Genomic DNA, 114028 nt, shown 5'->3' on the forward strand with positions numbered 1-114028 from the left:
ATTATTTAAAAGCCCATGCTACATGTGTTAACCTAACTGAGACTTGTTATAGCACTTATATATCATTGCTCTTTTTGTTGTTTTTGATTGCTTCCACTATCCTCATTTGTAAGTCGCTTTGGATAAAAGCGTCTGCTAAATGAATAAATGGAATGTAAATGTAAATGTTATGTTAATTGTTTTAGTTTGAACAATATTAAATAAAGAACAGTTGAATTATTTGCATTGTTCCAAGCATGCCTAATTTTTCTTTATAATGTATTTTATTTTAAATGTCACTAATATATTGACTGAAGTGCATTGCATTTGCACTTTTTTTTAATGTTGGGTAATTTAGTAGGACCGATAAGCTCTATTTTATCTTGCTCTCTCTCTTGTGCTTGTGTTTTAGCATGCTGTTGGCTGACAGACGATCAGCAGCCAGTGAGGGAGGGGGTCTGACCGCTACAGTGCCCTGCCTGGCTTCTCCTGCTAGTGACTGGCAGTTTGAGAGGGGCACCTTGGAGACGCAGGTCGAAGGCCAAAATACTGCCACACTATAAGAAGAATAAGTGTTTACAAAGCATTTAAACTTTGCTCTCTCGTAGACCAGCCAGACATAAAACATTTAAAAACACAAAATTACTAAAATATTAGCGACAATTAAAATGAAATAGAAAATATAAAAATAAAATTATTTTTTCAGCTTAAAATTTAAACTATAGAAACTGTAATAGTTTGATAATAAAAACTGTAGTATTATCATAATGATTCTAAAATATTCTGTTTCAAAATCCCTTATGTTCTACACATGAGGCTATACCCCAACACTGCATTTTTAAATGTCTTTGGACAAGGAGTCATTTATGCATGTATAAATGCAATTACATAAACACACCAACCTCAAAAGGGATCTCAACTGGACTGAAATGTGGAGTCACTTTCACATAATTCCTCCCTTTGGGCCACTTTATAGTTTCCAGAGGTGGAAAGTAACGAATTACATTTACTCGCGTTACTGTAATTGAGTAGCTTTTTTGTGTACTAATACTTTTTAAAGTACTTTTTTAAATCTGTAATTTTACTTTTACTTAAGTATATTTTGTTTGAAGTATTGTACTTCGCTACATTTTAAAACACATTAATTACTGAGTAAAAAAAATATAAAAATAAAAAAAATAAATCGCTCCCTGGAAACTACGTCAGTAAATGGGCAGGAGGGCAAACTGGCGCTAAAATCACAAGAAAGATGCAGACGGTCAAAACAGGCGTTAGTGGTGCAGACACCGCTGAAAACGAAACCCCGTCATATTCTGAAGTTGAACTCGAAGGAAATGAAGTGAACCCATGGCCATATGTATGCTCTATTATGCAGTGTAAGCTGTACTTGCCTAGGAAGTAGCAGCTTATAAAATTTCGACAAGACATACCCTGCTACCCTTCGCAAGAATGTAGAGGTAAGCTAAATAATTGCATCGTTGCATTGGTGGTTAAAATGAAGCTTTGACATTTTAGCAAGAGGTTTTGCACAAATTAGCCAAAAAGACAGTGGTGAGGAGTGTGCTATTTTTGTTTTAATGATGTGTGCGCGCATTTATAGTGCGTTCTTTTACTTTGTGATTCAGTCTCCTAAAATGCATTTAGAATGATCACAAAATTGAAGATATAGGGGCAGAAAATTCACATATTTATATAATTTCATATATTAAATCAAAATCACACAAAAAATGCCATCTTTTCCTCCAAAAATCATCATGAATATATACATACATATATATAACAGTTCAGTAATAGGGTGACCACCCGTCCCGCGTAGCGCGTGCGCGCACAGCGTTTGAAGCCCAATTCATGCGTCCCGCAAATTGAGACTGTGTCACGCAAAATCAATGCTTGCTCAAAAAAAGTTGATGGCTCTATATCCTCGAGCCCCAGGCAGCCAAACGAACATTACTTGACAGTTCAGCACGCTACTGCGAGAGCGGGAGCGAGCGAGTTTGAATGAGAGATGAAGTTTACATTTTTATTATTTCTGTTTTAACGTTTTTGCTACATTATTTATATTAAAATATGTTATGCAGGCAATAACTCAGTTTACTATTTGACTAATTTACTGAGGTGGCATCGTTGTTAACTTACAAAAATGATAATTTGGTGGATAATTGACATTTTTCCGTTAATAACAGGTAGTGTATTCCGATGTAAAATTAACAGTCGCCTGTGGACGCTCAACAACCATCTTATCTGAGCTCAAAACGCTGCTTGAGCAAGTGTCAAGATACTAAAAGTAATAAATACATAATTATGAACGTTTATGTGTGTTTATTTTTGTTCTCAGTGCGTTATTTTAATAGCAATTAATGATTATGAACATAAAGCATTACAATATATATATATATATATATATATATATATATATATATATATATATATATATATATATATATATATATTACTATATACTATCGATGAAACCACAAAGCTGACGCGGGAGGTATGTATAACTGCAATATAAAGTAATTTTGAGTATTATTGCTATTAGTATTATTTTCTAAAATTAGGTAGATGTAATATAAAAGTACACATGGCAATGTTTTTGCAACAGCTCCAAGTCTCACGCGCAGTGTAGGTTATACGTCACTGTCCGAATCCGTTCACTTATTTATTTATTCACTCCTTCCTGATATAGTGAACTCAACTGCCATACACTATATAGGGATTAGTGAATGAGTGAATTCCCTTCCCTTGAGTTGTGATGTCAGACTTTTTTTTTTTTAACTTTTCCTGTGGTGTTGAGCAACTACAATTCATTTTAATCCTATAATTTTATATTATAATTTATTTAAAGTGAATAAATTGTAATGAAAAATTAATAAAATAGCTAAAGTAAATCGTAAGTGGAAGTGCATCTGTCAATTCTGTCATGAGCATACATCAGCAATTAGACATGTTTAGGGGAATAGGGCATTATTAATATACCATGCAAGGTGGTATGTGCTAGAAATGGGTAAACCACTATCAGTGAGTCTGCCCATGGGGTGTCCCACATTGTCCCTCAGAAACGTACCCCTTGTCCCCACTTGGGCTTATTAGCAGGTGGTCACCCTATTCAGTAAACATGTTAATTAAGAGACTTGCGTTTTAGACACCATATTGCCTTTTTTAGCTCTATTTCTACAACAGAAAATAATTCCAAACACAGCCACCAAAGCACAGTTTTGCGTCTCTGAGCAACGTGACAGTGTTTCGTTCCTGAATGAATCAACCGTTTAAATGATTCGGTTTAAATGATTCGGTTCAGTCGCAATGACTCGCTTATTAACAGTGACTTGCTGACACATACTGGCCATTTTAATTTCACATTTAAAGTATCTTTTGATTTTTTTTTAAATAATTAATTTCTTATCATTTCAAATGAGTATTCAACATTTTATGTCTTGTATATCAAAACATTATTCATGCATTTGTAACTGCAGGTTAAATGCATTCTTGTCCTGCACTAAACAGTGTAATACATCTAAATGCCACTTCCAATGAATCTTCTGCATTTCCTCTGCATTAAAAGATGAGTTTGTTGATACTGATTTGCCTGGTAACAGCCCAAATGTTTTATTATTCTAAATAACTGATTCCTTTAATTAAAAACAACTAGTTTGAGATTAATAGACCTATCCCAGGGGTGTCAGACTCAGTTCCTGGAGGGCCGTAGCCCTGCAGAGTTTAGTTCTAACCCTGCTCCAGCACACATATCATGTAGTTTTCAAATAAACCTAAATGATTAGATTAGCTGGATCAGGTGTGTTTAGGGTTAAATCTAAACTGTGCAGGACTGTGGCCCTCTAGGAACTGAGTTCGACACCCTTGGCCTGTCCCATTTTGACTCCCTCCCACTGTTAAAATGTAACTAAGTAATTTTTACTCTGAGTAAATTTTAAATGAGCTACTTTTTACTTTTACTTGAGTAGATTTTTAGACTGGTACTTTTACTTGTACTTAAGTAAAATTTCATTAATGTAATGGTACTTTTACTTGAGTAGAATATTTTTGAATTCTTTCCACCTCTGATAGTTTCTGCTTTTCAACCATGATTGCCAGTGAGTCAGGACTGCCTGATCTGAGATTTTGTCTATTTTTCCTGTAAAAAAAAAAATCTGGCAGAATTAATTAAACCAGATTAACCCACTTCAGACCTGAATAAAAAAGCCAAGAACAGCCTTGGGATTGGCTTTTTTTTTTTTTTTTTTACAGTTTGAGTGCTCAATACCTAAATATCTGTTTTCAGTTAGGGAAGAATGAGTTTAAGAGAATGAATATGTGAAATCCCAAATTGACAGCAATATGTGCAATTGCATAGACCTGAATAACCGTCAATCACTCAATTAACCCTCACATTGAGTTCCTCAATGAGGTTAAATTTGATATTAAATGCACCAGTTCAGCTAGGATCTGTTGTTACTGTACTTGTGTTGCTCATTCAAGGGGTCCCCTTGTTGTCATCATTGCAGAAAACGGGGTTTCCAGAGGTTGTCAGTTGGCTGGATGTTAAGTAGTTGTTGAAGTGATGCCTTTAGAAGCCAATGGTTGGGCTTTGGCTGAAGATGCAAAGTTGTGGACTGGTTGAAGTTTTGAGGCGGTCACACATTCGAGGAGAAATTGGAGACACGGCGTTGTGGCATAACTTACTTCAGAACACAAAACTCTCAACGGAAAAGAAAAGAGTAAAGTTTGACGAGACTAGGTGACGTGTCTCCTCATGGTTTTAGAGGATGGCATGCGAGCCAGAGCACACTGGAATGGCGCTCTAAGAATTCACGGGCAAAAAGCATGGCTAAGAGCATAAAGCAAATAGCAATGACTAAAAGTCAAATGTGTGGGACAAACAAAAATGTGTCAAACATAACTCTAGACATGATATAGAGTTATGCATAGAAGTTAAAGCTGCTCATAAGTCCTTTTAGCATAATTTTGGTGCATATAGGCCCTTACATGCCATTCTGTGAACGTGAGGGTGTTTTCTGTGAGAAACAGAGGTCAAAAGGGGACTAGAAGAATCTCTATCTTGCCACTTAGGTGGGTGGACATCAATCCGAAGAAAGTCTTTAGCTCGTGATTACTACCATGGATTTACATGTGATGGTCATGCTGTGCATCTCTTTGGCTATCAATCTTTGTTACTTGCCCAAAAAATGACAAAAATGTCAGCCCCCATTTGTTACGACCTGTGGCTCCAAAAGGCCGTAACAAAGGAAAAGGGACACACAGAGCGGTTACTTTTAACACGAAATTTATTAACAACCAAAAGAACCGAAACTAAACCAAACAAGTGTAAAATGGCATCAGTCAGATCAGTAGTGTAAAGTACAATGTATGCATGAAATGGCATGGGACGTAATGCAATGTAAGCCAACGTGATGTATGTCTCCAGAAGTCACAACAACAAAACCAAAATAAACATGGAGCCCCGATGCACAAGCACGGGCTTCTTTTAAAGGACAGACTGATTAGAGCATCCAGGTGGAACCCCTCAGGAAATCAACGGGGCGTTTCATACTGGATCGTCACAGTGGAAATTCAGGTTTCTATTATTTTGTTGGACTCATTTGTGGACCGAGGACTGATTGTGATTTGGTTGTAAGCACAAGACAGTGAGCTGAATGGTGCAGGCACTGTAATGTTCAGGCCAGCAACATTATTGTAGGTGTGATATTGCTTTTGTACATTGTTCAGTTAACAAGTAACTTATATTTTAGACACAATATTGCCTTTTCTAACTTTCTGTTCTTTCTTAGTCAATGAAAAGGATTCCAAATAGCTTATAACCAGAAATAATATTAGGCAATCTCCAAAATGAAGTGATTTTGAATTAATCATCTGACTAAATTAATCAATGACTAACGCAGAAAAACAACAACTTGTTTCCACTTTCTGGTTTAATGATGTAACCTGCAGCCAAAACCACCTAAAATATCAAACCCAGGAATTCTAACAAAAAAAAATTAAGAAAGGAAAACTTATAAAATGTATAAATCATTTATAAAATTCAGACCATTTTTGTCCCCATCTATTTAACCATTTAAAAAAAAAAAAATGTATATCATGTTTGACATGAAAAATTTACTATTTATCAAAAAAGATAATAATATTTCTTTGCTCTCTCTCTCTCTCTCACTCTCTTTCTTTCTAACTTGCATAACAAGGTTACCCTATATCCACTTTACCACTTTATAAACTGATTGTATGCTGTCTACTGTAAACCATCATTCAACATATTGGAGTATGGTGTACAGCTCAGCTTTGACGCAAAACATCTTCATTTATTTATGTAATTTTCCCTTTGTTTATTCCTGCGTTCACAAATTCCAAATTCTCTTTACTTGGTTCCTGGTATGTAACATTGCTAGCCATTATTCTATAAACTCGCCATGAAGTTCAGGCAGAAAATGAGAGGTACTAATTGTAGCATGAATATAAACGATTACTCTGTTTAAACATAGGGCCCCTGGGATAAAAGGCTGTAAGTGTTTTCCTTCACGTCTTTGTCTCACCATAAATTGAGCAATTTATTTCACTACTCATGTAGTGTGTAGACTGGTGAAATGTATGCAAACTGCCTGCACGCATCGGACACTGCCTCATTACACTGTGTGTGTGTGTTTATTAGATGAGATTCCACAGGCCACTCTCCCAAATCTTTCATTCATCCTCCCCTTATTTCTGCCCATCAAGTGGAATCTTTCTAATCATCCTGTCTCCTCTTCTCCTTCCAGTAATCTTTTCAGTGGAGTTAATGTGCTGTGTATATGAGAGACCACTGCTCCCCTGATTATATGTGGTCAGTGACATTACAGAATTGTGTGGTTTGGAGAGAGGAACAAAGAGATGAGGAGAGAGGGAAGAGGCACAATTACAGAATGAAAAAAAAACTTTCTAGAAAAGAGAGAAAATTAATTGTTAGAATGAAAACGAGGGTTTAATTCTCTAGGGAGCTACTGGAACAATTCTTTTTAAATGTAACTACACATATTCTGATGCTGTGAGATTGTTGATTTCTTTCTGCAAGGTTACACTAAATCCACTTGTGGTAATTATTGCACTTCACCCATTAGTAACTTGTGAAACTTGTAAAAATAAGTATTAAATATCAGCAAAGGTCTCAGAGGACTGGTAACCCAAAATACAACAAAATCCATTAACATAAAAAGAAGTTAGTGCTTAAGTCATGAACACTACTTAATAAACAAAAGGGTATTCCAACTGACAACAATTTGCATTGACAAAGCAACAGGAAGTCATTCATTTTAAACAAGGTTTTAAACAAGGTGTCACTTTCTGGTGATTTCATGTGGGCAACACACCATATTTATATGGCCAGTTATACAGTCCACCAATGACCTAATGACCTCCGGGTGTCAGTGTGAACAAGGTGTCACATAAATAGCACAAACAGTGAGACTGGTCTGAGCTTTCTGTAAAGCAATTAATATAACATGTCCAATGTAAACCCACCAAGATTTTTTCCTTGGTAACCATAAACCTCCTCTTACAACAGCTAAAATATTTAGACAGTGTTTTATAAACACCGGAGTTGGACTGAGTGGTGACAGCTCAGTAATAGTGAACAGATTTCACAAATACCATGACATGTTTCAAAAGGAACTTCTTATTCTTTCTGCTTTGTGATTTACCTTACAGTTTCAGAACACATTAATTATTTTACACAAAACAAAGCAAAGCAAAAAAATTAAATAAATACAAAATAAAAATCTAAACATAACATAACATAACATAACATAACATAACTGCCTGTCCAGTGTATGGTTGCGGAAAAAAACCTAGAATTAATTTAGATAATAAATAGAATAAAATATAATAGTTTAATGTTTTAATAGTCAAATCTTTTATCTATTTTTACAGAAGACTTGTTTGTAGTAAACAACAGGTACATTTGAGTAAAATGTTTTTTTTGCTCTCTTATTATTATACCTCTGTTAGAAAGCTTGAAATTTGCTAAGTAGGGCTGGAGACGGGAGAAGAATTGTGAGTGCAACTTCTCATTGGTAATCTGTAAGGATAAATGGTGCTTTCCCTGCTTCCCTGCATCTATTAAGCTGCCTCTAACTCTGCTGGGCTTTAGACAGGCCAAAGTGAATTATGAGGCATGACCAACACAATTCACAATGAGACAGAGCAATAACTTCACATCACTGTCAGGCTGTTTGTCTGTCGAGCTTTCCTTTCCACCCTTTCATTTTCTTTACCTTTCTTGTTCTAAGTTGTCTTTCATCACTTTATTCAGTCCCATTCTCTTCACATTTCTGTTGTGTTACCTGCGATACTCCACTTCTTTTGGTTTAATTATGTGGTTAACTTGAGTGTGAGCTGCATTTTTAAAAATGCAAGCTGTTTCACAACAACATCTCAGAACACACCTGTCTCTGTCAAACTTTGAGACTTTTTGTTGCTGCATTTCTTAGCTCAACACGCTGCAACTTAAGAAAACACATGCAAATTGAAAAAACATCAGCAAGTGAAGAAAACATATTCATCAGTTTGACAACACAAGTGTTGCAAATCATCACAACACATGCATATAACGAAACGCGCTGCAAATCATCACAACACATGCATATAACGAAACGCGCTGCAAATCCACTGACTGGTAGCCACTGCATGATAAACAAATCCAAGCCGGGTCCGACACTTTTTGAGGTCTCCTTGAAACATTTCCATTGTGGTGAGTGCTATTTGCAGCGCTTTTATTAATTGCATGTGTTGTGAGGATTTGCAGCGTTTCGTTATATGCATGTGTTGTGAGATTTTGCAGCACGTTGAGCTCTCTCAGCCACCATATATTGCTAATTTTTACATCTGTTCTGTATAAAATGACAATATTCATGTTAATGAAAGTGACGTGACATGTGGCCATACTCAGAATTAAATGCTGCATGCCCAGGGAGCAGTTGGGGGTTTGGTGCCTTGCTCAAGAGCTCCCCCCACCTACAATCCCTTCTGGTACGAGACTCGAACCCACTACCTTTGAGTTCTCTCTAACCAGTAGGCCACAACTGATGACTGTTGCGCTATTTCTTCTCGATTTAACCCATAACATTTTTTGTTGGTATAAATTATAGACTTAATGTATTTAGGTGAATTCAGCTATATTTAATAATTGTAATATTTTTGTCTTGAATAAAAACAGTTAAATCATACATGTGGAGATGATAATTTCACTGTTCATATACAGTACAATGCTAATTCAGTTGTTTGAAATTCTCTATAAAAATTTCAACTGAGTTTATGGTTCTGATCAGTTTATGGTACAAATAACTATAAAATACAATGACAATGTTTCAGACATTACGAGATGTTGTGACAGCTGTTTACTTTACAGTTCAGAACTGTATATGTAATTTATTGATAGTTCAGTTGCAACATTATTTCTAGAAATGTAATTGAAACAAATTTTTAAACAGTATAATTTTAAAGTCTAATATGCATGTCTCTATATCCGTTCCTGACGCTGTAAAAGTGCCACTTGTCATGTCCTCGCTCTTGTAACACACGACTTAACATATCTCATTGCAGCATTGTCTCTGGAGAAAAGATAAATGGGCCCTTTACACTTGCCAGTGTTGCTCACGGCAACACATTGTTAATGGCAACAATTTTCTGAGGCAAGAGGTCATGTACGTGTCCACAGGAACATGCAGTATACGAGACAGATGACACATCTTTTCGTTAGATGCTTTATTTGTGTCTTCTAGGCTCTGTCACATTCACACTCATCAGTTTCTCAATTACCACATTCCTGGTCATTGGTTTCTATAAAAACAATATTACTCACCCCCACTCCTTTTTGGCTTTATGGAAATTTTGAAGCTGCAATTCCTGTACTGTTTAGACTGGTGCAATAAAAATACAGATGATTATATGGTTTTAGTATTGGACTTTAAAGGACTTTTTACCTTTCACATTTAAAAAAATAAAAATAATAAAATAAAATTTGATTAAAACAATCATTATTAAAAAGAAGAGTTCATTTCTATAATAGGGAGCTACAGTATTTCCATTAGTCTCATTGACACAATTGTGCTTTATAACCTTTTTAAACGCTTCAAATAATTACACAGAAATCATTGTCTGAGTTTCATAATCCTGCCTACTAATTACTTTATTATATTTCAGGTAAAATTATTCTTAAATGTACACAGTGCCAGTTGCCTGTAGTCTGATTGTAGTAAGTAAATACAAAGCCACAGAGCTGCTACCCTTTCAGTCTATCAAAATTCATTTCCTGACCTTTTCAGTAGAATATCAAATGTCAATTTCTTCTTCTTTTGAAAGACACTTTCAGTCAGTGTTGTCAATCAAGGGCCCATGTATCTCAACAACCTCTAAGCTCCTCTGCAAGGAAACTCTAATGCACATAGTAATCCCATTAATTTATTTATTCATATGGATAGTGATGGCCAGTAGAGATGGCCCTCCAATGGGCCTACTATTTTTCTTGTCCATTATAACAATCAGATTCACTCCAACGCAATGCACTTCCTCTACTCTTTTCTCTGATAAAGGAAATTCACAAAATACACAATGCAAACCTATTTCTTTGATAGACAGTGTAAGAGAAAAGTGGCCAAAGAGCTGAGATAGTTGCAAAATCCTCTGTGTGATTGTACGTCATCCCATCGAGGAACTTTAATTAGATTTGACAGCAATTATCCAAATGCCAGCGCCTCCTCTGCCAGCGCAGATCTCCTCTGTAGCCCTTAACATCCCCCTGTTCCTGATGTGAGGCCCAAGTTATGGGGGTAATACTGTGACTAAGGTCAATTACTGGCTAATTAGTGGGTGGACTTTGTCACACAGAATCACAAATGTTCATAAAACTCTCTGCAAGGTTAATGATTTCTATGTCTGAAAGCAAAATTGAAGACAAGGAAAAGTCTGGCAAACTCTATATTTAGTAGTAGGGCCATTTTCATTGAATATGTTTTGCATTCCACTGTGAAGCTTTTCTATTATTTTATGTCAACATGCGTTAGACATACTTGTTAGACCACTGTGATTTGCAGTGTTTTGCAAGTTCACTTGTGTTTTTCCCATTTCACTGCTTGCATTTTTGCATTTGACTGTGCTACTTTTCTACTGTTTTTCTATGTGAACTTGCACTTGATGAAAGAGTCTGACCAGAGTTAGCAGAGCTTAGCTCCAAACAGCTTCAACACACTTGCCTAAAAGTTTCTAGTGTTCCACTTTCTAGTCTGGCGACCTTTATTTGCTGGTTCAGGTGTGATGAATTAGGATTGGAGCTAAAATCTGCAGGACAGTGGCCCTCCAGGAACAGGACACCTATACACCCATTACCATTGTGCTTGAATCTTGTGTCTTTTGCAGCATCTCATAAGGTCTTAAAAGTAATTCAGCTTTTAAAAAATGGCTTGCTAGCTTTATTATTTTTTTTTCCTATTTTACTGCTCACGCCTCATGGTTTTGCTTTTGACTGTGTTATACTTTTCCAGTGATTTTCTATGTAAACATGCACTGGATGAATGTGTTTGACTGCATCTTTCATCTTTTGCAGCATCTCGGACATGACCCGATGTTCTTAAAATAAAAATCTAAAAGTCTTTAAATAGACCTTTCATATTTTTTTTCAATCCACTTCTGCATCCTATTGCACTCTTCCATACTTTTTATGTCTAAACATGCACTACTTATGTATTTGATCAAGACAAGACAATTTAATTACTGTCCTCATTATGGTCTGATAGTGTACATTTTTTTTATTACTTGTACATGACCCTAAGACTGCACTAGACAATAAACTTTGATTATGCGACATAATTCTTTAATACTGAATTATACACCAAAAAGACAAACTGTCCTATTCACATTGTGACAAGGGCATCGATAGGGCAACTAATCCATATACAGGCTAAGGATGTGTTCAAGGAACATCTCCATGGCAACAACATGAAAAAAAAAAATAGTGTGTTCACTATGCAGCATCTTCTGATCCTCAACATTTTATGATTCATCTTGATGCTATTAGATGCTTGCTTTAGCATTTGTAATCCCCATATAACGATTTAGATTTTAACAGAGAAACTGATTATCATTTCCTCTTGTGCTTAAGGCAAATCTCATAAAGTTGATCTTTCGTGCACTGGGAAATTACTTCCTGATGTTCCCATGATTGGATGAATTTGCTTCTCTGTATTTTCAGTCAGTGAAACATCTGCAACATCTGTGGACATCCATACTACTACACATTTAATCTGCTACCATTTTCCCCTCAGATTTGACCCTTTTCGTTTGTAGGGGGGGTCCTATGAATAAATTCTCCAAAATACTGGAGAGGAAATTGATTCTGTAATGTGTTCAAAGAACTGGGTAATAAAATCACAACCGGACCAGATTAAAACACAACAAACCAAGTAAAGCAACAAAAATGTGCATTATAAATAAAAACAGCTTATAAGCTTCCAAAACAAACCTTTGTCCCTCCCGATGAAAGTCTTAATAAATACATAGTTTTTATTACTGTACATGACCCTAACACTGTACAAGACAATAAACAATCTCCTGTAAGCACGTATGAACTAGTAATTGGACACAACTGCATTGGTTTACTGGAAAATTCAAATTATAAAATATAAAAGTTTTCACTAATAAACCTCAAGTGTATACTTATTAGCTGTGAAATAGTTTCCTGTCTTCTCCAGTGCATGTTAATGGCAATTTAAAAAGGACAAACTACATGCAGAATGATCATCTGTCAAAATGATCAGGGCAAATGTTCTGCCAATTTCCATTTCAGTGAAACCAGATTGTTAATTATTTTCATGGCCTGTACCACTACTAGACTGCAAAACTCCAAATGTAAATTTATCATGTATTTGTTTTCAAATTTTACTTTTATGTTTAATGTGCAATAACAGTGCTGTGGCCAGAGGAGCCGAGCATGTTGGAGAAAAAGATCCCTGTTATTCAAAATAGCTCTGTACACATTTCTCAGTCTGACAGTATACAATTAAGACACAATTACAGTGATCATTCTGTGATAAAGGATGGGATTTCGCCTGAGATTTCTACACACAGCACAATTATTGCACCTGCATCCTGGAGAAAAATCACTCAGCTAACACTCTACATAAAATATTAAATGTTCTATAAGAAAAATCTAAACAACTTTTTCCCGAAGAGATCATATAGTTTCAAAAAAAATGTAAAACTGAGCTATATTGATTATGTAAAAGAATAAAATTGTGTAAGTTTTTGACAATGGGTCCTTGTGTGAGTTGATTACAATGTGCTTTTATTACTGTAAAAGGGTTACATAAAAATAAATATATTGCATGAAAAAAACTTGTATTGACCCTGTTTTACTGACCCCAAACTGATGCAGTTTCTCATTCTCTTGTAATCCAACCAGCCCAGCCCAGCCACATGCACCCAATTGCATTAGTGAGGCCTCTGTGACCTTGTCACATACATGCATACTGTACATAGAAGTAATTGCTTTCTGAGAGGAAGACAGACATATATTTCCATCTGTAGCTCTCCTTCCTGTTTTTCTACCTCATTTCGATTATAATTCAGCCTCCCCATAGAAACTAAGCTTTACAAATACAATCAACTTTATTTCAATGGTCTTGGGAAAAAAAGTGATCATGGGTGATTATTCTGGAGGGATGCCAGGGGATATTTTGAATTTGGCAGATTGAACAATGCTACTCTGACCCACCTGACCTCAGCTTGTCGCAACAAAGGCCATTTGGAACAAGTGAGCTGCCATCCTCATATCTGTGTGTCATAGTCTGGAGAATTGTGATGCAGAGAGTGAAAATAAAGTACAAAACTGAACAAAAGCAGGAAGGAAAAAAGCAGAATAAATTAGTGATTTAGTGATTAGTAATTTAGGGTGTCTGGCTGAATTAACTTTCTGTTTTGACAACAAGGTTGCAGATGAGGGTGAATGAAAGGACAATTGCACAATGCCATTCAGATCTTCTTGCATATTAATAACTATAACAAACTATCTTTTTCAATTCTCCTCTATTTTTACAGTCAACAATACCTTAAGTGAAATACGGGTTTAGTTTGAAAAATAGCTGTCCTGGAGAATGCTAGAATTCAGCAGCTGGCTCAAGGCACTAAATGGCTAGGTCAGAAGTGGAATCACTAATAAGCTCCTGAGGATGTGTGAAGAAGGGCTTGATGTCTCCTTCAGTCACTTACACCTATAATAATGTTTAAATATTAAACATCGTACATGCTTTTAATGAGATACATTAAAATAAAGTGTTTTTGTCTTACATAGAAACAGGGATAGTTTGTATTGCTCACACACTAAATATAACATCAGTAATAATTCAATGCACAATTCACTGTGGTCATATCAGGTTTAATATGTGCATGCAATTTGACCTTCTTCTAAAATAACAGATAATTTCAGTAACAATCAATTCAGATATTTTTAAAACATCTTTTTGAGTGAGTTAAGGAAAAATGACTTGTAATTTATTTTAATAAACTTGCAATCTTTCTTCTCTTTCTCAATTCTGTGCTGGTCTTGTAATAATTTCAAGTCAGTATATTCTGTAGAATCCCACACTCATAAATAAAAATACAAACAAAGTGACAATGTGGTTAACAAAGAAAAAAAAATCTCTTAAATATATAAAAGTTTCAATTTTTGCTGATATGTTTAAAAAAATTCCTTATTCACTACTTAGAATATTAACAAAATTTCCTTATTTTACACAGAGATGAAAGGGGGCAAATGGCTAGTTTGTGTAAAGGACTGGGATATAAAAGGTATTAATATTTGTTTATTTTGCATTAACATTTACACATTTTTGGTTTCATTATTGGTTCTACATTATCTCATTATCATTATGACTTGAAGGCATTCATTCCTTTGAACTTTGAATTACTTTGAAGGTTACTTTGAACTTTATTATTTTATCCTTGTATAGGGCCAAACCTGCCAACCTAGTACAGGACCACAAATAGGGTCTAAAATGCCTAAAGCAACCAGTTTCATTTCTCTTACTAATTAGTATGCTACATCTCTATATAATGGCCAATATGCTTTAAGAAATACCTCTTTGCTTTCTCTTCTTCATTCTTTTACTTTAACATTGCTCATCAATCCTATATAAACCTCTCTTAGCAAAATCAGGTTTCCACCATTTTCTGTGTTTTTTTTCCTTCACTCTCCACAACCCAGCTTTAAGGTGGAATCTGTTTCCATGACAACACCAATAGTCTCCGAGAACTAAGGAGTTGATTATTTTTGCATGCTTAAACATAAGCAGTTTCTGTCCACTGCAACATATGGTTTTCTACCAAAGCTTTCTCTGTCTACACATAGAGATGTGTGATACTTGATTGAATACTTGAAATCAGCCACTGAGCAATATGTTTAAATCTGCAAGGCTTAAATTTCTTAGCATTTATGAACATAAATCTTTATTTAAAAGCAAAAGTCGGTGACATAAGAACAGGGAAAGAGAAGCTTACAAGGTACCAATAAGACAGAGGTCATTTGGCCACTGCCACTCTCTAAGATTGCCCTGCAGACGAAGACTCCACTTCAAATCCATTTGGATCCTTAGTGAACTTCAAAGCCTGAGGGGCCATACTGAAGGAATCAAAGGCTGTTTGAGAGCCAAGAAACAGGGCTTGAATGAACTCTAACCACCAGCTATTACACTAGAAGAGGCTCCCACTCAAACAGCTGCAGCTGGACAGCATCACACACGAAAAAGAACAGCCATGAAGTTCAGTAATGTAACATAATGTGTTACCACAGAGGGCCTCTCGTTCTTTTTGGGGTCATAAAGGCAAAATCCTTTAACATGGTTTCTGTGAACCCAGCAGCACTCTCTTTTGACTATCGCTTTTATACACTTTCACACACATACAGTACAAACACCAATTGAGTCTCCACTTTTCTTTTTCCCACACTCCTCAGCTATCTCTGATTCTTCACATCCAAAATGCCTGTTACCGTGGTAACCACACAGAGTGCAATAATATTTCTCACCTTTCAATGAGGCATCATAGAGCGATATCCGCATCGCAGAAATGAATTTGGGTGCCATCAAAATGAGAGTTCAAACAGCGGATAAAAACATCACAATAATACTCAAGTAAAAGCAAAAGTGACATGACATACAGCCAAGTATTGTGACCCATACTCAGAATTCGTGCTCTGCATTTAACCCATCCAAAGTGCACACACACAGCAGTGAACACACACACAACAGTGAACACGCACCCGGAGAAGTGGGCAGCCATTTTATGCTGCAGCGCCCGGGGGGCAGTTGGGGCTGAGTGCCTTGCACAAGGTATTGAGGGTGGAGAGAGCACTGTACATTAACTCCCCCCACCTACAATTGCTGCCCGCGCAAGACTCAAACTCACAACCTTTGGATTATGAGTCCGAAGCTGTGGGTGTAATAAAACCCTTGCTTCAAAGCTTTGCTCATTCCGATGGCACCCATTCAGTCAATGGAGAAACAAACTTTTTTATTTTTTACTGATGATCTATTCCTTTCATGATCTATTCCTTTCAGGCGAGCATTGAGAACTGGGCATGTCAGAAGGCACTGCTTACATACAGTAATTGATGCAGGGCAGCATAGGTTAGGTGAAGTATAAAATAGTTACATAATAATAGGCAATAAATATACATTACATTTTTCAGTTTTTGTGGAGATTTTTCTGCACAGTCCCCACCTTATATTTATACTTAGTTATACTTATAGTGTTCCTTGTCAAAATCTTTATGCTACAAAAAAAAAAGCTACTTATAAACTCCTCATTATCCTATATAATTGCAAGATATTGGATTCAATAAAAGGCTGGTGATTTTTAACAAAGAACACCAAATTAGGCAAAGGAGTATAAGAGCAGAACAAGTGTTGAGAAGGAAAGATCGTTAAAAAAAGATACCCAATAAGTCACAGAAATGACATAGAAAGACAAACAACATCTCAACATTTGAAAAGACATACATTCAATCTCTTGCACTCAGATTTGTCACCATTCTCTATCCTTTCTTCCTCATCTTCAATGTCTCCATCTCTATTTTTCATGAGAAAATGTGTCCCCTTCTGTCTTTCCCTCCTACACAGCCAGCTAGTGATGAGTCAATCTCCCGCAGTTGCTTTAGTACACATGCCTTTATATGTAAGAAAAAATTCATGGCACATAGCAAAAACAAACTGACACCTCAGAGCATAGATAAAGCTGTCTCTGTCTATTTTGGTGTGACATAGCTGCTCAGTATGAGTGGAGAGTGCAACATTTTCTCCCACCTTCTGACATCTATTAATAATATCTTAATTAACCAGTGCTCTTTCTGTTATTCAGTTATTCATTCTCTATCCTCTATACTGATGTCAATATATCCAAGGGCTTCCAGTCACTTTTTTTCTAAATAAACAAATAACACATGGCCAATTCACTACAATTGTTAATTCCTATTTTTAAAAAGGTGCCAAAGTTGAAGTCTGTTCATGATTTTTTTTTTTCTGAACTGCTTAAGAAAATTAAGTTGGAAGACGTTTTAGACACATTTTTAGTTCTTACATCTGCTTGCATATTTCAGATGTGGTTTATATAAGTTTTTACATGTTCATTTAAATACGTCATTATAAAACATGGTGTATTTGAAATCTGTATCTGTGACGTAAGATGATCGATTAAGCGTTTCGTCGGCCGCTGTCCAGGGTCCTGAGGCTCTTCTGAAGTAGCTGAACTGCAGCGCAGCTGTCTCCGGATATGGGTCAAGCATGAGCTGAATAGTGAAATCCTTTAACTCACTGATCAGCGTGAGAAGAACAAAGGATAATGTACTGACAGTGACACTCTTTTACTCTTATCAACGAAGTAAGTAGGCTATCTCCTACAGTCCAGAGTGCGTATTATATAATTACATTTAGAGGGTCGACTTTTCAAAGTTATTTCTGTCATTTTAGAGGGTAGCCTGAAAAGGGTTGAGGTCCGTCTTGTGCAACGCAAGCAGAGGTGTCAAGTACTAACGAAGTACAAATACTTCGTTACATTGCTTAAGTGGAAATTTGGGGTATCTATACTTTACTTGAGTAATTATTTTTCAGCCGACTTTTTACTTCTACTCCTTACATTTTCACGCAAGTATCTGTACTTTCTACTCCTTACATTTTAAAAATAGCTTCGTTACTGCTATTTCATTTCGGCTTGTTTTCATTCCGGCGTCATCAATCAAAAAAAAAAAACCTATCCAGATAAATCGCGCCATCCGGATGAAGTGAATTTGATTGTGGTTGGAAGAGAAGTGTAAACATATAACATTCCGACACACTATTGGTTTGTACGCGATCCATCGCACCTGCACATGACACAATTCACATCACAGTCCAGCAAGGACATAGACAGTTTGGGTTCGTTTATCAAAAAATATATTTCTTAAAAGTAGGGTTGGGTATATGGAACCGGTATGCACCGAACTGAATAAGGACGAAGATTTAGGTGCCTTTTAAGTGCCTGAGCGATCGATTGAAATTTGTCCTGGTTCTCCGAAATGTACACAAGAACCATGGGCGTCGCTAGGCTTTTTTAGCGAGGCTGTAGCATTTAGCTCCATAAACTGTACACAAATTTGCGATCGACTGAGAGTCAGTCCCTATAAATTTCATATGAAACCGGCGTCAGACCGGTCTCCTCTCCGTCTTTCAGCGCGCTCTTCAATCCGCAGACCGCGTCGGAGAAGCGCGAGCGGAAACAAACACAAACAGAGGACACAACGAGGAATGTGTTTATCGATAGATTGTTAGAATATCCGTATCTTTGCAATTCTTTGTCATACATACGGTTTACAAAAGGTCACGAGGGAGCAGTCGGTTAGGTTTCTCATCTACTGTAAAGTTTTCGCTTGTCACCGCTCATCACAGCCGTTTCCTCCAGCGAAAATCTAGCCCTTAACACATATGAACGAACACATACTTTAATTACACTTATTTAAATATACGTAATTTAATCATACGTACTTTATACATACACTAGCTACTGTGCATAAGTCTTAGGCACAGTGTTATTATTTTCACTTAAAAGAATGGTGTTCGGCCAGTTATATATAGTTATATATTTTGCTGTAGTGTGTCAGTATAAAATATCAGTTTACATTTCCAAACATTCATTTAGCCGTTGTCATTCAAAATCGCACTAGATTATTGTTAAAATGAATGGCAAACTGATATTTCCTACTGACACACTACAGCAAAAGATCAAGTATCAGTTCAGGCACCGATAACATTTTAAAAGTATCGAAATGGTACCGGACCCTACTTAAAAGTTATTATTTAAATTATTTCTCACTGACTCATTTACCTAATGGGTGCTTTCTCTTCTTCCTCCGAAAATTAAGCTACTGTTCGGTAGCGAGAAGTTTGAATAAATTATCGTTTGCGATTGACGAAGCGATTGACAATGTTGTGATAATTAGGCTATACCAACTTTGTAACTCGTTACCCCCCCCCCACTGAACATAGCAGACGTATGTACCGAATACAGGAAGCTATCAATCAAGAAGGCATCAGGATTATGAGTTATTTCTCATTTTTAGTTTTTTTTCATTTTGACAGCACTATAATGTTTATTGTATATAGACAACCATACAAGAGTAATTGTTACTAAGCCTGCACCAATGTTCTTGTCCATTGCCCTCTCAGATTCCTGCAGCTAAGCTTGGATGTACATTTACATTCCATCAAAGGTTATTGATGACATTGTTCTGAAGTTTGACTTTTCTCTAGTCTCTAGTCCTTTGATGTATTTTCATTGTACTAAAGTGCGTTCATTTTCAATGGGCATATATGCGTCTGAAACAGTTTTTTACCAATTTACCAAAAATTAAAAAAAAGTATATATATATATATATATATATATATATATATATATATATATATATATATATATATATATATATATATATATACTATTTTAGTCTTTCTACTTAAAAGTGTCACGTTTAATTAAATATGTTACTTGCTGTTTCTTAGCAATTTATTGTAACTATAACTGTAATATAAATTTAGCGGTTTCGTTTACACTTTATTATAAATGTGTCCTTGTTATAGTGTAATTATACATTTAGGTATGCCTACTGAGCAGTATTAATTAACCATATTTAGGCTATGGTCAGGGTTCGGATTAGGGTTTGGCTAATGGTTACTGGCATGTAATTATGCATACTTGTTATTATAATAGTAAGTATAGCTGTGTAAAGTGTAACAAAGAAACCTTAAAATAAAGTGTTACCGTGTTTTTTCAGTGTAACAACTAGCTACACTTTAAAATAATAAATAGCCTACTAAATGATCTATTTAATCTAGTATAAATCTATTTATGACCTTTTTCTAAATATATATAATAATTGATAAATTAAGAGCACGTTTGGTCAAACCGCCCGATACAGAACCTAAAGAAAAGAATTCATCCGCGATCGGCGATTGTTGACATGTTACTTCTTTACGCGAACGCCAAGTCTGTTCTTGTCTTTTGAGTTGTTTAAATATATGTGTCTAAGCATGCTTACGCATGTGTAAAAAAATTGTTTTAGAATTATTTTTATGGACTGGACTCCCTGAGTCTACAGAGAGAGAGAGAGAGAGGGGGGAGAGAGAGAGAGAGGGGGGGGGGGGGAGGGGGGGAGAGAGAGAGAGAGAGAGAGAGAGAGATGGGGGTGTTTGAAGGGGTTCATCTAAATGCGCAGCGCATATCAGGGATCATTGTGAGTCTGCGCGGATAACCGCTAAGCAGCGGAGTGTTACAACAATATAGAGAATAGCGAGTTATATCCAGACCACATCCCTTACTTCAAAGCTGCCCTGGGCTGATCAGTGTATTTATGTGCGCGTATCTTTCATTCATTGCCTTAATTAGACATCTGTTCCCTCGTTCATCTTTGAGAGAGAGAGACACTACTTGACCGCAGAAGTTTTTCGGGGCGTCTTGAGGGAATGTTTGTGCACCAGCGCGCGACGCAGCAGTTACAACGCCTGTGACTGTCAGCGCGAGACACTCTGCATCGTGTTGATACGTCCTTTCTCGACACCCTTCTTCCTGCTGGGACAGTAAGATTCATGATTCATTATAAACTATACTCATTCTCGCAGTGACCATTTAGTGAATTCTGCATCAAAACGCATTTCTTTCCTTTTGCTGCATGTGTAGACTGTAATGAATTGCAATGTATGATCAATAGCTATTGTATGGATTAATTATGGAGCGAATACTTCCATTTAACATGTCAGTTTTTATTATATGAATTTTGCTATAGATTTGGTGGTTGAAATGTTATTTAATGGTGTTGGTTGGAGAGTGGCTTGAAGACGGTCTGCGATTTATTGTAGTAGGCTGTATTATTAGTAGGCTATAGTAGTAGCCAGCTGGGAGTTGTGCGGTTTACATTAATTATTATTTTATTATTTTAACATTTACCGTTTATGGGAAATGTGCATTCCTTATTATAAAACAGAATGCTTTAAAAGCAACAAAAAAAAAAAGCGAAAAAGAAAAGAAAAGAACATAATAGTCCAGCGTGCAGCATCGCCACGTTTTACGTACGTACAGATGGAGCTGCTGCTCATGTTCTTATAAAAACACGCTAGTAAGAGAGCTTACATGATAGCCTATAACATAACTTAAAGCATTATTATTATGTTTTTAATGTACAGTTCAGCAGATCACAGAATTTGACCACCGTTATAATGATTTCCTATTCACGTTATTGCTTCATTAATAGTCTCTATAGACGTACAAGACTTTGATTGTATCCATTGCACCTGAATTATAAATGTTGAAACCTTATTGCTATAGCCACGCCACACCCAAACTATAGTGCGATGATTATACCACAAAATGGCAGTACTAACTTCTAAAGGAATATATATCTCTGTTATTTCATATACATTTAATATTGCAGATATTGCAGAAACTCTTAAAATTTAAATAGTCTGCAAACAATTGAGTTCAGTTTGTTTAAATTTGTATATAGGTCTATTCAGCACGTTATGCAGTTGTTGTTGTTGTTTTTTTGCATCTTTTTCTTTCCCATTACTCCATTGCTGAGTAGTTTATTCTTTATTTTAAGATTAAATATCTTTAATTTACATTATGCAATAACATCACATTAAATATATTTACATATTCACAAATGTGTGAAGTCACCTTTTACCTTTAAATCAACTTTTTATTTATTTGTTTGTTTGTTTGTTTACTAGCCCTGGTGGTGTGGTTTTTGAAAGTCCTAATTACATGTGCATAAAACGATGCTATTAAATACTCTATTTTGAATGAACCCAGCATAAACAAACCTTTGATTCAATTTGATTGCAGTGAGATCAGTCTCTCTCCTTCCTTCCTCTTTCCTCTCCCTGTTTGTGTTGGATAGCATGAAATATTCACCGCAGAGCCTCTGTAACTGTTATGTGGGTATTCATTTCTATTCTTGTTGCTCTCTGGTGTCTTTTGACCCCTCAAGTTATTGTGCAGCATGTGTAAGTGCAAATAAACTCTTACAATTTTACACTAAGTTCAGTTCAATGCTAGTGCACCATTAAAAATTACCCTACATCATTAGGTGTTAAATTACAACCACTCACCTTTAATGATATAAGAATTAATGATGAACAGGTTTATATGTGTTCCATATTGAGTTGAGATCCCTGTTTAATATATTTTAAAAAGTGGTGAGACAATGCTGCAGGCCTTTCTGAATTTCACTGAAGACAACTTGAAATATTAATTGACAATGGCATCACTTTTAGACAACATAAAGGGCTTGGTCTATATTTTCTATGTATGGTCTATATAGGCATATGACCTATAACTTTATTAAATAATCCATGCATTTCATTTATGAAATGAAAAACTATGCAAACAGTAAAGGCAGATAAGTGTACAGCTTAATGGAAACCCATGTGTCAACACATGAAAGAGAAACTAATTAACGTACTCGGTTACTAACGTAACCTCGGTTCCCTGAAATACGGGAACGAGTACTGCGTCGAAGACGCTTATGGGAAAAACTCATTTTTTCTCCTGAACTGAAGCCTTATTCAATCACGCAGTGAAACTGCACGGCCATTGGTTCGTGCAGTGTTATTAAAACAAACCAATGGCCCGGCAGCGGTGCTGCACGAACCTATGGCAGCGAAGCCCGCCAAAATATGCGGGGGATCTGGCTATATATTGGCCGCTTCACCACAGGAATTCAGGTTACTTCGACTGAAGCGACGACTGAATCGTGCAGCCTTTTAGCATGACAAGGAACGCAGTACTCGTTCCCGTATTTCATGGAACCGAGGTTACGTTAGTAACCGAGTACGTTCCCTTTCAATACTTCACTCGTACTGCGTCGAAGACGCTTATGGGAACCCAGTTCAATCATGCCATGCTAAGAAGGGGGGACAACCAGCACAATCATACTTGATCTGTGATACCATCCATCCATCCATCCATCTTCTACCGCTTATCCGGGGCCGGGTCGCGGGGGCAGCAGTCTAAGCAGAGAACCCCAGACTTCCCTCTCCCTAGACACTTCCTCCAGCTCTTCTGGGGGGACACCGAGGCGTTCCCAGGCCAGCCGGGAGACATAGTCTCTCCAGCGTGTCCTAGGTCTCCCCCGGGGTCTCCTCCCAGTGGGATGTGACCGGAACACCTTCCCGGGAAGGCGTCCAGGAGGCATCCGGAACAGATGCCCGAGCCACCTCAGCTGACCCCTCTCGATGTGGAGGAGCAGCGGCTCTACTCTGAGCTCCTCCCGGGTGACTGAGCTTCTCACCCTATCTCTAAGGGATCGCCCAGCCACCCTGCGGAGAAAGCACATTTCGGCCGCCTGTATCCGGGATCTTGTCCTTTCGGTCATGACCCAAAGCTCATGACCATAGGTGAGAGTAGGAACGTAGATTGACCGGTAAATCGAGAGCTTCGCCTTGCGGCTCAGCTCTTTCTTCACCACGACAGACCGGTACATCGACCGCATTACTGCAGAAGCTGCACCGATCCGTCTGTCAATCTCCCGTTCCATCCTTCCCTCACTCGTGAACAAGACCCCAAGATACTTAAACTCCTCCACTTGAGGCAGGAACTCTCCACCAACCTGAAGTGGGCAAGCCACCCTTTTCCGACTGAGGACCATGGCCTCGGATTTGGAGGTGCTGATTCTCATCCCAGCCGCTTCACACTCGGCTGCAAACCGTCCCAGTGCATGCTGAAGGTCCTGGCCTGATGAGGCCAACACGACAACATCATCCGCAAAGAGCAGAGACGAAATCGTGTTGTCACCAAACCTGACCCCCTCCGGCCCCTGGCTGCGCCTAGAAATTCTGTCCATAAAAATCATGAACAGAACCGGCGACAAAGGGCAGCCCTGCCGGAGTCCAACACGCACCGGGAACAAGTCTGACTTACAGCTGGCAATACGAACCAAGCTCCTGCTCCGTTCGTACAGGGACCGGATAGCCCTTATCAAAGGGCCCCGGACCCCATACTCCCGGAGAACCCTCCACAGGCCGCCGCGAGGGACACAGTCGAATGCCTTCTCCAAATCCACAAAGCACATGTGGACTGGTTGGGCATACTCCCATGAACCCTCCAGCACCCTGTAGAGGGTATAGAGCTGGTCCAGTGTTCCACGGCCTGGACGAAAACCACACTGTTCCTCCTGAATCCGAGGTTCTACTATCGGCCGGATTCTCCTCTCCAGTACCCTGGCATAGACTTTCCCAGGGAGGCTGAGAAGTGTGATCCCCCTGTAGTTGGAACACACCCTCCGGTCCCCCTTCTTAAAAAGAGGGACCACCACCCCGGTCTGCCATCCCAGAGGCACCGTCCCCGACTGCCACGCGATGCTGCAGAGGCGTGTCAGCCAAGACAGCCCCACAACATCCAGAGACTTGAGGTACTCAGGGCGGATCTCATCCACCCCCGGTGCCTTGCCACCGAGGAGTTTCTTGACTACCTCGGTGACTTCAGCTTGGGTTATGGACGAGTCCACATCTGAGCCCTCAGCCTCTGCTTCCTCAATGGAAGACGTGACAGCGGGATTGAGGAGATCCTCGAAGTATTCCTTCCACCGTCCAACGACATCCCCAGTTGAGGTCAACAGCTCCCCACCTCTACTGTAAACAGCGTTAGTAGGGCACTGCTTCCCTCTCCTGAGGCGCCGGACGGTTTGCCAGAATCTCTTCGAGGCTGACCGATAGTCCTTCTCCATGGCCTCACCGAACTCCTCCCAGGCCCGAGTTTTTGCCTCCACAACCACCCGGGCTGTAGTCCGCTTGGCCTGCCGGTACCTGTCAGCTGCCTCTGGAGTCCCACAAGCCAACCAGGCCCGATAGGACTCCTTCTTCAGCTTGACGGCATCCCTTACTTCCGGTGTCCACCACCGGGTTCGGGGATTGCCGCCTCGACAGGCACCGGAAACCTTACGGCCACAGCTCCGAGCGGCCGCTTCGACAATGGAGGTGGAGAACATGGTCCACTCGGACTCAATATCTCCAGCCTCCCTCGGGAGGACCGAAGCTCTGCCGAAGCTCCGGTCGAAGCTCTGCCGGAGGTGGGAGTTGAAGATCTCTCTGACAGGAGACTCGGCCAAACGTTCCCAGCAGACCCTCACAGTACGTTTGGGTCTGCCGAGTCTGTCCAGCTTCCTCCCCCGCCATCGGATCCAACTCACCACCAGGTAGTGATCGGTTGACAGCTCCGCCCCTCTCTTCACCCGAGTGTCCAAGACATACGGCCGGAGGTCGGATGAAACGACCACAAAGTCAATCATCGACCTACGGCCTAGGGTGTCCTGGTGCCACGTGTACTGATGGACACCCTTATGCTTGAACATGGTGTTCGTTATGGACAAGCTGTAACTAGCACAGAAGTCCAATAACTGAACACCGCTCGGGTTCAGATCAGGGGGGCCGTTCCTCCCAATCACGCCCCTCCAGGTGTCACTGTCGTTGCCCACGTGGGCGTTGAAGTCCCCCAGTAAAACGACGGAGTCCCCAGTCGAAGCACTTTCCAGCACCCCTCCCAGATACTCCAAGAAGGCTGGGTACTCTGCATTGCCGTTCGGCCCGTAGGCACAAACGACAGTGAGAGACCTATCCCCGACCCGAAGGCGCAGGGAAGCGACCCTCTCGTTCACCGGGGTAAACTCCAACACATGGCAGCTGAGCTGGGGGGCTATAAGCAAACCCACACCAGCCCGCCGCCTCTCACCTTGGGCAACTCCAGAGTGGTGAAGAGTCCATCCTCTCTCGAGGAGTGTGGTACCAGAGCCCAAGCTGTGCGTAGAGGTGAGTCCGACTATCGCTAGTCGGAACCTCTCTACCTCACGCACAATCTCTGGCTCCTTCCCCGCCAGTGAGGTGACGTTCCACGTCCCTAGAGCTAGTTTCCGTGTCCAGGGATCGGGCTGTCGAGGCCCCCGCCTTCGACTGCCACCCGATTGTCTAAGCACCGGCCCCTTACGGTCCCTCCTGTAGGTGGTGAGCCCACGGGAAGGCGGCCCCACGTCGCTCCTTCGGGCTGAGCCCGGCCGGACCCCGTGGGGGGAGGCCCGGCCACCAGGCGCTCGCATACGAGCCCCAACCCCGGGCCTGGCTCCAGGGTGGGGCCCCGGCTGCGCCATACCGGGCGACGTCACGGTCCTTTGATTGTTCCTTCTCATAAGGGGTTTTGAACCGCTCTTAGTCTGACCCGTCGCCTAGGACCTGTTTGCCTTGGGAGACCCTACCAGGGGCATATAGCCCCGGACAACATAGCTCCTAGGGTCATTCGGGTACTCAAACCCCTCCACCACGTTGATACCAAGATATGACAATAGCAACTAAGAGCAGAATAAGCTCAATGAGGTTACGTCTGGCCTAGCCTGATCATCCCGTGTTCGTATACCCTCAGTACCAAAGGGACCGAGTGCATACGAGCAGAGTTTGAGTCTTAGGCAAAGTATGGCCAAGAGCATGCAAATGAGGAACAAAAAGGTGACCTTTACACAGAAAGTACCCTAGCATGAAGTGCCGGGACGTCTAGATTATAAAATCTAGCAAATGTGGAAGGCGGGTTCCAACTAGCCGCCGCACAAATTTCTGCGATAGTCACACCACTAGACCATTCCCAGGACAAAGACACCGCTCTTGTCAAATGGGCTTTTACTCCAATTGGGCTTTGCAGGCCCAAAGAAGAGTAGGCTGCGTCCACAATCCACTTCGAAAGCCTTTGCTTTGAGACTGGTAACCCTCTGGCACGGTTTCCAAAGCATATGAAGAGCTGCTCTGATCGCCTTATCGGCGCAGAACGCTCTATGTACGTAGACTTTTAGTGCCCTCACTTGGCAAAGCAGATTCAGCTCTCAATCGTCCTCTGTGTTTTTTAATGCAGAGAGAGTGACCACTTGTGCTCTGAAAGGTGTGGCCTGCTATAAGGGCGTGTGACGCTATAGTCGCTATGTAGACCTTGAGCATGGAGGGGGATCGTCCCTTCTCCAAGAGCTCATGTAAAAAAGACAGTATCACTGATACGTCACAGGAGGTCGGGTTTTTTTGCCATGGTCTGAGCACCACGTGGAGAACACAGACCATTTGGAGGCATAGAGGCGTCGTGTAGACGGAGCTCTAGCCTGTGAAATTGTGTTTAGCCCACGCTCAGGGAGTCCCATGCTCTGGGTCCATTCCAGCAGTCGTGACGTTAGTCTGAAGAGACACGTCGATGACAGCCCACCTTGGTGATTTATGTAAGAGACCACTGTCATGCTGTCAATCTGACCAGCACGTGGTGGCTCTTTAGGTCTGACAGGAAGCTCTGGCAGGCTTGTTGAACTGCAATCATCTCGAGTAGGGCTGCACGATGTGTCGTTTAAGCATCGATATCGCGATGTACGAATCCACGATAGTCACATCGCAGGATGTGCGATGTAGGCTGTCGTAGTTGATCCGTTATTCGTTAACTGTACGGGCCAGCTACTCCCCTGCCCTTGACGAATGTGATTCGCAGATTAATTGCACAGCTTAACCATCATAGAGTGAAAGTGTATAATTGACAGGACTGAAAACCACATGCAAGTTTAACAGGGCAGAGAGAGAGGGAGCGCGAGAGAGACAGAGAGAGCGAGAGAGCCAGAGAGAGAGAGAGCACGAGAGAGAGAGAGAGCGCGAGAGACAGAGAGAGAAAGAGCGCGAGAGAGACAGAGAGAGAGAGAGCGCGAGAGAGACAGAGAGAGAGAGAGCGCGCGAGAGAGACAGACATAGAGAGAGAGAGAGAGCGCGCGAGAGAGACAGAGAGAGAGAGAGCGCGCGGGCGAGAGAGACAGAGAGAGAGAGAGAGAGCGCGCGAGAGACAGGGAGAGAGAGCGCGCGCGAGAGAGACAGAGAGAGAGAGCGTGGGCGAGAGAGACAGACAGGGAGTACATTAGAAGTACAATCAATGTTTATAGAAATGTATATGGATTTATTTTGCATGTAATTTTTTTTTCTTATGAATATATATGTATTTTTGTTTTGTTTGTTTCTATTCTGCTATGTACAATGCTTTGGCAATATGTACCTTTGTATGTCATGCCAATAAAGCAATATGAATTGAATTGAGAGAGAGAGAGAGAGACCGAGAGAGAGCGAGCCATTTTCAAACAACACTAGCGCTGTCTTGCTCTCTCTCCGTCGCGCATATTAATCAATTGACACGATGGTGTCGATGTTTAAATCATTTAAAATGAGAATGTAATGTGCTCACCCCATTTTTGTTTGTAAGAAAAAATATCGCAATATATATCGCAGAAAAATAAAATATCGCAATGTCATTTTTTCCCAATATCGTGCAGCCCTAATCTCGAGGCAGTTGATGTGAAGCCTGCTCTCCTCTTTCGACCATCGGGCGAAAGCGGGTTTCCCTTCGCACAGCCCCAGGCATTCCAGATGGCTGAGGAGCAAAGTTCTGTAACTCAATGCCTCCCCCTTTGACTGAGCTAGAACTAGCCAGTCGTTGAGGTAACTGAGAATGCGGATTTCCTTCTGCCTGAGAGGGGAGAGAGCCGCATCCATGCACTTTGTAAACGTGCGAGGCGCCAGACAGCCCAAAGGGGAGGACCTTGTATTGGTAAGCCACACTCTCAAAGGCAAATCTCAAGAACGGCCTATGACGGGGGGCTATCTGGATGTGAAAGTAAGCGTCTTTCAGATCCAGCGAAAAGAACCAATCCCCTGAGCATATTTGTGAGAGGATTTGTTTCAACGTGATCATTCTGAAGCGCCATCTCATGAGGGCACGCCCCGGTAAATCAAGGATGGGGCGCAGCCCGCCATCCTTCTTGGGAACTAGAAGTAATGGCTGTAAAACCCTGAGTCGTGGTGCGCTGGGGGAACGACTTCTATAGTTCCCTTCACCTGCAGATTTTCTACTTTGGCACGAAGAACGTGAGCGTTCTCTTTGTGCACCAATGTGGTGACCAGCCCCCCAAAGCGTGGTGGTCGTCATGCGAACTGAAGGGAATAGCCGTGTTTTATTATTCCCATGACCCAATCTGATACCCCGGGAATGGTTTGCCATTGTGAGGCCCGGATGGACAGAGGTTGGATTAACTCGAGTGTTTGTCTGTTGTAGGGGGACATAGCACTCATGAGTGTTATGTGAGGAAAACTGCTCTCTTTGTGAAGGAGTGTGTTTTTTGTTGTTGTTTTTTTTGTCTTTGCTGTCTGGGTGCTAAAAAGGGCCCATTGTTTGCAGCAAAAACAACTTCGTTGACACCTGGAGATGGACGGCAAAACACACGGGGCAGTTTGGGGGGTGGTCTGGCCGCAGCGAGACTTAGCCCCCTCCTCTTTCTTGCCTGTAGATCAGGATGATGGCGGCGGCGCAGGGTCCAGCACTACCTTGGGCTGGGGTCCCATGCGTTTAGGAAACTGAAACAATCTGGTGGCTTAGCGAGAACGATGTCGGGGCTCGGATTCCACAGGCTGGGCAGCGGCGGTAGCAGCGGGTGCTTGCTTGGGAGGCTGACGAGTCGACACCTGTTTGGGGCGACTGGCAGTGGTAGATGAAGCACGCTTTGGCAAGAAGCGTCGCATCGCCTGGGACGACTTCTGTGCCTCCGTGAAGCGTTCAGCGAACCCTTCAATCGCTGGACCGAAGAGGCCGCTGGGGGAGATCGGTGCATCCAGGAACTAGGCTCTGTCAGCATCCTTGATCTCCATGAGGTTAAGCCACAAGTGGCGCTCCAGGACGACCAGGTTAGCCATTGAGCGCCCTATAGCCTGTGCAGTGCTCTTGGTAGCACGCAGGTTGCACTTCTCAGCTCCCTGAGCGTGGCGACATCGGGGCCAGACTCATCAGTGGCGATGAGAAGTTTGGCCTGGAAGACTTGTAGCACTGCCATGGAGTGGAGCGCCGCGGCTTGGACGGATGGTTGGCCTTGGCTTTCCATCAATAGCCGTGGGCAGGCAGAGATGTGCGGCCACAGACTCGTCAAGCGGCGGCAATCGCTCCAATCCTCTCTCTTCAGCGCCGTCAATCAAGGTGAGGGCAGATGAAGATGAAGTACACAAGCGCGCTGAGTAGGGGGCACGCCATGATTTTGTAAGCTCGTCGTGGACCTCCGGGAAAAACGGGGCAGTTCTCTGACGAGGGGCTTTCTGGCGCCCCGGCAGAAACCATTCATCCAGATGGCTACGAGATAGTTCCTCTGGAGGAGACCATTCCAGACCCAGCTCATCCACTGCCCTGGAGAGAACGCGGATAAGTTCGTCGTCCATCCCGCGTTTAGTGCAGCTGGGTTCAGATAACATCGAGGGGGCGGGGTCCGGCGAGCCCGACAACTCTAAAGCATCTGAAGCAGCTAGAGACATGCTGTCCTCTAGCAGTTCCTCCTCAGTCCCTCCAAACATGACCAGATCACTCGCGGCAGCTGAGGGACGTTGGTCTGGCTGAATAAAGAGGACTGGGGAATCCCCTCTGGGCGGAGAAAACGAGGCACGCGGGGGCTGAGCCGGCGTGAGCTTGCTTTCATCCTGTTGCTTTAATCCTCTGCCCCGCCTTTTCTTCCTTGCCGGCTCGCGGGAGGAAGAAAACAGGAGGGCGCGAGGAGCGAGATCGCTCTCTTTAAAGAAAGCGATTCTCGAGCGCAGAGAGGCGATATTCATGTTCTCACAATGAGAACAGGAATTCCCCGCGAGTGTTGCGTCAGCATGGGGTTTCCCCAAGCACGCGACACACTCGCTGTGCCCGTCATCAGCGGGAAGAGGGGCCCTGCACGAGCTGCAATGACGAGACGGCATTTGAAACAATGCTGTAGAAAAGGCTTTTTTAGAGAAATTTGCTCTTTCATTATATCTCACCGGATGGCCGCAGGGAAGCGATGTATCTGCAGCGGGGACCGGCAGTCGCGTTCCAGTGCGAGGCGTGTCAATGGCGAGCAGTTCAGCGGAGATCAGCGAAGCGATGTGACGTCGTCGCTGAAGGAGAAGAAATCTGAATTCCTGTGGCGAAACGGCCAATATATAGCCAGATCCCCCGCCCATTTTGGCGGGCTTTGGCGGGCTTCGCTGCCATATTCGCTCTTCAGCGCCGTCAATCAAGGTGAGGGCAGATGAAGATGAAGTACACAAGCGCGCTGAGTAGGGGGCGCGCCATGATTTTGTAAGCTCGTCGTGGACCTCCGGGAAAAACGGGGCAGTTCTCTGACGAGGGGCTTTCTGGCGCCCCGGCAGAAACCATTCATCCAGATGGCTACGAGATAGTTCCTCTGGAGGAGACCATTCCAGACCCAGCTCATCTGAATTGAGCTGTGAATGAAATCTGAATTCCTGTGGCGAAACGGCCAATATATAGCCAGATCCCCCGCCCATTTTGGCGGGCTTTGGCGGGCTTCGCTGCCATAGGTTCGTGCAGCATCTCTGCCGGGCCATTGGTTTGTTTTAATAACACTGCATGAACCAATGGCCGTGCAGTTTCACTGCGTGATTGAATAAGGCTTCAGTTCAGGAGAGAAAAGGAGTTTTTCCCATAAGCGTCTTCGACGCAGTACGAGTGAAGTATTGAAAGGGAACTGAGACTTTCAGTAAAGCTATTACATGAAAAAATTAGTGCAGTTTTTGTTTTCACTGGTATAAATGTTTTATATCTATACTCCAGTATATGGTAAATACTGTAAAAGCTACTATACAAGAACATAAACTACTTTCCCATCTATGAAAATGTATTATTGCATTATATATTTTCCAGTATATATATATATATATATATATATATATATATATATACAACCCGAATTCCGGAAAAGTTGGGACGTTTTTTAAATTGTAATAAAATGAAAACTAAAGGAATTTCAAATCACATGAGCCAATATTTTATTCACAATAGAACATAGATAACGTAGCAAATGTTTAAACTGAGAAATTTTACACTTTTATCCACTTAATTAGCTCATTTAAAATTTAATGCCTGCTACAGGTCTCAAAAAAGTTGGCACGGGGGCAACAAATGGCTAAAAAAGCATGCAGTTTTGAAAAGATTTAGCTGGGAGAACATCTAGTGATTAATTAAGTTAATTGATATCAGGTCTGTAACATGATTAGCTATAAAAGCTTTGTCTTAGAGAAGCAGAGTCTCTCAGAAGTAAAGATGGGCAGAGGCTCTCCAATCTGTGAAAGACTGCGTAAAAAAATTGTGGAAAACTTTAAAAACAATGTTCCTCAACGTCAAATTGCAAAGGCTTTGCAAATCTCATCATCTACAGTGCATAACATCATCAAAAGATTCAGAGAAACTGGAGAAATCTCTGTGCGTAAGGGACAAGGCCGGAGACCTTTATTGGATGCCCGTGGTCTTCGGGCTCTCAGACGACACTGCATCACTCATCGGCATGATTGTGTCAATGACATTACTAAATGGGCCCAGGAATACTTTCAGAAACCACTGTCGGTAAACACAATCCGCCGTGCCATCAGCAGATGCCAACTAAAGCTCTATCATGCAAAAAGGAAGCCATATGTGAACATGGTCCAGAAGCGCCGTCGTGTCCTGTGGGCCAAGGCTCATTTAAAATGGACTATTTCAAAGTGTAATAGTGTTTTATGGTCAGACGAGTCCAAATTTGACATTCTTGTTAGAAATCACGGACGCTGTGTCCTCCGGGCTAAAGAGGAGGGAGACCTTCCAGCATGTTATCAGCGTTCAGTTCAAAAGCCAGCATCTCTGATGGTATGGGGGTGCATAAGTGCATACGGTATGGGCAGCTTGCATGTTTTGGAAGGCTCTGTGAATGCTGAAAGGTATATAAAGGTTTTAGAGCAACATATGCTTCCCTCCAAACAACGTCTATTTCAGGGAAGGCCTTGTTTATTTCAGCAGGACAATGCAAAACCACATACTGCAGCTATAACAACAGCATGGCTTCGTCGTAGAAGAGTCCGGGTGCTAACCTGGCCTGCCTGCAGTCCAGATCTTTCACCTATAGAGAACATTTGGCGCATCATTAAACGAAAAATACGTCAAAGACGACCACGAACTCTTCAGCAGCTGGAAATCTATATAAGGCAAGAATGGGACCAAATTCCAACAGCAAAACTCCAGCAACTCATAGCCTCAATGCCCAGACGTCTTCAAACTGTTTTGAAAAGAAAAGGAGATGCTACACCATGGTAAACATGCCCCGTCCCAACTATTTTGAGACCTGTAGCAGAAATCAAAATTGAAATGAGCTCATTTTGTGCATAAAATTGTAAACTTTCTCAGGTAAAACATTTGCTTTGTTATCTATGTTCTATTGTGAATAAAATATTGGCTCATGTGATTTGAAAGTCTTTTAGTTTTCATTGTATTAAAATTTAAAAAACGTCCCAACTTTTCCGGAATTCGGGTTGTATATATATACAGTACAGACCAAAAGTTTGGAAACATTACTATTTTTAATGTTTTTAAAAGAAGTTTCTTCTGCTCATCAAGCCTGCATTTATTTGATCATAAATACAGAATTTTTTTTTATATTGTGATATATTATTACAATTTAAAATAATTGTTTTTAAATTTATTATTCTTTAAATTATCATTTATTTCTGTGATGCAAAGCTGAATTTTTATATATATATATATATATATATATATATATATATATATATATATATATATATATATATATATTAGGGGTGTAACGGTTCACAAAATTCACGGTTCGGTTCGATACGATACACTGGTGTCACGGTTCGGTTCGGTACGTTTTAGATACAGCAAAAAGAAAAAAATTGGCAGATAAATTTCCTTGATTTTTAAAAAATGTTTTATTTATTAAAACTATCAAAGTATGTTTTTTTTTACATTGAACAATGATGGAGCTATTCTTTACCCATCTTCTATAGTGTTTTCTTAGCAGCATACTGTATAAAACAAAAACAGCTCCTTATAAAAAAATTAAAATGTTATTTTATTGTAGTAGTTATGAACAAATACAAAGATGTAACTTTTTATATGGAACTCTATAACTTTTTATATTGAGTGTGTTTTTACTCAATTTGTTCTCTATAGGGCTTATGTTTTTTGGAACAAAGCATTACGGTCTGTCTGAAATGGGTTCGTGAAGGAATATTGTAACTGGGCTCAATTACATTAAGCATGTTCTTAAAACCTACGTTTTCCACTACAGGGCCTTTCACACAGGACGCGGTATGCGCGGCGCTTGCCGCTGGGTTCAGCGTTGCCCTTCAGATACAACGCGATTTGCGCTGCGCTATGGCGTAGGCGGAGTTTTAAAAACTTTTAGAGGGAGCTCTATCATAGTCTGTTGTTCCTTGAATGGAGATATGTCTCCATGACACAGCTTTCCTGACGATGTCCCTATACTACCTCAAACTTGTATCGTACAGCTCAGGAAATTTTGAGACACACAGTACTGTACTAGCCGTTCATTCCTTTTGATTTCCGTGCTTGTTTGGATCCTATTGGTCGTGCTGGTAATCGTCACAGAGCGCAGCGGCAAAAGTTGAACTATTTTGAACTTTGACCGCGGCGTGCGCGCAAGCACGCAAATGATGCGCACCGCTGCGCTTGCGCTTTGGTCGACGCAGCAACAAAACGTCCTTGCGCGGAGCAAGCCATTGAGATGAATGGGTTTTATAGCGCAGCGCCGCGCAGACCGCGTCCTGTGTGAAAGGCCCATAAAGGCGCTCGCTCACTCAGTACGTGCTGAAGGCTCGTTGCAAAATGGCTAATGCGTTTAACAGACCAGAAATAGAAGATCCTCCAATAACCAACAGGTCTGGTGTTTGGGTGCACTTTGGATTGGCCATTTTGCAACGAGCCTTCAGCGCGTACTGAGTGAGCGAGCGCCTGACTGAGTAGCCTAACATAAACATATAAGTTGGTGTTTTTTTCTTCTTCGGGGGTGTCAGGGGCGTTGCCTGTTACGTCGTTTGGGTTATTGGGCTACCTTGTTGAACGCATATCATTATATTTCACAATTTTTTTCTTTATTTTCCAAATATAATTAATTAGTCCAACGAACCGTTCGGTCCATAATGCGTACCGCGTACCGAACCGAAAGCCTCGTACCGAACGGTTCAATACGAATACGCGTATCGTTACACCCCTAATATATATATATACATACTTTTTTAGCAAGTGCTTACAAGATTGTGCAGCACATTTGTGTGTGTGTGTGTATAATGCTTTCAAATATGTATATACACAGAGTATGACATACACACAGTAGGATATTCTACATGTACATATATGAGATGTATTTTTTAACAAATGTACATACATTACGGTATAAGTCAACTGACATATTTTTCAATATAAGAGGCAATTACTTATATATTATTCATTCATTATTGTAGTATACACAATATATTATTCTGAATATTTTCATTATGAATTCAATTTAATATTTTGATTTTTAATATATAAGGAAAATATATATTCTTTAAGTAAGGGAGGTCACAGAATCAACCCTTTTTAACCCAGCAGTAAGACACCAGTAGTGATTACTGTCTGCTGATTGCGTGTCTCATGCCATTAGTTTGTATTGTATTCTTATATACAGCAACACACTAACAGATATGGGCATAAATGGACTTTTCACTCTTCTTGGAGACAGACCAGCTCACTATTTTCTGTGTGTTAAGCAGTTTTTTTTTACTGGGCATAAATTCTATATTCACACTTTGCTTGTCTGTTTTCAGCCGCTGACACCCTGTTTAAATGATTTGTGCTTGTATCACATACACTACAGTGCTGCTTTGATTATAAATTACTCTGTTACCTGGGTGCTCATGGCACAGTAATTGAAGTCACCCCATGGAATCCCTTGTGATTTGTAATGAGAGAAAAGGATAAAGAGAGAAGGAGACTCCAAATTCCCTAATTCCTGATTTACGCTATGTATTCACTCAATGTGTCTATATGCAAATTATAATCCTCCTTCTTCCTCTTCAAACAACAATTGACAATCTAAATATAGCTGTGCAGACTTTAGTGACTAAGTTCACGATTGGTCAGCCTAGTTCGGCATTAACACACTCTAATGAGATTTATGAAGAATATTCAGTGGAGAAATGAGGCCAGAGATCCATCTTATGCATGTATGACAGATTTCATCCATCCTTAAGAATGAAAATGGATACATCTACTGCATATCCCTTTCTTTCCACCAATATTCTTTCTTTCTTTCTTTCTTTCTTTCTTTCTTTCTTTCTTTCTTGCACACTAAACCTGTCTGGATATATTGTGAGTGGTGGTGTGACAGATTACTTTTGCTTCAAATGACCACTAGCTAGTGGAGCAGGGCAGATCTAATACAGCTATACAGCTATATTGGAACATTGTGGCATCTTTGCGCTGTGGGTGCGTTTGATAGATATTATTTTGGGGAATGAAAACTAGGGTTGTCAGCTGGTCAGACTGACATGTCTTATTACCTCTGCAAAGTCATTTGGAGTGTGATAATAACGCTGGCTGGATCACTGGCCTCAGGGGGTTGGGGAGAGATGGCTTTACTTGTTTTTGTTTACACTGGTATCCTGTTTAGAATAGATTTGCACTTGTTGTGATTGAGTTTAAGAAATGTAATCTTTTAGATTTAAAGTTTAGCAAAATCCAAATTCAATAGTGATTATATTTTAACAGTTTTTCTCCCCAGCATGAGACATAATGACTGTCTATTTGAAATAAAAATCAGTACAAACCTACACTTCCAATACAAATAGAAATCATAGAAGCATTACCATTCAAAAGTAAAGACTTTTACATTGTTACTGAAGATTTTAATTTCAAATAAATGCTGTTCTTTTAAACCTTCTTTTCGTCAAAAAAAGGCTGGGGAACATGTGTCATGATTTTCACAAAAAAATATTGAGCAGCACAACATTTTTAACAATAGGAAATGTGTATTAAGCAGCAAATCGGCACATTAGAAAGATTATTAACCAAAACAAAAACACTCATTACTTCTGCAATAGTATGGGAAAATAAATCACATTTTAGCCCAGAGTGAAATTGCATTGGATGTCATAGACCTTTAAGCCAGGAAAATGCTTAAGGCATGGCACTAAATCTGTCACATACTGTAGGCAATGAAGTGCCACCTGTCCCTGAAGTATGCCCTTCAGCTAGCCAAGCTGTCAGTAGCAGTGTTTGACCTCCAAATGCTAACACACTCCCCATAATATTTAGCCAATTTTGACAAAATATAATGTATATATTCAAACGCTTTGATAAAAGCAATCCAGCCTATCAGTTCCCTCATACAGGACGGCCCACCTCCCACATGTTGTTCTGTCAGTAGAATTAATTGTGCCTAATTGTAAAGGCATGTCCTTTTGTGGAGAGGATTTGCTGTGGTAAATGTGCCCTGGGGAGTGTGCAAAGGGAAAGTGTTTAGGCATGCAGCCTCTCTATGGCCTCTGATAGCTTGAGCACACACTTTGGAATGTTGACACTCACACACATGTGCAAATACTGCCATAATATCAGCCACTGAGTCCCATAGTCACACTTCAAAGGCAGTGAAAACACATACATGTATGCACAGCACAGACATACCTTTTCAAATATACACACTCCTAGAAATCACATTCACTGTAAAAAAGGATTTTCCCCCACTTATATGTCTTGGGATGTTTTGACATTTAGTTGGATTTGAGCACTTTCCCCTATGAATGGGGTAAGAAAACCCAAGTTTGCCCTTATACGGCTTTGGCACTGGCAAGCATGTTTCTCTTATTTGCTACAGGTTGGTCTGTTTTCACTTGTGAACTTTAAATGTCACTCTTTTTTTTCTTTTTTCGTGCATGCATGCATGTTTGTTTTTGCGAACATCCTTGTCTAGCATGTCTCAGTGTGATCTTGAGGCATCGCTGGGGGAGTTCTCAGCCAGTCAGCTTCATTATACCAACTAATTACAGCAAGAGCAGTTTCCAAAGCAGCTGTTCCACTCATTCCTCTCTATCTCCCTCCAGCCCTCCATCCAGCTACGTATCCATCCATCCATCCATCACACTTATGCTCTCTTTATCTCTTTCGTTCTCCCATCTGAGCGTACCAAAGTCTCCCCTACAGCTCCTTCCTCCCCTACCTTCATGAGATTGGTGCTTGTGATGAAGAAAATTGAATCAGCAATTATCTCTAAGCAATACCGTGAGCTGCGTCATAAGGCTATGCTCTATGATACGGGTCTTTTGGATAAACAACTTAACAATAATAGGCCTTATATTCTCTGCTAGACATGTGTACAGTTTGTGGTCAGTGTAGCTGGAGGCCATGTATGGTGTAATACTGTATATCTACAGTACAGCCCAATCAATGTTGAGAAAACATAGCTATTCATATAAATTAGCTACCAATTCACAAAACATAAAATAATACAAATTTGAGTATGTGAAATTTCTTTGGACTGCATTGAACAAGATAGAATGTCATGCTCTGTGGTGCCTTTTTCAACTAATAATTTTGAATAATATATTTGAGTGAAAATCAGTGGAAGTCAATCAAAAGTGTAGTGTGATGCCTGAAACAATTAAAACTCCATAATCATCGGGAAGAAGGAGGCGGGAACTGGCCGTCAATCAAATAAGATTTTAATAATCAAAATAAAGACAAAACAGCAAATAAAAAATAAGCACAAACTAAAACCCAGTCCTGGTCCTCTCTCGTCCGTCACTGTCGTCGCTCCAGTTTTATATCCTTCCATCTCCTCCGTGGGACTCGAGACCAGTGGGTCGAACAATTTTCGCTCATCTCCAATCACTCCACCAGCCTCACTCTGTTCCCACGTCTCTCGGCCCCGCCCAACTCGTCACATACCCCCATCGCCCCTCGCAGGCCGGGGGGTACCATCGAGACTGCGCTCTACTCCCTCCGGGGGGGACCACTCACGGGGACCTGCGGGAACCTGGGGGTAGGACAGACGAGGCGAGAGAAAAGGAGATGGAAGGAGGAGCGACAGAGACGAGGGTAGGGAGGAGAAAAAAAAAAATTCCGGTTCCCAGACGCAGTGCTGCTCGGCCCTCCACCAGCTGGGTGATCTCCTCCGCGGTGCCTGGCTGTGGCACTGGACGGCCCTCGGCAGACGGCACGACACTTGGGAACAGAGCTCCTCCGGTTTTGGGCAGCCGGCAGGAGTCCCCCGTTCCCTGCTCCTCCGGATTCCTTCTCGGAGGCAGCAGGCTCAGGCCCCCTGGCGAACGGCGCCAGCTTCTCCGCTCCCTCACGGACGGCAGCCAATTAAAATATCAATATCAAATATCAAATGATATTTTAATGATCAAAATAAACACAAAACAGCGAGTCAGCCCCTCACGGACGACTGACGCGCACAAATAAAAATCAAAACACAAACTAAAACCCAGGCCTGGTCCTCTCTCGTCCGTCACTGTCGTCGCTCCAGTTTTATATCCTTCCATCTCCTCCGTGGGACTCGAGACCGGTGGGTCGAACAGGTGTCGCTCATCTCCAATCACTCCACCGCCCCACTTGTCACAATGCCCTTTTATGTTTTATGTTTCTGTATCATTTTTCGAGTCTGTGTATACTATAACAATGTCCAACAGTGGATATACATGGATTACAAGAGAATTGTGTCATATTTGTTATTTTTCTGTGAACATTTCCACCACAATGCAATTTCCACCATCTCAAATTATGTATGTGTGTAAAGCCATTATGTGGTGGTAATGAGTGATTTATAAAAATAGAATAAAAAAACAGAAGCCTTGCTAAGACTGATTTAACAAAAAATTTTTGTGAAATTGTTTATTTATTTATTTATTTATTTATTCATTTTTTGTTCATGCATCACCTGCCTCATATTTAATTTCATAAATTTTTCTTTTTTCTCCTTGGTAATATAATGTTTTTAGTGGCAAAACTGTTGATTTTTATGGAAATTATGCAAAAATAAATGTAAATGCTATTCATAATACATAATACTGTGTGTAATACTATGTGTTTCACATAACTGTGTAGAATTGTTTTATTTGTTCTTTACAGCATTGTTGTTTGTTTTTAAATGTAACTCTTTTTTGATGGACTTTCATTGCCTTTTGAAGGTCTGTGCCTAGAAATACAGATAAAGTAAATAGCCTTGACATAAAAAAACACCTGAAAATTAGACTAAAGGACAATACCATTTTAATTTATTTCTAATAAAATAATTAAAATTTTAGATCATTTTAACTGCCTTCAAGTTAAAATCTATTAGTCTCTGAGGCATTTTTTTTAGTCTGAACTCACCTGATAGTGAGGAAAACCACACGAATGAACTGTTACCTTTATATTCCTGCAAGGTTGTAAATGCACTGCTTTTAAGGTTTGACATTCTTTGACACAGTTTGACTGAATACCTCATAAGCTGGATTAAGCATGAACTAAAATTATATCTAAACCATTTTTTCCAGATCTGATGGTGATTTGAAGAACTGCAGCAGATTTCCAGTGCACCTTTTTACCATCCAGCACTTTGCTGTTCCCCTCTGCTGCTGCTGATCGGCGGATACAATCACATCACTGCTCCAGACAAAATGGCTTCCACAGTGAGAAAATGTCAGCACCTGTTTTTAACACTCATCCTTCTCCCTTTGGTAAGCTATGTACACATTTTATCTTATTTAAAGAAGGCATACCCATCGGATTAATCAGCCTGAATTGCATAAAAGTACCACTGATTTGAACACGATGGAATTGAAAAGCACAATACATTCCTAATTGTAAAATGGAAAGAGGCCATTCTAGTGTGTGTGTGTGTGTGTGTGTGTGTGTGTGTGTGTAATATATATATATATAAAATATAAAATATATAAAATATAAAATAAATAAAGAAAAGAAATATATATATATATATATATATATATATATATATATATATATATATATATATATATATATATATATATGGCTTCAGAGAATATATTTTCAGAAGAGGAGAATAAAAGGTTTGAATGAGACAGAGAGTGTGCAGGTGAAGGAGGAAGAGAGAGAGAAAGCGTGAGAGAAATTTACAGCGGGTGGGGTCTGGGGGAGAAAAAGACCGGGGACCACTTCCTTTTTCATCCTCTTTTTCTTGTTATTGCTTTCTTTAAATAATCCACATACACTAGGTCAAATGTAAAGGCATTTATTGTTTCCTGGATGACTGCTCATTTCATACACATGGAATCCTCACATAACTGAGGGGAGAAGTGCCTTCTTTGTTTACATGAAGAGCGATTCTCTCTTTGGTCTACTGTCTATGCCTCCAGCTGAGGAGAAACAAATGTCCAAGGGCAATTTACGTCACATATAAGCTGGCACTTAGATGGTTCCTGGCATCCAAAGATCATTGGCACCAGAGAGGCCAAATGTAAACTGTCCAAGAGCCAAAATAGTTATGGTACAGTGAGCACTTCAAGCAACAAAGGCCATGCTGTTTTATTTCACTTTTAGTTAACACTAAAAGCTGGCGGTGGCATTGCAATGGAAAGTTTACAGAAGATATACTTCTGCTCTGTCTCAGTTAACAGATTTAATTATGACCATTACGGGATGAACAATGTTACTTCTGCTAACAAAAATATTTGCAAGTGTCTGTGTAGGAGTGTTGAATGAAAGTCAAAAACAGGTTAAAAACGTGTATGAATTAAAGGCAAAATAAACTTTCATTATTATCAACAAATGAGTAAAAGGCTAAAAAAATTAAATAATAAAAGAAAAGAAAAGAAATAAATAATGCTATAAAACAACAATTGAAGTAGATAGTAAAGTACTATAAATTCACTGAAATGACTAAAATCCTAGGCTATTATGCAAAATAGGGATACATTTCAAAGTCATGATTTTGACTAGATTTTGGCTATATGTATTCTCTCATGTTGAGCTGAGCTCCATACATAAGCAACGATTTTAGAATCAAATCTAATCTGCAATGAATAATGTAAAAATGCTCAAACTAATTATATATAATATACACATTTTTCCTATTGCATATAATGTTACAAAATTCTAAATTACAGATTTAGAAGGTTTAGGTTTGATTTTGATTCCCTATACGCTAATGCTTATGGTAATATAAGATTAAAAGAAAGAGTTTCCCTACAGACATCAACTAATCCCACAGTTCACTAAGTTTTTTTCCTTCCAGTTCCAATAAATCTGGGGATTAGTGTCTGGTACAGTGTATGGAATTATTGTTACAAGAGAAAAACAAATGAAACTTGCTATGGGTATTTCCTCTACTTTTCTATTTTGATCTGTTTCCAGCATAAAATGGCGTGGTGTTTCATTAAAGATGAAATATGTATTTTTAAACTTTGCAATGCTTCCTGCTAGCGTCTATCACATTGTAATATGCAGAAACAACTTTAAATATGACTATAAACTGTAAATAACACAACTATAATTTGTTTGCCATTTACCTGAGTGAAAATGCCATATGACATTCCCACACCCACACTGAAGACAGCAGACTGAAAAAAAATAAGTACATTTCACACTTTTCAAAAACATAGTCACTAACAAATCATAGACTGGTATGAATTTTCATATTCAATTCCACAAGAATTAATGTGTTCTACTTGTATAGCGGCATAGAAAGATAAAGGGGACAATGTAAAATGTAGTTTGACAGCAAAAGAAGCAGGAGGGGAAAAGGAAAGAAAGAAACGTACTGGGAATTAACTAGTTTTATGGATTTGATTGTTTGTATGAATTTTTGTGTTGCTGTCATGATGTAGGAGTGAATTGCGTAGTCTCTTTATGATGGAAATCATCTTTGCGATGTAGTCAGGGTGAGGGGTAAGATCTTACACAGCCCTCATGAATATTAATGCTGGTGCTCATGTTTATTAAATTTTGCTCATGTTTTCAAGGCAATGCACAAGGAGCATGGTGCTCTGAGACCAGTTATCGCAATAACCAAAATCTCAGGGGTCTCAATTCAGCAGTATTAAGGAGGGTTTCAAAAGTGATTAGTTTATTATTATCTCATAATGTGATTTCATATTCTGTTAAATCCATTGTGCATTGTAGGTAGTTCTGTTGATGAAGGATTTCTTTTAACATGGGAATCTGGTCAGGTTTAAAGGCATAGTTCACCAAAAATGAAAATTTGCTGAAATGTACTCACCATAAAGCCATTTAAGATGAATTTGTTTCTTTATCATTACATAATTTGCCCACCAATGGATCCTCTGCAGTGAATGGGTGCCATCAGAATGAATCTAAACTGCTGATAAAAACATCACAATAATCTAAAAGTAATCCACAGGAGCCTAGTCCATCAATAAACGTCTTAAAGAAACAAATCGTACTCTGTTAGAAACATAACCTTGGTTCCCTGAGGTATGGGAACAAGTACTGCGTCTGCTAAGACGGTATGGGAAAAAGTATTTGTTTTTATCATGACCTGAAGCCTTTTTCAATAACACAGTGTAACTGCACGTCCATTGGTAATGGCCAAACTAATGGCTAATGTAACTGTACAAACTAGTGGCTAAGCCCGATAGAATGGGTGGGGACATCTGGTTATATCAGCTGTCACTTTGCCATAGGATTCAGGATTCAGGCCATGTCCAGGTTATACGCTCTATGTAAACTTTCAGTGCCCTGACAGGGCAGAGAAAATTCAACTCCTGGTCTTCTTCTGAGGGATGAGGTACAGAGAGTGTAATGACCTGTGCCCTGAATGGAGTAGACAGCACCTAAGGTATATAACCATGCATCATTTTTTAGGACAAACTTAGAGTCACCAGGCCTGAATTCCAGGCAGATAGGGCTCACAGAGAGCACCTGTAAGTCTTCCTTTCATTTGACCGATGCTAATGCTAGCAGCAGAGTGGTTTTCATCGACAGGGACCGAAGGTCAACCAACTGCTGTGGCTTAAAGAGAGGACCCTTCAGGGCCCTCAGAAAAGTGGGTAGGTCCCATGTAGGGACAGTGAGGCGATGGGGCAGATTCAGCCTCCTAGCCCCGCTCAGAAAACAGACAACAAAGTTGTTTGTTCCCACTGATTGGCCTGCTATAGGGGCCTTGTGTTTTTGTTCCCTGATTTGTTTGATTACTTGAGGGATAAGGGTGATCTGGGGAAAAGCATAGAGAAAAAGGTTGGGCCAGTCATGGGCCAATGCTTCCTTGTCCTTGGAATAATAAATTGGGCAATGAGAATTGTCTTTTGAGGCGAAGAGGTCCACTTCCAACCTGCCAAAGATCTCCCAAATTTTTGGGATGTCTTCATCCACAGACTGTCTTCTGAGTGGACTTTGCTTCGTGACAACATGCTCCTTGCTCCTTGGTTCAGTTTGCCCAGAATGTGCACTGCTCTCAGTGAGCACAGGTTGAGTTGAGCCCATACCAGGAGGCGCTTTACCAACACAAAGAGGTGCCTCGAGGAAAGCCCTCCCTGGTGATTTATGTAGGACACCACTCCTGGAGACCATTCCTAGGTTGAAGCCTTGTTCCATCCACTGAGCATTGTTCCAAGGGGTCAGGACTGTTACACACGACCCTGCAACCACCACTCTCATTTGTGTTGAGTCAAACACTATTCCCAGGAATGATACTCGTTTGCTTGGGGACAGTGCACTGTTGGCAAAATTGACCTTGAGCCCCGGGCACTCTAAGTCGCTGAGGAGCAGTGCTCTGTGAGATAGTGTCTCCACCTCTGACTGGGCCAGAATGAGCCAGTCATCGAGGTAGTTGAGAATGTGGATTCCCTTCTGCCTCAGAGGAGAAAGAGCCGCATCCATCCACTTAGTGAAAGTGCGTGGAGCCAGGGATAGTCCAAAGGGAAGGACCATGTATTGATAAGCCACTCCCTCAGAGGCAATTCTCAAGAATCGTGGAGGGGCCGTGGAGGGTTGAATTGATTCAAGAGCCTGGTGTCTGCAAGGTGACATGGTACTTGTGAGGAAATTATCTCTCTTTTTGAAAATGTTTGTGTTTTAATCTGTCAGCTAAAATAGCGGATCACCGCTTGGGCACTTGAACGGGCCCAGAGTTTGCATCAAGCACAACGCTGACTGCACCCGGAACTGAGCGTGGTGATTGGCAGCATTGGGGGGAGGTCCGGCTGGCCATGGCCTGCCCCTTTTTCTGTCATGTAGATCGGGAAGACGTCTGAGGCACAGGGTCTAGTGCTATTTTTGGCTGGTGTACCTGGTGCTTCGCAAATAGGTAGCATTTAGCCGAGCAGGAATGTCTTCAAAGCTAAGGCTTAGCTGGCTGGGCAGAGGTGGCCGCTGCAGGTGCATGCTTCACAGGCAGCTGGAAGTGTCACATGGCTTGGGACAACTTTTGTGCCTCTGTGAAATGCTCAACAAAGACTTTGACTGCTGGCCTGAACAGACCGGTTGGGGAGACCAGAGCAAGGTAACCTTGTAGGTTACTATGCCCACCCCACCAGACTTTAAAATCTCTGCCTAGTGTAGAAGAGTACAGCTAAAGCAAGAGAAGGAGCCAGGAGCCTGACAAGTAATCGGGGACGTTGCGCCCAATAACCAAACTTCAGAAGGAGTGAATCTTGACCCCCAAGAGAGGGGAGATCAGAGGACTCGAGGCTTTAAGATAGCATCCTGATCCACTGCTTAGCATAAGCTTCTTCTGGCCGGAGGCCTTAGCCTCAGCACACCGACTGGTCACCGAGAGGGGTGCGGTAGGCCACAAAGCCTGCCACGTAGACCTTCAGGGTGGAGTGGGTCAACCCTGCAGAGAGAAGGGCCTACAGGATCTCCAGAACTGTACCAACTGGGCAGTTAGCTGGGTTGAGCTGGCAGTCTCCGCACCTGGAGGTGAAATGTTTCTACCTCAAGGTGTACAGTTTCTTCATGGAGGGAGCTCTTGATTGGAGGATGGTCACAGCAACCTCGGTTGAGAGACCGGAAGCTACAAGCTGTGCCTCTCAGGGGCTGCACCCATAATTTCCAACTCCGAGAGGGGTCGTGCCCTCCCCCTGTGAGAGGAGATCACTCCTGATGGGAATCTCCCCTGAAGAGCCATCTAGGAGGTAAATAAGGTCCGAGAACCATACTCGGTCCTGCCAGAATGGAGCTACTAACAGCAGAAGGACCCGTCCTGGCGCATCCTCTCCAGCAGAGCAATCAGAGGGTGTAGAGACAAAGCCTTGGTCACTGTACCCAAGCCCCAATGGAGTCAGAGAGAGAACAAGAGGGGACAGTGCCTGGCTAAACATTCTTCAATCTGCTTTACCACCTCGGGGTCTAGTATCCACTCCCTCAAGTTCCTGAAGAGGAACCCATATTTACCTGTGCCCTTCAGCAAGTAGGAAATATACAGCAATTGAATAAAGTTATCCAACACTAAATTCTAAATTAAATATAGATGAAAGCTACAAAAAGTCATTGAAAGTTAAAGTATAAGCTTCAAAAGTTACTGATTTCCTCTTTTACTTTTTTTCTTTGAACAACAGACATACAGCAATTGGGTTATTAGGTTATTTGGCTGCTATTACTTTAACAGCTGCAGCTGCTGAACGTGACGTAGATCTAACACACATGCTCATAGTTTCAATTGTGTTTTAATATGAAATGATATGGACTACAGCACGCACCACCATATTTGTGCATGCAGTTTAATAGCATGCACTTTGAGCACAGTATAACGGCTCTCAGGACAGGAAAATTCATTTTTACTAACACATCTCATCTGAAGCTTCCTCATCACCTGAAGTCAAGTGAGAATCTGAAAAGTCTTTAATTTGATGTGGTCGTAAAGATGTTCTGTGTCTAAATAAATGCAATTCTTGTCAATAAAAAAGAGACAGAAGCAGCATTTGTGAGTGGCCTGGCCAACCCTAGCTCTGCCCTTGTTTTAACGGCATTAAATATTTTTAACACGTTTAAACTGGAACAATTAATCACCTGTGTTAATGTGCCAATTTTGAAAGCACTAATTATAACCCTTCCTCTAGTGAAAAAGTCCATCACCTGTTGTCCCCTCATATCCAAATCCACCAACAAAAATTTCTTAGAACTGTTTTCGCTTGTAAACAGTGCTTGGTCTAAGCAAGCTCTTCTGATTCAGGCAAGATTAATTTTCACTGGAGGAAATGTTATTAAAGTTATCATAGATTATGGTAATTGGCCAGAAACAGTTGTTTAAAGATGGATGCTTTAATTGTAGATTTGCATTCATTGATGGACTTGAGTCCTTATTGATTGGTTTTCTCTCACATTTTGCTTTGACCTTCAATGTTTTCATCTCAAAGGTTTCAAACAATATTTCTAATATTAACATTTCACAATATGGTTTATTAAACCCCTTAACTACAACTGTAAACACAACTGCAACCTAGTTGACAGCAACAAACATGCTTGCTCATATCCATTAATAAAAACTGGATACATGTGAGTGTCAAGATGTACTCTAACAGACAGTAGTATATTGACAAAACTGATTTGAATTTATTGCAACTGTTCAACTGGATGTAAAACACCACCTTCTGTGTGAAGAAACGCATGTGCTGTGGAACATTTGTCAGTTTTGTTTTTCTATAAAGATATAAGATGAATGGCCTGGTAGTGCATGAAGCAGGTAGGAGCGATTGTTTAAAGCATACACTGAGTGGGAGAGATAAGAAGGAGCAAACATTTTGGATTGGCTCAGAATGTAATTCGACCCTGGGCTGAAGATATTTAATGTCTTGTGTGATGTGTGTGGGTGTGTGTAATATTGTCTCTATTTGAAAACTGTTTAAAATTAAGAGATTCAAGACCTGCTTGGATTGAGCAACAGTTTATATGATTTTTTTTTCTCCTAACACGAAGTAAAGAATGGTTTTAAGGAAGCACCACAGCAGCAACGGAAGATTACCAATTATATTTACCAATAAACAAAGCTTTGTTTATTTTCTCTCTTAGCCCTTCTAAAAGATCTAGAACTTAAACTGTTTATAATTATGAATGGCATCTCATAAATGCATATTATATGTAGAGTGAAATTATGTTTATTGTCTGTGTTTAAACCTGCTTTAAAATTACATACAGTAATTTGGAATGCTTTAATCGCATTTAATTTATTATTAGTTCCTTGAAAGTCTCACTGTGTTTGGCTGCTGTCGGGCTGCTGTCATTGTTTATTTAGTAACCTTTTACTCTGTCAGTTTGTTTATGTCATTACAGGCTACAAGAACTCTTTACAGATAAAGTGTTGCTTTCCAGAAGTTTAGACATCTATCTAATATGATCCAGGGACCCATAAGGGTTACTTTGTAAAAAAAAAAAAAACCCTTCTGAAAAAATACATTCATGAATTTAAGTTTATTGCTCTTTCAGTATATCACTTTAATTTCTGATCACTGTTTAAAAGGGCTGTCAGTCCTATATTTAAGTGCCAAACACTGTTAAGTTCATACACAGTTCGGTTATTTAAAGAAAAATAGTTCACAATTTTTTCTTTTTTTAATTTTGATCTAACTGTATTCACCCTCAGGCCATCCAAGATGTAGAGGAGTTTGTTTCTTCATTGGAACAGATTTGGAAAAATTTAGCATTACAAAGCTAGCTCATCAAAGGATCCTCTGCAGTGAATGGGTGCCATCATAATGAGAGTTCAAACAGCAAGGACTGAAATGCCTTAATAAATGGATTTGTTTTTCCCAAACACATAGCTTTCCTCTTCACAAGATGTTAACTGATGGACTGGAGTTGTGTGGATTACTTGAGAATTATTATGACATTTTTATCAGTAGTTTGGACTCTCATTCTGACAGCTCCAATTAAATGTAGAGCATTTATTGATGAGCAAAATAATTTCTGATAAGGAAACAGACTTGCTGCCTTGTGATGAGAACATTTTAAGCACATCTTTATTTTGTGTGGACTATTTCTTTAAAAAAGTGACAACCTCATTCAAAGCAAACTCATACTCATTAATTTTCTGGAAATCTTGAAAACTAAATCTTGATAGAAACTGCATACTCAATGAGTAGATTCTTCTTTTGAAAAAGTAATTACTTTGTGACTTTTACAAAGTATGCTCAACATATAGGCTACAGTTCTAAATCAAACATTTCACTCTTTTAAATACTGTTTCTTTCAGATCTACTGCATGCACCCAGACTGTGTCATTCAGTTAGAGAAAGAGAAGTGCATGGAAAGGATGACCATGGATGACCCTAGCAGTGAACCTGAATTGGGTAAGAACTTCACACACTCTTTGTGTTTGTATTTACTAGTCCAAAGGCAAAATTAAAAACTTTAGTCATAATAATAACAATAGTTATAACAATAATGCTACATTTATATAATTTTTCTAATAAAACAATCCTTAGCATGATAGAAAAACAATCATTGTGAGTCTGTGTGTGTTTTGGTGATGTGTTTATGTGGTGGCAGTACTTATTATGTGTCAGACTACAAGTACATTATGCATATTTGCTAATTCAATCCACACGGTTTTTTAGTTTTAATTTTAGAGCCCCACATACAGTAAATGCTGCATGTTACCATTTTGTTATGCAGTGCAAAGCTATTAGTGTTTAACTGTGAAGTGAAGCAATAGATTGACCAGGGACTAAATATTTTAGACATTTAAATATAGCATGCTTGCAGATGTTTATAAAAAGAAACATTTTAAATAAGTTTAAAAATTAGTTTCTATTTAGATTATGGATTTTAGAAGTAAATAAAGTGAAATAAATGCTTGATGATATTAAGCTTAAAGCTGTCAGACTAAGCTGGAGAACGTAAGACCTTGTGATGGTTCACAGGAAGTGGGGGGAGATCATGAGCTCAGAGCTTTTCCAGAACTGACTCTGACACCCCTCTAGTGCTGTCTGCATGTGGCATTGATCATAATGCTTTGGACAGTCACAATCACAGTCAGTAATGAAATGCTGACATTTTGATTTGACAAGAAGCTGTCCTTAGTGAATGGATTCATGAATATGATCTGCCCACAGTTTTAGGCTATAAACTGAAACTTAGGGAGGGGACCAGCAAACAAAAATAGATTCCAAGAACATTTTGACCAAAAATCAGTTAACTTGAACAAATGTTTAAGTTAGCTCTGAGAACGCTACCTGTTAGCTGGGGGAATACATGTACATTAAATGTTTATTGTACAAATGCCCATTAAAGGGATAGTTTACCCCAAAAGATAATTCTGTCATTAATTACTCACCTTCATGTCATTCCAAACCCATAAGACCTTTGTTCATCTTCAGAACACAAATTCTGATATTTTTAATGAAACCTGAGGGCTTCATGACTCTGCATAGACAGCAACGCAACTGACACATTCAAGGCCCAGAAAGGTAGTAAGGACATCATGAAAATAGTCCATGTGACATCAGTAGTTCAACAGTAATGTTATGAAACTACGACAATGCTTTTTGTGCACAAAGAAAACAAAAATAAGAACTGTATTCACCAATTTCTTCTCTTCCATGTCAGTCTTCACTGCACTGATGTCACATGGACTATTTTAATGATGCCCTTACTACCTTTCTGGGCCTTGAATGTTTCAGTTATGTTACTGTCTATGCAGGGTCATTAAGCCTTCAGGTTTCATCGAAAATATCAGATTTTGTGTTGAACAAAGGTCTTATGGGTTTGGAACAACATGAAGGTGAGGGTGAGCAATTAATGACAGAATTATCTTTTTGGGTAAACTATCCCTTTAAAGCAAATAAATGCAGCAAGCACATAACACACAGGATTACTTGAAACTTTCTGTGGTTTGTGTGGGCTAAAATAGCCTGTTTACATCACTTCATCTTTATGTCATTATTTTGCCAAATTTACTAATTAACTTTGCCTATTTTTAGCTGCTGAAAATAAGCACTGATTGGATCATTGACTCTTTGAATCATTTATGTATTTCATAAGTAGTCATAATTCATATGTTAAGTCTTGTAATGCTCTACAATATAGAAAGCAGTGATGTTCAGTATTCCAGGAAGATTCTGGAGAACAAAGACAAACAGCCTTGTCTTTTATCTAATCACGCATCTGTGTCCAATTTACACAAGTAATTAAAGCTGCTCTCAGGAGAGAAATCATAATCTGTCATTTTGTGTGAGCGTTGCACTGTATCCCTGGTAGAAATATGTCCTCCTTGCGTCCCCAAACAATTGAACTATGCATGTTTGTGTTCACATAGATATAATAATTCTTTATATGAATTTCTTAATCTATAAATACAGTAGATTTGCTCGTAGAATAATCTCCCAGCAGTATTTTACATCAAAACACTGCTTTGGGTCTGTGCTATAACAGAGCTTATGGCCAAATAAACAGACAAGGCTTTGGAATATGTAGTGGTATTATCATTTTCCATCAATTTCCTTTTATGCATCTGTTTTATATGGGCTTTATCCAGTTTCTGGAGCTTGCTCAAGCACAAGCTACTGGGTCTGGGTTTGACACTGCTGCAGAGAAAATGAGATTGATATAAATGCCTAACATGACAGACAATAAAGAGTGTTTGATAGTTGTCTGTCTTTAAAACCCTCTGGAGTCTAAGGGTATTTTTGGGGCCTGGAGAAGTTTTGTCATGCCCTGACATTTGTGCTTTTTTCAGTTTCTTATCAATATCTGAATGGGTAAAGTCTAATCTCACTGTAATCAGCACAAACTGGGCTATAATAATATGTAAAATGCATGTATGTACATGATTGTGTTTTTGAGAAAAAAAATATTATGCGTGGTTAGTGAAAAACTAAAAATGTTAAAACACTTGAAAAAGGCAAAAAATCACATAGAGAACATTGGTTCCCGGGATTTTTGAGAACTGTAGCTTGTAGCTTAGAATTTTTCTGTCTAAATTATGTAAAAATCTTCTTGTTTACTCACTTACAGAAAACAATATATTGATTTACATTTTCTAAGACACTTTTTGTTGGTAAAAGTCATATGTGAGTAGGCGTCAACTATCATGAATATCATTGTGATTTACACCTGAGAAGACAAAGGGCCGCATAATGAGCTGCATAATGAGCCATTCAGTCATCTGTGCCACTGAGAGGAAGGAGTTACAAGAAAGAATGTGAGAAAAAAATAAAAGTATATAATTTTATGTTTGTAGTTTATTTAGAATATATTTAATTATCCCACAACATACGTTAATATCCACTTGGGGGAGCAGTTAAACAGTTTATCAGGAACAATCAAAGCTGACTTTCAAACAAATTTGTTGGCATCAATACTCCAGTCACACAATCCTTCAGAAATCCTTTTAACAATCTTATTTTCTACAAAAAAACATTTATTGTTGTTATTATTATCGTTATTATTATTATTAATGTTGAAAAGAGCTGAGAATATTTTTTAGGATGTTTAGGGGGAATAAATTGAAAGAACAGCATTTTTTTTACATTTGTTAGCCTACAGTTATTTATTTGTTGCATTTATATTATTTACATCAAGCTTTTGAATGGTCGTATAGTATATTGTTATTGAAACTTCATAATGTTTCACTTGATTATATATTTAGTCAGGAATTATAGTTTGGAAAAAGTATTTGGAAAAAGTCTAACTAGTAAAATGTTTACACGTTATGTGAAAACTAGTACAAGTATATGAATAAATAAAAAGAGACTTACTCATGTTTATGATCTCTGCTGAATAAAGTGCTTCATTCTTTTTTTTCTGAGGAAATCCATTTATCAAATCCTCAACCACATGACATCTTTTTGGGGTGAATTATGTCTTATTCCTCTCATCGCGAAGCAAACAGTAAAATAAAATCTTGAAGAACAGTCTCGCTGCTTTTTCTTCTGGTATGGGCGTATTCAAGCCGCGCGCTTCAGTTTGAATCTGAATAGCGCGTTCAGCGCGGGGGCGTGGTCACATTAGATATAATGAAGGGAGACATGAAAAACAGACATCGCGTTGTTTTCATATGGATTACTTTATCACAGAAAATTCGGCGGAACTTGTTTAGTTTAAAAGTAGACATGTCAAGCGTTCTATAGATATCTCTCTCATGTATTTTCGTTGAGTATTCACGGAGTTACAGTTCATTTTAATGACGTGTTTGTAAATAAAGATCAGCGCAGACAAAGGCTGCAGACAGCACACCTTGTTTGTTATCTTTATTTTATAAGTGCACAAAGTTTTGTTGTTATTATGTCTGTATCCAAAAAAAAGTAGACCCTTTACAGATTCGATTGATGTATTGCTCTTATCTGTACGATTAAAACTGAAAGTGTAATTTAAGTTCTTTTCGGGGTTATCAGGAGAAAATGACTCAAAACGCGTATCCGCGTTAATCGACTTCATTAATAGCTACTCAGTGCCAGCTCTTGAGTGATACATGTCAGTTTACTTTACGTAGGAGTCTTTATTGAGATAGTACTGCCAGAGCTCCATCAAGTATTCATCTCAGATAAATGTTTTACTAAAAAAACAAAAAACACAAATACATTAAAAGTTGCTAAAGAGAAAATTTGCACCCCCAATTATTATTTTAATGGCTTTAGAGTGTAAGCGTGACATCATTATTAAGGTAATAGGCACGTTATTATAAATCTTGCTTAAAATGCAACATACAGTTTTGCACAATAGGTAACAATGGTTATTATTAATATAATTTATCCTACAAAAAAATAAAATAAATGTGAAGATGCTTAAGACTTTCGAATGGAAAATTCCATCTTAAACTTTTTTAGAATGTTAATTTTATGAAACTATAAAAAAAGGTTGGTTATAAACCAAAATGAAATAAACCAACCATACAATTAATTCTGATTGTTGAAAGTTTTGTTGTGTCTTTGTTGCAGATTGTTATAATTCAAGAGACAAGATGTTTGAGTGCTTGGCTTGAGATGCAGAGTATTTAAAACACTCACTTGGCCTTTTGTTATTATAAATGTTTGACATTTACGCAGACCACCAAGAAGCAAATGTCAACTTTGCGTTGTTTGAATTTATGCATGTAATTTAAAGAGTGAACTTGGGCGATTTATAAGGTTGCAGGAAAGAGTGTTGTGTGAGCTTACTAATGAAAATGTAAGAATGCAAATGGTATGAACAAAGAAAATCCCCAAAACTTACCATAAAGCGACTAGATAAAATATATAGTTGGTTCTTCAGTTTTAATGAAGTTTTTGCGAGAATGTCTGGGTAATATTTCGAAAGCTCTGTGAAAACATTCTTACATTTTGAAGGGCTGAGAGCAGAGGGAAAACACAGCTGGCAGATGCTGTTCTGCTCATGCAAATCAAGATCAGCAGGCTTTTTTTTCAGCACACACACACTTGCTCTCTTTACTGTTTCTCTTTGAATCCTTAATCCTTGATGGAGATGATAAGATGCTTAAGCATCACATGGTTAGTTCACCGTGAAAGTCTTTTTTCCCTCTGAATATATCTCTAGAGGGATTTATTGAAGAGCAATGCCCAAATAAAAATAGATAAAGGGATAAATAAATAAACTAAGATGTTCTGCATGCTCATATACACATACACAGACACAATTAAAAAAATATATCATAAAGCCGACAGGATGTGATAATGTGAAGAGAAAACAGAGAAAGAGATAGAGAATAACAAAAAATAACAAAGATCGACATGGTTAAAGTTCCTAATTATTTTAACATCCAATTTGAGGGGAAAAAAACATTGAAGTGATATTTTTTGAGTTGCATCTTATTTTTATTTTCTAAACTGCTGTGGCATTGTTGTGATAGAATTCTTACAATCTATCGCCTTACTGAAGCAGATGGAAGCCTATTTTTGTCTCTTGTTATTTGCGCTGATTTTCACTGAATCATAAGAATGGCTGTCAAGTAGCACACCTAAATATATCTTAAACTAGGCTCTTTTATTCTCAGGTGCCATAAATACCCCAATAAAAACTGGTTCAGAGGCAGAGTTACCAGAAAACTTTCATCTTGAGATCTTATAAACCCAGAAGTTTAATTACAATAGTTGCCCCATACACAACTGTAATATATATGTACATACTGTATATTAAATTTCCATATATATTTAATATATTGTCAAATAAATTAAAAACATATATGCAATCTATTAGAAATTGGAGCAATTTCATACATTAACATATGGCATATATGATTGCTACATGTAATACATAAAATGTACAAACTTAAATTTATGATATTCCATGTTTTCCCGTAATCCTCTAGTCTGTCGATGGATGTGGGACAACCTCACCTGCTGGGAGCCAGCAAAAATTGGTCAAGTGGTCTGGATGCCTTGTCCTGAGCTATTTGAATTCATGAGTGAGCAGAATGATGGTGAGTACATGAACAAGAACTCAAGGCTAATTGAGAAGATATATTAAGTAATCAGACTAAGGTTTTTGCCTGGGAATCAGTCCTTATCTATAGACCAGAATAATGTAAAGAATTAGATTGTAACAGTGGTATTTTAGTATTATTTATAGAACTTTTAGAATTAAGTAGTTTAGTTTTCAGTTTTAATTTTATATTTAAAGTTTTAGTATTTGTCATTTGTATTAATGTTTTGCATTTCTGTTTAGCTCTGTTTCTTTTATTTCAGTTTTAGTTTTTGTAATTTTAGTACTTCAACTTGAAATGGTTCTATTTCAGTTTCTATTTTTTGTTCAGTTCTTTTTTTAAGTCTATATATTTCACAAAATAATTAGATTTATTATTATTTGGCTCCTCATTCTTTCTTTTTTTTTTACTTCATGAAACACCTTTTTGCACCTTTTGTAGAGTTTGGAAAGGTCAGTCGTAATTGCACCGAGGAGGGCTGGTCAGAGATGTTCTCTCACTACGTAGATGTTTGCCCTTTTAATGAAAATGGAACAAGTCCAGTAAGTGTCCTTCACTTTTCCTGCTTTCTGTTCTTTCTGTATCTCCTTCGAAGTTTCCTAATCCCTTTCAGCCTCCAAAATCTCTAAAGAAATGTATTTATTGTATAGAATAAGATTGACATAAGATTGACATCAGTTAGCATTTCTTCCCTCTGTTTGCAGGACATGTACTATGTGTCAGTAAAGGCTCTTTATACTGTTGGCTACAGCACCTCACTGGTGTCTCTAACCACTGCCATGGTCATTCTCTGCAGGTTCAGGTGAGAGGTCATCCCAGGTCAAGAAAGAGGTCATGAGCATTGATTCTATTCTTAAGTTTCAGAGGAAACTAAATTATATACATGGACACATTTGACTTAGTGAAGTGTTTAGAAAAACACCTGCACATATGTATTAAAGAGCTTTCAGTAATATTTTTATACACAATTGTAAATTATATTTGGAGCATAATTATTGAAGTTAAACCCCTGAAAATAGCTAAATTGAATTAGTATGTCAATTTTTGGACATTTCAAATTGTATATTGTAATATAATACTGACCAAGATTTGTTTTTCAAGGATATATCAAATTGTTTAATTGTGATAGTAAGTAAGCTTTATTTCTATAGCACTTTTCACAGACAAAAAAGTTACAAAGTGGTTCACAAAAAAAGTTTAATTAAAAACATACACTTAACAGATATACTCATGCACATAACATACAAATATACACAAATACACAAAAACATACAAAAACATATTGCTAATTAAATGCTTGTGCAACAAGGACAGTTTTTTTCCAACCTATCAGGGCTAAAAGATAAATATAATTGAATATCGTCAGCATAACAATGGTATGATATTTCTCCGAAACAACCAATAATCTTCCCAAGATGAAGCATATGCAGGCTGAACAGCAGAGGGCCAAGCACAGAACCTTGGGGCACACCTCAGGACAAAGGAGTAGAATCTGACATATATGTTCCTACGGACACAGAGAAACTCCTGTCTGAAAGATAGGAGGAAAACCAATCCAGAGCTGATCCAGTAATGCCCACAGTTGTTTTCAGTCTATCAATCATAGTGCAGTGATCCACGGTATCAAACGCTGCAATAAGATCTAGAACCAGCACAGAGCATTTACCCCCATTAGCAGCCATCAAAATAACATTTAAGGAGGGCAATCTCAGTTGAATGATTTTTACGAAAACCAGACTGAAACTTATCAAAGATATTATGAGAATCCAAAACATTATTTAGCTGATTCTCAACAACCTTTTCAAAAAAATTTTAGAAAGAAAGGGCAACTTAGAAATAGGCATGTAGTTTTTAAATGAAGCTGCATCAAGATTGTTCTTTTTCAAGATAGGCTGAACAACAGCATGCTTAAAGCAGCTAGGAACCTGGCCCAGCTGAATAGATAAGTTTAAAATTGAAACCAAACATGGGCCAAGATGATTTATGGATTTTAAAAGTAAAGTAGTAGGTAAAATATCAACAGGGCTTTGAGATGGTCTCATCGTGCCCACTAATTCAATGATGTCATTCAGGGTAATAGGGCAGAAAAAGTCCAATATTGAAGGTCTGTGATCTTTAACTATATGATGGTTCATGTGACACTGAAGAACGGAGTATTGGCTGCGAAGAAAATAAAACATAAAAAAAAATCAACTTTGCTATCACAAGAATAAATTACAAGTATACAGGAATAAAATACAAAATATATTAAAATAGAACATAATTATAATGTTTTGTTTTCTAACATATTTTTTCTTTAAAAAACTTTTGAATAGCACTTTACATATAGGATGCACATATATAATGTATACTGTTATATAATGTATAATGCATGTTTCTTTATTGTGGTTTGCTTTACCCTCAGGAAGCTGCATTGCACCAGGAATTTCATTCATATGAACTTGTTTGTGTCCTTCATCCTGAGGGCCATTTCAGTCTTCATTAAAGATGGCATTTTATATGCAGAGGAGGACAGCAACCATTGCTTTATACACACTGTGAGTCTCAGTCTCTCTCTCTTCACATTGCACACAAATACCCAGGCAGTCATGGTGATGGGCCCATTAACATCCCGGGTTGCCCATGTCATTTCTTTGAGGAAGGAATTAGTATCAGAATGACACGTTTGTGTTGCTGTTATGTGCTTTAATTTGCTTCAGATAATGAGGTCTCTGTAGTCACCTCACAGTTGCTTTTTGCTTGGCCAGCTAGCTGAATGTGCTTTGAATGTTTCCCTGTGCAACAATGCGATTTTTCTGTTTTTAAAGGGATAGCTGACTCAAAAATAAACATTGTGTTATCATTTACTCCCCCTCATGTCATTACAAACCTGGATGACTTTAAACTAATTTTCCAGCGAGATTATGTAAATGTAAATTAGGCTTTAGTTAATCAGAATCAAATAAATGTTTTGTTTATGTGGTATTCACTCTGTGTTGTTCTTTTTGTAGGTGGAGTGTAAAGCAGTGATGGTATTTTTTCATTATTGTGTTTTGTCAAACTACTTCTGGCTGTTTATCGAGGGCTTGTATCTTTTTACGCTGCTTGTTGAGACATTCTTTCCTGAGAAAAGATACTTCTACTGGTACACCATTATTGGATGGGGTAAGACCAGGGTTAATATAGCTTATATAGTTATCATATCTAAAACCATAAAAACGTTACCTTAAAATAAACATTAACTGAAAAAATGTAAAATGTACACAAGATGTGAGATATTATTATTAAACTCTTGCCAATTTTCACTCCAATTATTGCACTTATTTTTTCGTTCTATTTTGCCCCAAAAACACAAATATGCAAATTAGATACAATTTAGAGATACATTGGGATAACTTGTTTATGGCCATTTTACACACATTTTGCACTAGGAAAAATTGTATTTAAAAATATCTTTCATAACATAGTTGAGAATCATCTTTACATAAAGTTTTATATTAAAAAAAAAGAAAACTGATTTGTGATTAAAAAAAAATACATAATATGTATTTCATATATTTTGTATATATAAAGCAAAATATGTGTTTGCAACAATTCATAAAATAAGTGTTTGATATATCATGTGGAAATCTGAAATTATTCATATTTATTTTGATTGTCCATGTTTTTCCAGGTACTCCAACAATCTGTGTGGCTGTCTGGGCAGTCTTAAGAGCTCATTTTGATAACATTGGGTAAGATAAAGGATTTTTTTATACATATATAATATCTATAACTAATATGTTATGTAATGAAAAAAAAAAGCTGAAAATAAAATGAAAAACCAATCAAATTGGATAAATGTCTGACATTGCCTGCAGTTGCTGGGATATCAATGACAACGCTGCCATCTGGTGGGTGATCAAGGGTCCTGTTCTTGCCTCTATCATGGTAAGGATTCCATCGCAATAAACTTCTGGCTGTAAACAACTGTATTATTGTGTTGATTTATTCACCAGGGCAGAATTAATTATACACAATATGTCTTGTCTTTTTTGCTCTCAGATCAACTTTATACTCTTTATTGGCATCATTATAATCCTGGTGCAGAAGCTGCAGTCTCCAGATATTGGAGGGAATGAGTCCAGCATTTATCTGTTAGTCATATACATATACCACAATGTTTTTATATTTTCCAGTTTCTAAGATGAGCATCATTACAATCAGATGTGGAGTCTATTTACGGCTTGATCGGTGTGTTGTGTGATTGACAGGCGTCTGGCTCGCTCCACTCTTCTCCTCATTCCTCTATTTGGAATTCACTATACCGTGTTTGCTTTCACACCAGAAGATGTCAGCAAAAGAGAAAGACTCGTGTTTGAACTTGGTCTTGGTTCTTTTCAGGTAGAAGCTGCCTTTTGTCTCTCATATTCGTAGAAAGAGACAACATGATTTCGTTTTATTTACTTAGATTTCATGTGTATTTTGTGCACTGTAATTTATAGTCTATTGTTATCATTTCATATGTACTGTATTATTTTGATGTCATTGTCCATCTGAACTGAAAAAGTATTACTTCTTCCACCTTCATTTATCCAGTACATTATATTTACACATCATTTATATCTTAAACAAGATTATAATAATTGCTACTGCTTTATTCAAACATTTACATTTTTCTTCTCAGGGTTTTGTAGTAGCTGTCCTTTACTGCTTTCTTAATGGAGAGGTAAGTCCTTTAAGTGCTATTGAAAAGAGAAATAAAGTGTGCAATTTGGTTTAGCATGGGGAAAAACAAAACCTAGTTACCACAGCTCGAATGGACTCCTATTCAAGTCCAATCAAGATACATGTTTTTTTTTTGTTTGTTTTTTGAAAAATACTTAAAAAAATATATATATTGCCATTGAGAAATGTTTCATTTTCATTTTCAGTAACTGTTTTGGATAAAAGCATGTTCATTTTAATATAAAGTTGTATATTTATTTATTCTTTGGCATTTTATAAAATATACTTTCATTATTATAAATTCTACCTAGAAAACATCCAAATTGCATTCTATTTGCATAAAGCAGTGTCTCTGGAGGCCCTTTCTCATTGCAGTGCTCATTACATGGCCGTACATGTAAATTATTAAGCAGCTGGATTTAAAATTCAAGCTTGTCCATGAGCAGCATGGAAAGAGATCTGCAGATCTACTCCTATAGGATCCAATCAGCTTAATAACCCACTGAAGTTCTCCCCAAAGGTGCAGTCCGAAATCAAACGAAAATGGCGCAGCTGGACGGTGAACCGGTACTTTGCTGTCGATATGAAGCACAGGCACCCGTCTCTGGCCAGCAGTGGTGTGAATGGGGGCACACAGCTCTCCATCCTCAGCAAGAGCAGCTCACAGATCCGCATGTCCAGCCTGCAGGCTGAAACACCGGCCACATGAGCGCTCAGACGACCAAACTCCTTAGAACTAGAGCTACAAAATAACCTACGTCAACATCCAAGTCCTGTTTCATCTTTTGAGTCTGCATAGTGCCGGTTGAAGCTGTAATATCTGTCAACCCTCCATAGGTGACAGGCTTTTGCTACAGAACTCTGAGGAGCTCACAACCAATGGTCTATTGTGTGCCAAGCAAACATGGATACCTTTGATACGGACTTACGGAGGAATCAGATTTGATCTGAACTGAATGAAATTACAGACCGAGGGGAAATAATGATTCCATAGAAATCCAGTATTTAGGATGTTTTCATCCAGAAAGCTATAGTTCGTGAACAAAATGGATATTTTTGTACATATCAACATAACAAGTCTCTCGTGTTTCATTTCTCTGTCTGTGAAGATTTGTGACAGTTCGAGATTCTCAGTATTTGATCATCAAAGCATCATCGAAGAGGACGAAGACAGTAGCAGACCTCACCGCAATGGGATGTGGGACATGAAAAGTCATTTTGGAAGGAGAAGGAACCACATATTTCACACAGGAGCTTAATGAATAACTCATCCCCAGTTCCTTATACCAATTTAATATGTAAATATTTCCATATGTTGTAACTGTAGAATGAAGGACTGAAGGAAAAAGCAAGTTTAAGGACTACGAAGTCTAAGGATCCACATTCTGGATGATTCTTGGGCACAGTGTTGGATTCTTTTATAGTCAAAACCTCATTAAAACAGTGAGTAACTCAACTTGTCAATTTGTTTTCATGAGTAGATTCCTCTTGTATTTGTACATGTGCTCCAATTTTTTTAAATAGCCTCTATTACAGAAAATGCCATTTAGAATACAACAAGTTCATGCCACAATGTTGGCATATTAATATATAACTGGGTAATATGGGTGTAATAGATTTGTAATATGCATGTTGATTCCCCCCCCCCCCACACATTTCTATGACTACTAGCTGTCATACAGTGAATTTACAGCAAAGAATCATGAAACATTACACTCTTATCAATAAATAAATTATTTATAAGCTATTTTATTTTTTTCTGTTTAAAGGCTGAGCATGTTCTTATAGCTGTTCTGACACATATTTGATCTTTTGCTCATTTTGTAATTTAATGTCAAAAGCATTAACAAATAGAGCACTTTTAAGATTCCAAAGAAGATTTTTTTGAATATTTGACCTCTTAATACGTCATTTGCCGTACAAGTTTGCAAGTCTTTGCGACTGATGTCACTGCATAAGAAGATGTTTTTTGCTTCTTCAAAGTGCCTTTTTTTTGCACAAAAGAGACATCAGTTTGGTTTTACCAAGACAAACTGCAACACATAACTGCATCCCTCTTTGAAAGAATATTCATTATGCTTCAGCAAACCTTAAGAGGCCTTCAGAGAATTCAAGCTAGTTCATCCCTTTTCTTTGGCGTATCTTTTTACAGGCCTTCAATTTTCTTTCAGTAATGCTGAAGTAAGAAAGAAAAGGTTTGTGCATATGTAATTTGATATATATGTAATCATTCCAAAAACTTAAAAAAAGTTTATTTTGGAGGATACATGTTTTACATGTTTAATTATATATATATATATATATATATATTTATATATATATATATATATATATATATATATATATATATATATATATATATATATATATATATATAAGTTGGAATTACAGGCTTGTCCTGTATATAATTATGCTGTGAAATATTATTTAATAAATGCCTTGTTTTTTAAATGATTACTGCAAAAAGAAGATGCACACAAGGTCAAAAATTTCAATGTTTTAATATGATAAATACGTATTTATATGTAAAACTACACTGTATTATAGTTTTCTTTTTTGAGTAATTACTGATCATCTTAGTTTGACTTTAAGTGGAATGTTTAGTGTGTATAATTGTTTAAAAAAATAAAAATAAAACATTTAAAAAAGGCAGGGTGATTCCTAGCCTGACGTCATTTTGATCTACAGTAGGTGGGATCAGTTATTATGATCCATGTAGGGCACTTATCATCTGTACAAGATGTAAAATGACTTTGTTTTCAATAAATGTAATTTTAGCATATGACAAAGAATTATGATTAGCAAATAATAAACAGCTGACTAATAATTGTTGAATATTCTGTATTCAATTAAAACATCGTCTTCTCAAGAGATGTTACTTCTGTAAAATCGGTCTCAAATTCAGTGACACAATCAGTGTGCTCGTGTTACTCTCTGAGTAAACAAGCTTTGGCAAATAGCAATACATTGTGGACAGATTGTGTGCAGAGAAACAAGTAGGATTACTTTTTAGTGTAAATGTTAAAATGACACAAAAGCTAGTGTGCAACTGTGCATCCTATGCTGGGGTTTTATTTAAAAACCGAGAATTTTAAGTAAACTGAATTGTGATTAAAGAGCTCTTGGTGATAACGTTGTTTAAATGTGCAGTTCTCAGCATCGCTGGCTATTCCTCTTAAACGATGCATGCATTTCCTGTGATCTGTTGGGCGCTAAAGTACACAAAGAAAGTAGGTGATTTATTGTATTGATGTACAGCAATATTGTTGTTGTTTTACGAGAAAATACCACAGTGACAAAAATAAGTGAGTATTACCCATAGGGCCAACAAGCATGTGCACTTTCTTAAAAACACATCTTGACTTTTTTTTTTTTTAATTATTATTATATCCCGGGAATTATTACAGTGTTTTTTTGTAGGCTACAATAGGTTGAGGACATTTTAAATGACATATTTTGATCTAACAAACACCTCTCTTATACTTCTCATTCATAGTAGTGGGATTGCAGTGCTGCTACAGATTCTACACACAAACTTACCCAGAACTAGAAAACTTGCACATTTTATACCTCATTCAACAGAAATGACTGAACTTTCAGCACATGGGCCTGCAAGCACCACTACACATTTATACATAAAAATGGGCTGATGGGAAACGAAGTAAACTGTCAGCGTTACACGGGTACGGAGATGAAAATGTGTGGGGTTTTATATTTCACAAAACAGAAATGTACTTTTTTTTTCGTGAGTGAAAATGTATTATAACTAATACTGTAGAATAAGCTTTGGCTTTAGATGTAATATATGAAAATTCATTGTTGTTGTTGTTGTTTATGGAGTATGATACACTTAATGTCACCTCATGCAAACTACATGTGCAAACTTTGTTTGATTTTAAACTGATATCACAAAAAAGAATGTAGGATTTAGAAAACTAATAATACAGAGGTTTGACAGACTTGTAATGTCTAGATTAATTTAAATGTTCTAGATGATGTTTACTGCAGCTAAACTTGCTGTGAAATTATTTTTTGTTGGATGTATGGTTAATGTTTTTGCACATTATAGACTTTTTAAAACATCATTAAATGTTTTTGACAAGTGAATATGACGTTGAACTTTTCTTTAAATAATCTTTTTGTATAAGGACACAATATGTTAAAGGCAGTAAAACTGCAGATAATTATGTAAGTTTATAAATATGTCAACGTTTTGGAAAAATACAGTAAGAGTAGGTGCATTTACATATATACCATAATAATACAACATCACAAAGCACATTAAAATATTTACTCCATACATTCAACATTCAACAAAGCTAATACACGTCTGAATACGTTAAGGCAGGTTGGTGAATGTAGCAACAACGCTTACACAATCAAGACAACAGAAGTTATCTGAATGGGTAATATATTCACAAGCTGAGAAAAAAAATACACAACACAACATTAAAAAATCATTAGAGAATAAATACATTTTAGTATATGCTGTATCCATATGTCAGCAAGTACAGTCTTTTGTAACTGGATGCTTTCAAATTCACAGCCCCAAATTCATATTCTATCCACTTATATTTGAAGTTCAGTCAGACGGAGTCAGTCACATGAGCAATTCTATTCACCTATTAAAATATATCAATACTGTGCCTCCAAATCAATGTTAAAATTATTATTCATTAAAAAAAATAGATGTTGTTAATATGAATTAATTTATAATTTATGAATTTATATTTAAAATTAGAACAACAAATAACAAATGTTCGGCAAATAGGTACATCATGTATAGTACATATAGTACATCAAGTCATATAAAGGCTACAATAAGCATATATTTACAAACACTTTTAGCAACTATAAAACAAGATAATATTTCTACCAAACAAGAAACTTTACAGTCTAGTGCTCCAGATGTGTGCACTGCAAAAGGATTCTTAAATAGGCCATTTTCAAAACAGTATTATTCATTATAATACTCAGAACTACTCAAAATACTCATATCAATATGATTAATCATCTTTATCATTTGCATCTACTTTGTAAGTACTCTTTGTACTAAGACAGATTGTGTTTTCATGCATTTTCTAATAAAACATTTACATTATCACTAAAGCCTATGATTTATATAATTGAAACATTTAAACATGGTTTATAATGAATAAAATATCTTGAAAATACCCAGTTTTTAAGAAAAATACTTTGGATGCCCTATTGAAATGTTATATTTATTTATACATACAGGGCCAGTGCACTGTGCAATATGTTGTCTTGAAATACAATTTACAAAATAAGATATTATGTATATGCATTTATGAATATGAAATACCTTTAATTGTCAGCTATTTTATATGTAGAATCTAAAATGAGGTCTATGTTTACTATAAGGCAATTAGCTGTGTGTTCAACATCTATACATCTATGCAATCTCAACTTTCAAGCCAAGCAGACCATACTAGGGAGTGACAAATGTACATTATGGAGAAATTGTTTTTATGATCATGTTTATGAAAGGAGGCAAGTGTTTTTTTTTTTTATGGGTTAAAAGGGGTGAACTGTCCTTTTAGTTTGGTCTCTAATTAGACAGTGGATGTAATTTAAATAAAACTAAACAACATGATTTGTGCTTTTGCATTATGAATAAATAGAGTAATTTCTTATCAGCATCAAGTTGAAAGCTTGTTTCAGTAATGTGTAGAAAAAAATAATATCTTTGAATTGTTTTAGCAAGCATTTTATAACTATCTATAAATACTAAAAAACTAAAATTTTTAATGAATAATTCAATGATTAAATCATCTTTTAGAGCAAGGTTCTTCAAAACTGGCCTTTGTGTCCTTTAACTCCAACTTTAAAGAAACACAGCTAAACCAGGCAATTAAGATCTTCAGGATTACTGACAAATTACAGGCAGGTGGGTCAATCAGGGAGTCAGTCAGAGAGGACAGTGAATCTCACCGAAGGATCAGTTAAGGGGTTTCAAGAAAGAGGGGAAGAGAAACGGGGAATGAGACGAACTGTAAAGATTTCAAATGGATGACACACTGTTGTGGGACTCAGTTAAGGGCAGCTCCTTTGGGCTGGACTTCTCCAAAACTGAGATTTGTGTGACTGTGCTGCTCTCAGTAAACAGGGTTCGTCTTCTCTTACTGTATCTCAAGTAATTTTGTGTCTGCCACTTCCACAGTCTCTTCTTCAGTTCTGCTTGTACCTAAAAACACAAACAAATGCATAAAAAAAAGACTCGGAAACATAAAAAAAACCTTAATTATTCTACACTTTTGACCATTGGTATATGTATTACTATTAGGAAACACTTGTGGCTTACCTCTCCATTGAGAAAACAGTATAACAGAGCCACAACAAAACCCTGAGATACAACGAAACACAGTATAACAGTCAGTCAGTAAGGATGCTTTAACAATTAAATAGGCTACAGCTCAACTGAGTTAAACATATGCAGCTATTAGTTGACATAAATAGTATTAGATTTTATTTACACATTACACATATATTTTACATTAACTCAGTATAGTATATTTACATATTTCCCATACATATGACAGAAATGGTCATATATAATGTGATATCACAAAATATTGTACATCAGGCAATTCCACAAGTCATAAGCATTAGTATTCTGTACATTTCATAGATGCTGGGCTTACACACCTGGAAGGGACCCAGGCCAAGTTCAAGAAAGTGGCGAGCGTTTTCTCCCGTGTTCTCTGGCAGGAAGGCAAAAACCATGTAGTGCATGCCAAACAGAGGGATCAGGAAAAGGGTGGACTTGGCCAGTCTCCTACAAGCATACATGAAGTTCAGCATTACTTCAGATTCATAACAAACAATGAAAGGACATTTTCGAGGGAATGTGTGTGGGAGTAAAAAAAAAAAAAATTGTCATGTTGTTCAAACTTGCAACTTTAAAATGTCAACATGGCAATAACACATTACTTCAGCAGGACGTATCTACAAGATCTAGAAGTATTTGCCAACTTTCTGTGAATCAAACATTTTTTGATTAATTGCTGCCTTTGTTTTGACTGTGCTTTATAATCCTTACATGAAGTGGTTGGTATCACTGTCCCCCATTCCTGGAGACTTCAGCTTCTGCACAAGAATCCGGATCACATTTATGAAGATGAAGAAATTGATCTATAAGAAACAATGAAGGAAACAGCTCATATACTGAACACTACACATCAACATACTGTGGATATATTCAGAAAGAAACAATCAAAATGACTATGGCAAAAGAAAAACATATTTAAGAGCATTACATACCGTCTTAGATAACTTTTTAACTTTACTTTCATATGTTAGAAAATGTCATTTTGATATTGCACAACCATGGCACATGAACAATTCATAATACTGTATATATTTTGCACAATTCTATTGCAACCAATGTTTTTTTCCCTTATATTCAGGATGTAGTCTTATATATTTGATCAAATCTGCTGTACTTTACCAGGAGAGACGCTGTGATTGGTCCTTTGATAATCCACCAGAAGTAAGCAACATCTGTGTCATCCCAGCACCTGCAACATAAGCTTATAATTATTTATGAGAAGACCAGTAACTGCACCTTCACAAACAGTGAAAAAAATGATTTTTCAGTATTTTTCACTACATATCAAAGTATCACACAATACCTTAAAGGGTTTAGAACAATCTGGACTTACCCCCTGTTATCCCAAAAATTCCTGGCTAGAACCCAGATTATCAGTATTAGTGTTGGTAGACCTACAGGATACAGAGAGCAGCAATAACTAAATCAAATTTCATCAAATTGTAAAATGTGTTACTATGCTGACACAAAATCAAGAATAGGCCTAGGTTTTATATATCTTCATATCTACCCAAGTAAAAAAGTAATATATTTAAAATACATTATTTCATACGAAGTATAGTTCAAATCTATTAACACACTGTATCTACTGACATATCACTCAAGACTGATATAAAAATTATAATGAAACATAATTTGGATTATTACTTGTGCACAATGCACAATTCTTAATATTAAGCCTAAACTATGTTTTAATGTCACTGTTGATGAGGACTGAATGATCTTTGAATAATACCAGTCTTTAAATGCAAGATATTTCACTCTAACACAATCTAATCTTCTTCAGTATGTCTTTAGTTGGACTTTAGCACTACTTCCTCACAATTAAAGTATTAAGCATTAAGTACATAATTAGTAGTTCCAATTTAGCAGACTTTATGTATATCAGATTAGTATCCCAGTAGTACAATTGGAGGTATTTTAATAAGCACATAAATATGTAAATGTATATGTACTTTGAATGAAATAAATGTATTTCAAATACATTTTAGTATATTTACTTTTCAACAGGGTAATACTAGGATACATTTTTTTCTATTTTCCAACTCAAGCCTACAGGTGTCACCAATGGTACATAATACAGAATAAGGCCACACTATCATAAACTACACTTTTTTTATGTAGAAAAAAAGGCAATATACTGTTATACATGTAAAAAAAAAAAAAACAAAAAAAAAACCTTTGGACGATAACTGTTCAACAAATTAGTAATATTTCATCATATTATTATAGAACAGAATGTTCTCAAGTATCTTCTATAGTACCCATGCTTACCCCAGCCAATAAGTATGTACCACCAGAAATACTTCTTTTGTGAGACAAAAGTTAGAGCTAGAAGAGTCTGTAGATACATCCCCTCCACCAGCAGCCAGAAGTAGTTAGCCAGGATACTGAACTGGAAGAAAGCTACTGCTGCCTTGCAAGAGGTCTGAAGAGGAAAATATTAAGAATCCAGTATTAGTGCTATAATTGTTCTGTCAAGATGTACTGTACAAAAGAAGATATAGAAGTACACATACTATCTGAGTGGAAAATGCCACAGCATGTAGCAAATTCTAAGACCTATGCATTACAAATAAAAGTGTGATATTGTTGCAGTGCTTAGACGTTTCAACAGTATAATTTTAGGGTGGATAAATTAAGTAGTGCTGATAAGAACAAGCACAAATACCATCACAGAGAAGTGGGAAGAAGAGTGTTAGCTATGTAAGAAGTGGTTTTTGTACTTCAAAGCAGGTGTTTGAGTTCGAGCGGAGGCAGATCTTGAAAAGTGTGCCTTTAAGGCACTGATGAGTCGACTGATACTGAGAGGAGCGGAAAAGTGGATGCAGAAAATGTGAAGCTAGTGTCACTATGCTGACAGAAACTGGTGTGAAGCTTAGAAATTTCTTTACTGTATCAGATAGATGCTGCAGTGTCATACATTGTGACCTAATATGTTTACTGACCACAAGGCTGATTGAGAACATGAGCTCTGACATGTTGAATAGTGAGCATTAGCTTATTGAATGACGTCTATAAAAACCAAATTCTGCATGAGTCTGTGACAGCTGGTGAGCCTCACTGTTGACATGAAGCAGTGGTCCAGATACTCATCGGCAAAGAGAACTGCATCTTTGATGAAGATCGCACTGGCTCGCAAGATGAAGGAGGCAAAGAGATTGATGTGAATGTAATTTCTTGTGCAGTGGAACTTCCTGTTTTGGGCAGAATAACAGAGATTGACAAATTATTCAACAAATTGTCACAGACCTCTTAAAATGTGTTTGGTTGCATGAGCTATGTGAGGATTCTCATTGTACCTGAAGGCTGTAAACACAAAGATGGCAGAGATGAGGGAAATCAGAGAGGTAGCATAACCAGCAGTGTACACCTGCCTGAAAGTGGAATAATATGATGTCTAGAACACAGGGACAAAAATAAAAGAAAAAAATTACAGAATTATTTCCAGAGAATTATCAGTCTTTTATCAAGAGATTTTACAATGACATGACAAGTCTTTTCATTTTGATTTGTGCACTTCAACACATTTTGTTGTCCTTGAGGTTTATTCTTTACAGACAAACACAAAGTGTGCCGATTTGATTTTGTGAACAATTCACACAGAAATGTATTTGGCTTGTTGTTGCATAAATGTGCTTTGACTTGATGCAATAATCTGACGTTAAAAAACTAGGACACATAGGAGTCCATATATTACATTCTTCAAAATAATCAAACTTTTATCCACATAGCTTGCTGAATGCTGTAGGCAGGGAATGACTGAGTACAATGTAAAAAAAAATGCATCTTAATAGACAGGATGAAATACAAACACACAATTGAGAGATCCCTATGAATGCAGATTTTTGGACATAGCTGATTTTAAAAGCAGGTCATTTTATTCTGGGATTTCAGCATATGGAATTAACTATATTTCAGGTGCATATATAACCATTGCTACTTCCCCTGATGCAGGCACAGGTGAAAGTCATTATGAAAATAGAGTTTAAGTGGCAGAGATTAAATTTAGCACTCAGGAGAGAGTATTATGCTCTTGTATGACTGATTCAACTACCGGTAATTGGCTTCACATTAGGAACACGCTCATCTGTTAACCTTGGACTGCTTGTTTGTGTCTGTGTACTGAACATTATCATATCATCTCTCATTTTTCATTCAAAGTACTGTCTCTATTCTCATTACCATATGACTAAAAGAAAATGAAAAAAGAAAAATAATATAAGGGAATTGCTAGGTAGAGGAAAGTTTTTTTACTTTGAAGTGGGTAAGCATTTTTTTATTGGTAATATGCATACAATTTGCTCCCATCAACAAAAGCAAAGTGGTCTTAACCTAGAGAACAAAACTTGATGTTTTCAAAGAAAATGAACAAGTGCAAAAAAGATGAGGAACAAATGAGCGTGACCGTAAACGTTTGTGGCAGACTGTGGGCCTGACAGCGGAGCAAAGAAAGCAAAAGTGCAAAGTCCCTCTGGGCTGTGTTTAGAAAGTAGAGAAATGCTCAACTTTACACAAATAAGAGGCAAAAAAACACAGGAAGGCAGATTTAAGGTGAGGAGAGCTGGTCAGGATTGCTGCTGCTGTAGGTTATGGCTGTTGTTGTAGAATGATTATTGCTACTGCTGCTGCAAAGCAAGTACAGGAACTTGCTAGTTGCTACTGCAAATACATACACAGATACAGGGCTGTAAGTACTTAAGATACACAGTACTGCAGCTGCACAAGTATCATATATAATAACACATAGCAGATCTTTACAGGTGGAGCTGGGGAAGGAGAAGGATTTCAGAGGAACTCTGAAAGCGTGCCGCAAACTGCTCTAGTTGACGCTAACCAGCCTTTTAAATGTAGATGAGCAAGCTCATTGGCTGCGTATGAAACATGAAACAATCAGCTTGTGCCAAGCAGTGTAATGCAGTGAATATCATTAGTTTCATGACAGAACTTGGCATATACAGTTACTATGCCATAAGATTCTCTAAGGATATTTACAATATTGCTTGTAATAAAGTTTTCACCTCGGTTTCTGATTCCACGTCCTCCACAATCTGACAAACATTCTCATAGGATGGGTAGGTTTTTGTCCAGCCACTCTTGGTGCAATTCCTAATTATGAAACCTGCATTAAAATAATGTTAAACACAATGATCAGCATGCAACGTTGTATAGGTTGCATTTTGATACATCAATTGGTAAAGAGAAACTTGTAAAACACCAGACCGCAACAGCTGCTCAATTGGCTGTAACAGATACATCTAGTACTTTTTCCCTTTAATTAGTCACAAAAATTAAGCAGATGTTTAATTTGTTCTATACCACATTTTATACCACATTGTAAAATGCTCTATGAAGCTACTGTAAAAGCTCAATAAATTTAAATCTTAATTACTAAGGATGACACGGTCTCTGCTACAGTAATCCACAGGTCCTTCTCATTACAATTTGACAGTAAAGGGATTATGTTTTTTTTGTCTGCTTGTATCTTTTGTTGCATTGCATGATATTTAGATACTGTATGTGGATAGAGAGGTCAGATGGATCAAACCAATTAGGTTTATACACAGGTTTTATGCATTATCCAGCATAGGACTTACTGTATGTCCTGCAGGTCACAGTATAATGAGATTTTTATTGTATAATGTATTGTATAATGAGCCCCAGTCTATGGTTATAATATAATAGACAGACTTATAAAGAGTATGTGGAATTGCAACAGCAGTCTGTAATTGTTAGTCTGAGGAATCTGAAGACATTTCAGAAGAAAAAAAAAACAAGATCGAAACATTGATTAATCAGCAATCTAATAAAACATGTTTTTTTTTTTTTTTTGTAATTCATCGATGTTACAAACACGCCTGGTTCCACCTCCACACAATCACAGCGCATACCCTCACCTGAATATTAGTCATCACCACCTGCTCCTCATCACCCACTCATCAGCGCTGCACCATAAAAGCCACACACACGCACTTAGTCTTCGTCCGGTCACGTTCGCGACAGGATCATTCCTGTATGCTTACTATTAGGACTAACTACTCTTCTACCCTCTCTCTAAGGATTGCCTTCGAAGATACCGATTCCCCTAATGTGCGTGTGTGTGGTTCACCTACCCTTCCAGAAGTCACTACCTTCCCGGCATGGATCCCAATGCCCATCCACTCCTCACTTCCTGCTCTTCTGCTTGTGTCTTTAATAAATCACTTCATCTGTTACTCCTCTGTCTCCAGTGTGATCCGTAACAGATGACCGGACCAGCACCGAGAGACACAAGCATGAGCCTCACGGATCCCTTCCAAGACCTTGTGGATGCACTCCGTCAGACACTCATGTCAACACCTGCATCCCCACCACCAGCGAGCACTTCCGCCGATCCCGTCATCTCTCCTTCACCTGCCGTGCAGGCCAGTCCCATGGCCAGGCCGGCGCCCTACTCTGGTTCGGCGGAGGAATGCAGCGGTTTCCTGCTTCAGTGTTCACTGGTCCTGGAGATGCAACCGCTCTCGTATCCAACGGACCGCTCTAAGGTAGCATTCATCATTTCCCAATTGCAAGGCAAAGCATTACTGTGGGCAGATTCGCTCTGGACCCAAAATAACCCAGTGATTCAGTCATATTCTAGCTTCATCGAACACTTCCGCGAAGTTTTCGCCAGACCTGCCTGGGATTCCTCGATAGGTGAGAGGCTGTACAATTTAAAACAAGGGAAATTGTCTGTCAATGAATATGCCTTGCAGTTCAGAACCCTGGCGGCCTCCAGTGGTTGGAACGAACAAGCCTTGCTAACGACCTACCGCCAAGGACTGGAACCCAGAGTGCGGTTGCATCTCGCTGCATACAAGGATACCATCGGCCTCGAGCGATTCATCCAGCTGTCCATCCGCTTCGCCACTCGTATGCAGTCATGCTTAGAAGAGCACCAGGGCCAAGCGCAGTCCTCCACACCGCTTTGCCGACCAGAGAACGTCAGCTCCCCAGAACCAGCCCACGAACCCATGATAGTGGACTCTTACTGCCTCACTATGGCGGAGCGTCAGAGACGGCTGGCCCAGAACCTGTGTCTGTACTGTGCAGCTCTGGGGCATACCATTGCTGTGTGCCCCGTCCGTCCTCCTCGTCCTATGGTGAGTGCCATTCTCCCTTCACGATACCAGATGAAACCACTCACCACTGTTGTGACACTTACTGCTGATGATGTATCTCTTCCAGTTTCCGCCCTCCTCGATTCTGGGTCAGCCGGCAACTTCATCTCCGGCGCCCTCTGCCGTCAGCTCAGGCTCCCAACCACGGCCATGCCGGCCGCTTACCAGATCCACACAATCACCGGCAGGCCGTTCAGCAATAAATATGTACGTCACTGTGTGGGTCCCATTTCCCTCCAGACTGGACTCCTACATCATGAGGAAATCCATCTGCTGGTTCTGGAGGACTCCACCGCTGACGTAATCCTAGGGCACCCATGGTTGGAGCAGCATAACCCAGTGATCTCCTGGAAGACCGGAGAAATCCTGAAGTGGGGCGAAGCTTGCTTTCAATCATGTATCTCCGGCTGCCCTGTTCCCTTGGACCATCCCCCTGAACCGCTACCAGTTTACTCCACTTCCATTGAAAGCCCTGTCGAGAACCAATCCATCTCCATTCCCCAGTGCTACGCCCCCTTCAGCGATGTCTTCTGCCCTAAGCGGGCCTCCAAGCTGCCTCCACACCGGCCGTGGGACTGTGCCATAGATCTGCTGCCGGGTGAACCAGTGCCAAGGGGACGGATATATCCCCTATCCGTTCCCGAGGAGAAGGCCATGGAGGACTACATCAAGGAGGCGCTGGCACAAGGATACATCCGCCCATCTACCTCCCCTGCTGCGTCCAGCTTCTTCTTCTTGGCCAAGAAGGATGGAGGTTTGCGGCCATGCATTGATTATAGATCCTTAAATAAGGTAACTCAGAAGTTCCGGTATCCACTTCCCCTCGTCCCAGCGGCCCTGGAACATCTCCGTGGTGCCACTGTATTCACCAAGTTGGACCTCTGCAGCGCATATAACCTCATCCGGATACGTGAGGGGGACGAGTGGAAGACCGCCTTCATCACCCCTACCGGCCATTACGAGTACTGCGTGATGCCATATGGGCTTGTGAATGCCCCCTCCGTATTCCAGGATTTCATACACGAGGTGCTCCGGGATTTCCTCCACCAGTTCTTCCTAGTTTACATTGATGACATCCTGATATACTTCCGGAGCCTGGCAGAACATCAGCGCTACGTTGCGGAGGTCCTGCAACGCCTGAGGGACTACCAGCTCTACCTGAAAGCAGAGAAGTGTTCTTTCCATCAACCCTCAGTGCAGTTCCTTGGGTATACCATCGACCGCAGTGGCATCCGGATGGACGAGGGGAAGGTGAGCGCATTCAGGGACTGGCCCACTCCAACCACTATTAAGGAACTACAACGATTCCTGGGCTTCGCCAACTTTTATAGACGATTCATTCAGAATTTTAGTACTATCACCAGCCCTCTAACCAACCTCCTTCGCCAGAAGCCCAAATCTCTGTCTTGGACTCCTGCTGCCACCGAGGCCTTCCAGGCCCTCAAGCAAGCCTTCACGACCGCCCCACTCCTTGTACATCCAGACCCCGATCTGCCATTCATTGTGGAAGTGGACGCCTCTACCACCGGAGTGGGAGCGGTCCTTTCACAGCAGCAGGGGACTCCCAGCCACCTCCATCCATTTGCCTTCTTCTCCAGGAAACTCAACCCGGCGGAGGTAAACTATGACATCGGGAATAGGGAGTTACTTGCCATCAAACTTGCCATCTACCATCTGGCAAACTTCATCCTCTGCCCGTTCCCAATCGTCCGTGGTCACACCTAGGGGTGGATTTTATCACGGACCTTCCACCCTCTGACAATAACACATGTATACTAGTAACTGTGGATCGATTTTCTAAAGCTTGTCATCTTCTTCCTCTGAAGGGCCTACCCACTGCCATGGAAACGGCAGAACTGATGTTTAACCAAGTCTTCAGGTACTTCGGCATCCCAGAAGACATCGTGTCAGATCGGGGCCCCCAGTTCATCTCCCGGGTATGGAGAGCGTTTCACTCCCTCCTAGGTGTGGCCATCAGCCTGTCCTCCGGCTACCACCCGCAATCGAACGGGCAGACGGAGAGGAAGGTCAAGGAGATCGGACGCTTCCTCCGTACCTTCTGTCACGGCCACCAGAACTCCTGGAACCAGTTCCTGGGGTGGGCCGAGTACGCACAGAACTCCCTCCGTCAGCCCACCACCGGACTCACACCCTCGGCTACCAGCCACCTCTATTCCCCTGGTCTGGAGAGCCCTCGGATGTTCCCGCAGTCGACTACTGGTTCCAGGAGAGCGAGAGGGTCTGGGACACGGCTCATCACCAGCTTCAACGGGCGCTTCGCAGACGCAGGACGACAGCCGACCTTCGCCGGTCCGAGGCCCCCCAATACCAACCCGGTCAGAAGGTTTGGCTGTCTACCCGGGACATCCGCCTGCGTCTACCCTGCCGCAAGCTTAGTCCCAGATTCATTGGCCCGTTCACCATCACCCAACAGATAAATCCGGTCACTTATAAACTCCAGCTTCCCCCTGAGTACCGGATTCACTCTACATTTCATGTATCACTCCTGAAATCTCACCATCCCTCTGTTTCTCCCTCCACAGAACCTGGCGAGACAGAAGCCCCCCCTCCTCTCCTCCTAGATGATGGCGCAGCTTATTCAGTCAAGGACATCCTAGACTCCCGGCGGCGTGGTGGGCAGCTGGAATACCTTGTGGACTGGGAAGGATACGGTCCAGAGGAATGTTCCTGGGTCCCACGCAACGACATCTTGGATCCCGCCTTAATAGAAACCTTCCATGCCAGTCACCCCAACCGACCAGCTCCCAGGGGAAGAGGACGCCCACCACGTCGTTGGGGTTCCCGGCCCTCAGGAGCGGGCCCTGGGGAGGGGGGTACTGTTACAAACACGCCAGGTTCCACCTCCACACAATCACAGCGCACACCCTCACCTGAATATTAGTCATCACCACCTGCTCCTCATCACCCACTCATCAGCGCTGCACCATAAAAGCCACACACACGCACTCAGTCTTTGTCCGGTCACGTTCGCGACAGGATCATTCCTGTATGCTTACTATTAGGACTAACTCCTCTTCTACCCTCTCTCTAAGGATTGCCTTCGAAGATACCGATTCCCCTAAAGTGCGTGTGTGTGGTTCACCTACCCTTCCAGAAGTCACTACCTTCCCGGCACGGATCCCAACGCCCATCCACTCCTCACTTCCTGCTCCTCTGCTTGTGTCTTTAATAAATCACTTCATCTGTTACTCCTCTGTCTCCAGTGTGATCCGTAACAATCGAATCATTCACTCAATAAATATTGATTCATTTAGGAACAAAACCATTACTGTGTGTTGCTCCGAAATGCAGTTTATGCTTTGTTCTGTTTCAGAAGGAGAATACACAAACTACCTTGCAGTATTGTTTCAAACAAAACAAGATGTTACTGAATATTTCCTGATATATTGTTCTTAAAAAAGCAACATATCATTGAAAGTTATGCTGCTGTCTACCTGAACCACAGCCCTGAAAAACGACACTCTCTTTGACCAAACCTCTTAAAGGGGTCATATGACGTTGCTAAAAAGAACATGCCCCGCTTTTCTGAAATGCATAGATTTTTACAAAGCTCATCGTTCGGAAAAGTGAGGTGTGCTCTGATTGGCCATATATCCAGTGTTTTGTGATTGGCTGAATGCCTCAAGTGTCTGATGGAAATAGTACGCCCCTCAGCATACTGTGATGTCCCGGTGCGACGAGACAAAACCAATAAAACCCATTACAAACGAGGCATTTGTTGCATCCAGTTGGGACATAATTATGGATTGTAATTATACTCTTATATCTTTTTACTATATATATATATGCACATTTATTTCTACTCAAAATTTAGGGAAACTACATAAGGACGCTCAAGAGGGAGGAATGAAGTATACTATGTGTGTGTTTTCAGTTCAAGTATATCTAGTCATGTCTTTTACTACTTTTTTGGTCATGTTTCGACATTTGTTGTGTATGTCATGTAATTGCCCCATAGTCTTATATTCAAGCCCTCATGTTTGCCACATTTCTCTGACACCGCGACTCAGTTTTACAGCCGTTACTTCTAGTTCCCAAGAAGGATGGCGGGCTGCGCCCTATCCTCGATTTAAGACATCTGAACCGTGCCCTCATGAGACGGCGCTTCAGAATGATCACGTTGAAACAAATCCTCTCACAAATACGCTCAGGGGATTGGTTCTTTTCGCTGGATCTGAAAGAATCTTACTTTCACATCCAGATAGCCCCCCGTCACAGGCCGTTCTTGAGATTTGCCTGTGAGGGTGTGGCTTACTAATACAAGGTCCTCCCCTTTGGGCTGTCTCTGGCGCCTCGCACGTTTACAAAGTGCATGGATGCGGCTCTCTCCCCTCTCAGGAAGAAGGGAATCCGCATTCTCAGTTACCTCGACGACTGGCTAGTTCTAGCTCAGTCAGAGGGGGAGGCATTGAGTTACATAACTTTGCTCCTCAGCCATCTGGAATGCCTGGGGCTCAGGGTGAATTTTTGCCAAGAGTTCACTGTCCCCCAGACAATGGATATCGTTTCTGGAACAGTGTTAGACTCAGTTACGATGAGGGCAACAATGGTGAACGAGCGCACCACGGCTCTACAGCGACTCGCGGCCTCTTTCAAAATAAAGGCTTCTCGTCCCCTGAAAACATTCCAGAAGTTGCTGGGCCTTATGGCAGCAGCATCGCCGGGGCTCGGGCTGCTACGTAAGTGCCCCCTCCAATTTTGGCTGAAACCACGTGTTCCACCTCATGTGTGGTGTCACGGACGCCTGAATATCAAGGTGAGTCAGGACTGCATTCGGCCCTGACCCCTTGGAGGAACATGCAATGGTGGAACGGGGTGCCCCGCTTGGTATGGTCTGCAGAAGGAAAGTCATTTCCACAGACGCATCCAACAAAGGATGGGGCGCGCTGTGCGAAGGGAAACCCGCTTCCGGCCGATGGTCAAAAGAGGAGAGCAGGCTTCACATCAACTGCCTCGAGATGATTGCAGTTCAACGAGCCTGCCAGAGCTTCCTGTCAGACCTGAAGAGACACCACGTGCTGGTCAGATCGACAGCATGACAGTGGCCTCTTACATAAATCACCAAGGTGGGCTGTCATCGACGTGTCTCTTCAGACTAACGTCACGACTGCTGGAATGGACCCAGAGCACGGGACTCCCTGAGCGTGGGCTAAACACAATTTCATAGGCTAGAGCTCCGTCTACACGACGCCTCTATGCCTCCAAATGGTCTGTGTTCTCCACATGGTGCTCAGACCATGGGCGAAAACCCGACCTCCTGTGACGTATCAGTGATACGGTCATTTTTACATGAGCTCTTGGAGAAGGGACGATCCCCCTCCACGCTCAAGGTCTACGTAGCGACTATAGCGGCGTCACACGCCCTTATAGCAGGCCAGTCGGTGGGCAGAAACGACTTAGTCGTCCGGTTTATGAGAGGTGCCAGAAGGCTTCACCCATCTTGCCCTCCCACTGTCCATTCATGGGACCTGCCCACGGTACTGACAGCCCTAAAGAGGGCCCCCTTTGAACAGCTACAGTCCATAGGCCTTGTCGCTTAAGACCACTCTGCTGTTGGCACTAGCGTCTGTTAAGCGTGTGGGCGATTTGCAAGCACTCTCGATAAGCCCTAATTGCCTAGAATTCGGGCCTAACGACTCGAAGGTCGTCCTGAAACCAAGGCATGGCTATGTACCAAAGGTGCTCTCCACACCTTTCAGAGCACATGGTCACTCTCTCTGCATTACAAAACACAGAGGACAATTGAGAGCTGAATCTGCTTTGCCCAGTGAGGGCACTAAAAGTCTACATAGAGCGTTCTGCACCGATAAGGCAATCAGAGCAGCTCTTCATATGCTTTCGAAACCGCGCCAGAGGGTTACCGGTCTCAAAGCAAAGGCTTTCGAAGTGGATTGTGGACGCAGCCTACTCTTCTTTGGGCCTGCAAAGCCCAATTGGAGTAAAAGCCCATTTGACAAGAGCGGTGTCTTTGTCCTGGGAATGGTCTAGTGGTGTGACTATCGCAGAAATTTGTGCAGCGGCTGGTTGGAACCCGCCGTCCACATTTGCTAGATTTTATAATCTAGACGTCCCAGCACTTCATGCTAGGGTACTTTCTGTGTAAAGGTCACCTTTTTGTTCCTCATTTGCATGCTCTTGGCCATTCTTTGCCCAAGACTCAAACTCTGCTCGTATGCACTCGGTCCCTTTGGAACTGAGGCGATACGAACACGGGATGATCAGGCTAGGCCAGACGTAACCTCATTGAGCTTATTCTGCTCCTAGTTGCTATTGTCATATCTTGGTATCACAGATCAAGTATGATTGTGTTGGTCGTCCCCCCTTCTTAGCATGGTGTGATTGAACTGGGTTCCCATAAGCGTCTTCGACGCAGTACGAGTGAAGTATTGAAAGGGAACGTACTCGGTTACTAACGTAACCTCGGTTCCCTGAAATACGGGAACGAGTATTGCGTTCCTTGACATGCTAAAAGGCTGCATGACTCAGTCGTCGCTTCAGTCGAAGTAACCTGAATTCCTGTGGCGAAGCAGGCAATATATAGCCAGATCCCCCGCCCATTTTGGCGGGCTTTGGCGGGCTTCGCTGCCATAGGTTCGTGCAGCACCGCTTCCGGGCCATTGGTTTGTTTTATTAACAGTACACGAACCAATGGCCGTGCAGTTTCACTTAGTGATTGAATAAGGCTTCAGTTCAGGAGAAAAAAGGAGTTTTTCCCCATAAGCGTCTTCGACGCAGTACTCGTTCCCGTATTTCAGGGAAACGAGGTTACGTTAGTAACAGAGTACGTTAACACTTTAAGGCTTGATATCACAGCTAACCTATAACCTTCTGTCTCCTCACCTACACTTATCTTGGCCATTTTGAAGGCTTGCTAAGTGGGTGGTTCAGTGCTAGCTTGCCAATGGGAGTTCTTTCAACCCGCTGTTTCTAGCATTATTATAAAGCGGAGTTCATCATCTACTGTAAGTCTATCTCCCTGAAGCCACAGTTGGGGAAGACAGAGTAGTGAGGACCTGACCGCTGATGCTTTCTGTGCTGGAGATGTCAGGCATTGGCCTAAGGGGATTGAAGAGATGGAACAACCAGCGCTAACAGCTTTAATGCCTGCTTAAACCTGCTTTGATTTTTAATATTTTTATTATTTCCTTGGCACATTTTCAGCAAGATTTGGAACGGAGTGATGTAGATATCTCCAGGTCCATTGTGTACTTACGTATTCATAGAGGTGTGTGGGGGGACGGAAGAACAGCATGATACAGATAGCAGTTGTGTCATGAGTGTGTTGATTTTTCTTAGCCTCCATAACCTTTGTATTGATTTCTCAAAAGCCCTGGAGCAGATGTGCTGAGTTCATGATTTTTAAATGTTTTTCAATGCCAATGTGTGTAACTTATGTGCATCTCCTATTTCCTATGGTGCACTGAAAAAAAGTGTTACAAAAAAAAAAATTGTTACAGCCAATTTTTTTGACTGCACATAGATAATTATTATTCATTGAAAGCAAATAAAGTTAAGAAACATAATTTTGTAAAATCACAAATAAAATTTGAGTAAATCAGACAATCCCTGTTTTCCCATTTTTTCAGTGTACCATACTTACAGTATTTTCTCCAGACATTAGCTAAAGTGTTACTTAATGTAGGTTAGTTCGATTATGGTTTAATTTTTTACAACTTAATGTTGCAACATAATCATATTTATGTTATGTACCAAAACAAAATAAACTCCAGGAAAATGAATAAAAACCCACAATATTTTCTGTTGTCAGTAAAGTTTCTTGTTATTTTTTTCTATGGGGAGTGGACCAAACTGAAGTGAAAAAAAAATGAACAAAACTGATTCTTCCATTAGAAAAAAATCTAAAAATGCACTTTAAATAAATTCTATGGCCATTTCAGTTTTCTCAGTGTTAAGAATGCAAAATTGTCCTCTGAACTCAAATCTCATTGGCCTCAAATCCTGCTCCTCATAAAAGAAAAATAACCCATCCCTCATCTAAAATGGTGGGGACTCAGTGGCGCCCCCAGAAAATTTTAACAGGGGTGGCCAGATGAGGCCACAGTAAATCTTGGGGTGGCACACCAAAATAAAGAGAAAATAATTAAGGGTTTCCAATATTGACAAAAAAATGGTATCCCTGGTATTTCTGGGATTTTATCGATAACGATAAATAGACAATAATGTCACTTTAATTGTGCTGATATCTTATTTCTAATTGTGCTGACAGATGACTCCTGAATTTTTTATTTTTACCTTTACGCCATTTTTTCTAGAAGTGTGCACCATCTTTTAGGTCAAATACTTGCATTTGGGCTGTTACCAAGCAAATGCAATCAGTAAAAACAAAAATGATCTTTGCAATGCAGAGAAAACAGAAGCTGCATCTGAAGTGCCATTGAGATGTTTTTACACACTGTTTAATGCAGCTCTGTGGGACATGGTAACTTTAGCCTGCAGTTATAAATTAATAAATAATGTTCTGACATTTTAAAAATAAAACATTGAAAACTGATGTTCGAAATTATTTAAAAAATAAGAAGGTACCGTAAATATGAAATTAAAACCAGCAGTAGGTGGCAGTGAGTCACTGTTAATAAGTGAGTCATTGCGATTGAACCGAATCATTTAAACGGTTGATTTATTCAGGAACGAATCACTGTCATGTTGCTCAGAGACGCAAAACAGTGGCTGTGTTTGGAATGATTTTTGTTTGAACTGTTGTATAAAAGCAATATCACACTTGTAATTATGCTGACTTTTAGAGAAAAATGTAACTCTTCGTGTGATAATAACTATATGAAATTATATAAACTATATAGCCTAGATCTATAAATTTTCTGCCCCATATCTTGAAAAATGGGATAATTCTAAATTTCCAGTGAAAGAACGCACTACAAATGCGTATGCGAACCAGTCTAGACCATCTAGACGTATGTGCACACTCTGTGATTTGTTTGGACGGGGGAGGGCGACGGGGGGAGGACTACTCCGGTGCTGCCAATCTGCAATCTTTTTTGGTGGCTTTAGCATGTGCTGCATTTTTATTTATTTTTCCCCCCACTTCTTAAACTATTACGAATTTACATTCTGCATTTAAATTTATAGTAGGTTACACACTGAAAATCATCCTAGGGGTGGCCAGAGTTTATTCGCCACCACTGGCCACCCCTTGGGGGCGCCCCTGTGGGGACTATGTCAAGTTTTACGGCAGTTTTGCGTTCAAGATGTTAAAACTGCTTGAAAACTGTCATCTTGTGACAGATAAGGACCTCTGACATGTAACAAAGTACTCCATAAAATCTGCTACCAATTTCCTGTAGACAACACTTAAGTCCATCATGAGTACAATTTGCAAGCTCACGTTAGAAGCACATTGAAGAATAACTGTAATGTTTACTCAACTTGTGAAAACAAATACACTATTAACAGTTTATTATATCCGGATATTCAGAGCTCTAGCTATGAATTTACAGAGCACTCATGATGTTTCTCTGTGTGTGTTTGCCTTGTCACTTTTATTGCCCTGGGTTGGTGCATCAGAAAAAACTGTTAAGCAGTTTGCGTCTCCAATCGCTGTGTCTGAGTGCACAAAGAGAACAACTAAAGGGTATGGTCTGGAATGGAATGTGCTGTAAAAGATGAATTTGTGTGATTTTTGGCAGTGGTTTAAAATTACATGACAGCTTCTTGGGGTACTCATAATATTGTCTGTATTGGTTTGGACGGACAAAAAGCTCCTGGACCATCACTGTGAGAATCCACCAAATCATCTAATCCATGTCATTTTATTCAGCCGATAGATTCAGTCTAAAAAATGAGCTTTGTTTTCGCTGCTATTTGATTTGATGAAGGGTTTTAAAAAGCTGCATGGGATAGCAGTAGCTTACCATGATTAATTGCGAAGAACTGAGATGCTTCGTAACAGGAGACGTTGACAACCTGTCCGACCTCTGCCCTGTACCAGCACCAAAAATCATCCCACTCGGTACGACATCCTGATATACACAAAAACAAATAACAAACTAAAAAACAGACACATTGGTCATACTTTATTTTAAGGTCTAGTGCTCACTATTAACCAGACAGACAGACAGATGGTGTCCTGTCAGACTGACAGGAGCAGATGAAAAGCAGATGATGGACATTAAGATGGAAAAGGAAAATGATAAAGGGCATAGACACACTCGCACATAGAATTGATAAAAAGGTTTAGATAAGCTAGGCATCTCCCCTCTTCACGGGTGAGCATCTGTCTGAGGAATATAAGAGAACTGTGGAAACCGAAGCTGGATGATCGAAGAAGATTCTGAGCATAATGAGAGCCACAGGGATCATATTTGGTCATGACTACATAAATATGACTGCCAAATCTAAGCAAGCGATCTTATTTCCACTGCTCGCAGATATATATCTTCAGAATATTATACACACATACACTGTTGTTATTGTTAACTAAAACTATAAAAATGATTTCCACTTTTTCAAATAAAATAAATATAAAAGTTGTATCAAAGAAAACAATGAATAAATAAATTAGAAATGTTGCAATGGCAACCAACTGAAATTCAGTTTAATAACTAAAATATTTACATTTACATTTATGCATTTAGCAGACGCTGTTATCCAAAGCGACTTACAGTGCATTCAGGCCTTACATTTTTTTTTAAAACTGAAACTGAACAAAAACACAAACTTATTAAAACTATTAAAATAAAAAGGGAAAAAATTAATACATTCAGTAATTAATAATACTGAAATAGGCTTAATGCTCACATCTAAACACTGACAAACTAAATTGGTATTTAATTGGAGAACAGATTCATCCTCACTGAAAAACTGTTGCTCATTTCTAGCAGTTCCACAATAATACATAATATAAAAATTCTGCTTAAGGTTTTGAAACCGTTTTCAGATTTAAAACCACTTTCATTTTTTTAACCTTTCAAAATCATTCTAATGGTACAGATACTGCAGAAGTCAAATAACGTCTGTTCTGCATATGAAATGGCATACTTCCCTACTTTATAGCACAATATGTTAGGTCATGTGACAATCACAATATAGTGAATACAGTATGTGCAGATTACATTTACACCTGACTTCCGGTCCAAGATGGCGCCTGTGTTTGGCATTGCCGCTGTGGCTGGAGGATTGTTTCGTTTTAATTATTTTATGTGCGTAGCTGTTATTAAGTTTGTCCTCCTATGATGTGTCTGCCGTGTGGGTGTATGATCGCCAAACGATGATTTTAATTCGTTCATCTGTGACCAAGTGTGGCGGCTTTTGTACCTGGAGTGGCTTGGGCGAATCAACCCTGTACCGCTGTCCACCTGCATCGGCTGTCTGCATGCGGGAACGAGAGGGACTTGAGAGACGTACTAAGAAGCAGAGGAGAAGGAGAGGAAAAAGGGCTGAGAGACAGGTGTATATCAGGAAACTCTGGAAGTTGGAGCAGTGCTGTGTTGTTTCCAGATTGCCGTGTCTTCGCCCCTTGGTTCCGAGCGTCTACAGTGGTCCGTTTCTTTTGCCCTTGAGAGTTTCTTTGACCGGTTCTTGACTGCTGCGTACCTCTGTCTCTGCTCCGGGTGGTAGATCTGCACCGCTTAAGATTGCTTTGTTGAATGTTCGATCAATCAGAAACAAGTCATTCCTGCTCAATGAACTATTCACTTATAAAAATTTGGACTTTATGTTGTTGGCGGAGACATGGCAACGGAGTATTGAGTTTTCCCATTTGATTGAACTCTGTCCTGCAGAATGTTCATTCATCAGCACACCAAGGCTCGTGGGCCGCGGGGGTGGACTTGCTGTTGTTTATAAAAATCAGTTTATTTGCCAGTTGATGAACTCCAACACGTACTCATCCTTTGAATTACAGATGTCTTTTTATTGTATTCTTGTTTATCGGCCTCCTGGGATTTTGGGTCCTTTTCTGAGCGACTTTATTCAACTTAATGATAGAGGATAAAAAGTCAGTAGAGTTATTATTGTCGGTGATTTTAATATTCTTGTGGATAATGCTACATGTAATACTGTTTTAAATTTTTTACATTTAATGGAAACTTTTAATTTTGTTCAACATGTCTCTGGTCCCACACATGAGAAAGGACACTTGCTTGATTTAGTGTTTTCTCATGGTTTAAATATTGACGATGTGTGTACAGAGGATGTCTATGTTAGTGATCTTAAATGTGTTTTATTTAATCTTGCGTGTAACGAAAATCCACTGCCGGTCAAGCGGGTGTCTGGTTCTCACATGATTACCCAAGTTGCTGTTGAGAATTTCTTGACCGCTTTTGATTCCAACTCGTTTATTATTTTAAATGACATTGACAGTTCTGTACAGTCGTTTAATGATCACTGCACTTTGTTACTGGATCAAGTGGCTCCATTTAGGAATCTGCATATTCCCGTGGTTAATACTTCTCCATGGATAAATGATGCCATTCGCAGTCTCAGACGTGTGTGTCATGAGATGATCAAGGTGGCCAGAGTGCTGTATTTTAAAATTTTGATTTTAACTTGTAAAAGGAATCCTAAGACTTTGTTTGACACTATTAATTGTCTTGTGTCTCCGGTTACATCATCTGTACCTGTTTTTTCTAACGATGATTGTAATAATTATTTGTCTCATTTTGTGGGTAAGGTTATGGCTGTTAGGGCTAGCATTTTATCATCAGCTATCCCCTCTGTAATTATCACAGAGCGGCCCTCAATTTTAAGCTCTTTTCAGTCAATATCCTTTAATGATCTTATAAAGATAGTTTGGATGATGAAACCTTCTCAAAGTCCGGCGGATATTTTGCCTGCTTCTGTGGTCATAGAAACTATTACATCCATTGGTCCATGTTTGGTCTCAATTTTTAACCTTTCGCTAAAGTTGGGCCAGGTCCCTACGTGTTTTAAACACGCTGTTGTTCAACCGCTCTTGAAAAAGTGTAATCTTGATGTTACATCGTTGAACAACTATAGGCCTATCTCTAAGTTGCCCTTCATTTAGAAAAATCCTGGAAAAGGTTGTGGCAATGCAGTTGAATGATATTTTGGATACTCAAGACTGTTGGTTATGTTAGATCTTAGCGCAGCGTTTGACACGGTGGATCACTGCACTCTGATTAATAGATTACGCTGTTTAGTAGGTATTTCGGGTTCAGCTCTGGTTTGGTTTTCATCTTATCTGTCCAATAGGTCTTTTTCGGTATCTGTTGGATCCTTTATGTCCGATTCTGTACTTTTGTCCTGTGGTGTGCCACAAGGTTCTGTGCTGGGCCCTTTGTTGTTTAACTTGTATATGCTTCCTCTTGGACAGATTATTAATAGTTTTAAAATAATATCTTATTTATATGCAGATGACATTCAGTTATTTATTTCGTTTAGACCTGGTAGTCTAGATCAGGGGTTTTCAAACTGTGGGTCGCGACCCACTCGTGGGTCACGGAATGGAACAAGGTGGGTCGCACAAAGTCACTTGGCTGCAGCTAATTTTGCGTTTCAATGACACACAGACACTAACACAGTTCAGTCTAGGGCTGCACGAATGTGACGAGTGGGGCGGGGCCTAGTGCCATGGGAACAGAGCTAGGCCGGTGGAGTGATTGGGAAATGAGCAACACTCACCGGTCTCAAGAACCACGGAGGAGATCGGAAAGATACAAAAGAGGAGCGATGACAGTGAAGGACGAGAGAGGACCAGGCCTGGGTTTTATTTTGTGTTTGTTTTTTATTTGTGCACGGCAGTCATCCGAGAGGGGCTGTCGCGCTGTTTTGTGTTTATTTGGTTATTAAAACTTTGTTTGATTGTCCGCCGGTTCCCACCTCTTTCCACGAAGGAGTCATCGAGGCGGTGGGCTGGAGTGAGTTCGCCCCCCCCCCCCCCCCCCGGCAACTCACTCCAGCCCACCACATCGAGCACCCTCGGCGGCAGACTCCTTCGCCCTGCTCGATGGCACTGCGGATTCACCCCAGCGGCGAAGGATCTTCGGCAGCGCGCCCCTCCTTCCTCCCTGGCTTCGGCACCAGTGTAAAACATTAAAATCTTCACAATCACAGGAAGAAGGAGGCGGGAACTGGGAACCCACTCATCACAACGATATAGCCCACCAACATTAATAATGAACTGCAATATCCTTAGTGTGATTTTCAAATTGCAATTAAGTCCGTGTGCGTTGCGTGTTTTGAAGGTCTCAGAGCAATGTCATTAAAAGGTTCAATCGGTCTTTTTTTACCTATTTCACAATTATTTTAATCTCCAAACTGTTTTAGATAGTTCTGCTTTGCTTCTTATGCTTTTCTAAAAAAGTGTTGGATTGTGCTCCGTTCTCGCCGACACACACGGAAGGATCATGAATGCAACAAAACACAGCAGCGCAGATCACACTTCACTGGAGTGAGCCTGCTTCACGTTTTTATGGACACTACATATTTTAACGCCAGTAAACAAAAATTAAAACTTGTAAATTTGTAGTGAAATTTTCAGTTGTACTCTAAAATAAAATGGTTATTTTTCTTAAATACTTAATTTCTGTCATAAAAATTTTAAGTAAGATTAGGTTTAAAGTAATTTCACTCGTTGTTTTTTTTTTTTTTTTAATATTTTGGTGGGTCGTGAAATATATTACACTTGTCTAGGTGGGTCGTGGAATGGAAAAGTTTGGGAACCACTGGTCTAGATAAACTGTCAGTTCTACAGGATTGTTTAGTCTCCATTAATAAATGGATGGCAAACAATTTTTTGCAACTTAAAGATAAAACTGATATGATGATCTTTGCTCCTGACAATATTATACCTAGGATTAAGCAGGTTTTGGGGGTTTCAGCCACTTCAGATTGTAGTGAAATTCTGGATAGAGCCATATGTTTTAACAGTCATATAAAGTCTGTAATTCGCTTATGTTTTTTCCATCTTAGGAACATTGCTCAGATTAGATAGGTGGTCTCAAGAAAAGAGATGGAGATGCTTATTCATGCCTTCATCTCGTCACGTTTGGACTATTGCAATGTTCTGTATACTTGTTTAAATAAGTCTTCTATGGAGTGACTACAAGTTGTACAAAATGCAGCTGCAAGGCTGTTGACTGGTACCAGTAAGTGGTCTCATATAAGACCAGTTCTCAAGGACCTTCATTGGCTCCCAGTTGAATTCAGAGTGCAGTTTAAAATTTTAGTTATCATTTATAGAGCCTTGCATGGTCAGGCACCTCTCTATATTCAGGATCTTTTACATAAACATTCACCAGGTCGGCTCTTTTAATTGTCCCTAGAACACGTCTTAAGACTGAAGGTGATCGTGCTTTTTGTACTGTGGCACCGAGGCTTTGGAACTCACTTCCATTAGTACTGAGAACTATGGGCTCTGTCAATTCTTTTAAAAAACACCTGAAGACGCATCTTTTTGGACTCGCTTTTATTTAACAGCAGTGGTTGTCAGCAGTGGTTGTCATTTAACAGCACTTGTCATTTCATGTTTGTGAAGAGTGTTTCTGTGTGTTGTGTTATGGTAGATTTATTGTATGCATGTTTGATCCTTTTTATTAACAGATTGTAAAGCACTTTGTGACTTCTTGTCTGTGAAAGGTGTTATATAAATAAATTGTACTTACTTACTACACACATTTATGCTATATAGAACATACACTTTTTTGTGGAAGCAATTACTTATTCAATAATACTATATGGATGCAGCCTCTGTAAAAGTATATGAGAACAAGTGTGTAATTCTCTGGAATGCACAGATATTTATGGAAGCCTGGGCTGTTCCCCACAGAAACAAGAAAGACTTTGAAGGACTGATGCCCCCCTCATTAATGTAATTATTATCAAAGCACTACTGGAAAGAAAAAAAGCTATGCATTTATTTTTTATGGCCAGGCCATCTGACTGCCTGTGTTTTCTCTGACAGGACAAGCAGAATTTTATCAAATACGATTCATGAAATATGACACTTATAGACTTTTTGAGTACAGCTGTAAAATGATTGTTTAGGTATTAGAAGATTTTTTTAAAAAGCACATCTTTAATTACATTTCTGCTGTTGCAGAAGGTTCTATGTATCTACTGTGTACTGTATATCTGTAGCTCTAACAGTCATGGATTGGATACATTAATGGCATTAATAGAACCGAATCAATCTTAGATGTGTAGCAGAACTGTGAATCAACATAATTTGACACATAACTCAACCAAATATATGGAGCGAATTTTATGCCTTAATTAAACAACCAAATACAGCATTTTGCAAACAAACACGATCTGCTTTGTAAAGAAAAACTCGACTCGCAAACAAACAAACAATGTTCAAATACAAAGGTCAATTTGAGCGAAAACGCAGTTGAGTAATATTGTGTTTTACAAATCGAAATAAATTAGCCTAAATTATATTTCACAAATAAATACAAACCATCCAACTAATTGCATGTAACATTTGAACAAATACCAAATCTAGTTCATACAAATGCATACCTGTCTGTTATGATTGTGAGACAGTTGGCTTTTTATGAGATCTCTCGGCTCAATTTTCTCACAAATGCAGTTGAGTAACTTCCTCTTCCAAAACAGTAGATGGCGCTAAGCTAGGGGATTTATTTAGCAAGTCACTTTCATCCCTCATCTGCCATTTCCATTACAACACTTGAAAAATCTAGTCCTTTATCCTTTATCTTCAGACCTGACCAGTGTTGGACAGTAACTATGTAACTAAATAACGTAATTTAATTGCAAAATAAATGTAACCATATTCTGTTACAGTTACTGAGAAAAAAGTATAATTAAATTACAGTTACTTATGAAAATTTTAATGATTACAAAGGGAGTTACATCTGAATATTTTCACACATATACATATTTAAAATATGAGACACCAATGTTTCAGGAGTTGAAGACACAGAATATGACACATGCTTATTCCATAACTGTTTTATTTCCTATTTTGGTTTATGTATATGCTTATTTATTTATTTAGAAGAACTGCCTTTTTTCAAAGTCATTGTTAGATGTAAAATAGATAATCCTATTTTGAGGTGGCTGTACATTACAATTAAATTATTATAATCTTAATTCAAGTGAAGAAGGATTCTGAAAGTCTGTCAGTAATCAGTGTTGAGTACCACTGTAACTTTAACCCTGCCTGCTTTAAATGTTTTAAAATAATTAAAATTTGAAAACAATAGAAATTTAGAAAAGTAATCAAATGTAATCAGTTACATTAATTTAATAAAGTCAATGAAACAGTTACACTACACATAACATTTTAAATAAGGTCATTTGTAATCTGTAACCTATAACATTTCCAAAGTAACCTTCTCAACACTGGACCTGACACCTTGCAACTCAGACAAAGAGAGTTGACCAAATTAAACTAAAATATAATCCCATATTGAATTTTAAAGGGTATCTTTCCCTATAAAAATAATCTTAAAAAAAAAACTGTAATAATAACAATGCAAAATGAAAAAAAAATGTTTTGATTTGTAGATTGATATATATATATATATATATATATATATATATATTTAACTATATAGATTTCAATACACTGCAAAATAAAGTTAATGTTAAATAAATAATTTTCATTTCTGGAAAAAGAAAATAGGAGTAACTTCTGTAATGAAAAATGTCATCAAATCAGTAGTCTGTTTTCAGCATTTAAACATCAAAATCATGATATCCTTCAATAATATAATTGAACATATAGCTACAATTAGGTTTATGCATGAATAAAGAAAATAAGGTTACATCCCAGGAGCTCTACTAGAATGTTATAGAGTGATGAATGCAGACAAGGAAAACATGTAGAAAAGAAAGTGGAAAATAACACAGGTAAGACAAATTAATTATTTTTATTTACGTATTAAACTGTTAGGTAAGCCAACAAGAAAAGTTATTAACGAAATATATTATTTTAGTTATTGCATTTAAGACTGCTATACTACATGCAGCTTAAAAAAAAAGAAAAAAAAGTAAGCCACACTGGGAGATAGGATCCAAGCAGGTGTCGATCACATGAGCACATGACCGAATGATGTCACTTTAAGGCACGCAGCATGAATCCATGGCAACGCTCAGCCGCTAGTGACAGTTAACACTGATGGTGATGGCGTTTTCGCTTTTGTTTGGTAATAAAGCTATTTGTACTTTTATATTATTAGACATTATAGCTACCGTAACTACGGTTTATCTCCTAATGCTTACATTTGATGAAGTTTACCTTTTTAAACCTTTGCTGAAGTTGTCCCGCGCAGCTGCTGAGGTTAGGCTTTGTAAAAACTTTCGAAGCTAACGTTAGCTTGTAAAGCTGAAATTATTAAACGTATATAATATTGACAGATATTGAACTTAAATATTGAATTTCCATATGGTAAATGTCTGCTAAATTTCGGACTGCTTTGTCTAAACTGTCGGTAGTCTTTACAGATATTTTTTCCAATGGATAAAGGATAGTCCTAGACATATAAAACCATACACTACTGAATGTGTTCATTTTGTTGTTTTAGGTTAGAAGACAATGGGAAGAAATGCCATCGACTAACCACAGCTGACAACCAGAGACACGCGGACACACCATCCACCAACACACACACACACACACACACACACAAACGAAAAGAGCACTGCAAATTTACGATTGTTCAATTAAAATAAACATATTTTGCTTCATACAACGTGTCTGTTGTCTTTGATTAGCCTAAAAGTACAATAAAATGACATTTAGAGAATGTAAAGTGAAAGTCCCCTAACGTCCCGAATGGCCGCTGCTCGTCCTGTGAACCCCGCGAATGTCCGGAGGACGTCTTCACGAACATCCGTTTGACGTAAAGGGGACCCTTCACGCTGAACGTTCGCAGAGAGGCCATTTAGGGGACGTCCTGGGGACCTTTTTTTGTTAGCTTGGAGGGATGTTCACAAACTTGAAAATCCCCTAGCTTAGCGCCATCTACTGTTTTGGAAGAGGAAGTTACTCAACTGCATTTGTGAGAAAATCTGCCTGGGCGCGTGTGAGAAAATTGAGCCAAGAGATCTCATAAAAAGCCAACTGTCTCACGTAACAGACAGGTATGCATTTGAATGCACTAGATTTGGTATTTGTTTAAAGGTTACATGGAATTTGTTGGATGGTTTGTATTTATTTGAGAAATATCATTTAGGCTCATTTATTTAGATTTGTAAAACACAATATTACTCAACCGCGTTTTCGCTCAAATTGAACTTTGTATTTGAACATTGTTTTCTGTTTGTTTGCGGGTCGAGTTGTCCTTTACAAAGCAGATCGAGTTTGTTTGCAAAATGCTGGATTTGTTTGTTTAATTATGGCACAAAATTCACTCCATACAAATACACTGAAACTGATAATGGCATTGAGTTCTCAGTGGTGTACTTCAACAAAATACAGCTAAATGGCTGTGCCTCCTCTCTGTGCTATTAGATGTGCAGATGTGTGTCACATTTAAATGCTGACTTAAAACTCATCTGTTTTAGTTGTGCATTTATTGAATGAGCACTGTGCAATGTCCAAACTATTCTTAGCTGTTTAAAATTCATTTCAAACCTTTATTGTTGTGATTTTTTTATTCTTCTCTTTTATGTAAAGCACTTCGAATTACCATTGTGTATGAAATGTGTTATAGAAATAAACTTGCCTTGCCTGTGTATTAATTCAGCACAATGAAACAGACACTAAGTAAAAACTTAATGTATTATACTACTAATATGACAGTATGTATTGATTCTGATACGAAATATGTTATTTTCCCTTGACTCTCATATTCACTTTAATGTGATTCATAGCTATCAGAAATCTTTAAAAAAAAATCTGTGTTTTATTCCTTTCCTCTAATATCTTTTAAAACTGTATTTGCCTTTAGGGACTCTCTATTTTATTATAAATAATCTGTTAGGTTACTATGAATACCAATGTGCCATAAACTAACAATAAACTTAATTCACCACTTAATACATAATAACCCTATAAATAATACCCTAAAACAACAAAGCACATTAAAAGTATTATAATAATTCAAGTCAGCTTGTTTGTTGTCATTTGGAGATAAGTATTGCAGATAGACTTTTATTGATATGATCATTTTGAAATTAGCATAAACTAGTATTAATAATAAATAAATAAAAAACTATCCCCACTTACTTTTAAGAGCATGACAGAATGATATTACCAATGAACATGGCAGTCTACATGCTTTCAAGTCATATTTTTATTCAAATAAAGATATTTGGAGAAATATATAACAGAAAATCATTGAACACATCACTATCTCAGAATCTATAGTTTTTTTGGTATTTGATAACACATGAAATACCCTTTTTTCACCCTATAGAAAAATGTGCCTTTTCTGGTGATGATGGAAGGGAGGAAAGGGCAAAAGATGCATTGTGTGTAATGTGGTGTGTAAGAGCAACATGTAAAATCATCCAATCTTTTTTGCTGGGAGTTGTTGAATGAATATAATTTAATTGTAAATTCACAGAGGGGCTCTTCTATCACTTCCTGTAGATCCTGACATGTTATAAATAGTAGAATGGAGGTCATAGGGGTGTGAATTGGCACTGGTTTCACGATTCAATTCGATTACGATTATCATGTCAATGATTCGATTCAATTCGATTTCACGATGCATCACGACGCATTCTTTGCAACCTCGGTTTTCAATAATCCTGCAAATGGCTACATTTTCAACAGTAAATAGTCTACAAGCAGTCAAATATATGAACTCCCTTTTTATTTTATCTGCTTAAAATAAAACTTAAGTCTGAACAGAGTAAATACCCTAGTAAATGGACACTAGTAGTAAATGAACACTAGTAAATAAATACTAAAGGCACATTTAAAGTGCAGTGTACTACTTCAAAAAGTATTTAAATGTTAACAAATGTATAAAAATTAAGTTAATTTATAACTCAAAATGCCAGATGAGTACCCGTGTGAAACTCAAATGGCTCTCGTTTGCAGCACATGACAAAATCTGCTAGTCCTCGCTTACATAATGTGCCGTTATTGTTACATAAGATTCTGTGCTCACCGAAGTCCAAGAATCACACGTTATTGCTACTCGTTTAGCTTGGGTCATTGACGCCATTACCTGAGCTTTGGTTTCATGGTAGAGTTCAGGTATTAGCTTTTCCGCAAAGTGGCTGCGTGCTGGAAGCTTATATCGTGGCTCTAGCGTCTTTAACTTGTAATGAAACCTGGGGTTTTCCACGACGGAATAAGGCCATAGATCCTTCGCTATGAAAGCTGCCACAGATCTGGTTATTTTCTTTCCTTTCTCCAAGTTTTGTGGCAGAGTTGATATTGTTTGAACAATTGTTGGCTGAGCTGGGTCGGCCTTGGGACCAGCAGCCTTCAGCATCTCAGGGTGAAAACGTCTAACATGATTTCTTAAGTTAGTCGTATTCCCACCATTTTTTATTTCACCGTGACAGGTTTTACACACCGCATGTGTCTTGTCAAGCTCTACGTGCCTACCAATTAGTTCATACGAACCAAAATGTGCCCAGATCTCAGATTTAAAGTTTGTAGGTGCATTTTTTGATATTCACATCTGTGTTTCGCCTCCTTCCGCCATTTTAAACTCGCATGACTGACATGTGTATATGCGAATTACGTCATAGGCTATAATCGATGCAACGATTAATTTCAACACCCCATTGGTTATTGTTTATTGCTTAAAAAGCTTAGCCGTTGCTTTTGAGGGGCAGAAAGGTCCACACAATGGAGGACATATGTTATATATAATTATCACAGATATTACAGTCACCTGAACTTTCCGATTTTCTTTTTCTCTCCGAATGGGTTCTCTCTTAATCAGTTTATTAATATTTTCATGGTATAACTTTCTTAATATTTTTAATATATCCTATTATTCTCTATAGACAAGGAGAACATGTTGTACTGAACGCCCACCTGATTGGCTGACCGTTAAGAAGTGGCCACTGAGTCCTGCCCTGCCGCTTTCCTCTTTAACTTGGTGTCAAACCCAGGACGCTCTGTAATACATCAAAAGAGGGACATGGCGCCTGCCCTCCTCCCCTCCATAGGATCAGTGTTCATTAAAGTCTATGCAGAGCAACATGCAGAGAAACGTGGGTTTCAATTAAGAAGTCAGGGGCAGCACTTCCACCTGCACTGATTCTGGTATACTGACTTCTCAAAACATTTCAGTATGACTGAATCACACTCGCCATTGCTCTACAAAGAAGGAAACAAGACACCTATACCAGCATATCATCCCAGGGAGGCCTAATACCTGGAAAAATTCTAATTTGTCTTAAGCATGGATTAGTTTTCCAGCCAGCTTGCTTTGATACAATAACCTGAGGCATAAATGTAACAAATTACTCTAAAGCTGAAGGAAATTATGTTATGAAAATGCTAATTGGCTGAGAGTAACACAAGAAAGTGCTCAGTCTGGCTGGAGACACAAAGAGTATGTCCTGAGTCCTCTAAAGACAAACTGGGTACTTATTATAATAAGTACTTATTATAATAAACATATTATAAAAAGCAATGTTAATATTAAAATAATGAAAATGTAAAAAATGTTGAATGGTCATCAAAAGAAAATACACTTACAATTTATTAAAGTTTAAAATAACTTTTTTTATTTGAACATATTTTAAAATATATTTGTTTTAACCATTTATTTAAATTGAATACACAATGTTGAATGGTCATCAACAGAAAATAGACTTACAATTTAAAATGTGATGGCAAGGCCATTGCACCAGTCTTCAGTTTCACAAAATCCTTTAGAAATTATTCTAATATGCTGATTTTGTGCTCAGTTATTATACATTATTTTTAACTAGTTTTTATCAGCAACATTTCAGCTTATCGACTGCAGATAATCTTAGGAAACTCATTAGGTTTTGCATTTTTAATTTTTTAAATGATGTTTGTTCCACTACTAAAATTATGAAATGAAATTGTCTCATCAACATTTGTCATTCCCACAGAGGCTGCTTTCTTATTTGTACACTTTTATTTGCAGGTATGAGACAGTGCTTGAGTCACTACTTACAGTACTCTGCCAAATAGAGTCTCCTGGGAAACTGGAAGATGCAAATTTGAGAGTTTTCAAACATAATTTTGCTGCATTATAAAGACAGATCCGCTTTATGGACATTTTGTGGTCATGAACATTACTGGAAAGACATTCTCTATACAGGAGCATCGATTTTCAGTGTAATTCATAATCCCTTGTATGAGTTTAAACTCTGCTAAATATAGTTTAAATGCCAACCGTGACTAATGATGATGAAATTCTACTCAAAGTCTACACAATTGCAGCTAATATGAGGATTCATAAGGGTTTAGTGCAAAAAGTTAGTGCTAAGTTACTGTCATTTTCAAATCCTTCCAGAGTTTGAAGGCAGTTAAGCTCAAAAGAGTTTCATTTACCGTACATATTAGAAGGCTGTGTCCAATGTGTTTAGAGAGTGTATATTTAATAAACAAATCTGAATATTAAACAGGAGCGAATATTCATGTGCTTTATCTTTTCTGCTGCTGTGATGTGTGGTGAGAACATTTGGGTGTCCAAACCGGTTTATGGAAATAATTTCATTAGCTTACTAAGGGTGGTACAAAGGTCACCAAGGACTCCATGGAAAACAATATACTACTCTGGAGTCTTCAAGGATATAGTCTCTGTCTATGATCTACTGTATCTGTAGTTTGTCTAACTTTTTTTATTATTATTGTATTTAATATGCCTAACATGATATTTTATTTCGGTTTTGTTGAATATAATGTAAACCAGGGGTGCCCAACCTGAAGCAACTAATTAAGGTCTTCAGGCTCACTTAAAAATTAAAGGCAGGTGTGTTTGATTAGGGTTGGAGCCAAACTTTGCAGGACAGTTGGGCTTGGGCACCCCTGATGTAAACCAACAAAAGTAAAAAACACATACTGGAATAACTGGAAGGGTTTATTTAAATCAGATATATATATATATATATATACACTTTTTTTTTAAAGACAACATAAATATACATGTTTATCCATAAAGTGCTTTACAGATTATTTCTGAAGTCAACTAGGCTGTTATGAAAAGACAAAAAATCAATATCCCTGAAAAGCAGTAAACCTCTGTCTACAAATATTAGGTTTAATGCATCTTAAAACCTTAGTGAACAGAATCATGCCTAAAATATGATCCATTATCCTTTGATCACTGACAATGAAAGCACAGTGCAAGGAGTTGTACTGATTCTTTCTACTGACCCTCACCCTTCATCAGCAGCCATTCTGTCTGAATAACTGCCTTTTATCTCCTAAATCTCTACACATGATTGCATCCTTTATTTACCTTGCCTGACCTGGCCTATATAGGAAAGTGTAATGCTTAAAATTGTAAACCTAGTTATCAGCTCACCAGTCAATCAGAAACACTCTCAGTCTGAGAATCATGTTCATCGCGAATCTCTCAAAAATCATGCCCATCTCAAAAAATGTCCTATTACAAATCAGCAAATGGACAGACATTAAGGACATAAAGAGATGTAAAATAATAAGGATTATAATAGTTCAGATGGGTGAGCTCACCAGTGATATTGTTGATGTTGCGGGCCTCTTGTCTTTGAGTCTGAATGCATTGCTTTCGAGCCTTCATATTCTCAGCCACCACAGCACATGCTGGATGAATCGTTTCCACCTGATGATGATTAAAAAAAAATGTGTGAGGCAAATGAAACTACAAACTGCAGTACATATTAAAAAACTGCATAAACATGCTGAGCCCATTAGAGGAAGCTGGTTAAAGAGCAGTTTCACAATTTCAGTCACTTGCCATTAAGTCAAATTGACAATCAGGAAAAATAGTAACATTTCAAATATTTTTTGCATTCATTTAACTCCATTTGTGTTCCACAGAAGAAAGATCACATGGGTTTCTTTTGGGGTTAACAGATTTGAAATACACTGTATGTCTAAATAAAGGATCTAAATATTTATCAGACTGAGACTTAGAAACATCTTGTCAATAAACCCCAGCCACACAGCAAAATTACTCTGGAAAAAAAATCTCATTATCTCCGAAGCAGCCATTGAACCAATTTGAGCCTCTTTTGCCATCATTTACTATAATTAAATGTATTACAGATAGAGAGAGAAATAAAGAGAGAATGAACGTGTAACAAAATGTGTGGGTGCTGTCTCATTGACAACAAAATAGGGAAGAGTTGCTCCTGTTTCACCTGTTTGCTGCATAAAAAGACCTGTAATGGCCGCCCACTTATTCCTGAGAGGAATGAGAGAGAATCAGAGGTGGGTGAATGCTAATGATCCGATTAAGCCTGAGGTTATGGTGGAACGAGCAGTAGCAACAGATTCAGAAGTTCCTGAAACAGACCTACGTATCTCCAAACGAAAACAGAGTGAGTGGTGAATCACAACAATACTAGAAAAAAGTGAATTTGTTGTATTTATTCTAGAGGGATGCCTCAGGGGTCGGTGTGTCATATCAATCATCCTCTACGTGTAAATCAAATCAAAAGTATGACATCAGCATGGAAATCAAGGATAAACGTTCCAGCTATGTTGACTATTGTTCATCCAATGGTGAAGTCGTGTTTATGTTCCCTTCATTGAGCTAATAGGCAGAAATGGATGTTGTTGGGACACACGTTGATGCAGTCAGTCTAAATGTGTTTACGGCTGTTTGTGTTTAGAAAAGTCTGCATGTTTGCTTGTCTACATGCCTGCGAGATCTTGCTAGTGCTTGTGTTCTCTCCAAATTCAAAACCAGAACAGATGGTTGCACTGTTGGTTTCGGTGACCTCTGTTGTCTGCTGGCAGGTGTGATAAGAGAGGAGGGGATGTGGATGAGTTAGGGAAGTTTTCCCAGGGTTAGATGCAGTGCATTTGTACAACAAAGTTAAAGAATGTCTCACAAACATGTCTCACACATCTCAAACTGAATCAGAGTCATCAGGGTGGACAACTGATTTCAAATACCTAGCAAAAAACACCATCTTATAAAGCAAAAAATAACAAGTTGCTATTAACCCACTATATTTTAAAGAAAGTTATTGGTTGACAATTTGAATGGAGCCACAGGCCCAACACCCATGACTTCTATCTGAGCACCACCAAAACACTGCGATGGAAATATTTTCACCAATTATATAGGTTTTTCAGACTCTAACCAATGTACAAAATACAAAATGTAAAATTTAGATTAATATATACATTGTCATTAATTACTACAATAATGATTTAAGAGTAAAAGTAATCCAGCAAAATATTGTATAAGTCATAAGAAGGCACACTTAAAGTAAATTTGAACTTGTCAAAGTGTCACAGTTGGCCTCAGTTGGAATCTGACATTATTAACATAATTTATTAATGAGATTTGTACGTAATGAAATATAGGAAATTTTTTTCGAAGAACAGTAACTTTTACAAAGCTTTCATATGGCTTGGTAATTCGTATGCGCACTGCAGTACTGAATGTGTATAAGTATGTATAAATCTGCAGTTAAATATTTGTATAAAAGAAAAAATCAAAACCATGAAAAACAGATGCACATCGTGTTTTCAAGTTTGCATTTGTGTGTGTGAGTGTACATAAAAAGTGTGAATATTCAAAAGATTGATGGAGATTTGTGTGGGAAAATTTGGCAAGAACACTGCTGTGGTTATTAAAAAAATGGTACACCACTGTATGCATAATAACCTCTTTTCTTATGCTTACATTGCATGTACTCAGCATATTAAACCCAACCAGAAGATAATACAATTCTCCCTGGCATTTCCTCAAGCAAAGGCCAAGGCTAAACTTGGACATAGAGAAATTGTGAAGGGAAAAGTGACAAGAAAATACCTTGATGCATCACGCCAACAAATTTCATTTTAGCCGCAGAACATAAAATCACACTCAAAATGGGTGAGAGAGAAAAGAAGTGCAGAGAAAAAACAAACAAACCAGTTGTATCCTACCAGCACTAGTGACACACTGGACCAATAAAGCAATTGGTTTCAATTAAACAAGCCACAGGATTTGACTGCTCCCATGTGTCGCTAAAAGTCCCCAAAAAGGTCAAGTCTCCTATCTCAACAAAACCAATTACGGCACATCTGCTGATAATGGGTGTTCAAGGCCACTTCCATATATCTGCCCACAAATTTGCACTATAAAATGTATCAATGGCCCAAAAATGATAGAGCAGTGAGCTAAAAATCCCTTTATGGGTACATATCTAAATATCTCAAACAGATAACTAAATAGACCTGCTGTTGTCTAGAATTACTCTAACCTCTGCACTGGTGACCTGATCAGAAATATTGAATATGTTGAGAGGGCAAATAAAGAAGAAAAATAACTGACCGATAAGAATCTTTTTATTAGTCAGATAGCATCCAGTGGCCCTGAGGAAGAGGCTCATGAACACATGGAATCATTATTATAGGAAATGAACCTCCACTCAGGAAAGGAAAGCCATATCATTAGAGGGAGTACCAAACAACAACTACATTTAATTACAATATTGATTTGTGCTCTTCTTGTGAGGCCTGTGGTCCTCAGAAATTGGAATGATGATCCACCTTTGCATAACACAAAGGTTTGGTAAACATGGACAGAGTTTGTTTTTGAAGGCCAATTATTCACATGAATTGCACGCTTAATTTTCATGACAGGAACCTAATTTTGCCATTCAGGTTAAAACATGACAGTGTTGTTGTACTGGAAATGGTCATCAAACCATGATTAAAAGGAGGCCAGGACCTCAGGTCAGTACTGAACAACTCAACATCTGTAACACATCAGCACATTAAATATAACAGATACAGCACATTAAATATAGCACTGGACTGATCCCTAGAGAATACAGTGGCAATCATATAGCATGGATTATACTTCATCTACATCATTAGCTTAGTATGATGCCTTTTAAAATAAATGTATCTTTTGAGCATTCCTATTATATTATATACATAACATGTATATTTATTCTCTCTCAAGTACATCTCGTCTAAATCTGGAGGCAGTGCTATTACGAACGCTTTTAACTTCTACGATATGCCACTCAAACAGCATACACTATACATTTTCTAAGTCAGTGGTGCATTGCGATGCCTTTTAAAATAGATATGTAAATCTCTCTCAAGAAAAACATCACATGAAGCTGGAGGAAAATGTTAATATCTGCCATGAAATACTTTAGGAAAGTCAACTTAAACTTAATCCTATGTTTTGTCACGCTATACCCAATTTAAAACAGTATTTGTTAATTATCTCAGCATGACTATAATTACATATTCTTATAATTTCATATTATTTATATTTGTACTTTTAAAAATGAATTTGTTACAAAAAACAGAAATAGTGATAATGTGGCCTAATTATGCTGTAACATTACACCCAATATGTGAATATGTATTTTAATCTACAATAAAGTTAATTGGGAAAATAAATAAATAAAAAATCCATACATATGTTATACAACTAGCCTAACAAGATTTTATATCAGGGACAACAGCAGAAACCACTGGCTACAATACATATGATCAATTTGCAAAGACTTTAATTAAAATAGAACTGCACAAAACTAATTGGTAAAGATAGTGCATCAATTAAATATTCAAATATTTTGTATAAATGTTAAGAGCATAGGATCACACACTGATAACTTACTGCCTTCCAGTTGCTCTGGTGAATCCCCAAACTCAGTAAAACGGCGACCAGTCTTACAGTTGACCAAGTTCTGAAGAGAAACATAATTAAGACTCCGGTATAATAGGAACGAATGAAGTTTGTTAGTGTCTAACCAGATGACACAGGAGCCTCTGTTAGATCTCTGGATATTTTCCAGAAGTCTCGATGTCTCCAACCATACTGCTTGCTGCCGTTTGGCACATATGCTCAATCCTACATAATGTCTTATGGAGATCGTAATATTTGTAATTGAATCACGCGTTTTTTCCTCGTAACAGACCGCAAACAACCTTCCGTTGCGAGTTCCCAGCACACACTGGGCAGAAGAGAAGACAAGAGTGGCGCGTGTGGAGAAATGAAGGCACGGTCCGCCTCCCCTTCACGCACGAAATGAGGGTGACTTCACTCATTCGATAAACTCTGATTTCCAGTCATACCCTTATAAAAACTGTTTTGGGTGAAAAAAAAAAAAAAAAAAAAAATTTCCCACGAGAGAATGGGACGGAGGCTTGCGGTTACCTAAATGCACGAACTCCTGAAATACAATTAGGTAATTGGAGTAAAATATTATTGTTCATATTATTAAATATATTTAATTTTGCCATTTACTAATGATTTTCCAGCACTAATCCACCGATCATTTAGGCTATCGATGCTAAACATGCTACATCGATCACATACACAACCTAAACGTTTTATGAGGAACCTAAACAATTATGAGGACTTTGTAACTTTATATGAAAGATGAAGGAAAATGATGTCAATGTTAATGTAGGCCTTTGTTTTTTTTTTAAACAATCACTAGGAACCAGTAATAAATTATTCCTGAGCTGTCCCCTTATGTATAGGTGTCTAGAAATTTTATTAAAAGAATTAGAAAACGCATTTTAACTATTGAGAAGCGTTTTATCTTAAAAAATAAGTTAATAATAATAATAATAATAGAGATTTTTTAAAAGGGTCATGCGATGCGATTTCAATATTTCCTGCGATTTCACACAACATTACAGTGGTTGGGGGGTAATATTTTCATCACGCTTGAGGCATTCGGCCAATCACAACGCACTGGATAGCTGGCCAATATGAGCACACCTCGTTTTTCAGAGCGATGAGCTTTGTAAAAAACGACGCATTTCAGGAAAGCAGAGCATAGAGGAGAAACAATGATGTACATTAACCTTAAACCACATTGCATTACACCAAATACACAAAACAATGTTCTTTTTAGCGACGTCATATGACCCCTTTAAGTTGTATTCACAACACTGTTCCAGAACAGTTCAACCCAACTATTCAGATGTGTGCAGTGGATTTTATGGAGGGCTGTTGCCTGAACCTGCAGAGTAGCCGACAATGCCGTCTGTGCTCAAAGGCTGTTTCTATAAAGAGGGGCGGTTCCAACTTTGCAAGGACAGTCTGGCGCTTCTGACTCGCAGCCTGTAAGTAAGTTTTTTATATTTGAAGAATTTGCCACTGATGATTCAAATACAAGTTTTGAGCGGTGTACAAGTTTGAGCGCTCTGATCACAAATGCAGACATTGTTTATTGTTTACACAGCGCAATACACAATGTGTAAAAACGCATAAGTCATAATAATCAGTAATTATGTCCCCAATGGATGCAACAAATGCCTCGTTTGTAATAGGTTTTATTGGTTTTGTCTCATCGCACCGTGTCAAATAATGCACAGTATAGTAAGGGGCGTAACATTTCCGTCACACGCTTGAGGTATTTGGCCAATCACAATGCACTGGATAGCTGGCCAATCAGCGCACACCTTACTTTTCAGAATGCGTTTCAGAAAGCCGGGGCATAGAGGAACAACAACTATGTACATTATGTGGAAAATAGTATGTTTTGTTTTTACTTTTAACCGTATAAACACATTGCATTACATCAAATATACAACATAATGTTCTATTTAGTAATATCAAATGAGAATTTTAAAACACAGTAAGGAAAAGAAATGTTACATTGGGAGACCTGTATGAGATGAACTTATTTCATCGCAGATGAACCATGTTGTAGGACAAAGGCTTTTTAAAAATATTCTACCTTTTTGTGGAAACACTGAGTTCTTCTAAAAACTGCCCACTGATATTCCAAAGTCAAAAGATCGAAGATTTTTTGTGCAGTCAAGCTGATGCACCGCAGGGTCTGAATTTAAGTTCAGTTCATGAACAACAAGAGTGACCAAATGAAAGCACAAATTCATAAGCTCGAGCTGGATTTTTTTTTTTTTTTTTTCATTGTGAGGAAGAAAAAGAAAGATGAAAGAGACCTTCAACTCAACTCAGTAATTGGTCAGTTAATTATCTATCATAATGTGATAAATTATGCATGCCTCTCACAGTTTTATGGTCTATATTGTCTTTTCCTCCATACCTAAATTATATTTCTTTTCAGTTTTCAGGTCTTTTCATTGCTTTCATTTATCCTTTTTCAATTTCATTGTCTGAATAGTGATTGTCTTGTTTGAATGGCCATTTAACATATTTAATGAACAGCAGGGACTATGACAAATACGCTTATGATCACAATTGAGTATCTGTGTTGCTTAGGCTGTCCCTAAGGGGAAAAGATAATTTGCATATGTATTTGATGTTTTTATCCAGCAAGGGTTAAATATTTTCTTAGCTGGACAGTAGACCCATATTGCTTCCAACTACCTTGTCATGCTGAGAGAAAGAATGAGGTAATTAGTTTTAAGGGCAGATTGTCATAAACATTGATTTCCATGACAGCTGTCCTCAAAATAAGCCTGTTTAACAGATACTGATCAATAAGACTGTGGTGAACACCCATTGTGTTGTGTGATAAATACTCAGTTCTGTGACTAATGGTCGGATTAAATTTTCAGACTTTTCCATAGAAAAAAATAGAGCAATATTCTACTTCTCCTTCTTTCTCCCACTTTCACTCTAACTCATTTGTTCTCTATATAGTAAACAACAAAATCCTCTCAGTCTCAGAAAAATCATCTGAAGATTCCATAAAAACACAAAGGTATTGACATTTCAAAAAATGTAAAGGACTGAAGAAAGATGGTTTTGGGGAATGCTAAATTTGTTTTAATACATTGCAATATATAATCAGAAGTGGACAGTAATGAAGTACATTTACGTGAGTAAAAAGGACACACTACCACAACAAAATGAACAATTAATCTAACTCTTGAATGCTATTTAAAATATTTACCTCTCTCCTTTTTCCTCCTCCTCCCTCTCCTTCCTTAACAGGCGATGACTTTGCCACATTCTTCTTTAATAAAAATTAAAACCATCAGCACAAGTTCTCCACACCACAAACTGTCAAACATCTTACCAGCAAACATAGCTTACCATGCTTTTCTCACACACATAAAAAACTCTTGGAAAGTTAACAGTCTGTCTTCAGTATTGGGCATGTAATCAAGACTGCCTTGCTCTTAGTTGTTGGAGCCTTAAGACTGGCAAGAGCTGCTTCAAAAACTTCAGTACTTGCTGGATTTGTCCACTGTGTTTTGATACGGTTAACCACCAGATCATCTTGTCAACACTGCTGGCAAAGGGCATCTCAGGGGCCAAACTCCAGTGGTTTGAGTCTTACCTCTCAGATAGGTCCTTCAGGGTATCGTGCAGGGGCGAAGTGTCCAAGTCTAGCTACTGGGGTGCCTCAAGGCTCAGTTTGTGGACCACTTCTCTTCTTTGTCAACATGGCATCACTAGGTTCTGTCATTCAGAAACATGGCTTTTTATACCACTGCTATGCTTATGTGCTCTCCAGAAGCTTGCATTCTGCAAATTAATGGCATATTTATAGTGCAATCCCAAAGAGGCATGAAATACCTGACCTACCCAGCTCAAGCCAAGCATTCCTTAGCAATCTTTTAGAAATGGCTAAAAACATATCCTTCCATTTTCACTTGCCCCTCTAACACTTGCACTCTCTATTCTGTTTCTATACTGTCTACTTGTTTTCACTTTATTTATTATAAAAAATAACCCTCAAACACTAGCGTTCTGTGTATCAAGAAGTTAGAAAGCATTTTTGTCATTTTTGTTTTGATGTCAAACAAATCTTGCTGTATTTTTTACTAAACAGTGTAGCTGTTGTAAAGTTATACAGCAACTACTGTGTTGCTGGGATTTTCTCTCTTTTTTATTATCAGTCTGTATTTACATAAAGTTTCTTTTTTTTTTTAAGTAACGCCAGTTACTTTGTTTTCCCATTTATTGACTGACAAGTTTCCTGTCCCCATATTGGGAGAAATCGGAAGTACAAAGGTGTTGTGTGAGCAAAATGAATTATAACAGTGAAATGCAAACTCAGAATATGACGCAAACTTGCAATAATTAAATATGTTAAATAACACAAATGCATCTAATCCCATTTTATTAACTAATGTATTTGCTGCTGACATTTGATGTTCCATTTCAACCATACTAATAAGCAAAAATGACTTTAGATAAACTATCAGTTGTGCTTCACTGTTTTTTTTTTATTTTTATTATTATTATTACTGAGTGTCGAACCTGAATTTACTTTTCCTTAAGCCTGAGGTTTATTCATTAAACTTTTTGGTATGAAAGGGCTTATATATTTGCTATAAATAGAAATTCTTATATTAAAAACAATCAATCCCTGCTCATATTTAAAAAGTAATGTAGCACATTACTTTCCATAAAAAGTAACTAAGTAACATAATTAGTTACTGTTTTAGGGAGTAATGCAATATAGTAATGCATTACTTTTAAAAGTAACTTTGCCCAAAACTGCATATCATTACATAGTTTATTTAAGATCTGCACAGTATCACAGGTGTGGAGAGTTATTTGAGTGTTTACTGTGAGGCTGATATTGATTTTGATGTGAGCTAGTAAATAATTTCAACTGAAAAAATACACTGTCTATATGTTAGGTTACCTTTTATTTTGATGGCCGCCTTGGTCAATTGACTATAAGGAACTTTGCAACTACATGTTAACTAACTCTCATTAGAGTATTAGGCTTAGGTTAAGGTTAGGGTAGAATGTTGATGTACTTGCAAAGTTACTTATAGTCAGTCTGTTGGGGAACCTTCAAAATAAAGTGTAGGCATATATTTAGCAGACATACTACTAATACTCCAATGACTGCTAGTTGACATGTAGTTGCAGAGTTACTTATCAACAGCTGTCTAGAGGGTTCCATCAAAATAATCTGACTTAAACTGATATTACAAAAAATTGTTCAAAGCAAATGTGTCATATTACACATTCATATGATCTGATATCTGATCTTATGGCTGTTTAAGAAAAAATAAATCCTTATTATTATTATTATTATTATTATTATTATAAGTGGTCATTGATTGCTTTAAGTAAAACAGCATGAGAAAAATGGCAAGATATGAGACTTATAATACATTATAACTATTATAAATATAATCCATTGTAACTTAAGTGGATGCAACATGTTCACTGTGTTTTATAAATCATTATATTATTAAAAGCTATAACCAAAAATAAGTAAATATTATAAAACATTTAAACTGTTCTTATGAATATTAATACAATTATAAAGCATATTATTATTATTTTTTTAATAATGCATTATGCATTCATTATAATGCCTTAATAAATGTTGGCTTCATAGAAAGTGTTACTGTTAGTACTTCTATACTTTTACTTAAATAAAAATCTGAATTTACAACTTTCACTTGTATTGTATTGCCAAGTGTGTTTACAAACACAAGGAATTCATCTTGGTGTCAGGAGCTTCCAGTACTGAAAGTACAAACATAGTGGAGACGTACATATAATCTAAGGTAATAAAAACACCAATAATAAAGAGAATAGACAATAAGTTATAAATAAAAATAGAGTAATAAAATATAAAGGAAAAAGAAAATGTCAGTAGACAGAAATGTGAATGTGTATATGTGCTATTTACAGATGAAAGTTTTGATGAGTTATTGACAGATGACAGTCCTGATGTGTGTTATGTGTTGTTCAGGTGGATATGGTCTGGGAGGAAAACTGGTCTAGTTTCCGGCCATTTTGGTGCTCAGTGTTCTGTAGTGCCAGCCAGAGGGCAACAGTTCAAAGAGGGAGTGTGCTGGTTGTGTGGGTTCAATAGTGATTTTACCAGCCATTTTCCTCACTCTGGAAGTGTAAAGATCTTTGTCCAGACCAGGAAGGTCACAATGACGGATGCGTCGTTGTCCTGCTGGGGGGGGGGCATTCACGAGGGCAGGGCAGTGAACGGGAGATGGGGTCCCCATCTGAGCCACTGTCACATAAACTACTTGGAAATGCTGGCCGTCTTTCTAACGTTGAAGCATTTTCTTCCTTTTCTGAAAGGACATCATGTTCTCGTGAGAACGGACAACACTACTGTTGTGGCAAACATAAACAGACAGGGAGGTCTCAGATCATTCCCTTTACACATGTTGCCATGCAAACTGGTTTTGTGGAACAGTGCCAGTCTTTTATCCCTGAGAGCGACACACGTACAAGGCATCATGAACCGGGGTGCAGATCTGCTGTCCAGGGGAAATCCTCTTTATGGAGAGTGGAAGCTGAACACGGAAGTGATTGGTCAAATTTGGAGCATATTTGGCAGAGCGACAGTGGATCTGTTCGCATCGCAGGACAATGCTCAATGCGCTCTGTTCTTCTCTCTGAAGGATCAGAGCGCGCCTCTGGTATTAGACGCACTGGCGCACGAGTGGCCTCGCATTCTCCTATACGCGTTCCCACCGATTGCGGTGATATCTCCAGCCCTTCACAGAGTGAGGGCGGAGGGCCTGAGATTGATACTGGTAGCTCCGCGGTGGCCAGGGAAATTCTGGCTGGCGGAGATCATGCTATGATATGCTGTACGCAGAGCCATGGTCCCTGCCACTGCGCGGGGATCTGCTGTCACAGGCGGGAGGGGAGATATTTCATCCTCAACCAGAGTGCCTGGCACTGTGGGCCTGGCCAGAGAGTGGTTAAATATGAATGCGGCTGGTCTGCCAGACAGTGTTATTAGAACTATACAGAATTCTAGGGCCCTGTCCACTCATTCACTCTATGAATGTAAATGGGGCATGTTTGAGCGTTGGTGCGCGGCTAGACACGTAATTCCCTTTCAGTGTTCAGTGGCAGTGATTCTATCATTTCTGCCGGATATGATAGATCAGGGTAAAGCATTCTCGACAATAAAGGTGTTTCTGGCCGCTTTATCTGCCTGTCATGTAGGTTTTGACAACAAAACTGTGGGGCAGCACCCATTGGTGTGCCAGTTTATGAAGGGTGCACGTCGCGCTTTGCCAGTCTCAAAACCGATCTCTTCGTCATGGGATCTGGTTCTGGTGCTTGATGCACTTTCAGTGACTCCATTTGAGCCACTGGACAAAGCTGACCTGAAATTATTGTCGTTTAAGACGGCACTGCTATTAGCTTTGGCTTCAGCGAAGCACGTAAGTGAAATTCATGCACTTTCTGTGAATTCAGCGTGTACACAGTTTATGCCAGGGGATGCAGGGGTGTTTTTGAAACCTAATTCTGCTTTTATGCCCAAAGTGGTCAATTCTATTGTTCCTCTCAAGTTAAGAGCCTTTAACCCACCACCATTTGCTTCAGCAGAACAGCAAAGGCTGAATACGTTATGTCCGGTGTGTGCTTTACGCATTTATATGGAGAGGACTAAAGGGTTCAGAGAGAGTGATCAGCTGTTTGTGTCTTGGGTGAAACCGCGTATGGGGAAGTCAATTACTAAACAGCGTTTATCCCACTGGATAGTGGAGACAATTTCTCTTGCATATTCCAGTAAGTGTCTTACGCCTCCGTCTGGTTTACGTGCTCATTCAACAAGAGGAATGTCAACGACATGGGCCCTCTTCAAAGGAGTTACGTTACAAGATATTTGTGATGCGGCGAGTTGGTCCTCACCGCACACATTTGCGAGGTTCTATAAACTGGATGTTACAGCTCAAACGTTTGTACATGCCGTTTTGAGCGTTGCATCTTATGTGTTAATCAGCCCAGTAATAGTTCTTTGGTTGGCAGGAGACTTCGAGACAGGCTATCTGGCAATACGGGAGTTAGGATATCCCATAGTGAGACACTGAAACGTATGCTTGAAAGAGAACAATAGATTACTTGCCTAACCCCGGTTCTCTGATAGCATTAAGCGAGGTGTCTCACCAGATCACCCTCCTTGCTGTGTGAAGCGAGGAAGAGGTGTGCTTGTTTTGAATGTCGTAATGACGTTGCGTCGCTCTTTTATACTGAGAGGAGGGAGCCACTCCCTGACGCAGCGTCATGTCTGCCAGCCAATTGGGGGAATTGGGCTTCTGAGGAATACGCGGAAGGGGCGTATCCCATAGTGAGACACCTCACTTAATGCTATCAGAGAACCGGGGTTACGCAAGTAACCTCTTGTTCTCTCTTCACAGCAGTTCAGTCAGTGTACTGTTTGAGTAAATGAATTACTCCGGGATATTGGTTTGTTTTAACTCAGAGGGAGTGTCAGCCACATTAAAAAGTTAACAGCTTAAGTCATTTGTGGATTAATGCATATTGGAGACGCGAACCGTTTCAAACGATTAAGTTCGATTTGGTGAACTGGTTCAAAAAGATCCGGTTACATCGAATGATTCGTTCGCGAACCGGATATGACAAACTGCTTTGTTTTGAACTGTCGCACAACAGACACGGAAGAGAAGACAATGCTGAATAAAGTCGAAGTTTTTGCTATTTTTGGACCAAAATGTATTTTCGATGCTTCAAAAAATTCTAACTGACCCTCTGATGTCACATGGACTACTTTGAAGATGTTTTTATTACCTTTCTGGACATGGACAGTATACCGTACACACAGCTTCAATGGAGGGACTGAGAGCTCTCGGGCTAAATCTAAAATATCTTAAACTGTGTTCCAAAAATAAACAGAGGTCTTACGGGTTTGGAACAACATGATGGTAAGTTATTAATGACATAATTCTGCAAATTACTCTGGGACTCAGGCATCGCAGAACAAATCTATTGATGCCTTTACTTAAAGAGAAGAAAACTGATTTTATTAGTATACTTCAAATTAGTATCCTAAATTGAGAACAATGTACATTTTGACTCTAAAGTCCATACTAACCAACAGAAACATCTGCTCTATTGATGTCATTGACCGGTTCATTGTCAGTTTGAACTAATTTTCAGAGTCTAGAAAATATGTTGTATGTGCCACCTATAAAAACCAAGACCTTCTCAAATCTCTCACTTTGTTAACAGTTCAAACATGCACTAATATGCTATTACCATAAAATCAGCACTTTTCTGTTAGAAAGTGTCAGCATTTATTGGGATGTGTGCAACAAACCGATGCATGTGCTCCTTTTATCAGTCTCTTGACTTTCATCTTCCTTCATCTGTGGAGTTATTCTTTATGCACATTAATGTAGGATGTGTTTGATGTCCGTTAGGTATCTCAGCTTATGATCAGGAAAATGAGTGACCTTTGCAGTGCTCAGGGAGATTGTGATGTACAATATAAGACTTAATGCACTGGAAACAAAATCTGGCCAAAATGTATGTTGTAAATTGCTTTAAATACATTTTGTTTAAACCTTCAAACCTGTCAAAATATATTATGTTAGAAGGGCAACAATCTTAAAATACATTGTGGGTATATATATATATATATATATATATATATATATATATATATATATTTATAAGCTTATCTTTTTCACGTGTTTTTAAGCCTTACCGCTTGTCGATTTAAACATTAAAGCATCCAAACACAAGACGCGGAAAAGCTGAACAGAGTAGCTGGTTACTCGCGCGCTGTGTTCGGTGCGCACGCAGAGACGGAGTCACATATCACGGACAGCGACACTGAATCGAGCTCTCTTCTGCGAAGTTCTCCTCGAAGTCCCTCCTGCACCTGAACGAACAAATACAAATCGCAGTTTGGACAAACAAAAAGTACTCGCGGTGTTCTGGTGTTCAGGGATCACGCAGAGAAAGGCGTCTCAAAACACTTTAACATCGAATTTGCTTATTTTTGCTCTTGTGCCGACAAATACATACAAAATATTTCAAAATATCCACCTTGGAAATTATGCTCGAAAAAACTGTCAGTTATTTCTTAAGTGAAAAAAAAAATGGGATGTGTATTATATTGGATGCGTTCATCGTCTCTTAAAGGGACCGCGCCTAATTTAGCTACTGGATACTGTAATGTTAATCCAAGAAAATGAAAATGAAAATCACTCACTGCTCTTGACTGAATTACTTTGTAGTTTTAACAGTCAAACCAAAAATTATTGATATATATAGCAAAACTGTAATAATGTGAGAAATGTTGAAGGTGTCTGAATAAATGTAGGTTTGTTTGTATATTTCATTTTTAAATTGAAGACTATCCAGTGTTATTTTACATTTCATTATTTAGTTTCTGTACCTTGACACCTACAAACTTGAAAAAAAACTTAAACATTGTGTAAATAGCACAAATAAATAAGAAATAAACGAACATACAAATTAAACTAAATTACAAACAGGGCCCACTGGTACAACCTTCACCGGGTCCCCACTGACCCCAGCTACAGCCCTGCTCACGCTTGTTTCACACATACTCCGTCTGCAGTGCGTATGCAGTCCGTGTGCGTTACGTATGTGGTGCAGCACGGACTCGATGTGCTTTCACACAGGACGCGTTTGCAGTTCGCTACGCAGTACGTAAACGATCGCTGCACTGCTGCAGATGCAACGCTCCTGGAACGCAACTGGAATCCGTTAAAATGGGTGTGTAAAAAAATATGCAGCGCATACGCACTGCAGACGGAGTATGTGTGAAACAGGCGGAAGGAATGTGGAATTAGTTTACAGCTTTTTCAAGCACTTTGTGATGCATTTTGGAAACAGGAGATGAGCCCCTTTTCTAATGCACCACCTAGCTTGATAAACCCCTTCTCAAAGACTTACTGTTTGTCAATTTTATTTGGGTAACAAACATATTCTGAATGCCTTCGGCAGAATTCAAATGAGCCATTTTAATCTAGATTAATCTAGATTATCATGTACAGAAGCTTGCATAGCTATAGTCTTTTACAAAAATACATAAATATCTGTGCAAATTATATGTTAGCTGTATTACTGTGCATACTATTTAACATCAAGTTGATGATATTTATATCCTACATGTAATTTTATCTTTATTGAGGCTGAGCAGTGTAAGGAGTGAAATTATTTCCTTATTAAATTAATTCCTCCTGAAGTCAAAACTAGGAACACACATGGCATGCAACAAAACAATAAACTTTCTAATCTAAAAGGAAGATCTGGGAGGAAGTCCCTTCACCAGACCTTAGGCTCCCTCCTTCCCCCCTGGGCATGACATAGAAATGTCAAGAACTCAAGCTGCCAGACTTACAAACTGCATTTATTAAATCTTAACAAGTCATGATCTTAACCCCTTCATACTTGGTATCATCCTAAAGGTCTCTGTGAGAGT

General features: G+C 38.8%; 2 protein-coding genes across 2 annotated transcripts; one reads left to right on the forward strand and one right to left on the reverse strand.

Annotated features, from left to right (window-relative positions):
* The first annotated feature begins 20752 nt into the window (after positions 1–20752).
* Positions 20753–62666, forward strand: adcyap1r1b (adenylate cyclase activating polypeptide 1b (pituitary) receptor type I). Its single transcript, XM_059570967.1, has 14 exons — positions 20753–21107; positions 40908–41090; positions 49538–49634; positions 55589–55699; positions 56144–56244; positions 56407–56504; positions 58107–58239; positions 58693–58846; positions 59355–59415; positions 59542–59611; positions 59726–59817; positions 59935–60064; positions 60348–60389; positions 60909–62666. The coding sequence occupies exons 2-14, from the start codon at positions 41031–41033 to the stop codon at positions 61095–61097; spliced, it is 1338 nt and encodes a 445-aa protein (XP_059426950.1). The 5' UTR covers positions 20753–21107; positions 40908–41030; the 3' UTR covers positions 61098–62666.
* A 3519-nt stretch (positions 62667–66185) lies between these two features.
* On the reverse strand, positions 66186–102929 carry LOC132161147 (vasoactive intestinal polypeptide receptor 1-like). The gene is made up of 13 exons (XM_059570966.1): positions 102544–102929; positions 98454–98562; positions 83788–83895; positions 71759–71859; positions 70040–70137; positions 69802–69934; positions 69012–69165; positions 68071–68131; positions 67857–67926; positions 67449–67540; positions 67055–67184; positions 66711–66752; positions 66186–66593 (listed from the first exon to the last, which is right to left on the reverse strand). The coding sequence occupies exons 1-13, from the start codon at positions 102625–102627 to the stop codon at positions 66411–66413; spliced, it is 1365 nt and encodes a 454-aa protein (XP_059426949.1). The 5' UTR covers positions 102628–102929; the 3' UTR covers positions 66186–66410.
* Positions 102930–114028: the final 11099 nt, after the last annotated feature.

Source organism: Carassius carassius, chromosome 17, assembly GCF_963082965.1.
Source record: "Carassius carassius chromosome 17, fCarCar2.1, whole genome shotgun sequence".
Lineage (NCBI taxonomy): Eukaryota > Metazoa > Chordata > Actinopteri > Cypriniformes > Cyprinidae > Carassius > Carassius carassius.

Coding starts and splice junctions, on each gene's coding strand:
- adcyap1r1b (XM_059570967.1), top strand. CDS start 41,031: ATGGCTTCCACAGTGAGAAAATGTCAGCACCTGTTTTTAACACTCATC. Junction 41,091..49,537: donor CACTCATCCTTCTCCCTTTG/GTAAGCTATGTA, acceptor TGTTTCTTTCAG/ATCTACTGCATGCACCCAGA. Junction 59,612..59,725: donor CTGTTCTTGCCTCTATCATG/GTAAGGATTCCA, acceptor TTTTGCTCTCAG/ATCAACTTTATACTCTTTAT.
- LOC132161147 (XM_059570966.1), bottom strand. CDS start 102,627: ATGTTTCTCTTCAGAACTTGGTCAACTGTAAGACTGGTCGCCGTTTTA. Junction 83,896..98,453: donor CAACATCAACAATATCACTG/GTGAGCTCACCC, acceptor TGTGTATATCAG/GATGTCGTACCGAGTGGGAT. Junction 71,860..83,787: donor GTTCTTCGCAATTAATCATG/GTAAGCTACTGC, acceptor ATTTTAATGCAG/GTTTCATAATTAGGAATTGC.